The sequence below is a fragment of the Thalassophryne amazonica genome, chromosome 10, assembly GCF_902500255.1.
Source record: "Thalassophryne amazonica chromosome 10, fThaAma1.1, whole genome shotgun sequence".
Classification (NCBI taxonomy): Eukaryota; Metazoa; Chordata; class Actinopteri; order Batrachoidiformes; family Batrachoididae; genus Thalassophryne; species Thalassophryne amazonica.
In genome coordinates, this window is record NC_047112.1 from 90,707,961 (window position 1) to 90,831,179 (window position 123,219).

The 123,219-nt window shown below is 41.0% G+C and overlaps 2 protein-coding genes across 2 annotated transcripts; both read right to left on the reverse strand.

The window, feature by feature from the left end:
- Positions 1-1,100: 1,100 nt before the first annotated feature.
- LOC117519183 (exocyst complex component 1-like) lies at positions 1,101-28,331 on the reverse strand. The gene is made up of 13 exons (XM_034180495.1): positions 28,225-28,331; positions 19,283-19,351; positions 18,620-18,769; positions 18,425-18,533; positions 16,883-16,927; positions 12,473-12,636; positions 12,216-12,329; positions 8,015-8,094; positions 7,618-7,846; positions 5,273-5,456; positions 1,873-2,072; positions 1,534-1,728; positions 1,101-1,441 (listed from the first exon to the last, which is right to left on the reverse strand). The coding sequence occupies exons 1-13, from the start codon at positions 28,318-28,320 to the stop codon at positions 1,289-1,291; spliced, it is 1,788 nt and encodes a 595-aa protein (XP_034036386.1). The 5' UTR covers positions 28,321-28,331; the 3' UTR covers positions 1,101-1,288.
- Positions 28,332-30,888: 2,557 nt separating this feature from the next.
- On the reverse strand, positions 30,889-74,686 carry LOC117519184 (exocyst complex component 1-like). The gene is given in 21 exon segments (XM_034180496.1): positions 30,889-31,083; positions 31,085-31,116; positions 31,206-31,400; positions 31,545-31,744; positions 34,936-35,119; positions 37,268-37,496; positions 37,663-37,742; positions 41,837-41,950; positions 42,090-42,253; positions 46,467-46,511; positions 47,995-48,018; positions 48,021-48,102; positions 48,175-48,339; positions 57,815-57,924; positions 58,328-58,460; positions 60,487-60,714; positions 60,937-61,124; positions 63,559-63,715; positions 63,935-64,065; positions 68,666-68,797; positions 74,620-74,686. Coding segments are annotated over 20 exon segments (2,703 nt in total). The 5' UTR covers positions 68,790-68,797; positions 74,620-74,686; the 3' UTR covers positions 30,889-30,965.
- Positions 74,687-123,219: the final 48,533 nt, after the last annotated feature.

The following is a 123,219-nucleotide window of genomic DNA, read 5'->3' on the forward strand; positions in this document are numbered from 1 at the left end:
TGTTTATCCTGAATGTGTCAGTTAGTCTCTCTCAATGTGTGTGTGTGTATATATATATATATTGATACTGGAACCTTCAATATCTGCTGATGCTAATCTGATACTAACTCACCCTATATCAAAATAATTGTTAATAAATGCATTTGTCTGGATGCACTTTAAGTAACCCAGCCATTTAACAGAACATTAAGTCAAACTGTGAAACAAATATTCTATTGCCCTTAAGGAAAACATAGATAATCCACAACATGACTCAGGCATAAAATGGAAGGCTGATTGGACCCACCCCGATGCAGTAATTTACCAATATCTGACCAATGCAAAGCCAAAATGTTTTTTGGTTTTCTACCTCAATGCTCTTTCATCAGATCTGAATAATTTATTTTAAATCAGACAGTTCTGTGTCTCTACTGTCCCATTCACTTATTTTTCCATATCATCAAATGGCTTGATCACGTACTTGCTCATGTATTCATGTCAAACACTTTTGGAATGTTGAGAGAACTGTCCAGAAATACCTCAAATTTAATTGCGCCTGAAGCAACAAGTAACATTTTGTTGTGCACCATTACGCACGGTGCTCACAAATGCCTTCCAAAATTTTCAGAACTTCTTCCATTGTACATTAAATTGAATTCCAGCAAAAGTGAAACACTGCAATCATTTGGCACATCAAGTTCATTTCAACAGCATTTTTTTTTTTTTTTATTCCAATTTTGGCCCCAAGAAATGGGCCCTTTGAGGCCTGGGGTTGGGGAATATTTGATTTACTGGTTTTAGGGACACAGAAATTGAGGAATTTTCAATCTGCCCATACAACTCTAACAATAATAATAAAAAAAAAAAAGCAAATGTTACACGGTTATATCACCGAATATAAATCTTCCTGAATAATAATTTAAAAAAAAAACCCTCCCCCCCCAAAAAAACCCCAAAAAAAACTCCAGTTAACGATTCATCACTGACACATCAACAGAAAATAGAAATGCAGAACAACACTGGCTATGTTGGGAAATGCAAATTTATTATGTACATATGGCATAATGAAAGAAATTTTAAAATTTTATGGACCACCTGTGTGCCTGAATAAATTAAAAAAAAATAAAAAATAAGGAAGTGTGATTGAACAGAAGGATCAAAGAAGACAAGACATTTACAAGCTTTGCACAAGTTGCACACATATGAAAGTGCCAAAAAGGCAACATGGTGGCAGCTGTGAGTGTTTAATTTATAGTCATCTAGTGTGAGGCAGTAGTAAAGTACTGTAAAATAATGAATAGCAGCCAGACTAATGAGACTGTGCAATGCTGGAGAAGTACTCCAGCATGTCCTGAATGGTGAACTCCATCGTAATTCCAGATCCGGGGTAGCATCTGCCGATCAAACCTTCAAAGTGCTTGTACTGGCGGATGAATTCATCTTGCATGGAGTGCCACACCACCTGTGGAGCAAATCAGGTAGTGCATTATTTCAGAGAGATTTTTTTTGGGGGGGGGGGGGAGCAGTATTTGAAACTACAAATGGTTTCCTTACCTGTAGCAAACTTTCTTCTTCACACAGATGTTTGTCCACCTTCTTGTAAAGGTTGTCAAGCCCCTTTTTCACCTCCTTCCCAGGATACTCTTTGATAACTTTTCGTAGCTCGTGTTTATTCACAGCCAGATGGTAGCTCACTTCATCCTCACGAACACCCTGTGCCACACGTGCCTCAACACCCTCAAAGAAATGCTGCAAGCCAGACAGCCAGTTACCTTGGCAGCAATGAATACAAGCTAGGACTTCAAATGTGGACACACCTCACTAAGTTAATCTCATATCCATAAAATGTAGGAAGATTCTAATAGCAAAAATCTAAGAAATATTCCTTCTTACATTGAGTTTTTCCAGAGGTTGGCCCAGAGAGTTGATGACATAGGCCTGTAGATGGTCCGTGTATTTGTGTTTGGCCTCTCGCCTCTCTGCATCCAAGCAGGAGATCTTCAGACGTGACAGTGTAGAAAAGATGTGATGGAAATTCTCCATCATCACTACATCCCTTGGAGTCTTCTGGCTTTCGGAGGCGACCTTATCCACTGGAAACACAAGCCAGTCAGTATTCAGGACTGTGTGCTACATATAGTAGTGTTCAGAATAATAGTAGTGCTATGTGACTAAAAAGATTAATCCAGGTTTTGAGTATATTTCTTATTGTTACATGGGAAACAAGGTACCAGTAGATTCAGTAGATTCTCACAAATCCAACAAGACCAAACATTCATGATATGCACACTCTTAAGGCTATGAAATTGGGCTATTAGTAAAAAAAAGTAGAAAAGGGGGTGTTCACAATAATACAACCCCTGGCAATAATTATGTAAACACCGGCCTCGGAGGATGTTCATTCAGTTGTTTAATTTTGTAGAAAAAAAGCAGATCACAGACATGACACAAAACTAAAGTCATTTCAAATGGCAACTTTCTGGCTTTAAGAAACACTGTAAGAAATCAGGAAAAATAATTGTGGCAGTCATTAACGGTTACTTTTTAGACCAAGCAGAGGGAAAAAATATGGACTCACTCAATTCTGAGGAATAAATTATGGAATCACCCTGTAAATTTTCATCTTCAAAACTAACACCTGCATCAAATCAGATCTGCTCGTTAGTCTGCATCTAAAAAGGAGTGATCACACCTTGGAGAGCTGTTGCACCAAGTGGACTGACATGAATCATGGCTCCAACACGAGAGATGTCAATTGAAACAAAGGAGAGGATTATCAAACTCTTAAAAGAGGGTAAATCATCACACAATGTTGCAAAAGATGTTGGTTGTTCACAGTCAGCTGTGTCTAAACTCTGGACCAAATACAAACAACATGGGAAGTTTGTTAAAGGCAAATATACTGGTAGACCAAGGAAGACAAAGCGTCAAGACAGAAAACTTAAAGCAATATGTCTCAAAAATCGAAAATGCACAACAAAACAAATGAGGAATGAATGGGAGGAAACTGAGTCAACGTCTGTGACCGAACTGTAAGAAACCGCCTAAAGGAAATGGGATTTACATACAGAAAAGGTAAACAAAAGCCATCATTAACACCTAAACAGAAAAAAACAAGGTTACATTGGGCTAAGGAAAAGCAATCGTGGACTGTGGGTGACTGGATGAAAGTCATATTCAGTGATGAATCTTGAATCTGCATTGGGCAAGGTGATGATGCTGGAACTTTTGTTTGGTGCCATTCTAATGAGATTTATAAAGATGACTGCCTGAAGAGAACATGTAAATTTCCACAGTCATTGATGATATGGGGCTGCATGTCAGGTAAAGGCACTGGGGAGATGGCTGTCATTACATCATCAGTAAATGCACAAGTTTATGTTGATATTTTGGACACTTTTCTTATCCCATCAATTGAAAGGATGTTTGGGGATGATGAAATCATTTTTCAAGATGATAATGCATCTTGCCATAGAACAAAAACTGTGAAAACATTCCTTGTAAAAAGACACATAAGATCAATGTCATAGCCTGCAAACAGTCCGGATCTTAATCCAATTGAAAATCTTTGGTGGAAGTTGAAGAAAATGGTCCATGACAAGGCTCCAACCTGCAAAGCTGATCTGGCAACAGCACTCAGAGAAAGTTGGAGCCAGATTGATGAAGAGTACTGTTTGTTACTCATTAAGTCCATGCCTCAGAGACTGCAAGTTGTTATAAAAGCCAGAGGTGGTGCAACAAAATACTAGTGATGTGTTGGAGCGTTTTGTTTTTCATGATTCCATAATTTTTCCCTCAGAATTGAGTGATTCCATATTTTTTTCCCTCTGCTTGGTCTAAAAAAGTAACCGTTACTGACTGCCACAATTTGTTTTCCTGATTTCTTATAGTGTTTCTTAAAGCCAGAAAGTTGCCATTTGAAATGACTTTAGTTTTGTGTCATGTCTGATCTGCTTTTTTCCTACAAAATTAAACAACTGAATGAACATCCTCCGAGGCCGGTGATTCCATAATTTTTGCCAGGGGTTGTAGTAGCATCTGTTGTTGACGCTACAAACTCCAAACTATTATGTTCAAACTGCTTTTTTAGCAATCCTGTGAATCACTAAACTAGTATTTAGTTGTATAACCACAGTTTTTCATGATTTCTTCACATCTGCAAGGCATTAATCTTGTTGGTTTGGAACCAAGATTTTGCTCGTTTACTAGTGTGCTTGTGGTCATTGTCTTGTTGAAACACCCATTTCAAGGGCATGTCCTCTTCAGCATAAGGCAACATGACCTCGAGTATTTTGACATATCCAAACTGATCCATGATACCTGGTATGCGATTATATAGGCCCAACACCATAGTAGGAGAAACATACCCATATCATGATGCTTGCACCACCATGCTTCACTGTCTTCACTGTGAACTGTGGCTTGAATTCAGAGTTTGGGGGTCGTCTCACAAACTGTCTGCAGCCCTTGGACCCAAAAAGAACAATTTTACTCTCATCAGTCCACAAAATATTCCACCATTTCTCTTTAGGCCAGTTGATGTGTTCTTTGGCAAACTGTAACCTCTTCTGCATGTCTTTTATTTAACAGAGGGACTTTGCGGGGGATTCTTGCAAATAAATTAGCTCACACAGGCGTCTTCTAACTGTTACAGCACTTACAGGTAACTCCAGACTGTCTTTGATCATCCTGGAGCTGATCAATGGGTGAGCCTTTGCCATTCTGGTTATTCTTCTATCCATTTTGATGGTTGTTTTCCGTTTTCTTCCACGCATCTGTTTTTTTTTTTGTCCATTTTAAAGCACTGGAGATCAATGTAGATGAACAGCCTATAATTTTTTGCACCTGCGTATAGGTTTTCCCCTCTCCAATCAACTGTTTAATCAAACTATGCTGTTCTTCTGAACAATGTCTTTAATGTCCCATTTTCCTCAGGCTTTCAAAGAGAAAAGCATGTTCAACATGTGCTGGCTTCATCCTTACATAGGGGACACCTGATTCACACCTGTTTGTTCCACAAAATTGACGAACTACTATTATTGTGAACACCCTTTTTTTTTTTTTTTACTAATAGCCCAATTTCATAGCCTTAAGAGTGTGCATATCATGAATGATTGGTCTTGTTGGATTTGTGAGAATCTACTGGTACCTTGTTTCCCATGTAACAATAAGAAATATACTCAAAACCTGGATTAATCTTTTTAGTCACATAGCACTACTATTATTCTGAACACTACTGTACATACATAACATGGCTAATTATTAATTAATTTTGGATGACCAGTGGCCTCACCATTACAAAATACAGCCTTAATAAGTTTGACATAAGCTTTATCTAGGTCCCCTCGGCGCTCTGCGTTACGGAAGATAGTTTCCGCCAGCTCTGCAAACTCCTCAAAAGCTGTAACGAAGGGGAGGATGCCAACTTTGCTTTTCTTAGAAATCTTCACTTCTTCCATCTGTCGTATCTGAGAAGACTGTGAGACAAAGAGAAGTGACATTTAGTTGCCTCAGACTGTATCTACTCACATCTAAATGAAAAATGAATAAAACCTACAGTAAAGCCTGATTCATGCTTCTCCACAGTGATGCAGAAGGCTCTGCATCGCTGCCTGCAAGGGCTGCAATTGGTCACTTCTCTGGTTTCACTCATTCCTCTCCTGTCATATTTTTAAGTTTTTGCAGGGTGCACGTGGATTACATTTCGATCATGGATCAAATATAGAAACGTTTGGCAGAAAGGTCCACAAATATATCCAACTTTACCACGCTGAGTCGAAAAACTACAACTACTACGCTCAAATGACCACTAAGGGAAATTGCATGGAACGCTGGTTTGGAGGTTGATGATTGTATAAAGAAGTGGAGCTCGATGAGGGACAAATTGGTCTAGGAACGGGGGAAACTGCAAACCTCTAACAACACAATTTCCCAATTCCACAAAGTTTTACCTTGGAAAAAAAATTTTAAGGTCAAAATCCTGTTAGAAGTTAGAATAAGATGTGATCAAATGTCAGGAGTATGTGTTTAGTTTATGAACTTGAAGCCTTTTCGTGGTGTTGTCAGGGTTTTTTTGCCGCAACTTTTTTGGTTCTGAATTCTTATTTCAGATAATTTTCACAGAACATTGGTTATCTCAGCTATGCACAATTTGTCATTGCTTTTTGGTACTTAGGTTAAACTTGATACCTGGAAGATGGACAAACAGGCATACAATTGGAACCTCCATCCAATTTTGGTGGTGTAGATAAATCCATAAGAGAAAAATGAGAGTGATTGAGGCACTTTTGATTGAGATATAATGCAAAATGTACACCAAATGGGCTTTTCAATATTAAATTCAAATGTCTGCAAAATTCACAATCTGGATCAGATATGGATCAAACTTTGTCAGGCGATAGTGAGTGCAAGTCTGCACCTCACTTTCAAATATGAGAGTGATCGGGACACGTTTGATTAAGATATAATGGAAAATATACATTAAATGGGGATTTCAATGGCCACAAAATCTGTAATGCGGATCAAACTTTGTCAGCCAATAAAGGATACATCCTACATAACACTCTCAAATATGAAGTATTTTTTATCTTTTAACAGAGTTATAAGTTTTGAAAATTCATTCATTGTTAAAAGGATAGGGATTTTTCGAATATTGTTCCTGACTCTGACCTTGAAAACTGAACCAGTTCTTGCCTATCAAGATATGAATCCTCTGTAAAAATTTTATAACGATATATGAAAATTGTGGGTTCCAGGCTGTTCACAAACAAACAAACAGGGACAAAGACAATTGGCGGAGGTAAAAATGACCAGGAACAGTGGCACTGCAGGTGGAAAGTCCTGCCTTGTTCTCCACGTCATGCCTCCTACTATTCCGGCAGTAAATTGCATTACGACACCCACCAATGTGACAGAGAAGTTTGAAAGGGTCACACCCATGTCATTGTGTGGGCACAGAGTTAAGCCTGCTTTATGCTTCTACAACTCCATAACCCCTTTCCATGTTCTCAGTCGCATTGGTGGGTGTCGTACTGCAATTTACCACCGGAACAGGGATGTGACATCAAGAACAAGGCAGGGACTTTCTTTTTGCCTGCACCGACACTGTTACTGGTCATTCTGGGGTTTATTTCTTTTTCTAGATGAATTTGTCCCTCAGCAACATCCACTTCTTTATGCAATCATCAACTTCAAAACCAATGTTACCTAGCATTTCCCTCCATGAATTGCAGGTCATTTGAGAGTCTTCATAGTTTTTCGACTCACTGTCGTAAAGATGGTCATATTTGCAGACTTCTACTGTCAAATGTTCCTCAGTGATCATGATCGAAATGTAATCGGCGTGTGCACTGCAAAATCTTTTGAATCTGATGGGAGAGGAAGGAGTGAAACTGGAAAAATGACCAATCACAGCCCCTGTAGTCTCCGTCATTTCGACATGTAGTTTCAATTTTTTGGGAGATGCACATTGGGCTACGGAGAGGACTCTGCGTGGCTATGGAGCTGCGGAGATGGAGAAGCATAAATCAGGTTTCACGGAGTTGTAGAAGCATAAATCAGGCTTGAGTGGAAAGTTCAGAAATGTAATCAGATAAGTGATCATTCTTTTTCCCCTCTCACTGTGTTGCGTCTACTCACAATGCATTTGTCAAAGTTCCTCTTGACAGTGACCAACACATTTCCCAAAGTAGTGCTGAGGTAAGACGCAGGGTCAACATTCTCAGCTGTCCACACGTGGTGACTCATTTTCACCAGCATGTAGAGAGAATTGAAGCTGTCGATCTTGTCGCCTAAAGCAATGAGACTGTTTAGCTCCGTCTCAATGCTCTGGAAGATTTTATTCATCATCAGCCGCACCTGGTCTTTCCTGGGGTGGTGAAGAAAGGTGCATGAGAGAGATTAAAATGGTAGAGGCAAATGACAGAACTGTTACTTAGATAAAAACTACAGATGTTTGTGATTGTGATACTGGCTGATATTTGTAACATAATTAAAATAATAATAATAATAATAATTATAAGCTGTGCACACTCACTCTGAAGACATGGAGTGTCTGTGTTCTGCCTGGGGATTCATTCTTTGGAGTGTGCTTCCATCCGAGTCCTCCATTTCCGGCTGACAAGAAAATGTGCAAAACATCAAATATCATGTAAGCATGACAATACCTGCTGACAGAGACACATACAAATGAAGGATGCCGTAAACATGTCGGCATCTTATTACGGCAATACATTATGCATTCATGTCACAAAATGAATGGTTCAACATCTGAAGCAGCTACAGGCACAATATATATATATAATTTCTTTAAAAGTGGACCTTCAAGGGGAGGGGCCTTTCCCACCCCCATTCCTATGGGTCTGTCCCTGTACAGTTTGTGTTTGAGCTGCAGAACAGACAAGAAGAGAAAGCAGGTTCACTGGCTGTTTTTAAATCACTGTTATCAGCTCCATGGGTCTGCACTGTCAAACTGCGAGCCAAATGTACACCGTTGATAATCGAATAGAGACTTGTTGTGCATTTAAAGTGAAGAAATGTGTTTGTACATTTATTTTAAACACAGCACTATATGCTTGTCCCTGCAGGAAACACCAGCTGCTTGCTCCACCTCTCAGACTAAGGCGCACTATGTGCTTGTCCCTGCAGGAAACACCAGCTGCTTGCTCCACCTCTCAGACTAAGGCCCCCATTACACAGGATGGCTGCCACTGGAGAGTGTCATGTGGCTTAAAATGCGTCCGATTCGCAGAGGAGATGCAAAAACACCTTTCTGTGTAACCACTTCAGCAGGCCTTGTGCATGCTGTTGTTTCCCGTGGAGTTTGTGCTGGATTTTGAGCAGATTGCTGTCAAATTTCCTCACTGTGCAGTAGGGCTGCCACAACTAGTCGACTAGTCACGACAACGTCAACTAATGAAACCGTCGACAATTTATTAGTCGACGAGTCGTTTATTTTATTTAAGTCTTTGTTTTTCTCTAAATTCATAGTTTTAGGCAGCGAGCCATCCTACCGTCATTTGGACGTTCAAATTTGGACAAGACGGCCGATTAAAACAGTGTCCGTCTTGTCCAAAGCCGTTTAAAATGTGCAGTTTACCAGAGGTGTGTGTGTGTGTGTGTGTGTGTGTGCTCGCGCGGAGTCAACTCGCTGCAGACGGCGAATGGAGGCACGAGAGGTTACATTCTGCTGAGAACCATCAGTGCACATGACACAGCGAGCCCAGAGCAGAGAGAGACGATTTTAACCCGAGTGAACATGTTAAAAAAAAACTAAAAAAATGTGGAACTGCCTTTACTTTTCTCTGCTCTTTCTCTACCGGTGTTTTTCTGATGGCACCGTCCTGTTCACACCATGTGCGTTTCGTATACTGAATTTATGAGATCATGAGATGAAAGAAACAGTCAAATATCCTTAAAAAAATGAGAATATATAAATGAACTGAGGAAAAATTACGCATTCATGGGTTAAAAAACCCTCGCTGTGGAGAAGCTGATGTTCAGAGGCACAGATCACAAAAAGCAGGTGAGAACTCTGAAATTTAACAGCTGTTATTTTCCAAAGGTATTTATTTGTTCAATCTTAAGCTTAATGTAGTGTTTAAGCACAAAATGTGACTGATGAAGAGAAAAAAAAATGACTTTTAAAAATGACTTCATCACACTAAAATGGAGTCAGAATAAAAATACAAGCTGCTGATTTTTGTTATTTTTCAAAGTTATTATAAGCTGCAGCTATATGTTTTAATTATTTCAAAGTGAGTTACCTCTTATTTCATTCTGGTTTATTTCTACAAAAAATATGGGGAGTCAAATCAGCCTGCATTGTTCTGTTCAGTTTATATCAAAGTTTTCCTGCACATCTGTGTATTTTTTTCCTTCTTTATAGGAGTTTGGTGTTTACATTTGCTCCACAAAGTTTTAAAACAATAAAATGTTCACACTTTTCTTTATAGCAGTTCTGTAATTTCAGAAATGAAGCAGAAACAACCACAAATCAGAAAAAGTTGGGACTATAAGTAAAATGAAGACAAAAATAAAAATGTTGCACTATTCCCAGTTTCTCCACTCACAGAAGTCAAAAGTTCTTCCAGAGTTGTGTCTTGGTGGCTTCCCTCACTTTTCTCCTTCCAGCATGGACATTCAGTTTTTGAGAACTGCCTACCTGACACAGATTTACTATAAAGTACCACACTGTTTGTATTTCTGAATGACTGCTGTAAATGAAGTCTAAGAAATAGTCACTGATTTGGAAATGTTCATGTTTTCGTCCCGACGTTTCTCGGAAAATGCTGCAGGCCTTAATTTAGGAAATTATGTATGATCCGACTAGTCGACTAATCGCAGAAATAATCGTTGACTAGTCGACTATCAAAAAAGTCATTTGTGGCAGCCCTACTATGCAGAGAGGAAAAGGGGGAGATAAACTAGCTAAATATTAAATGCTTAATTTTTCAGGTTTGTCTGTTTGGACTTATGTGCATACGCGCTTACTTGTTTCCATCTTTTACAGGTGGCGCCGGCTAAATCAGCAGAAAAATTACATCAATGGATAATTAAAATCTTTCACTGGACTTTCTATGGCTGGAAAACAACTGACCCATGAAAAATAAAAAATTGTTTTAAACCACTTCAGGAACTGAAAACAGTCACACGACTGTGGTCCTGTTCTCACTTTGAACTCCTTGGGACTAGAGCGCCACACTCAGTTTTGTGAGTCAAACTCAGGATTATACAATTCATGGAAAAAAGGACAAAACTGTGGTGAGTCCACAATGAACTTAGTGTACCTACTTATATATTCAAATGTTCCACGGGAGGTGTTCTCATACAGGTTCTGTCAGGTGCATGATAGTGGGGTTGGGGGGGAAACCTGCACACGCATGCATAATCCAAACTGAATGTGCATGTTCAGAAATGAAGAAAAAGGATTAATTTAATATTTAGCTAATTTTGTCTCCCATGGTGACAGGTTTTGTTTAGTCAGTGCTAAAGGTAGTCATCGTAGATTAGGTGTCTGACATGGCGCACGCTTTCGGTGAGTCAAGCTGCATGTCCACTTGTGTTGAATTGACACTGAGTTTTCAGAAGCCCAGAATGAGCCATCAGCCGCAGGAAAAGTGTAAGTCAAAGCTCTTTGCCTGATCTCTGCTCAAGGTTTTTAACATGCACAAAACTTTCTGATGAACTCAGTGCACATCAGCTGACAAGAAACTCATTTTGTGCTTTACCAAATTAACTTTATTCATGAAAATCATGGCGCACAGTCTCAATCATTGAGCCCGTTGGCTGTGATATTGAAATGACAATGCTCTTTTTTTTGTTGTTTGTGTTGCTCATGGCAAACAAAGTGATACCCCACATGATGGATACTGGGTGCATAGAGGTCATAAATGGAGTAATATTCTTTATTCATAAACAGCTAATTTAAGCGGCCATTTAGGTGTAAATGCATGTTGTCTTTGTTCTTTAATATCTCAACTTCCAGAAGCGATATGACAACAAATGAGGTGTCAAAAGAAGTGTGGGTTTTTTTTTCAGTATTAATAAGAAAGAAATACTGAGCAGAAATATTCCATATTGCTTCACAGAAAGAACCAAAAGGAAGTTTATTTGTGAAGATGAACTTATCTAAACGGTATGGTCATATGTAACAGCCATACATAACAAAGCACCTCTATTTTTTCAATACTGTACAATGAGGACACTTTCAGGTGACACCTTACTTGTTAGAACTGACCATATATAATTAGTACAAAATAAATAAATGAAATACGGTGAAAAATTGGGTTGCCATCAGTTGATGCCTGGCCTCCAATATGGCACCCCCTTAGACTCAGAAAACCCTGTTTATTCACTTTCGCTCTCCATTTTTAAGCAACTGAATTCAACTAATATTCACCTGGGTTAGTAGGTTTCCATTTAAATGTATATGAATTGTCATGACAAGTACAGCCACTCTGCTATGTGTGTGCCTGATCCTGTCAGATCTTAGAAGCTAAGCAGGGTAAATCCTGAACACTACTTGGATGGAAAACCAGGGAACTATGTACAGTATGTTTCTCCAGGTAACAACTGGAGCTACATCAGGAAAGGCATCTGGTGTAAAACTTGTTCAGAATCCTGATGCGGCTCTGTACTGTTCCACTGTGGTGACCCTTTACAAAATGGGGGACAGCCGAAAAACAAACAACAATGTCTACATGTTATAGACATACAGTGTATTTGTGATCAGTTACCTGAGCGAGAGGTGGTGTAACAGTCACATGCTGCTGCAGTTTGAAGAACTTGCTGATAAAGTCTTGTTCTGCAAGACACAGAGGCTCCAGCTCACTGAGGACCTGCTCAAATATCTGCAAGAAGAAAGAGCCATGATTATACCTCAGTGCAGGTGATGTTTGTTGGAAAATTTTATTTCCATACCACATAATAATCATCATCACCATAACTCTATTACACTATGTAGTGAAACTTGACATTTTTAAAGACAAGTCACCTTGTCAAACTTGGTCCTGTCAGCCACATCGAGGTCAGAGGCTGACATGTTACCCATGTCCAGCAGTGATGAAGACTGGGAACGCCGGCTATTGGATCCCTGCACAGTCAGCTTGTTCAGGCTTGAGGTCGAGCCAGTCAGCTTCCCAGAGCTGCCGTGCAGGCCTACAGCACATCAGACACCATGTGACTCAAAGTGAGAGTGGGAACAAATCTGTACAATGGCTTTCAATTTCTATATAACTTTTTTTTTTTTTTTTTAAATCAGTAAGATATAGATGTATCACAGAATCAGAGTAAAAGCTAATGTTCACTTTACAAGTTGAAGCGACCTGGATCTGATACTTCACTTTGCCAAATCATGTATTTTCATACTGATCAAAAAGTTTATCTGGTGGTTCTAACAGGATTCACATGGTCAGATCAGATGTACATCAGATCAATGACCACATGCAGTGCATCTCCGCATTCTCCACATTTTGTTATGTTACAGCCTTATTCCAAAATGGGAGTAAATTCATTTTTCCCCACTTACAATTCTACACACAATACCCCATAATCACAATATGAAAACGTTCTGGGGTTTCTTTTTTAGATTTATGCAAATTTATTAAAATACACACACACACACAATTATATATATATATATATATATATATATATATATATATATATATATATATATATATATAAAATCTGTGTATATAAAATAAATCACATGTACATAAGTATTTGCCATGAAGCTCAAAATTGAGCTCAGATGCATCCTGTTTCCACTGATCATTCTTGAAATGTTTCTACAGTTTATTGCTCAAACAAACTAAGCATGAAGTTAAAGGAATTGTCAGTAGACATCAGACACAGGATTGTTTTGAGACACAAATCTGGGGAAGGATACAGAAATGTTTCTGCTGCCTTGAAGGTTCCAATGAGCACAGTGGCCTCATCATGAATTAAAGATAGTAACACATGTAGACTGGATGAGCATGCCTCCGGGTCCCCCTCCAGGATCCTTGTGAGATTGAAGAGCTGGTCAGTTATTCCACGACCAGGATGGAACCCGCATTGTTCTTCAATCCGCCTCCATCGTCCATAAATGGAAGACGTTCGGATCCACCAGGACTCTTCCTAGAGCTGGCTGCCCAACTAAACTGAACGATTGGTGGAAAAGGGCCTTAGTCAGGGAGGTGACCAAGAACCTGATAGTCACTCTGTCAGAGCTCGAGCATTCCTCTGTGGAGAGAGGAGAATCTTCCAGAAGGACAACCATCTATGCAGCAATCCACCAATCAGGCCTGTATGGTAGAGTGGCCACATCGAAGCCACTCCTTCGTAAAAGGGACATGACAGCCCACCTGGAGTTTGCCAAAAGGCACCTGAAGGACTCAGACTGTGATAAACAAAATTCTGTAGCCTGATGAGACAAGGAATGAACTCATTGGCGTGAATGCCAGGCGTCATGTTTGGAGGAAACCAGACACCATCCCTACAGTGAAGCATGGTGGTCACAGCATCATGCTGCAAAACAGTGCTGCTTTTGTCACTTTATATAGTGCCCCTTGGGCATATTCTGCGACGTTATGGGATTGCCTTTCATTGCTATGCTGATGATACTCAGGTGTACATGCTGATAATTGCTGGTAATCTTACCCATATAAAATCCTTAGGAGATTGCCTTGTATCTGTGAGAAGTTGGTTGTCTAGTAACTTCCTAATCTTAAATTCTGATAAGACTGAAATGATGGTTCTTGGTCCAGCCAGACATCTGCATCAATTTGTCCAGCTGGCGCTTAGTTTGGGTTTGTGTGTTATACATCATATGGACAAGGTGAGGAATCTTGGGGTACTTTTTGATCCTACATTGTCCTTTGACCTTCACATTAGAGATATTACAAGGACTGCCTTCTTCCATCTGCGAAACATAGCGAGGATTCTTCCCATCCTGTGTATGGCTGATGCTGAGACTTTGATACATGCATTTATCTCTTCCAGATTGGATTATTGTAATGCTTTATTTTCTGGTCTGCCACAGTCCAGCATTAAGGGTCTTCAGTTAGTGCAGAATGCTGCTGCCAGACTTTTGACAAAGTAGAAAGTACCACATTACACCCATTCTGGTGTCCCTTCATTGGCTTCCGGTTTCTGCCAGATTGAATTTTAACGTCCTGTTGCTGGTCTATAAAATTGTTCATGGACTGGCTCCTGCCTACCTGGCGGACTCGGTCAAGCCCTACGTACCGGCGTGGCCCTTGCATTCGCAGGGCTTATGTGTGTTCCAAAGGTGAATAAGAAGTCTGTGGGGTATACAGTCTTCTCCTACCGTGGCTCTACTCTTTGGAACGATCTACCAGCAGCTATAAGGCAGTCCGAAACGGTGGAGACTTTTAAATCAAGAGTGAAACCCACTCTTTAGACTGTCTTATCATTAATTTATTTGTTTTTATGTTTGCTTTGTAATGTCTTTTTATTCTACTGTGTTTTCCCTTTTTATTGTGCCCTTTTTCAATTTTAATATACTCTGTTGTTATGAATAGTGTGCTATGTGAAGCGCCATGGGGCTACTCTGTCATGAGATGGCGCTATATAAATTAATAAATTGAAAAACTGAAACTGAAAATTGACAGTGACTCTAAGCTCACAGCCAAGATATCAATGGAGTGGCTTCAGAACAACTCGTTGAATGTTCTTTCCCTTACTAGTGTTGTACTGACCCATTTTTCCTCTCGTCTTAAGTTTTGTTAGTAAAATTGGAGCAGGTCTTAGTCTCCTCATATCTAAATACTGGGTCTGTTATTGAAGCTAAGGACAATTAAATTAGTGTCCTGTTTGCTACTCCAGTGGTTTACTGCTGAGAATGAGTGTGCTGTAAGTTACAGCTAACTCATTGTGCTCTCTTCCTGTTTCAGGTGCTATGAAGCCAGATCCTGTTTGATGATGCAGCTGAGCTATGCTTGAAAACGGCCTTGTCCCGGATGAAGACATGGACAATAATACTGATCTGTAATCAGACATTTGTTAAGGATTTGTGGTACTTTATTTGATCTTTGTTATTGTTAGAATGGCCTTGGCTATGCGTCACTCCTCTGAGTCCAGTCTGCTCGAAGTTTCTTCCTCAAAAAAAAAAAAAAAAAAAAAAAAAAAAAAAGGCCGGAGGGAGGTCTTCCTTACCATGGTTGCCTACTATGTGCTTGCTCAGTGGAGTTGGGAAGGTTAGAGCTTACCCTTGTGAAGTGCCTTGAGGCAACCTATGTTGTGATTTGGCATTATATAAACAAACTGAAATGAACTGACAGATCCGGTTCAGGTCTGGGGGCATGTACTGATACTACACGTCGCCATATCCAGCACACTGCTGAACAGCCCTGGGACTTTTACCCTGATTGAATGCCTGTGCTGGTCAAAGCATATACTTATTTTTTAACTATATTTTTTCTATATTATTGTTTTTAATATTCTAATTAGAAGCGAGCGAAGCAAGAGCACCTTCTGTTTGACTACTCATCAGGTACTTGCACCACCATTCTTTCAGCTATGGGAACTGATTGGCAACCACACAAGCAGACCAGCAAGCCATCGCCTGCAGTCATCTCTGCATCTGCTGTAGCGTGGTGACATATGGGTGTCCATTTGGCTTTTTACAGTTGATTGAGGTCACTTCAAATGGTAATGTGAACACAATACTAAATATGGTAGAGAAGCTTGAATCTTTGACTGGACTGGGTTGCTTGACGCAAGGACACGAGGAGAAGCTTCCTCAGCTAAAATTCTTGCTCTGGTAGTCTGACTTCTGTGTTGACCCTTGTAGAGAAGAACAAACAGAAGCCACAAAAGCTGGAGTTTTAAACCTAACCAGACCCCTCCTACCAAGAGGCAGACTGCTGTTGGCTAGTAACTAAATAATTGCTTTAATTAGCACCTATTGTGCTCTAGTTAGCACCCTCCTAATGACAGGGTAGGTGTCCCTCCTAACGATGGGACTGACTTCTCTTCTGACGGCTCTCCTGATGATGTGAATGACTCATTACCATGAACAAAAGACTGAAACTGCTTTGATCTGAGTACCCCATTCTAAACAGGGGACAAAGCGTGTCTCAGAGCAAGAACTTTAGCTGAGGAAGCTTCTGCAATTTGAAGCGAAACATCCTCGCGTCAAGCAACCCAGTCCAGTCGAAGATTCAAGCTTCTCTACTATGGAAACCACCTGGACAACTGAGAGCCTTCACAGAAACAATACTAAATATGATGCATTCTGCTGAACTGTAAACAAACAGCACAGCCAGAAAAGGCACATGGCAGTGCGCGCAGTCTTTAAAAGCAATCAACATTGAAAAGCAGAGGGTTTAGTGCTTGATGGTGTACAACACACCAAGTATGTTGACAGTGAACCTGCTTTTCCAAATGTTTTACTTACTTTCCGTTTCCTGTTTGAGTGCACTCTCTTTCCGTGGAAGCGTGGCTGGCAGCCAGTTAGAAAGGCAGGCATCAAAGACAGAGACAGGTTAGGCTTAAAACATGCAGCAAGGGACAGGTGAGGCTAGCTGTTAGATGTATGAAGTTGCATATGCTGATGTGCACTGCAATGCATGTAGCTCAGACGAACCTTTGGAAAACAAATTAATTTTTGTTTTCAGAAGGAAATGCTTATGCAGAATGAGCATTCTGTAATTCTTACAACACTGAAAGTCAGGCGAAATTGCTCATTAAATGTTAAACACTTAAAAACATACAGAAGCAAGTATGACGTGTTACTATACAAAGGGAGATGAAACAACCATCATCAATTAAAACAAGAAACAGAAGATTTGTACCGGCGTAGAATGATGTCTGCAACAAAGGCTATTAAAAATTTCTGTTTTCCATATGTGTACATGAATATTCAAGAGAACAATGACATGAACCAGGTGTTATACTACCTGCAAACATTTTAGCTAATTACACATTACTAAATAGATGGGCAGTGTGGTTGGTGTGCTTGATTCCAAAGCAGAAGGTTCCCAGTTCAAGGCCACTCGTGCCCATTGTACATGTTGAATCAGGAGGTGCAGCCGGCATAAAAGCTGTGTTAAATAAACATGCAGACACATTTCGGATCTGCTATGGCGACCTCGAAAGATAAAGGAAGAAACCAAAAGAACTTACTTTTATACATTAATAAACGGGGTGAAGGGGTTAATAAATACATACTAGTTGAAAGAAAAACAAATAAATATATTTATTATCTGGCTTTGATGCTATGCGCGCTCTGATCGGCTGATTATCGGTGGGATATTTTTCCATATCAGACCAGTTACCATGACAATTGGTCCGCAATGCGTATTTTCGTTACAAACCAGGAAGCTAAAACCACCATTAGAAAAGCCAAGTCGGACATGAATGTACGCCATAAATATGTAAACAGCATCGGAAAAATAATAATAATAATAAATTTTATTTATAATGCACTTTACATTTAAGCAATTTCAAAGTGCTACAGTGCAGAGTTAATTAAAAAGAGACAAGGCAAAATTAATAAAAACAGCAGAAGGTGTACTAAAATTTAACGGAAAGCTTTCTTAAATAAATATGTCTAAGTTTTGTTTAAAAACATCAGTGGTCTGTAGGGTCCTCACGTGATCTCTTAGCAAGTTCTTCATGGAGGTGAAGAAAGCGAACGAGCCCAACACCCTCTCTCTCTCATATATATATATATATATATATATATATATAAATAGCCATATAATAAGATTATTAACCTCGCTTGCTCGGTCTGTACAGGGATATCAGACCTCGGTGTTTTCCGCATGGACCTCGCTGATGCTGGGGCTGTACTTACACCTCGGTTTGATATTTCCCCATACAGACCTCTCACTCTTAAGAATCCTTTAATACACACAAATACACAAGCAAACATAAAAGTACCTGCAGAAAATCATCATATTTGACACTAATGCACAAACAGTCATGTGAATCTTACCAAATTTGCCCTTTGCCTCCTTGGTTGTACCTGCCATCTTTATCTTGGCAACCTCAAAGAAATCTTTAATTTCTCGATCATATAGTCTGCTCATGTAGTCAACATAGGTCTAAAAAGAAAACAAATAAATAAAACAGAAGGAACATGGGTCTAGTTGTCTGGTTGTAGAAATTTTTGTCACGCTAAAGCACTGACCCTCGACAGGCCCTCGTACTTCTCCCGCTGGGTGTTCTTCAGCCACTCCATGAGCTTGGCGTAGCGTAGCAGATCCCTGTGAAGGGGGCTGTGTTTGGGCAGGGTCAGGTCCACTGTGTGCTGGGAAAGTGTGGAGCTCTGATCATGGCCCTGAACAACAAAGCGTGGACAGACGGTGAGCAACGCAATTACAGGTAAAGGTTCTAACACCATCACAAACATTTGTTTTGATTACCACCTTAAACGTCTGTACACAGAATGTGTACGCTGGCACAATTCAAAATGTTAGAAAGGTCTCACTGCCGCATCCTTGTTCTCTTCATTTCTCCTTTATGACATGCACACATTGCAGACAGGCAGAGGTTTGTATGATGTGTGACTTTTTTTTTTTTTTTTTTTACAACTAAAGCACTAAAAACAAAAAGCATTGAGCCAGCAGACAAACGCTGAAGGGCAAAAAAAAAAAAAGACAGGTAGTGCCTCTTCAGCTTTATGATCAGATGAGAAATGTTGATTAGGCAGAAATCTGATCCATGCGCTGTGATCGATGGAAGACCTGGGATGCTTTAAGTAGTGGCATGTAGATTTGGACTGAAGTGTTAGTAGACAAACATCAGCAAAGAAAAAGAAGAGGCAAAAGCAAGTTTCTGTGAGGGTACTCACTGGAAGTGAAAGACAAGAAGACCTATAGAACTGAGGGATGGTCATTTTGAAGTGACTGAAGTGGTTGAACTGACACACACACAGAGAGAGCAGAGTGGGATGGTTTAAAGTGAGAAACCCAGTCAAGAGTAGAAGGGACACAACTACACAGAAATGAGACAGGAAAGGGAAAACAGATCGTGGACACAGGATATACCTCTACGGCACAGCAGACTCCTGACAGAGAGTCGTGATTTTATAGCATTCCAATTTATACTTACACACAAGAACCCTCCTTCCTCCTCATTAATCTGACATGATTCATTTGACAATGCATATAGTATTTCTCTTATTTTTCCACTCCCCTGATTTGCCATGCTTAAGTATATACTCTGCCTTCTATTTGCACAGTTTACTCTTCTGTACTGTTGCACAATTTATTATTACCACTATACTGTTCTGAGCTGGGTTTGCACTGGACTCACCTTTATCCTGGACCACGGTCATTCACTTCAAGAAACGTTCCATATGCAAATGAATTCCACAACCGAAACCAGATTTTTCCCCAAAACACAGTCTGTGTTGCATTAATGGACTCAAATCGTCCGATCGAGGTGATAATACATAGTAAATTATTAAATGACAAATTGGAATATTCTGAAACAGCAGACTCCACAGTGTACAGAGACTCAAATGAAATCCAGTCTTTTGTCCGATCATGAAATGGAGTTGTCCTAAACACTTAGGCTAATCTATTAGCAGAGGCTATCTTTTTCTTCTTCTTCTTAAGACATAGTGAGGAGGAGGATAAAGAAGAAGGGGAGGGAAGAAAAACAACATTCCTTGTTCTTAAGAAATGATTTATTTTGTTTTTTAAACTGAATGAGCACTTGAAAAGAAGGGGAACATAATTTTATTCTATTTGGAAGAAAACGTATTTGGACTACGAGAGACAGCAATGACAGCTCTTAAGAGTGCTGTGCAAAAACCGAACAACAAGAAAATTAACTGCGAGTTATCTTTTACAAATGTACTACTAGAGTTTTCTAACATTTAATTGCACTGCAGATTTAACCCACATATGATCATTGGTTCAGTGGCTTAAAGAAGCAGTCTAGTTGCATTTTCCACTTGTTATAATAGTATTAATTAGCTTATAGTTTCTGATCGGTAAAGAAGTGTTAGTGTTATAAATAAATAACACAGAGTTTTCAAAAGTTCATTCCACATTTACCTCACATATGACCATTTCTTCAGTGGCTTTAAGAAGCCGTTTAAGCCTGGGTCCCACCGAATAATGAAGGATGAATAATGAGCCACACAGCGCGTTTTCTTGCTACGAAGGGGTTTCTTCAACTATCGTGGGAATTTCATGGCTCTGAGTGGCTCTTAGGGGCACTGGGCCTCAGTTATCAACACTGCGTAAAAACAGGCACAGATCTGAGCGCATAATTGGTCTTACGACAAGACACGTGTGATTTATGAAACATTCGTATCTGACCAATCCCAGCGTACGAATGATCGGCTCTTGATAAATGCTGCGGTTGAATTTAATCGTCATTAGCATGTTACGCCCTTAAATATTCATGGTTCGGAAGCCTCGCCCACTGAGCTCAACATGGACAGAAGAAGGACTGGGAAGAACAAAAACTTTTCGGAGATGGAAATCGGCATCCTAACATCAGAGGTGGAGAAAAACAAACTTGTACTTTTTGGCAGTCTGAAAAGTGGAGTCAAAGGTGCTCATAAAAATGCCATGTGGAAGAGTGTAACGGAGGCGGTCAACAGCGTTGCCGCAGAAAACGGACTCTGGCTGAGGTTTGAAGAATTCTTTGATTTAACCTATGCCTAATGATTCTGAATCAATCTTTCATGCACCCACAGTTAACTCACTCGATGCCATTGACTCTAAAACGCGTCTTTTCCAATAGTAACGCCCCGCGCCAAAGACGCATCATCGAGCCAATTTCTTTTCTTCTCTTTTCTTTTCTTGTGGTATGTTTGTTGTTGACATGGACATAGAACTCAATTTTCTATGGGTCTTTAAAAAAACACACAAATGCTGAAGAAATCCTGGCAATAGGATGTTCTGAACTTTGAAAATGGCTGGCACTCAATGACTTAAAAGCTTATGCCTGCTAATTGATTAAGAATTCTTTGCATTTAGGTCAAGAAAAAGTGGACAGATTTAAAGCTGGCCACCAAAAAACGTGTTGCGGCACTTAAGCGCAGCATTAGGCAGCCTGGGGGAAACCCAGCGGAAAACCGAGGCTATTTTGAGTTTGTTTGCAAACACAGATTTCAGCTTATTTATGATTATTTCACATTTTAATGTGCAATGATTAGATGTCATGTTTAGGCTATTTAGCATATGTATTTTTTATTTTACAAAGGAAGCAGTATCATTAATAACGTGGGCTTTTTTTAATTAATTTTGTTTAATCCATTTTAAGAATCCGTTTTGATCTGTTCTGAATATGTGGCCGCTTATGCTGGGATGACAGCTGAGGTTTGTGTCATAATTATTTTCAGACTCAGACAGATTTTGTAGTGCTGCGCCGCAGATCCACAGACTCAGATTTGCGTACACAAACTCAGACCAGACGTGAGCTCTGTCGTGAGATTCGTCTTAGCCTCCGCTCACGTCCAAATTGATAAATACTGAAGTTTGCATAAAAATGGTCGAACGCACGTTTTCTGCCGTATGTTCATTTGGTAAATGAGGCCCATTATCTTCAGTTAACGAGGCTCCTCTCTGAGCGTGGCGCTAATTTCACACTGCAGGTTTTCCATGTAACCAATCACCTCAGCAGGTGGGTTGCTGATGAGCTTCTGCTCTGAACATAAACACCTGGTTGTCAATGAAATCACCTGCTGAGACATCTGATCATTAATGAAATCACCTGCTGAGGCGATTGGTTGCACGGAAAACCTGCAGTGTCTCAGCCCTTTATGGCACATGATTGCCTACCCCTGGCTTAGAGGCATTTACGTGGTGCTTACGAGGCTGCTAAAAGCCCATTATCTGTGCGCCTGGCAGCTACGCAGGACCTGAGAGGCTATTTTTGGAGCAGCTCTCCTCTTGCGCACACAATTCCACCTGCTCTGTGCGCTGGACTCTATATAAAATAATTATTTTGTAGCAGATTAATCATTTTCTGCCAAACCTTGGACACTGACAACACCTCGAATCACTTCTGGAATCACAGAGGACTGTTTCATCTGGACGCTTTTTTCCTCTTTCCTGCTCCATGTGGAACAGCTTAAGGTAACTATTTTTTAATGTTTTTTATAGCTTGATAAAACAGTTCCTAGCTGTAAAAGTATGTCTGTTGTATGTTGATGTCTGTTGTATGTAAAAGTATGTTGATTTAATATCTTGTTAATGGATCTCATGAGCTCCGCTGTGTGTGCGCACGCTTCAAACGAGCATTTAGGTAAAACACCAGCTCACAAAAGAGTGATTTTTCAGTCAATATTGGACGAACACAAAGTTAAAAACTTGGGTGACTGCGTGAAAGTGGATGTGTGTTTAAAGCCGTTGAAGATATTAACTCCAGTGAAGCTGCTAAAAGCAGAGCAGAAGCTGTGCAGCAACACAGGACAGGGGGCGCGCAAAAGACCAATTTTGAAGACATAACAAAAAGTTAAAAGTTGTATCACGGTGACTTGTAAGCTGCGGAAGAAATATATATACATATATATAGATTTTTTTTTTTTTTTTTTTTTGAAAGGATCCACAGGTGTATACAACCCCTGGCAATAATTATGGAATCACCGGCCTCGGAGGATGTTCATTCAGTTGTTTAATTTTGTAGAAAAAAAGCAGATCACAGACATGACACAAAACTAAAGTCATTTCAAATGGCAACTTTCTGGCTTTAAGAAACACTATAAGAAATCAAGAAAAAAAAATTGTGGCAGTCAGTAACGGTTACTTTTTTAGACCATGTAGAGGGAAAAAAATATGGACTCACTCAATTCTGAGGAATAAATTATGGAATCAACCTGTAAATTTTCATCCCCAAAACTAACACCTGCATCAAATCAGATCTGCTCATTAGTCTGCATCTAAGAAGGAGTGATCACACCTTGGAGAGCTGTTGCACCAAGTGGACTGACATGAATCATGGCTCCAACACGAGAGATGTCAATTGAAACAAAGGAGAGGATTATTAAACTCTTAAAAGAGGGTAAATCATCACACAATGTTGCAAAAGATGTTGGTTGTTCACAGTCAGCTGTGTCTAAACTCTGGACCAAATACAAACATGGGAAGGTTGTTAAAGGCAAACATACTGGTAGACCAAGGAAGACATCAAAGTGTCAAGACAGAAAACTTAAAGCAATATATGTCTCAAAAATCAAAAATGCACAACAAAACAAATGAGGAACGAATGGGAGGAAACTGGAGTCAACGTCTGTGACCGAACTGTAAGAAACCGCCTAAAGGAAATGGGATTTACATACAGAAAAGCTAAACGAAAGCCATCATTAACACCTGAACAGAAAAAAAAAAAATAAGGTTACAATGGGCTAAGGAAAAGCAATCGTGGACTGTGGATGACTGGATGAAAGTCATATTCAGTGATGAATCTTGAATCTGCATTGGGCAAGGTGATGATGCTGGAACTTTTGTTTGGTGCCGTTTCCAATGAGATTTATAAGATGACTGCCTGAAGAGAACATGTAAATTTCCACAGTCGATGATATGGGGCTGCATGTCAGGTAAAGGCACTGGGGAGATGGCTGTCATTACGTCATCAATAAATGCACAAGTTTACATTGATATTTTGGATACTTTTCTTATCCCATCAATTGAAAGGATGTTTGGGGATGGTGAAATCATTTTTCCAGATGATAATGCATCTTGCCATAGAGCAAAAACTGTGAAAACATTCCTTGCAAAAAGACACATAGGGTCAATGTCATGGCCTACAAATAGTCCGGCTCTAAATCCAATTGAAAATCTTTGGTGGAAGTTGACGAAAATGGTCCATGACAAAGCTCCAACCTGCAAAGCTGATCTGGCAACAGCAATCAGAGAAAGTTGGAGCCAGATTGATGAAGAGGACTGTTTGTCACTCATTAAGTCCATGCCTCAGAGACTGCAAGCTGTTATAAAAGCCAGAGGTGGTGCAACAAAATACTAGTGATGTGTTGGAGCGTTCTTTTGTTTTTCATGATTCCATAATTTTTTCCTCAGAATTGAGTGATTCCATATTTTTTTTCCCTCTGCTTGGTCTAAAAAAGTAACCGTTACTGACTGCCACAATTTTTTTTCCTGATTTCTTATAGTGTTTCTTAAAGCCACAAAGTTGCCATTTGAAATGACTTTAGTTTTGCGTCATGTCTGTGATCTGCTTTTTTTCTACGAAATTAAACAACTGAATGAACATCCTCCGAGGCCGGTGATTCCATAATTTTTGCCAGGGGTTGTATAATAAAGCAGCCACCTCATTCTGTATGCAGAACGGCACAGTGCGCAAAAGAGCGCTTTTGCAGAAATAAATGGATGAACACAAAGTTAAAAGTGGAATCACGGTGTAAAACTGACTGTTTAAAGCCAGGGAAAAATAAAGCCAGCAAGCCACGGATGGAAAGGAAGCCAGTGAGGAGGAGCACAAAGGCGGCTGTCCACAAAAGGACAACAGCAGCGCACAAGCAAAATAGCGATTTTACAGAAATAAACAGAAAAACACAAAGTTTATAGTTGGATCACAGTTTGTGTGTTTAAAGCCGCAGAACAAATAAAGCCAGCGAGCCGCGGAGCCAGTGAGCAGCACAGAGGCGGCTCTCCAGGAACCCGTGGTTCGTTCTACCTGGTCTGGTGCATTACAGGTGGACAGTAGCCTGGCGCACAGCGCACAACCGCGGGACTGTGCTGGAGTGTCTATTTTTGGACTGCGTTTAAAAAAATGGGACATCTTTAAATGCTGCTATGAATCTGTAAATGAAAACCCACACTTTAAAGGGACCAGTTGTGGGAGGGCTGGAGGTTTGGACCAAACTCATGCCTAACGTGAGCAAACATTGCATTAGCACAGCGCTATCATGGCACTGCGTGTCTTAGTGTGGCTGATGCGAGCCATTCAAAGGCTCTAATGACCGATCGGTCGTGGCTCACTACAGGCTGTTATGTGACACGTGGGGTACAGAGAGGCACCTTCATAGCGGATACGTGATAGATGAAAACGTGGGTCATTTTTTTGAATAATCGCTGACACACCCATGCATGGCTCCTTATTCATCCTTCATTATTTGGTGGGACCCAGGCTTTACTCACAATTTGTACCTGGAATAGTGGCATTAATTACCTCATTAGCTGTTCTCCTTAACACCAGTGTGCCATATAAATAAATAACGCAGTGATTAAATTCATTTGCTTCTTGTTGCATAACAGTAGTAAATGTGACTTGTGCTCTGGTGCAAACTGTGCATGTTTTTTGTTTTTTCGTTTTTCTTCACTCTTAAAGAGCATTTTTAGACAGATGTACTTGAACTCTGGTGTGACTTACACTATGGAAAATACGGCAAATTGAATGGTAAGTTGAAGGTCTTGGTGATGCTCAAACTCTAATTTAACAGACATACACTCATTTAAAATGTCCAGTACATATTTGGTGAAAATTTTGTTCAAGTTACCATGCACAGAGGAAGTGTGACAAATTGAACGCATGGAAAGATGGAGTGCAATTCTATATCTCCCTTTACAGGGGGATAATCAAGGTTTTGGAGTAGGATATGCTGTCAACATGCTGGCTTGAACACAGTTAAGATGTTATGTTAACTCTTTTAATGGGCAGTTAATATTTGAAGATGCTTCAATGAGGTTGAATTAAAGCAACTGAATGAATCTTCGTTGAATTGGTGAATCAACTGTTATACTCAAGGGGGCAAATAACTGTAATCAAGTACTTTTTCATTTACTGTAATGTTTTAATTAATGTTGATGACTTCCAGAGATCCATTTTAACTTTCACAATAGCATGTAGTAAAAAAAAAAAAAGAAAAAAAAAAGGCAAACCTGAGATTCACTTTTTGACAAGTTAAAATACTTAAAATCCCCATGGAGTGAATACTGTTTATGTGCACTTAAAGATTACTTTTTTTTTTTTTTTTTTTTTTTTTAAAGACTACGACTGTGTGGCACATTTGCATGTTCAAACTTTTGAAGCAACAATTCAATAAAATTTCACACACACACTATATATATATATACACACACACACACACACACACACACACACACACACACACACACCGCCTGGCAATAATTATGGAATCACTGGCTTCGGAGTGTTCATTAAGTTGTTTAATTTTGTAGAAAAAAAAAAAAGCAGATCACAGACATGACACAAAACTAAAGTCATTTCAAATGGCAACTTTCTGGCTTTAAGAAACACTATAAGAAATCAGGAAAAAAAAATTGTGGCAGTCAGTAACGGTTACTTTTTTAGACCAAGCAGAGGGGAAAAAAAAAAATGGACTCACTCAATTCTGAGGAATAAATTATGGAATCACCCTGTAAATTTTCATCACCAAAACTAACACCTGCATCAAATCAGATCTGCTCGTTAGTCTGCATCTAAAAAGGAGTGATCAAACCTTGGAGAGCTGTTGCACCAAGTGGACTGACATGAATCATGGCTCCAACACGAGAGATGTCAATTGAAACAAAGGAGAGGATTATCAAACTCTTAAAAGAGGGTAAATCATCACGCAATGTTGCAAAAGATGTTGGTTGTTCACAGTCAGCTGTGTCTAAACTCTGGACCAAATACAAACAACATGGGAAGGTTGTTAAAGGCAAACATAATGGCAGACCAAAGAAGACATCAAAGTGTCAAGACAGAAAACTTAAATATGTCTCAAAAATCGAAAATGCACAACAAAACAAATGAGGAACGAATGGGAGGAAACTGTCTGTGACCGAACTGTAAGAAACCGCCTAAAGGAAATGGGATTTACATACAGAAAAGCAAACCGAAAGCCATCATTAAAACCTAAACAGAAAAAAACAAGGTTACAATGGGCTAAGAAAAAGCAATCGTGGACTGTGGGTGACTGGATGAAAGTCATATTCAGTGATGAATCTCGAATCTGCATTGGGCAAGGTGATGATGCTGGAACTTTTGTTTGGTGCCATTCCAATGAGATTTATGAAGATGACTGCCTGAAGAGAACATGTAAATTTCCACAGTCATTGATGATATGGGGCTGCATGTCAGGTAAAGGCACTGGGGAGATGGCTGTCATTACATCATCAATAAATGCACAAGTTTACGTTGATATTTTGGACACTTTTCTTATCCCATCAATTGAAAGGATGTTTGGGGATGATGAAATCATTTTTCAAGCTGATAATGCATCTTGCCATAGAACAAAACTGTGAAAACATTCCTTGCAAAAAGACACATAGGGTCAATGTCATGGCCTGCAAATAGTCCGGATCTTAATCCAATTGAAAATCTTTGGTGAAAGTTGAAGAAAATGGTCCATGACAAGGCTCCAACCTGCAAAGCTGATCTGGCAACAGCAATCAGAGAAAGCTGAAGCCAGATTGATGAAGAGTACTGTTTGTCACTCATTAAGTCCATGCCTCAGAGACTGCAAGCTGTTATAAAAGCCAGAGGTGGTGCAACAAAATACTAGTGATGTGTTGGAGTGTTCTTTTGTTTTTCATGATTCCATAATTTTTTCCTCAGAATTGAGTGATTCCATATTTTTTTCCCTCTGCTTGGTCTAAAAAAGTAACCGTTACTGACTGCCACAATTTTTTTTCCTGATTTCTTAGTGTTTCTCAAAGTCAAGTGTCATGTCTGTGATCTGCTTTTTTCCTACAAAATTAAACAACTGAATGAACATCCTCTGAGGCCGGTGATTCCATAATTATTGCCAGGGGTTGTATATACACCCACACACACACGTGACAATCTTTGAAGTGTCAGTGCTGTGCGTACCTGATGAACAAAGACATTGTTGAGGTGATTGGTGAGGCGGCGAGCAAATGTATCTCTCAGCTCACTGAACATGTGCTGTTGCTGTTTTACAGCCATCAGTTTGTTGTGACCTGTGAAGGAATGGTAACACAACAGCCAGATTATACATTATAAAATGGCATTTATTGTCTGAAAACAATGTATTAGCATTTATGAGTAAGAAGCAGATATGAATCAAAGCTATCTGAAAGCTTCGGGATCACACAGCCATTGAAGAGGAGTGGACCAACATTCCACAGGCCACAATTGACAACCTGATCAACTCTATGCGAATGGAGAATGGAAGGCAAATGGTGGTCACACCAGATACTGACTGGTATCCCCCCCCCAATAAAACAAAACTGCACCTTTCAGAGTGGCCTTTTATTGTGGACAGTCTAAGGCACACCTGTGCACTAATCATGGTGTCTAATCAGCATCTTGGTATGGCACACCTGTGAGGTGGGATGGATTATCTCAGCAAAGGAGAAGTGCTCACTATCACAGATTTAGACTAGTTTGTGAACAATATTTGAGGGAAATGGTGATATTGTGTATGTGGAAAAAGTTTTAGATCTTTGAGTTCATCTCATACAAAATGGGAGCAAAACCAAAAGTGTTGCATTTATATTTTTGTTGTGTGTGTTATATATTTTATTTTTTAATGTAGTGTCTAAGTCGCAGCACGGTGGCTTAGTCGTTAGCACTGTTGCCTCACAGCAGGAAAGTCATGGGTTCAATTCCTGCCTGTGGTCTTTCTGTGTGGAGTTTGCATGTTCTCCCCGTTTGCGTGGGTTTCCTCTCAAATCCAAAAACGTGGGTTAAGTGGGTTGGAATTTTTAAATTGTCCATAGGTGTGCGAGTGGGTGTGAATGTGTTTGTTTGTGACCCTGCGACAGACTGGCGTCCTATCCTGGGTGTACCCCGCCTCGTGCTCTATGGCTGCTGGGATAGGCTCCAGCCCCCGCAACCCTTGATTGGACTAAGTGGGTTGAAGATGAGTATGAGGTGTGTGTGTCTAAGCTGGAGTATTACTGGGTCTGTTTGGAGTTCTAGCTTTAAAATCAGGTCAGGATGAGGGAATCAAAAATATTAAAGTGATTACAGCTCTTGTGGTTAGTAATCTTATCAAACAAACGTAGGTTGTGATATCAATTTTGGTTAAAGGCAAAGCAAAGAAGAGGTGAAAATGTACAAAAGAAAATACAAATACACATTAAGCAGTACAACTAAATTGAGGGGGATCGGGGTGAGAAAATAGTCATCAAAAAACCCTCCAGAATGTATCCCTGGACATCAAACCCCCAAATGTTTCAGACTACCTGCCAAAAAGGTCCACTTCTACAAAAAAAAAAAAAAAAAAGAAACCCCCCCCCCCACCCCCCCCCCCCCCCCCCCCCCCCCCCCCACAATTTAAGATCCTGGTTGCTGTAGATCTGTCCACTTAAATGTGTTTATCCTGAATGTCAGTTAGTCTCTCTCAATGTGTGTGTGTGTATATATATATATATTGATACTGGAACCTTCAATATCTGCTGATGCTAATCTGATACTAACTCACCCTATATCAAATAATGTTAATAATGCATTTGTCTGGATGCACTTTAAGTAACCCAGCCATTTAACAGAACATTAAGTCAAACTGTGAAACAAATATTCTATGCCCTTAAGGAAAACATAGATAATCCACAACATGACTCAGGCATAAAATGGAAGGCTGATTGGACCCACCCCGATGCAGTAATTTACCAATATCTGACCAATGCAAAGCCAAAATGTTTTTGGTTTTCTACCTCAATGCTCTTTCATCAGATCTGAATAATTTATTTTAAATCAGACAGTTCTGTGTCTCTACTGTCCCATTCACTTATTTTCCATATCATCAAATGGCTTGATCACGTACTTGCTCATGTATTCATGTCAAACACTTTTGGAATGTTGAGAGAACTGTCCAGAAATACCTCAAATTTAATTGCGCCTGAAGCAACAAGTAACATTTTGTTGTGCACCATTACGCACGGTGCTCACAAATGCCTTCCAAAATTTTCAGAACTTCTTCCATTGTACATTAAATTGAATTCCAGCAAAAGTGAAACACTGCAATCATTTGGCACATCAAGTTCATTTCAACAGCATTTTTTTTTTTTTTATTCCAATTTTGGCCCCAAGAAATGGGCCCTTTGAGGCCTGGGGTTGGGGAATATTTGATTTACTGGTTTTAGGGACACAGAAATTGAGGAATTTTCAATCTGCCCATACAACTCTAACAATAATAAAAAAAAAAAAGCAAATGTTACACGGTTATATCACCGAATATAAATCTTCCTGAATAATAATTTTAAAAAAAACCCTCCCCCCCCAAAAAAACCCCCAAAAAAACTCCAGTTAACGATTCATCACTGACACATCAACAGAAAATAGAAATGCAGAACAACACTGGCTATGTTGGGAAATGCAAATTTATTATGTACATATGGCATAATGAAGAAATTTTAAAATTTTATGGACCACCTGTGTGCCTGAATAAATTAAAAAAAATAAAAAATAAGGAAGTGTGATTGAACAGAAGGATCAAAGAAGACAAGACATTTACAAGCTTTGCACAAGTTGCACACATATGAAAGTGCCAAAAGGCAATATGGTGGCAGCTGTGAGTGTTTAATTTATAGTCATCTAGTGTGAGGCAGTAGTAAAGTACTGTAAAATAATGAATAGCAGCCAGACTAATGAGACTGTGCAATGCTGGAGAAGTACTCCAGCATGTCCTGAATGGTGAACTCCATCGTAATTCCAGATCCGGGGTAGCATCTGCCGATCAAACCTTCAAAGTGCTTGTACTGGGATGAATTCATCTTGCATGGAGTGCCACACCACCTGTGGAGCAAATCAGGTAGTGCATTATTTCAGAGAGATTTTTTTTTGGGGGGGGGAGCAGTATTTGAAACTACAAATGGTTTCCTTACCTGTAGCAAACTTTCTTCTTCACACAGATGTTTGTCCACCTTCTTGTAAAGGTTGTCAAGCCCCTTTTTCACCTCCTTCCCAGGATACTCTTTGATAACTTTTCGTAGCTCGTGTTTATTCACAGCCAGATGGTAGCTCACTTCATCCTCACGAACACCCTGTGCCACACGTGCCTCAACACCCTCAAAGAAATGCTGCAAGCCAGACAGCCAGTTACCTTGGCAGCAATGAATACAAGCTAGGACTTCAAATGTGGACACACCTCACTAAGTTAATCTCATATCCATAAAATGTAGGAAGATTCTAATAGCAAAAATCTAAGAAATATTCCTTCTTACATTGAGTTTTTCCAGAGGTTGGCCCAGAGAGTTGATGACATAGGCCTGTAGATGGTCCGTGTATTTGTGTTTGGCCTCTCGCCTCTCTGCATCCAAGCAGGAGATCTTCAGACGTGACAGTGTAGAAAAGATGTGATGGAAATTCTCCATCATCACTACATCCCTTGGAGTCTTCTGGCTTTCGGAGGCGACCTTATCCACTGGAAACACAAGCCAGTCAGTATTCAGGACTGTGTGCTACATATAGTAGTGTTCAGAATAATAGTAGTGCTATGTGACTAAAAAGATTAATCCAGGTTTTGAGTATATTTCTTATTGTTACATGGGAAACAAGGTACCAGTAGATTCAGTAGATTCTCACAAATCCAACAAGACCAACATTCATGATATGCACACTCTTAAGGCTATGAAATTGGGCTATTAGTAAAAAAAAGTAGAAAAGGGGGTGTTCACAATAATACAACCCCTGGCAATAATTATGTAAACACCGGCCTCGAGGATGTTCATTCAGTTGTTTAATTTTGTAGAAAAAAAGCAGATCACAGACATGACACAAAACTAAAGTCATTTCAAATGGCAACTTTCTGGCTTTAAGAAACACTGTAAGAAATCAGGAAAAATAATTGTGGCAGTCATTAACGGTTACTTTTTTAGACCAAGCAGAGGGAAAAAATATGGACTCACTCAATTCTGAGGAATAAATTATGGAATCACCCTGTAAATTTTCATCTTCAAAACTAACACCTGCATCAAATCAGATCTGCTCGTTAGTCTGCATCTAAAAAGGAGTGATCACACCTTGGAGAGCTGTTGCACCAAGTGGACTGACATGAATCATGGCTCCAACACGAGAGATGTCAATTGAAACAAAGGAGAGGATTATCAAACTCTTAAAAGAGGGTAAATCATCACACATGTTGCAAAAGATGTTGGTTGTTCACAGTCAGCTGTGTCTAAACTCTGGACCAAATACAAACAACATGGGAAGTTTGTTAAAGGCAAATATACTGGTAGACCAAGGAAGACAAAGCGTCAAGACAGAAAACTTAAAGCAATATGTCTCAAAAATCGAAAATGCACAACAAACAAATGAGGAATGAATGGGAGGAAACTGAGTCAACGTCTGTGACCGAACTGTAAGAAACCGCCTAAAGGAAATGGGATTTACATACAGAAAAGGTAAACAAAAGCCATCATTAACACCTAAACAGAAAAAAACAAGGTTACATTGGGCTAAGGAAAAGCAATCGTGGACTGTGGGTGACTGGATGAAAGTCATATTCAGTGATGAATCTTGAATCTGCATTGGGCAAGGTGATGATGCTGGAACTTTTGTTTGGTGCCATTCTAATGAGATTTATAAAGATGACTGCCTGAAGAGAACATGTAAATTTCCACAGTCATTGATGATAGGGGCTGCATGTCAGGTAAAGGCACTGGGGAGATGGCTGTCATTACATCATCAGTAAATGCACAAGTTTATGTTGATATTTTGGACACTTTTCTTATCCCATCAATTGAAAGGATGTTTGGGGATGATGAAATCATTTTTCAAGATGATAATGCATCTTGCCATAGAACAAAACTGTGAAAACATTCCTTGTAAAAAGACACATAAGATCAATGTCATAGCCTGCAAACAGTCCGGATCTTAATCCAATTGAAAATCTTTGGTGGAAGTTGAAGAAAATGGTCCATGACAAGGCTCCAACCTGCAAAGCTGATCTGGCAACAGCACTCAGAGAAAGTTGGAGCCAGATTGATGAAGAGTACTGTTTGTTACTCATTAAGTCCATGCCTCAGAGACTGCAAGTTGTTATAAAAGCCAGAGGTGGTGCAACAAAATACTAGTGATGTGTTGGAGCGTTTTGTTTTTCATGATTCCATAATTTTTCCCTCAGAATTGAGTGATTCCATATTTTTTCCCTCTGCTTGGTCTAAAAAAGTAACCGTTACTGACTGCCACAATTTGTTTTCCTGATTTCTTATAGTGTTTCTTAAAGCCAGAAAGTTGCCATTTGAAATGACTTTAGTTTTGTGTCATGTCTGATCTGCTTTTTTCCTACAAAATTAAACAACTGAATGAACATCCTCCGAGGCCGGTGATTCCATAATTTTTGCCAGGGGTTGTAGTAGCATCTGTTGTTGACGCTACAAACTCCAAACTATTATGTTCAAACTGCTTTTTTAGCAATCCTGTGAATCACTAAACTAGTATTTAGTTGTATAACCACAGTTTTCATGATTTCTTCACATCTGCAAGGCATTAATCTTGTTGGTTTGGAACCAAGATTTTGCTCGTTTACTAGTGTGCTTGTGGTCATTGTCTTGTTGAAACACCCATTTCAAGGGCATGTCCTCTTCAGCATAAGGCAACATGACCTCGAGTATTTTGACATATCCAAACTGATCCATGATACCTGGTATGCGATTATATAGGCCCAACACCATAGTAGGAGAAACATACCCATATCATGATGCTTGCACCACCATGCTTCACTGTCTTCACTGTGAACTGTGGCTTGAATTCAGAGTTTGGGGGTCGTCTCACAAACTGTCTGCAGCCCTTGGACCCAAAAAGAACAATTTTACTCTCATCAGTCCACAAAAATTCCACCATTTCTCTTTAGGCCAGTTGATGTGTTCTTTGGCAAACTGTAACCTCTTCTGCATGTCTTTTATTTAACAGAGGGACTTTGCGGGGGATTCTTGCAAATAAATTAGCTCACACAGGCGTCTTCTAACTGTTACAGCACTTACAGGTAACTCCAGACTGTCTTTGATCATCCTGGAGCTGATCAATGGGTGAGCCTTTGCCATTCTGGTTATTCTTCTATCCATTTTGATGGTTGTTTTCCGTTTTCTTCCACGCATCTGTTTTTTTTTTTTGTCCATTTTAAAGCACTGGAGATCAATGTAGATGAACAGCCTATAATTTTTTGCACCTGCGTATAGGTTTTCCCCTCTCCAATCAACTGTTTAATCAAACTATGCTGTTCTTCTGAACAATGTCTTTAATGTCCCATTTTCCTCAGGCTTTCAAAGAGAAAAGCATGTTCAACATGTGCTGGCTTCATCCTTACATAGGGGACACCTGATTCACACCTGTTTGTTCCACAAAATTGACGAACTACTATTATTGTGAACACCCTTTTTTTTTTTTTACTAATAGCCCAATTTCATAGCCTTAAGAGTGTGCATATCATGAATGATTGGTCTTGTTGGATTTGTGAGAATCTACTGGTACCTTGTTTCCCATGTAACAATAAGAAATATACTCAAAACCTGGATTAATCTTTTTAGTCACATAGCACTACTATTATTCTGAACACTACTGTACATACATAACATGGCTAATTATTAATTAATTTTGGATGACCAGTGGCCTCACCATTACAAAATACAGCCTTAATAAGTTTGACATAAGCTTTATCTAGGTCCCCTCGGCGCTCTGCGTTACGGAAGATAGTTTCCGCCAGCTCTGCAAACTCCTCAAAAGCTGTAACGAAGGGGAGGATGCCAACTTTGCTTTTCTTAGAAATCTTCACTTCTTCCATCTGTCGTATCTGAGAAGACTGTGAGACAAAGAGAAGTGACATTTAGTTGCCTCAGACTGTATCTACTCACATCTAAATGAAAAATGAATAAAACCTACAGTAAAGCCTGATTCATGCTTCTCCACAGTGATGCAGAAGGCTCTGCATCGCTGCCTGCAAGGGCTGCAATTGGTCACTTCTCTGGTTTCACTCATTCCTCTCCTGTCATATTTTTAAGTTTTTGCAGGGTGCACGTGGATTACATTTCGATCATGGATCAAATATAGAAACGTTTGGCAGAAAGGTCCACAAATATATCCAACTTTACCACGCTGAGTCGAAAAACTACAACTACTACGCTCAAATGACCACTAAGGGAAATTGCATGGAACGCTGGTTTGGAGGTTGATGATTGTATAAAGAAGTGGAGCTCGATGAGGGACAAATTGGTCTAGGAACGGGGGAAACTGCAAACCTCTAACAACACAATTTCCCAATTCCACAAAGTTTTACCTTGGAAAAAAATTTTAAGGTCAAAATCCTGTTAGAAGTTAGAATAAGATGTGATCAAATGTCAGGAGTATGTGTTTAGTTTATGAACTTGAAGCCTTTTCGTGGTGTTGTCAGGGTTTTTTTGCCGCAACTTTTTTGGTTCTGAATTCTTATTTCAGATAATTTTCACAGAACATTGGTTATCTCAGCTATGCACAATTTGTCATTGCTTTTTGGTACTTAGGTTAAACTTGATACCTGGAAGATGGACAAACAGGCATACAATTGGAACCTCCATCCAATTTTGGTGGTGTAGATAAATCCATAAGAGAAAAATGAGAGTGATTGAGGCACTTTTGATTGAGATATAATGCAAAATGTACACCAATGGGCTTTCAATATTAAATTCAAATGTCTGCAAAATTCACAATCTGGATCAGATATGGATCAAACTTTGTCAGGCGATAGTGAGTGCAAGTCTGCACCTCACTTTCAAATATGAGAGTGATCGGGACACGTTTGATTAAGATATAATGGAAATACATTAAATGGGGATTTCAATGGCCACAAATCTGTAATGCGGATCAAACTTTGTCAGCCAATAAAGGATACATCCTACATAACACTCTCAAATATGAAGTATTTTTTATCTTTTAACAGAGTTATAAGTTTTGAAAATTAATTCATTGTTAAAAGGATAGGGATTTTTCGAATATTGTTCCTGACTCTGACCTTGAAAACTGAACCAGTTCTTGCCTATCAAGATATGAATCCTCTGTAAAATTTTATAACGATATATGAAAATTGTGGGTTCCAGGCTGTTCACAAACAAACAAACAGGGACAAAGACAATTGGCGGAGGTAAAAATGACCAGGAACAGTGGCACTGCAGGTGGAAAGTCCTGCCTTGTTCTCCACGTCATGCCTCCTACTATTCCGGCAGTAAATTGCATTACGACACCCACCAATGTGACAGAGAAGTTTGAAAGGGTCACACCCATGTCATTGTGTGGGCACAGAGTTAAGCCTTTTATGCTTCTACAACTCCATAACCCCTTTCCATGTTCTCAGTCGCATTGGTGGGTGTCGTACTGCAATTTACCACCGGAACAGGGATGTGACATCAAGAACAAGGCAGGGACTTTTTTTGCCTGCACCGACACTGTTACTGGTCATTCTGGGGTTTATTTCTTTTTCTAGATGAATTTGTCCCTCAGCAACATCCACTTCTTTATGCAATCATCAACTTCAAAACCAATGTTACCTAGCATTTCCCTCCATGAATTGCAGGTCATTTGAGAGTCTTCATAGTTTTTCGACTCACTGTCGTAAAGATGGTCATATTTGCAGACTTCTACTGTCAAATGTTCCTCAGTGATCATGATCGAAATGTAATCGGCGTGTGCACTGCAAATCTTTTGAATCTGATGGGAGAGGAAGGAGTGAAACTGGAAAAATGACCAATCACAGCCCCTGTAGTCTCCGTCATTTCGACATGTAGTTTCAATTTTTTGGGAGATGCACATTGGGCTACGGAGAGGACTCTGCGTGGCTATGGAGCTGCGGAGATGGAGAAGCATAAATCAGGTTTCACGGAGTTGTAGAAGCATAAATCAGGCTTGAGTGGAAAGTTCAGAAATGTAATCAGATAAGTGATCATTCTTTTTCCCCTCTCACTGTGTTGCGTCTACTCACAATGCATTTGTCAAAGTTCCTCTTGACAGTGACCAACACATTTCCCAAAGTAGTGCTGAGGTAAGACGCAGGGTCAACATTCTCAGCTGTCCACACGTGGTGACTCATTTTCACCAGCATGTAGAGAGAATTGAAGCTGTCGATCTTGTCGCCTAAAGCAATGAGACTGTTTAGCTCCGTCTCAATGCTCTGGAAGATTTTATTCATCATCAGCCGCACCTGGTCTTTCCTGGGGTGGTGAAGAAAGGTGCATGAGAGAGATTAAAATGGTAGAGGCAAATGACAGAACTGTTACTTAGATAAAAACTACAGATGTTTGTGATTGTGATACTGGCTGATATTTGTAACATAATTAATAATAATAATAATAATAATTATAAGCTGTGCACACTCACTCTGAAGACATGGAGTGTCTGTGTTCTGCCTGGGGATTCATTCTTTGGAGTGTGCTTCCATCCGAGTCCTCCATTTCCGGCTGACAAGAAAATGTGCAAAACATCAAATATCATGTAAGCATGACAATACCTGCTGACAGAGACACATACAAATGAAGGATGCCGTAAACATGTCGGCATCTTATTACGGCAATACATTATGCATTCATGTCACAAATGAATGGTTCAACATCTGAAGCAGCTACAGGCACAATATAATATAATTTCTTTAAAAGTGGACCTTCAAGGGGAGGGGCCTTTCCCACCCCCATTCCTATGGGTCTGTCCCTGTACAGTTTGTGTTTGAGCTGCAGAACAGACAAGAAGAGAAAGCAGGTTCACTGGCTGTTTTTAAATCACTGTTATCAGCTCCATGGGTCTGCACTGTCAAACTGCGAGCCAAATGTACACCGTTGATAATCGAATAGAGACTTGTTGTGCATTTAAAGTGAAGAAATGTGTTTGTACATTTATTTTAAACACAGCACTATATGCTTGTCCCTGCAGGAAACACCAGCTGCTTGCTCCACCTCTCAGACTAAGGCGCACTATGTGCTTGTCCCTGCAGGAAACACCAGCTGCTTGCTCCACCTCTCAGACTAAGGCCCCCATTACACAGGATGGCTGCCACTGGAGAGTGTCATGTGGCTTTAAAATGCGTCCGATTCGCAGAGGAGATGCAAAAACACCTTTCTGTGTAACCACTTCAGCAGCCCTTGTGCATGCTGTTGTTTCCCGTGGAGTTTGTGCTGGATTTTGAGCAGATTGCTGTCAAATTTCCTCACTGTGCAGTAGGGCTGCCACAACTAGTCGACTAGTCACGACGTCAACTAATGAAACCGTCGACAATTTATTAGTCGACGAGTCGTTTATTTTATTTAAGTCTTTGTTTTTCTCTAAATTCATAGTTTTAGGCAGCGAGCCATCCTACCGTCATTTGGACGTTCAAATTTGGACAAGACGGCCGATTAAAACAGTGTCCGTCTTGTCCAAAGCCGTTTAAAATGTGCAGTTTACCAGGTGTGGGTGTGTGTGTGTGTGTGCTGCGCGGAGTCAACTCGCTGCAGACGGCGAATGGAGGCACGAGAGGTTACATTCTGCTGAGAACCATCAGTGCACATGACACAGCGAGCCCAGAGCAGAGAGGACGATTTTAACCCGAGTGAACATGTTAAAAAAAAACTAAAAAATGTGGAACTGCCTTTACTTTTCTCTGCTCTTTCTCTACCGGTGTTTTTCTGATGGCACCGTCCTGTTCACACCATGTGCGTTCGTATACTGAATTTATGAGATCATGAGATGAAAGAAACAGTCAATATCCTTAAAAAAATGAGAATATATAAATGAACTGAGGAAAAATTACGCATTCATGGGTTAAAAAACCCTCGCTGTGGAGAAGCTGATGTTCAGAGGCACAGATCACAAAAAGCAGGTGAGAACTCTGAAATTTAACAGCTGTTATTTTCCAAAGGTATTTATTTGTTCAATCTTAAGCTTAATGTAGTGTTTAAGCACAAAATGTGACTGATGAAGAGAAAAAAAAAATGACTTTTAAAATGACTTCATCACACTAAAATGGAGTCAGAATAAAAATACAAGCTGCTGATTTTTGTTATTTTTCAAAGTTATTATAAGCTGCAGCTATATGTTTTAATTATTTCAAAGTGAGTTACCTCTTATTTCATTCTGGTTTATTTCTACAAAAATATGGGGAGTCAAATCAGCCTGCATTGTTCTGTTCAGTTTATATCAAAGTTTTCTGCACATCTGTGTATTTTTTTCCTTCTTTATAGGAGTTTGGTGTTTACATTTGCTCCACAAAGTTTTAAAACATAAAATGTTCACACTTTTCTTTATAGCAGTTCTGTAATTTCAGAAATGAAGCAGAAACAACCACAAATCAGAAAAAGTTGGGACTATAAGTAAAATGAAGACAAAAATAAAAATGTTGCACTATTCCCAGTTTCTCCACTCACAGAAGTCAAAAGTTCTTCCAGAGTTGTGTCTTGGTGGCTTCCCTCACTTTTCTCCTTCCAGCATGGACATTCAGTTTTTGAGAACTGCCTACCTGACACAGATTACTATAAAGTACCACACTGTTTGTATTTCTGAATGACTGCTGTAAATGAAGTCTAAGAAATAGTCACTGATTTGGAAATGTTCATGTTTTCGTCCCGACGTTTCTCGGAAAATGCTGCAGGCCTTAATTTAGGAAATTATGTATGATCCGACTAGTCGACTAATCGCAGAAATAATCGTTGACTAGTCGACTATCAAAAAAGTCATTTGTGGCAGCCCTACTATGCAGAGAGGAAAAGGGGGAGATAAACTAGCTAAATATTAAATGCTTAATTTTTCAGGTTTGTCTGTTTGGACTTATGTGCATACGCGCTTACTTGTTTCCATCTTTTACAGGTGGCGCCGGCTAAATCAGCAGAAAAATTACATCAATGGATAATTAAAATCTTTCACTGGACTTTCTATGGCTGGAAAACAACTGACCCATGAAAAATAAAAAATTGTTTTAAACCACTTCAGGAACTGAAAACAGTCACACGACTGTGGTCCTGTTCTCACTTTGAACTCCTTGGGACTAGAGCGCCACACTCAGTTTTGTGAGTCAAACTCAGGATTATACAATTCATGGAAAAAAGGACAAAACTGTGGTGAGTCCACAATGAACTTAGTGTACCTACTTATATTTCAAATGTTCCACGGGAGGTGTTCTCATACAGGTTCTGTCAGGTGCATGATAGTGGGGTTGGGGGGGAAACCTGCACACGCATGCATAATCCAAACTGAATGTGCATGTTCAGAAATGAAAAAGGATTAATTTAATATTTAGCTAATTTTGTCTCCCATGGTGACAGGTTTTGTTTAGTCAGTGCTAAAGGTAGTCATCGTAGATTAGGTGTCTGACATGGCGCACGCTTTCGGTGAGTCAAGCTGCATGTCCACTTGTGTTGAATTGACACTGAGTTTTCAGAAGCCCAGAATGAGCCATCAGCCGCAGGAAAAGTGTAAGTCAAAGCTCTTTGCCTGATCTCTGCTCAAGGTTTTTAACATGCACAAAACTTTCTGATGAACTCAGTGCACATCAGCTGACAAGAAACTCATTTTGTGCTTTACCAAATTAACTTTATTCATGAAAATCATGGCGCACAGTCTCAATCATTGAGCCCGTTGGCTGTGATATTGAAATGACAATGCTCTTTTTTTTGTTGTTTGTGTTGCTCATGGCAAACAAAGTGATACCCCACATGATGGATACTGGGTGCATAGAGGTCATAAATGGAGTAATATTCTTTATTCATAAACAGCTAATTTAAGCGGCCATTTAGGTGTAAATGCATGTTGTCTTTGTTCTTTAATATCTCAACTTCCAGAAGCGATATGACAACAAATGAGGTGTCAAAAGAAGTGTGGGTTTTTTTTCAGTATTAATAAGAAAGAAATACTGAGCAGAAATATTCCATATTGCTTCACAGAAAGAACCAAAAGGAAGTTTATTTGTGAAGATGAACTTATCTAAACGGTATGGTCATATGTAACAGCCATACATAACAAAGCACCTCTATTTTTTCAATACTGTACAATGAGGACACTTTCAGGTGACACCTTACTTGTTAGAACTGACCATATATAATTAGTACAAATAAATAAATGAAATACGGTGAAAAATTGGGTTGCCATCAGTTGATGCCTGGCCTCCAATATGGCACCCCCTTAGACTCAGAAAACCCTGTTTATTCACTTTCGCTCTCCATTTTTAAGCAACTGAATTCAACTAATATTCACCTGGGTTAGTAGGTTTCCATTTAAATGTATATGAATTGTCATGACAAGTACAGCCACTCTGCTATGTGTGTGCCTGATCCTGTCAGATCTTAGAAGCTAAGCAGGGTAAATCCTGAACACTACTTGGATGGAAAACCAGGGAACTATGTACAGTATGTTTCTCCAGGTAACAACTGGAGCTACATCAGGAAAGGCATCTGGTGTAAAACTTGTTCAGAATCCTGATGCGGCTCTGTACTGTTCCACTGTGGTGACCCTTTACAAAATGGGGGACAGCCGAAAAACAAACAACAATGTCTACATGTTATAGACATACAGTGTATTTGTGATCAGTTACCTGAGCGAGAGGTGGTGTAACAGTCACATGCTGCTGCAGTTTGAAGAACTTGCTGATAAAGTCTTGTTCTGCAAGACACAGAGGCTCCAGCTCACTGAGGACCTGCTCAAATATCTGCAAGAAGAAAGAGCCATGATTATACCTCAGTGCAGGTGATGTTTGTTGGAAAATTTTATTTCCATACCACATAATAATCATCACCATAACTCTATTACACTATGTAGTGAAACTTGACATTTTAAAGACAAGTCACCTTGTCAAACTTGGTCCTGTCAGCCACATCGAGGTCAGAGGCTGACATGTTACCCATGTCCAGCAGTGATGAAGACTGGGAACGCCGGCTATTGGATCCCTGCACAGTCAGCTTGTTCAGGCTTGAGGTCGAGCCAGTCAGCTTCCCAGAGCTGCCGTGCAGGCCTACAGCACATCAGACACCATGTGACTCAAAGTGAGAGTGGGAACAAATCTGTACAATGGCTTTCAATTTCTATATAACTTTTTTTTTTTTTTTAAATCAGTAGAGATAGATGTATCACAGAATCAGAGTAAAAGCTAATGTTCACTTTACAAGTTGAAGCGACCTGGATCTGATACTTCACTTTGCCAAATCATGTATTTTCATACTGATCAAAAGTTATCTGGTGGTTCTAACAGGATTCACAGTCAGATCAGATGTACATCAGATCAATGACCACATGCAGTGCATCCGCATTCTCCACATTTTGTTATGTTACAGCCTTATTCCAAAATGGGAGTAATCATTTTTCCCCACTTACAATCTACACACAATACCCCATAATCACAATATGAAAACGTTCTGGGGTTTCTTTTTTAGATTTATGCAAATTTATTAAAATACACACACACCACAATTATATATATATATATATATATATATATATATATATATAGATATATATATAAAATCTGTGATATAAAATAAATCACATGTACATAAGTATTTGCCATGAAGCTCAAAATTGAGCTCAGATGCATCCTGTTTCCACTGATCATTCTTGAAATGTTTCTACAGTTTATTGCTCAAACAAACTAAGCATGAAGTTAAAGGAATTGTCAGTAGACATCAGACACAGGATTGTTTTGAGACACAAATCTGGGAAGGATACAGAAATGTTTCTGCTGCCTTGAAGGTTCCAATGAGCACAGTGGCCTCATCATGAATTAAAGATAGTAACACATGTAGACTGGATGAGCATGCCTCCGGGTCCCCCTCCAGGATCCTTGTGAGATTGAAGAGCTGGTCAGTTATTCCACGACCAGGATGGAACCGCATTGTTCTTCAATCCGCCTCCATCGTCCATAAATGGAAGACGTTCGGATCCACCAGGACTCTTCCTAGAGCTGGCTGCCCAACTAAACTGAACGATTGGTGGAAAAGGGCCTTAGTCAGGGAGGTGACCAAGAACCTGATGGTCACTCTGTCAGAGCTCGAGCATTCCTCTGTGGAGAGGGAGAATCTTCCAGAAGGACAACCATCTATGCAGCAATCCACCAATCAGGCCTGTATGGTAGAGTGGCCACATCGAAGCCACTCCTTCGTAAAAGGGACATGACAGCCCACCTGGAGTTTGCCAAAAGGCACCTGAAGGACTCAGACTGTGATAAACAAAATTCTGTAGCCTGATGAGACAAGGAATGAACTCATTGGCGTGAATGCCAGGCGTCATGTTTGGAGGAAACCAGACACCATCCCTACAGTGAAGCATGGTGGTCACAGCATCATGCTGCAAAACAGTGCTGCTTTTGTCACTTTATATAGTGCCCCTTGGGCATATTCTGCGACGTTATGGGATTGCCTTTCATTGCTATGCTGATGATACTCAGGTGTACATGCTGATAATTGCTGGTAATCTTACCCATATAAAATCCTTAGGAGATTGCCTTGTATCTGTGAGAAGTTGGTTGTCTAGTAACTTCCTAATCTTAAATTCTGATAAGACTGAAATGATGGTTCTTGGTCCAGCCAGACATCTGCATCAATTTGTCCAGCTGGCGCTTAGTTTGGGTTTGTGTGTTATACATCATATGGACAAGGTGAGGAATCTTGGGGTACTTTTTGATCCTACATTGTCCTTTGACCTTCACATTAGAGATATTACAAGGACTGCCTTCTTCCATCTGCGAAACATAGCGAGGATTCTTCCCATCCTGTGTATGGCTGATGCTGAGACTTTGATACATGCATTTATCTCTTCCAGATTGGATTATTGTAATGCTTTATTTTCTGGTCTGCCACAGTCCAGCATTAAGGGTCTTCAGTTAGTGCAGAATGCTGCTGCCAGACTTTTGACAAAGTAGAAAGTACCACATTACCCCATTCTGGTGTCCCTTCATTGGCTTCCGGTTTCTGCCAGATTGAATTTTAACGTCCTGTTGCTGGTCTATAAAAGTTTCATGGACTGGCTCCTGCCTACCTGGCGGACTCGGTCAAGCCCTACGTACCGGCGTGCCTTGCATTCGCAGGGCTTATGTGTGTTCCAAAGGTGAATAAGAAGTCTGTGGGGTATACAGTCTTCTCCTACCGTGGCTCTACTCTTTGGAACGATCTACCAGCAGCTATAAGGCAGTCCGAAACGGTGGAGACTTTTAAATCAAGAGTGAAACCCACTCTTTAGACTGTCTTATCATTAATTTATTTGTTTTATGTTTGCTTTGTAATGTCTTTTTATTCTACTGTGTTTTCCTTTTTATTGTGCCCTTTTTCAATTTTAATATACTCTGTTGTTATGATAGTGTGGCTATGTGAAGCGCCATGGGGCTACTCTGTCATGAGATGGCGCTATATAAATTAATAAATTGAAAAACTGAAACTGAAAATTGACAGTGACTCTAAGCTCACAGCCAAGATATCAATGAGTGGCTTCAGAACAACTCGTTGAATGTTACTTTCCCTTACTAGTGTTGTACTGACCCATTTTTCCTCTCGTCTTAAGTTTGTGTTAGTAAAATTGGAGCAGGTCTTAGTCTCCTCATATCTAAATACTGGGTCTGTTATTGAAGCTAAGGACAATTAAATTAGTGTCCTGTTGCTACTCCAGTGGTTTACTGCTAGAATGAGTGTGCTGTAAGTTACAGCTAACTCATTGTGCTCTCGTTCCTGTTTCAGGTGCTATGAAGCCAGATCCTGTTGATGATGCAGCTGAGCTATGCTTGAAAACGGCCTTGTCCCGGATGAAGACATGGACAATAATACTGATCTGTAATCAGACATTTGTTAAGGATTTGTGGTACTTTATTTGATCTTTGTTATTGTTAGAATGGCCTTGGCTATGCGTCACTCCTCTGAGTCCAGTCTGCTCGAAGTTTCTTCCTTCAAAAAAAAAAAAAAAAAAAAAAAAAAAAAAAAAGGCCGGAGGGAGGTCTTCCTTACCATGGTTGCCTACTATGTGCTTGCTCAGTGGAGTTGGGAAGGTTAGAGCTTACCCTTGTGAAGTGCCTTGAAGGCAACCTATGTTGTGATTTGGCATTATATAAACAAACTGAAATGAACTGACAGATCCGGTTCAGGTCTGGGGGCATGTACTGATACTACACGTCGCCATATCCAGCACACTGCTGAACAGCCCTGGGACTTTTACCCTGATGAATGCCTGTGCTGGTCAAAGCATATACTTATTTTTTAACTATATTTTTCTATATATTGTTTTTAATATTCTAATTAGAAGCGAGCGAAGCAAGAGCACCTTCTGTTTGAGCTACTCATCAGGTACTTGGCACCACCATTCTTTCAGCTATGGGAACTGATTGGCAACCACACAAGCAGACCAGCAAGCCATCGCCTGCAGTCATCTCTGCATCTGCTGTAGCGTGGTGACATATGGGTGTCCATTGGCTTTTTTACAGTTGATTGAGGTCACCTTCAAATGGTAATGTGAACACAATACTAAATATGGTAGAGAACTTGAATCTTTGACTGGACTGGGTTGCTTGACGCAAGGACACGAGGAGAAGCTTCCTCAGCTAAAATTCTTGCTCTGGTAGTCTGACTTCTGTGTTGACCCTTGTAGAGAAGAACAAACAGAAGCCACAAAAGCTGGAGTTTTAAACCTAACCAGACCCCTCCTACCAAGAGGCAGACTGCTGTTTGCTAGTAACTAAATAATGCTTTAATTAGCACCTATTGTGCTCTAGTTAGCACCCTCCTAATGACAGGGTAGGTGTCCCTCCTAACGATGGACTGACTTCATCTTCTGACGGCTCTCCTGATGATGTGAATGACTCATTACCATGACAAAAGACTGAAACTGCTTTGATCTGAGTACCCCATTCTAAACAGGGGACAAAGCGTGTCTCAGAGCAAGAACTTTAGCTGAGGAAGCTTCTGCAATTTGAAGCGAAACATCCTCGCGTCAAGCAACCCAGTCCAGTCGAAGATTCAAGCTTCTCTACTATGGAAACCACCTGGACAACTGAGAGCCTTCACAGAAACAATATAAATATGATGCATTCTGCTGAACTGTAAACAAACAGCACAGCCAGAAAAGCACATGGCAGTGCGCGCAGTCTTTAAAGCAATCACATTGAAAAGCAGAGGGTTTAGTGCTTGATGGTGTACAACACACCCAAGTATGTTGACAGTGAACCTGCTTTTCCAAATGTTTTACTTACTTTTCCGTTTCCTGTTTGAGGGCACTCTCTTTCCGTGGAAGCGTGGCTGGCAGCCAGTTAGAAAGGCAGGCATCAAAGACAGAGACAGGTTAGGCTTAAAACATGCAGCAAGGGACAGGTGAGGCTAGCTGTTAGATGTATGAAGTTGCATATGCTGATGTGCACTGCAATGCATGTAGCTCAGACGAACCTTTGGAAAACAAATTAATTTTGTTTTCAGAAGGAAATGCTTATGCAGAATGAGCATTCTGTAATTCTTACAACACTGAAAGTCAGGCGAAATTGCTCATTAAATGTTAAACACTTAAAACATACAGAAGCAAGTATGACGTGTTACTATACAAAGGGAGATGAAACAACCATCATCAATTAAACAAGAAACAGAAGATTTGTACCGCGTAGATGATGTCTGCAACAAAGGCTATTAAAAATTTCTGTTTTCCATATGTGTCCATGAATATTCAAGAGAACAATGACATGAACCAGGTGTTATACTACCTGCAAACATTTTAGCTAATTACACATTACTAAATAGATGGGCAGTGTGGTTGGTGTGCTTGATTCCAAAGCAGAAGGTTCCCAGTTCAAGGCCACTCGTGCCCATTGTACATGTTGAATCAGGAGGTGCAGCCGTGCATAAAAGCTGTGTTAAATAACATGCAGACAGCATTTCGGATCTGCTATGGCGACCTCGAAAGATAAAGGAAGAAACCAAAAGAACTTACTTTTATACATTAATAAACGGGGTGAAGGGGTTAATAAATACATACTAGTTGAAAGAAAAACAAATAAATATATTATTATCTGGCTTTGATGCTATGCGCGCTCTGATCGGTCTGATTATCGGTGGGATATTTTCCATATCAGACCAGTTACCATGACAATTGGTCCGCAATGCGTATTTTCGTTACAAACCAGGAAGCTAAAACCACCATTAGAAAAGCCAAGTCGGACATGAATGTACGCCATAAATATGTAAACAGCATCGGAAAAATATAATAATAATAATTTTATTATAATGCACTTTACATTTAAGCAATTTCAAAGTGCTACAGTGCAGAGTTAATTAAAAAGAGACAAGGCAAAAATTAATAAAACGCAGAAGGGGTACTAAAATTTAACGGAAGCTTTCTTAAATAAATATGTCTAAGTTTTGTTTAAAAACATCAGTGGTCTGTAGGGTCCTCACGTGATCTCTTAGCAAGTTCTTCAATGGAGGTGAAGAAAGCGAACGAGCCCAACACCCTCTCTCTCTCTAATATATATAGATATATATATATATAACTAGCCATATAATAAGATTATTAACCTCGCTTGCTCGGTCTGTACAGGGATATCAGACCTCGGTGTTTTCCGCATGGACCTCGCTGATGCTGGGGCTGTACTTACACCTCGGTTTGATATTTCCCCATACAGACCTCTCACTCTTAAGAATCCTTTAATACACACAAATACACAAGCAAACATAAAGTACCTGCAGAAAATCATCATATTTGACACTAATGCACAAACAGTCATGTGAATCTTACCAAATTTGCCCTTTGCCTCCTGGTTGTACCTGCCATCTTTATCTTGGCAACCTCAAAGAAATCTTTAATTTCTCGATCATATAGTCTGCTCATGTAGTCAACATAGGTCTAAAAAGAAAACAAATAAATAAAACAGAAGGAACATGGGTCTAGTTGTCTGGTTGTAGAAATTTTTGTCACGCTAAAGCACTGACCCTCGCACAGGCCCTCGTACTTCTCCCGCTGGGTGTTCTTCAGCCACTCCATGAGCTTGGCGTAGCGTAGCAGATCCCTGTGAAGGGGGCTGTGTTTGGGCAGGGTCAGGTCCACTGTGTGCTGGGAAAGTGTGGAGCTCTGATCATGGCCCTGAACAACAAAGCGTGGACAGACGGTGAGCAACGCAATTACAGGTAAAGGTTCTAACACCATCACAACATTTGTTTTTGATTACCACCTTAAACGTCTGTACACAGAATGTGTACGCTGGCACAATTCAAAATGTTAGAAAGGTCTCACTGCCGCATCCTTGTTCTCTTCATTTCTCCTTTATGACATGCACACATTGCAGACAGGCAGAGGTTTGTATGATGTGTGACTTTTTTTTTTTTTTTTTTTTACAACTAAAGCACTAAAAACAAAAAGCATTGAGCCAGCAGACAAACGCTGAAGGGCCAAAAAAAAAAAAAAGGACAGTAGTGCCTCTTCAGCTTTATGATCAGATGAGAAATGTTGATTAGGCAGAAATCTGATCCATGCGCTGTGATCGATGGAAGACCTGGGATGCTTTAAGTAGTGGCATGTAGATTTGGACTGAAGTGTTAGTAGACAAACATCAGCAAAGAAAAAGAAGAGGGCAAAAGCAAGTTTCTGTGAGGGTACTCACTGGAAGTGAAAGACAAGAAGACCTATAGAACTGAGGGATGGTCATTTTGAAGTGACTGAAGTGGTTGAACTGACACACACACAGAGAGAGCAGAGTGGGATGGTTTAAAGTGAGAAACCCAGTCAAGAGTAGAAGGGACACAACTACACAGAAATGAGACAGGAAAGGGAAAACAGATCGTGGACACAGGATATACCTCTACGGCACAGCAGACTCCTGACAGAGAGTCGTGATTTTATAGCATTCCAATTTATACTTACACACAAGAACCCTCCTTCCTCCTCATTAATCTGACATGATTCATTTGACAATGCATATAGTATTCTCTTATTTTTCCACTCCCTGATTTGCCATGCTTAAGTATATACTCTGCCTTCTATTTGCACAGTTTACTCTTCTGTACTGTTGCACAATTTATTATTACCACTATACTGTTCTGAGCTGGGTTTGCACTGGACTCACCTTTATCCTGGACCACGGTCATTCACTTCAAGAAACGTCCATATGCAAATGAATTCCACAACCGAAACCAGATTTTTCCCAAAACACAGTCTGTGTTGCATTAATGGACTCAATCGTCCGATCGAGGTGATAATACATAGTAAATTATTAAATGACAAATTGGAATATTCTGAAACAGCAGACTCCACAGTGTACAGAGACTCAAATGAAATCCAGTCTTTTGGTCCCGATCATGACATGGAGTTGTCCTAAACACTTAGGCTAATCTATTAGCGAGAGGCTATCTTTTTCTTCTTCTCTTAAGACATAGTGAGGAGGAGGATAAAGAAGAAGGGGAGGGAAGAAAACAACATTCCTTGTTCTTAAGAAATGATTTATTTTGTTTTTTAAACTGAATGAGCACTTGAAAGAAGGGGAACATAATTTTATTCTATTTGGAAGAAAACGTATTTGGACTACGAGAGACAGCAATGACAGCTCTTAAGAGTGCTGTGCAAAACCGAACAACAAGAAAATAACTGCGAGTTATCTTTTACAAATGTACTACTAGAGTTTTCTAACATTTAATTGCACTGCAGATTTAACCCACATATGATCATTGGTTCAGTGGCTTAAAGAAGCAGTCTAGTTGCATTTTCCACTTGTTATAATAGTATTAATTAGCTTATAGTTTTCTGATCGGTAAAGAGTGTTAGTGTTATAAATAAATAACACAGAGTTTTCAAAAGTTCATTCCACATTTACCTCACATATGACCATTTCTTCAGTGGCTTTAAGAAGCCGTTTAAGCCTGGGTCCCACCGAATAATGAAGGATGAATAATGAGCCACACAGCGCGTTTTCTTGCTACGAAGGGTTTTCTTCAACTATCGTGGGGAATTTCATGGCTCTGAGTGGCTCTTAGGGGCACTGGGCCTCAGTTATCAACACTGCGTAAAAACAGGCACAGATCTGAGCGCATAATTGGTCTTACGACAAGACACGTGTGATTTATGAAACATTCGTATCTGACCAATCCCAGCGTACGAATGATCGGCTCTTGATAAATGCTGCGGTTGAATTTAATCGTCATTAGCATGTTACGCCCTTAAATATTCATGGTTCGGAAGCCTCGCCCACTGAGCTCAACATGGACAGAAGAAGGACTGGGAAGAACAAAAACTTTTCGGAGATGGAAATCGGCATCCTAACATCAGAGGTGGAGAAAACAAACTTGTACTTTTTGGCAGTCTGAAAAGTGGAGTCAAAGGTGCTCATAAAATGCCATGTGGAAGAGTGTAACGGAGGCGGTCAACAGCGTTGCCGCAGAAAACGGACTCTGGCTGAGGTTTTGAAGAATTCTTTGATTTAACCTATGCCTAATGATTCTGAATCAATCTTTCATGCACCCACAGTTAACTCACCTCGATGCCATTGACTCTAAAACGCGTCTTTTCCAATAGTAACGCCCCCGCGCCAAAGACGCATCATCGAGCCAATTTCTTTTCTTCTCTTTTCTTTTCTGTGGTATGTTTGTTGTTGACATGGACATAGAACTCAATTTTACTATGGGTCTTTAAAAAAAACACACAATGCTGAAGAAATCCTGGCAATGGGATGTTCTGAACTTTGAAAATGGCTGGCACTCAATGACTTAAAAGCTTATGCCTGCTAATTGATTAAGAATTCTTTGCATTTAGGTCAAGAAAAAGTGGACAGATTTAAAGCTGGCCACCAAAAAAACGTGGTTGCGGCACTTAGCGCAGCATTAGGCAGCCTGGGGGAAACCCAGCGGAAAACCGAGGCATTTTGAGTTTGTTTGCAAACACAGATTTCAGCTTATTTATGATTATTTCACATTTTATGTGCAATGATTAGATGTCATGTTTAGGCTATTAGCATATGTATTTTTTATTTACAAAGGAAGCAGTATCATTAATAACGTGGGCTTTTTTTAATTAATTTTGTTTAATCCATTTTAAGAATCCGTTTTGATCTGTTCTGAACTATGTGGCCCGCTTATGCTGGGATGACAGCTGAGGTTTGTGTCATAATTATTTTCAGACTCAGACAGATTTTGTAGTGCTGCGCCGCAGATCCACAGACTCAGATTTGCGTACACAAACTCAGACCAGACGTGAGCTCTGTCGTGAGATTCGTCCTTAGCCTCCGCTCACGTCCAAATTGATAAATACTGAAGTTTGCATAAAAATGCGTCGAACGCACGTTTTCTGCCGTATGTTCATTTGGTAAATGAGGCCCACTTATCTTCAGTTAACGAGGCTCCTCTCTGAGCGTGGCGCTAATTTCACACTGCAGGTTTTCCATGTAACAATACCTCAGCAGGTGGGTTGCTGATGAGCTTTCTGCTCTGAACATAAACACCTGGTTGTCAATGAAATCACCTGCTGAGACATCTGATCATTAATGAAATCACCTGCTGAGGCGATTGGTTGCACGGAAAACCTGCAGTGTCTCAGCCCTTTATGGCACATGATTGCCTACCCCTGGCTTAGAGGCATTTACGTGGTGCTTACGAGGCTGCTAAAAGCCCATTATCTGTGCGCCTGGCAGCTACGCAGGACCTGAGAGGCTATTTTTGGAGCAGCTCTCCCTCTTGCGCACACAATTCCACCTGCTCTGTGCGCTGGACTCTATATAAAATAATTATTTTGTAGCAGATTAATCATTTTCTGCCAAACCTTGGACAACTGACAACACCTCGAATCACTTCTGGAATCACAGAGGACTGTTTCATCTGGACGCTTTTTTCCTCTTTCCTGCTCCATGTGGAACAGCTTAAGGTAACTATTTTTTAATGTTTTTTATAGCTTGATAAAACAGTTCCTAGCTGTAAAAGTATGTCTGTTGTATGTTGATGTCTGTGTATGTAAAAGTATGTTGATTAATATCTTGTTAATGGATCTCATGAGCTCCGCTGTGTGTGCGCACGCTTCAAACGAGCATTTAGGTAAAACACCAGCTCACAAAAGAGTGATTTTTCAGTCAATATTGGACGAACACAAAGTTAAAAACTTGGGTGACTGCGTGAAAGTGGATGTGTGTTTAAAGCCGTTGAAGATATTAACTCCAGTGAAGCTGCTAAAAGCAGAGCAGAAGCTGTGCAGCAACACAGGACAGGGGGCGCGCAAAAGACCAATTTTGAAGACATAACAAAAAGTTAAAAGTTGTATCACGGTGACTTGTAAGCTGCGGAAGAAATATATATACATATATATAGATTTTTTTTTTTTTTTTTTTTTTGAAAAGGATCCACAGGTGTATACAACCCCTGGCAATAATTATGGAATCACCGGCCTCGGAGGATGTTCATTCAGTTGTTTAATTTTGTAGAAAAAAAAGCAGAGATCACAGACATGACACAAACTAAAGTCATTTCAAATGGCAACTTTGGCTTTAAGAAACACTATAAGAAATCAAGAAAAAAAAATTGTGGCAGTCAGTAACGGTTACTTTTTTAGACCATGTAGAGGGAAAAAAATATGGACTCACTCAATTCTGAGGAATAAATTATGGAATCAACCTGTAAATTTCATCCCCAAAACTAACACCTGCATCAAATCAGATCTGCTCATTAGTCTGCATCTAAGAAGGAGTGATCACACCTTGGAGAGCTGTTGCACCAAGTGGACTGACATGAATCATGGCTCCAACACGAGAGATGTCAATTGAAACAAGGAGAGGATTATTAAACTCTTAAAAGAGGGTAAATCATCACACATGTTGCAAAAGATGTTGGTTGTTCACAGTCAGCTGTGTCTAAACTCTGGACCAAATACAAACATGGGAAGGTTGTTAAAGGCGAACATACTGGTAGACCAGGAAGACATCAAAGTGTCAAGACAGAAAACTTAAAGCAATATATGTCTCAAAAATCAAAAATGCACAACAAAACAAATGAGGAACGAATGGGAGGAACTGGAGTCAACGTCTGTGACCGAACTGTAAGAAACCGCCTAAAGGAAATGGGATTTACATACAGAAAAGCTAAACGAAAGCCATCATTAACACCTGAACAGAAAAAAAAAAAAATAAGGTTACAATGGGCTAAGGAAAAGCAATCGTGGACTGTGGATGACTGGATGAAAGTCATATTCAGTGATGAATCTTGAATCTGCATTGGGCAAGGTGATGATGCTGGAACTTTTGTTTGGTGCCGTTCCAATGAGATTTATAAAGATGACTGCCTGAAGAGAACATGTAAATTTCCACAGTCGATGATATGGGGCTGCATGTCAGGTAAAGGCACTGGGGAGATGGCTGTCATTACGTCATCAATAAATGCACAAGTTTACATTGATATTTTGGATACTTTTCTTATCCCATCAATTGAAAGGATGTTTGGGGATGGTGAAATCATTTTTCCAGATGATAATGCAATCTTGCCATAGAGCAAAAACTGTGAAAACATTCCTTGCAAAAAGACACATAGGGTCAATGTCATGGCCTACAAATAGTCCGGCTCTAAATCCAATTGAAAATCTTTGGTGGAGTTGACGAAAATGGTCCATGACAAAGCTCCAACCTGCAAAGCTGATCTGGCAACAGCAATCAGAGAAGTTGGAGCCAGATTGATGAAGAGGACTGTTTGTCACTCATTAAGTCCATGCCTCAGAGACTGCAAGCTGTTATAAAAGCCAGAGGTGGTGCAACAAAATACTAGTGATGTGTTGGAGCGGTCTTTTGTTTTTCATGATTCCATAATTTTTTCCTCAGAATTGAGTGATTCCATATTTTTTTTCCCTCTGCTTGGTCTAAAAAAGTAACCGTTACTGACTGCCACAATTTTTTTTCCTGATTTCTTATAGTGTTTCTTAAGCCACAAAGTTGCCATTTGAAATGACTTTAGTTTTGCGTCATGTCTGTGATCTGCTTTTTTTCTACGAAATTAAACAACTGAATGAACATCCTCCGAGGCCGGTGATTCCATAATTTTTGCCAGGGGTTGTATAATAAAGCAGCCACCTCATTCTGTATGCAGAACGGCACAGTGCGCAAAAGAGCGCTTTTGCAGAAATAAATGGATGAACACAAAGTTAAAAGTGGAATCACGGTGTAAAACTGACTGTTTAAAGCCAGGGAAAATAAAGCCAGCAAGCCACGGATGGAAAGGAAGCCAGTGAGGAGGAGCACAAAGGCGGCTGTCCACAAAAGGACAACAGCAGCGCACAAGCAAAATAGCGATTTTACAGAAATAAACAGAAAAACACAAAGTTTATAGTTGGATCACAGTTTGTGTGTTTAAAGCCGCAGAACAAATAAAGCCAGCGAGCCGCGGAGCCAGTGAGCAGCACAGAGGCGGCTCTCCAGGAACCCGTGGTTCGGTTCTACCTGGTCTGGTGCATTACAGGTGGACAGTAGCCTGGCGCACAGCGCACAACCGCGGGACTGTGCTGGAGTGTCTATTTTTGGACTGCGTTTAAAAAAATGGGACATCTTTAAATGCTGCTATGAATCTGTAAATTGAAAACCCACACTTTAAAGGGACCAGTTGTGGGAGGGCTGGAGGTTTGGACCAAACTCATGCCTAAACGTGAGCAAACATTGCATTAGCACAGCGCTATCATGGCACTGCGTGTCTTAGTGTGGCTGATGCGAGCCATTCAAGGCTCTAATGACCGATCGGTCGTGGCTCACTACAGGCTGTTATGTGACACGTGGGGTACAGAGAGGCACCTTCATAGCGGATACGTGATAGATGAAAACGTGGGTCATTTTTTGAATAATCGCTGACACACCCATGCATGGCTCCTTATTCATCCTTCATTATTTGGTGGGACCCAGGCTTTACTCACAATTTGTACCTGGAATAGTGGCATTAATTACCTCATTAGCTGTTCTCCTTAACACCATGTGTGCCATATAAATAAATAACGCAGTGATTAAATTCATTTTGCTTCTTGTTGCATAAAGTAGTAAATGTGACTTGTGCTCTGGTGCAAACTGTGCATGTTTTTTTGTTTTTTCGTTTTTCTTCACTCTTAAAGAGGCATTTTTAGACAGATGTACTTGAACTCTGGTGTGACTTACACTATGGAAAATACGGCAAATTGAATGGTAAGTTGAAGGTCTTGGTGATGCTCAAACTCTAATTTAACAGACATACACTCATTTAAAATGTCCAGTACATATTTGGTGAAAATTTTGTTCAAGTTACCATGCACAGAGGAAAGTGTGACAAATTGAACGCATGGAAAGATGGAGTGCAATTCTATATCTCCCTTTACAGGGGGATAATCAAGGTTTTGGAGTAGGATATGCTGTCAACATGCTGGCTTGAACACAGTTAAGATGTTATGTTAACTCTTTTAATGGGCAGTTAATATTTGAAGATGCTTCAATGAGGTTGAATTAAAGCAACTGAATGAAATCTTCGTTGAATTGGTGAATCAACTGTTATACTCAAGGGGGCAAATAACTGTAATCAAGTACTTTTTCATTTACTGTAATGTTTTAATTAATGTTGATGACTTCACAGAGATCCATTTTAACTTTCACAATAGCATGTAGTAAAAAAAAAAAAAAAAAAGAAAAAAAAAGGCAAAACCTGAGATTCACTTTTTGACAAGTTTAAAATACTTAAAATCCCCATGGAGTGAATACTGTTTATGTGCACTTAAAGATTACTTTTTTTTTTTTTTTTTTTTTTTTAAAGACTTACGACTGTGTGGCAAATTTTGCATGTTCAAACTTTTGAAGCAACAATTCAATAAAATTTCACACACACACTATATATATATATACACACACACACACACACACACACACACACACACACACACACACACACACACAACGCCTGGCAATAATTATGGAATCACTGGCTTCGGAGGATGTTCATTAAGTTGTTTAATTTTGTAGAAAAAAAAAAAAAAGCAGATCACAGACATGACACAAAACTAAAGTCATTTCAAATGGCAACTTTCTGGCTTTAAGAAACACTATAAGAAATCAGGAAAAAAAAATTGTGGCAGTCAGTAACGGTTACTTTTTTAGACCAAGCAGAGGGGAAAAAAAAAAATGGACTCACTCAATTCTGAGGAATAAATTATGGAATCACCCTGTAAATTTTCATCACCAAAACTAACACCTGCATCAAATCAGATCTGCTCGTTAGTCTGCATCTAAAAAGGAGTGATCAAACCTTGGAGAGCTGTTGCACCAAGTGGACTGACATGAATCATGGCTCCAACACGAGAGATGTCAATTGAAACAAAGGAGAGGATTATCAAACTCTTAAAAGAGGGTAAATCATCACGCAATGTTGCAAAAGATGTTGGTTGTTCACAGTCAGCTGTGTCTAAACTCTGGACCAAATACAAACAACATGGGAAGGTTGTTAAAGGCAAACATAATGGCAGACCAAAGAAGACATCAAAGTGTCAAGACAGAAAACTTAAATAGTCTCAAAATCGAAAATGCACAACAAAACAAATGAGGAACGAATGGGAGGAAACTGTCTGTGACCGAACTGTAAGAAACCGCCTAAAGGAAATGGGATTTACATACAGAAAAGCAAACCGAAAGCCATCATTAAACCTAAACAGAAAAAAACAAGGTTACAATGGGCTAAGAAAAAGCAATCGTGGACTGTGGGTGACTGGATGAAAGTCATATTCAGTGATGAATCTCGAATCTGCATTGGGCAAGGTGATGATGCTGGAACTTTTGTTTGGTGCCATTCCAATGAGATTTATGAAGATGACTGCCTGAAGAGAACATGTAAATTTCCACAGTCATTGATGATATGGGGCTGCATGTCAGGTAAAGGCACTGGGGAGATGGCTGTCATTACATCATCAATAAATGCACAAGTTTACGTTGATATTTTGGACACTTTTCTTATCCCATCAATTGAAAGGATGTTTGGGGATGATGAAATCATTTTTCAAGCTGATAATGCATCTTGCCATAGAACAAAAACTGTGAAAACATTCCTTGCAAAAAGACACATAGGGTCAATGTCATGGCCTGCAAATAGTCCGGATCTTAATCCAATTGAAAATCTTTGGTGAAAGTTGAAGAAAATGGTCCATGACAAGGCTCCAACCTGCAAAGCTGATCTGGCAACAGCAATCAGAGAAAGCTGAAGCCAGATTGATGAAGAGTACTGTTTGTCACTCATTAAGTCCATGCCTCAGAGACTGCAAGCTGTTATAAAAGCCAGAGGTGGTGCAACAAAATACTAGTGATGTGTTGGAGTGTTCTTCTGTTTTTCATGATTCCATAATTTTTCCTCAGAATTGAGTGATTCCATATTTTTTTCCCTCTGCTTGGTCTAAAAAAGTAACCGTTACTGACTGCCACAATTTTTTTTCCTGATTTCTTAGTGTTTCTCAAAGTCAAGTGTCATGTCTGTGATCTGCTTTTTTCCTACAAAATTAAACAACTGAATGAACATCCTCTGAGGCCGGTGATTCCATAATTATTGCCAGGGGTTGTATATACACCCACACACACACGTGACAATCTTTGAAGTGTCAGTGCTGTGCGTACCTGATGAACAAAGACATTGTTGAGGTGATTGGTGAGGCGGCGAGCAAATGTATCTCTCAGCTCACTGAACATGTGCTGTTGCTGTTTTACAGCCATCAGTTTGTTGTGACCTGTGAAGGAATGGTAACACAACAGCCAGATTATACATTATAAAATGGCATTTATTGTCTGAAAACAATGTATTAGCATTTATGAGTAAGAAGCAGATATGAATCAAAGCTATCTGAAAGCTTCGGGAAGTTGAAAAGACGTTTTTGTTCACTGAAAACAAATAAAAACCAATCCATCCATCCATCCATCCATTTTCTTCCGCTTTATCCGGAGTCGGTTTGTGGGGGCAGCAGCTCAAGCAAAGCCGCCCAGACCTCTTGATCCACACACACCTCCCCCAGCTCCTCCGGGGGAACCCCAAGGCGTTCCCAAGCCAGCCGAGAGATAATTTATCTCCCCCCTTTATCGGGGGGAGATAAAGAGGGGGATAAAAATAAATTGTAAGTGTAATTCCCAACCAACCTGGTCTGAGAGCCACGTTCATGCACTGCAGAAGAGCTTCGGAGGCATTGATGCAGGCTTCAATGCCTTTAGGAGAAGACAGGTCTCCTTCCTGCAAGGCCCTGATATGACCCTTTGACAGGTCCATGTAGTGCTACATGAGGAAAGAGTAACCACACAATCTGTGAGCTAACAATACTTGATTTAGATACATAATGCTTATTAAAGAATATTTTGTTTAATCGTTACAGAGCATGTTTCAAAAAGGAAGAGAACATATTTCTAGAATTTACATGTTGCAGCCAGCATTTGTAAAATGTGTATTTACTTCATTATTACGTCCGTTATTGTACATCATTGTTTATTTTATTTATCTCTCTGTTAACAGGATTATGTCACTACTACTGCATGGATTTTGACAAACGTTTCACCACAAATAGATATTAGGCCACGAAAGACTCCATTAAATTCAGGAGATGTTCTGGAATCTGGATCAAGATTTCATTTTATATAAGTGTAGAAGGATTATGTCAAAACTACTTAATGAATTCTCACCACCGATATTAGGTTTTAGGGCATGGAAGACTCCACTGAATTCTGGAGGTGATCCAGATCCGGATGCAATTACTACATTGTGTTGTGGAATCCAGATCCAGGTAAAGTCCAGGTCATGATGTGAATCACATATTTTTAATTTTGAGTCCTTGTCATTCCTTTGCGGACGTCAGAAATCTTGGATTGCTCATTTTTTATATGACATTTACACCGAATTGTAGTATATGAAGTAGACCAAAGGGTTAAAAAACAAACACCCCCCCCCACACACACACAAATATGTCTTTATAATAAAAACCACCTCATACTGTATATGGAATACTTAACAAAAGCTGTATTGTAAGAGTACTTTCCTCATTGAACATATACATATATAGTTCATGAGTCAAAAGCCAATTTTGACCCAATCTGTACTACTTAAAGTGGACCAAATGAAAGGCATTTACAATCCTGCCTCAGGATACCTTGGCCCACTGTACACAAAAATGTATGGTGGCCATTCCAGGGTATACCATATAACACACGCCCCTGGTTATGCTCAGATAACTCAATTTTAGCTTCATCAGTCCACAGCACCTTATTCCAAAATGAAGCTGGCTTGTCCAAATGTGTTTTAATATACCTCAAGCGACTGTTTGTGGCGTGTATGCAGAAAAGGCTTCCTCTGCATTACAGCATCATACTGCATCTCTTTGTGCAAAGTGTGCTGTATAGTTGAACAATGCACAGAGACACTATCTGCAGCAAGATCACGTTGTAGGTCTTTGGAGCAGGTCTGTGGGTTGACAATGACCGTTCTCAACATCCTTCGCTTCAGCTTATCCGAGATTTTTCTTGGCCTGCTACTTCGGGCCTTAACTAGCACTGTGCCTGCGGTCTTTCATTTCGGTCTTCCACAGCTGAAATCTCTGAGATAACTTTTTGTATCCTTCCTCTAAACCATGATGTTGAACAATTTGTTTTCAGGTCATTTGAGAGTTGTTTAGAGGCTCCCATGTTGTCACTCATTAGAAGAGATGCAAAGAGGGGAAACATTTGCAAATAGCCACCTTAAATACCCTCTTTCATGACTGGATTCACCTGTGTAAGGAGGTCAAGGGTCAATGAGCTTACAAAACCAATTTTGTGTTCCAATAATTAGTGCTAAATGTATTCAAATCAATAAAATGACAAGGGTGCCCAAATTTATGCACTTGCCTAATTTTGTTTAAATAATTACTGCACAGTTTCTGTAAATACTAGAAACTACATTTCACTTCTCAAATATCAGTGTGTTCGTCTGCCATATGATATATTTAACTGAAATTTCTGATCCAGACAACCAATGACTTATAAAGGAAAATCATGAAAATTATCAGGGGTGCCCAAACTTTTGCATACAACTGTGTGTGTGTGTATATATATATATATATATATATATATATATATATATATATATATATATATATGGTCCAACAAGGTCAACGTCCATTGGATTGTATGATGGAAAATGCTACCCAGAAAACCCAGCATGACAAATAGTGCTAAACTATTCTTTAAAAAAAAAAAAAAAACCCTTGTGCTGTTTAGTCCCCTTTAGTGTTACTGAAAATCTGGCCTAATAAGTGATCAAATGTATTCCTAACCACAAGGAACTGAATCTCATCCAGCAGTTTTCCATTGTTGGTGTTGCTGATCTGGATGAGGCGGTTGCTTTGTGAGATCTGGTCCATCTGGTCCTTGACACTCTGCAGCATCTCCTCGTAGCTACTCAGTTTACCCTCAATGGTGTCCACCTCAGTCAGAGCCTCATCCAGCAGCTGCATCAGGATATTGACCTGCTTCTCTGATGCCATGATGGACTGGATATTAGCCTTACAGCAAGAAGAGATTGAGAGGACATTATGATTTTTAAATGTGGGCAGGCGCCAACACATATTAGCAGGCTCAAACAGGACAGTATTTAAAAAACATCAACCAGCTATCAAAGTTGTCATTCCTGATTAAAAATGTTGTTTGTTTGGTTGTTCCTTTTTGCATAGACTGTTCCAGTCAATGTAAACTACTGGACTAGGGATGACACTTGCATCGCTTACCCCATCTAGAACCTGCAGCTCGCTGGACAGTTTGTCAGCAAAAGCCTCAGCATTGGAGATTGCATATTCGCACGTTTCCATCATGCTTTCAATATCCTGCTCTTCCCGAGTGGTCAGCTCCTGATAATCATCCAGAGCGTCTTCATCTCCGCCAGTAACACTTTGGCTCTCTCCACTTGGCACAGACTCTAATCCCGTAAACAGAAACCCAAAAGTATGTGAAGGACATGAGCATAATTCCTGCACTCCATGTTTTTGAACATTTCCTGTGTCAGACTAACACTACACCAGAATCCAATAACTTACAGGGAAGGGCATTTTCACCATTTAAATTACTGTACTTTTAAATGTTTTCAGTATTTAAAATTACTAGATGGTAAAATTGTGCCATTTACATTACATAAATAAATCACAAATAAAAAAAAATTCTAGTAGCAGTGAAGATAAAATAGGCATGGACATGATGTCACAATAGGTTGAAATGAAAGTTTCACTTTTCAAACTACAGGTTACGTAAAGATATTAACAACAAATTTATGGAATGACAAGAAGCAGCTCATTAAAATACAAAACTAGCATTAAGTTCTACAGACTGAAGCCACTTTGCACCAATATCTATTCTGGCTGACTACAAATATTAGAAGTTGCTTCTAGACTCCCACTACAATAGCCAAGCTAATAACTTTCAATTAGAAGCAGCACAACCAAGTTTAAAATCAGAATTCATTTAGCTATGTACTAATCAATATGTGAGTAAACAATTGCGTGGATGTAGAATGTATGGAAAAATAAAGTGCTCTTAAATTAAATCAGTGAGATCTTAGAAATTAAGCATATCAATAAATACAATAACATTCTGAAATATTACATTTTGAGTTAATTCCATAAATCTTTCAAACTCAGCAAATATAGTGATTATTTCATCTTAGTTGCTTTCATAACTCCAAGTCATCTTTATTTCTCACTCATCCTTTTACAAAGTCTATGTTAATTTCACACTGACCTTTATATATCATAACACTTTTTGCCTAGCCGACTGTATAATCATTTGCTTTTCCTCTGCAGCATGCTCCTGTCACCCATTGATAGCTAATAATAGTACTAGTTGTAGCTATAGACATCGTCACCACAGGACAGGTCTCGTGAGTGTTTTATTTTAATTCAAGATGGAAGTTTGGACTGAGCTCAAACAACTGTGATGGTGGAAATGTGGCTTTTAAACACTGAACAAAATGAGAAAAACGCTTTTGAACTAAACAAAAATATAAACAACACTTTTTTTTGCTCCCATTTTTCAAGAGCTGATTTCAAAGATCTAAAACATTTTCTATATACACAAAAGACCTACTTCTCTCAAATATTGTTCACAAATCTGTGTTAGTGAGCACTTCTCCTTTAACGAGACAATCCATCCCACTTCACAGGTGTGGCATATCAAGATTCTGATTAGACAGCATGATTATTTCACAGGTGTGCATTAGGTTGGCCACAATAAAAGGCCACGCTAAAATGTGCAGTTTTGCTTTATTGTGGGGGTCTGGGGGGGGGGGGAATTAGAAAACCAGTCAGCATCTGGTGTGACCACTGTTTGCCTCACGCAGTGCAACACATCTCCTTCGCATAGAGCTGATCAGCAGCCAGACACCACTGAATGTGAGCATTTGCCTATTCAAGTTGGTTCAGTTGTGAGAAGATGGTCCACTGTTTAGCCACAAGCTGGATTAAAATGGCTCCTTGTGCTTCAGAGATACTGACATGGATATTAGGCAAACCTCTGATTTAACCTTGACCTTTGAGATTCGCATGACCTCTGCTGAAAAAGGACAACCCACTGAGTTAATCCACAAATGCAGACGTAAATTGCTCTTTGTACTTTAAAGATACCTCTGACCTGACCTAATGTGAAATTGCTCTTCACATTTTGGAGAAATCACCTGACAGACAAAATCAGACACATCCAATAAAGTTGTCTCTTTCCACTTTGGGGTGAGGCTAACATTTTGAGCCATTTATACAATTACGCATTTCACAATGGCTTCATTCAGAGCACTTTTGTGTTCCATATAAAAGGATAGAAAAGCTGTCAGTTAAGTCAAAAATGTGAGCTAAATGGTATGATGACACGATTATTGGGAGGAAAAGACAATGAACCATGCCCATTTTTACTCAACAACACATTCAAGCAGCAGCTGTAAGTGGGTGAGAGCACAGGATGAAAGTGGTGGTTTGAAGTCATGAGAGGATAACGGAGAGGAAAGAGCTGGGGGAAGTTAATGCCTACCAACCTTCCGCTTTAGGAAGTTCTGGCCAGAGAAAGTTTGAGAGAAAAGTGAGAATAAAGAAGAATTTAACACTGAAAACCATTCCACAAACAGGGATATACAGAATTAGCCAAGCATACAACCTTGTAAACATGCTCTTAATAAAATAAATTGTCATTGATGAACTAATTTTGAATAACCACAGGCACAACTAAGACATCAGGGCAACAGGTACTGGTTTCACAGAAAGTACCAACATTTCAGCAGGGCAGGAAAATCATGGAAGAAGAAAAAAAAAAAAAAAGGAGCATGCAATTTTAAAGTAGGTCAGAGGCTGGCTGAGGACAGAGCTTATACTCACCTTCCAGGAGCTGAGGACTGACATTCACAAACTCCACCTTCTTCAAATAACGTTGGTTCAGCTTCCAAATACAGGAGATGAAGGAGTTTTTTTCAGCGATACTGCTGGCTACCCATCGGTACACCTTCTCAAAATGAAGGTCAAATTCAGGGTTTTCCTGTAACAAAAATAGTCTAAGTACTAAATATGGAATAAAGAGGGAATCCATAACAGATAAACATATAAGATAATATAGTGAATACAGAAAAACAAAACATATTTATGCTGACAAATCATTTAAGGCACACGATTGATACTGCTATCACATACGATTGCTTTACGTTCAGGTTACACAGATCTAACCTGTATAGCATCTGAATTTGTTGGTGACTCTGACCTTGGTTGCATCTTTGGCATCTACTGCTGTCAAAAGTCGAAGCTCCCATGTCTGCTGCGTCTTGTAAGAGTCTCCTTTGTCTGATTTTTTCACCTTTACAACTTTAACATCGATAGGTTTCTCAGTGGTAACTGGAAAAGGGAAACCCACTTCATTATTTGGTCTCATGCCTTCATTTACACGAGCTTTAAACCCACGGAATGTATGAGATTTCAATTTAATGTGATTAGAGCAATGGTTCCAAACCTTTTTATCTTAGAGACAAAACTATTTGTATCAACGAAAGCCCCCCCCCCCCCCCCCCCCCACACACACTAATATATATTATTTGTGAATTAGCCTAAAAATGTAGAACAAACAGCTACATGGCTGGTGCAATGCCTTAGTGGCCACCACTGTTGCCTCACAGCAAGAATGTTCTTGTTCTGGGGTTGCTTCCCACCTGGTCCTTTCTGTGTGCAATTTGCATGTTCTCTCAGCATTTGCATGGGTTCCTTCCGCATGCGCCAGTGCTGCTGACTGAACAGCCCCCTCTAAAAATTGGTCCGCCCTGCTTTAACTGTGCATGTGTCTGAGTGACTGAGTCTGACTCTCTACACCCAAAGTGATCAAATGGATTCATGTGATTATTAACCATCAGATGACAAAGTAAAACATTCTAAAGTCAGTTTTAAGCAGAAACTAGGCGATAATAGGTGAATCGCTACAGATGCTCCGAAATGACGTAGGTGCTGCAGCGTCAGACTTTGACGTGCTGCTGTGGCACTCTGATCGGTCCCCCGTCTTTTATTATGAAATAATGCTGAATTTATGATGAAAAGATTGTTGTACAAAAGCTTCAGATATCTGTCGCCGAGATAGATTATGACTGGAGTGCAGTTTAAAGCAGAAACGAGGTGATAAATCGGTGAATCGTTGCTGATGCTCCAAAATGATGCTGTTGGCGCTCTGAAATGATGCATGCGCAGTGAAGGCAAGGCGGACCACTTTTTTTTTGGGGGGGGGGGGGGGGGGGGGGGGGAATCGTTCAGTCTGCGACACCGGCTTCCTTCTTCCAAAGACATGCAGATTAGGTGAATTGGTGACTCTAAATTGACTGTAGGTGTGAGTGTGTTTGTCTATATGTGGCCCTGCAGCAAACTGACACCTTGTCCATGGTAAGCCTCTTGTCCTATGACTGCCTGGATATAACTATGACTGCCCACCCCCCACTGCCAGCCTTGACTCAAGTAAGCGGGTTTACAAAATAAATGAGTGAATCATCATCTGTTGGTTACTCCCCACTCAGTGTCCTTTTAACACACATTTGTGGTTAATACAATCAAACCAATCAATCAATCAATCAACAGGAATCTCTGTTGTCAGTGTTCCACCATATTGATCACAGAGATATTTTTAATGTATTTACAATTATATTATGTACTTACATCGAACTTAGTAAATAAAATCACATGCACACACATACATGTACATAGATGCAACTTCTCTTTTAATATATAGATGATTTACCTGCACCTGCTGGAATGGCGTGAGTCCAGAATGTAATTAACAATGGTCACTGTTCAATTTTGTTAGCCAATATCCGTAGTTTCGCCAAAATTATTAGTCCTATCAATGTTCCATTTTGGCGGAGTTCATCCATGACCCAAAATACATAAGCATACCAAACGGCAAATGTCAGTTGTCCACATGATTGAATTTATACACAGGCACGCACTTCATGCACACATACACACAAACAGAGGCCATTTGGCTATTAATATATAGACTGTTGTATACTGCTAAAGGCCCTGGCACATCTTGAAGATTTAGCCTGCGTATGCCAACCAAAAATGCTGCCAGACGTCTAATAAATTAATGCAGCTGTCACACCTTAATGACTAAAGGCCCAGTCACACGGCACAACGAAGGCTGACGAAGCCCTGACGAAACAAGAAATCTGGACTTTCGTTGACTGTCGTTGGCATCATTTAACCTTCGCGCAGCTTCGTTCCTGCAGCTGGCGCTACGTCAGGATTTTTAAACTGTTGACAAATCTGAACAAAGGGCAACGAAAACCTCAATTCGTGTGTGTCTCGTTTTGCTGTCATTCTTGACGTTTTTTTAATCGTTTGTGTAGTTTTTGTAACATTGTTTAATTTGACTTCGGTGGAGCAGCTGAATGTTTTCATACAGTGCAGAAGCCGGTTTCTGAGCGCTGAGGCTGCTGCTGCTTCATGTACCGTTGGAAATTACAGGGCAAACTCAGCCTGCTTGCTTGGATTTTTTTTATCTGGGGGGGGCAGTTTCAATGGGCTCAGGCACCTTACATAGGCCAGAATTAATCTTTTGTGTGGATATAATTACTTATTTTGCCACAAGCAACTGTTGAATTTGAAACAACAAAAAAGTTGTGTAATTTCCGACGGTACTTGAATGCAGCATCAGCGGCAGCAGGAGCTCCTGCGTGCGCTTATTATTTTTTATTAAATATAACAATATGAGTGTAGGAATGACAATCCAGTCCTTCTCTACATGTGGTAAGAGGTAGATGAATCAAAATGATGATATAAAGAGCTGTTCTGGAAGGAAGAAGTCACGTTGTGGATCAGTGATCAGCTGGTGGAAATAACCGCGCATGTTCACATGCACTTATTAATTTACTACTCTGATATATTCAATCATCTTTACACTTACACAGGACAGACATTATATATTTTTGGTGTGTGAATGAACCAGTCTGTTTGCACAAGGACAGCAGCTTTCAGCCAATCAATGACCAGCATTGATGGACATATTTAGACTTATGAGTAAATTACAACAAATGTGTGTCAACAATCATATAACTTACCTACAACTTATGTCCTGCATGTGTGGGACGTATGACTCAAACGCTGGCACTCATTGAAAATTTTTAGCATGCCCAAAATTTTTCAAGTAGCTCAGCATATTAGGATGAATATCAGCAAGCTCTTAACTTATAAAAAAGTTACTCTTAACTTAGACTTATGCCACCATTTTTAAAGCGTTTGGCATAGGGATGGGTATTGATAAGATTTTATCGATATCAATGCCATTATTGATTCTGCTTATCAATCCAATTCCTTATCGATACCTCTTGTGAATTTTGTACTAAAAGTAGGCTTTACAGGTTTTCTATGTATTTCATTGAGTCTTAAAGTAAATAAATATGAAATTGGTCACTGTATCCTTGATCTCTGGACATAAATAAAAATAAACAAAACAAGTGTTTCACTTTGAAGTTATTAATTCCGACTGGACTCTATCGTTCTAACTTGACTCGGCAGAGAGCTGTGCAGCGTTTGGAGCTGTGTGAACAGAACGGAGGAGGACGATTCTCATTTCTTTCTCGGACAGGAGTCTCAGTTAGTGACTTTAATCTGCACAAAAGTGACTCACAATTGACATATTCAGGGATGAAAGTGGTGAAAAACAAAAAAAGCTGAAACCCAAAATTACCCCCCAACACCACCTGCATGAATTCTGTTTGAATTCTAGAAGCTCTGAAATGCAATGTGGGACTATTCCAGACGATAAACTGGAGTGAGTGCAGCATCCATTTTGGTGAGGGAAAAAAAAAAAAAAAAAAAAAAAAAAAAAAAAAAAAAAAAAAAAAAAAACTTTCCTTATTCAAATTCATTCCAGTAGTATTCTGCTCTTACTAGGATGCAGCAGTTTTCTAGCTTGGCAGATAGTTCTGGAGGAAATCACTGAAGAAATTAACACACTGAAAATATAGTGTGACTGAAACTAACTGTCATTAAACTTAAATAAGACAGGGATGAAATGGAGGTGTAAGAGTCACTAGATGTTCACAGGAAACACTTATTTATTTCTGTATGTATTTATTTATTTATGTATGTTCATTGTTAGTTGGTTTTATATTTTCTGCTGTGTTTTTATTCAGGTTCTTTTTGTTTCTTTCTCTAAAATTGTATATAATAACTAATCATTAGATTAGTTATTATTACTATTATCGTTGTGATTGCTATTATTATTAATATATAAACAAAAATAAATTTTAAAATATTACAATTTGTAATACATTTGACTCTTTTACGACAACAAACGCTTATTATACAGAAAACAAATGCACCAGAACATGCTGACAGCTGCAACTGCTTAATGCTAATTTTAACACTGAAAATGCCATAGACATGCTAACGCGTCAGCACTGGTCCTGTTTTAAGTTATAAAATACATCTATCAAACTGTTTCAGAAGACCATAACAGGTCGGTTTAACATAAGGTGAATAATACTCAGACATATGCTCTTTAGGGTTTTAGCGGGGGAAAAGATAAAGCGAACAAAAAAAATTAACCAACGAAGCAATAGATCAAAGCACTGCTTCAATCTGCAAATCACTGCTTCAATTGGTTCAAGGTTCAAAGCAAAGCCGCGCTGCAGAAAAGTTGATTACAGACCTGCTGCAGGGTCTGTAATCAATGTAGAGAAATGATCATTTTCCTGAAAAACACCCCCAAAAACAACGGCCACCCTGAAGGACCGATAAGGGAATCGTTAAGCAAAAAGCTTATTGATGTCGGTGAATCGAATCATTTCTTAACGATACCCGAAAGGAACCGGTTCTCGATACCCATCCCTAGTTAGTCATATGCTGGCTAAATTGCCAAGGTGTGACAGGGCCTTAAGACTAGTCATCACACTGCAAACATCAAGGTGATAATCAATGTCCTTTAAACACATTCCTGTGGGTATTTCATATTTACCAGTAGCACACAAGAAGCAGTTCTTCTTTTTCTTTCCTGCCTTGCAGACATTAACAATGCCAAGGAGACGCTCGTCATTGGGTGTGAAAATATCCCTCTGGAGTGCGTGTTTTATGGCCGTCATGGTGGATGCTGTCAAGCAGAAGATAAGAGGTACTTAATATATTTGTAAGCATGCCAGATACACATTTAGTCACGTCAATAAATAAAACATTTTGTTTCCCAGGTACCAAGTGAGTATAGAAAGTGGTGGCAGAAAGGTTAGAAACTGTGTTTACAGACAGTGGTGAAATGATCACAGGTTTAATCCACAACTAGACAGGAAAATGTGAAGACGAAAGCACAGGACTCATTTCAATCTGAGTATCATCACTATTACCAATATGCCATTGAGCAAGACCCTTAGTCCTAAAGATGATTTGGGTACTTTGCTGTGCAAGTACATATGAATGAGCGAAAGTGACGCATCGTCATGAAAGCGTTTCTCCCCCAGATGGAAAGCCGCTGTCGAAAATCACCTCATCCATCATTTTATCAAAAGCCATATACCTAGCCATATATATAGTTTGAGGAGAATTTGATGCGTATTAAAGTCAGGTTTTCTTCACTTTCCTTTATGTGTAATGCGAGTCGTGTGTTAATCAGATACATCTGAAATCCTAGTTGTTGATCATTTTCAGCTTTTGATGATTTCATTCAATAGCTTGTAGAACTGGGTTCTTGCATGCAACAGTTGGATTCTTACAACCTCCAAGTACATCAGATATGAAGATACAAATCGTGGAAAGTGGGCTAAAAATGTAACGCGAGTCACATGGAATTGCCCATATGGAAACCAGACATCAACACTGGCACACAGACATGCACACGAGGGTGTGTGCGTGTCTGTGTGTGTGATACGATCATGGCTGATGAAAGCTGCTTTCTGGGTTTAAAGCACTTCCACTGACAGAAATCAGTATAGCCATTTACCAATTTGCTTAAATACCATCGCTGGACCAATTAAATGTCACAAAACAATTAGATGAGGCTTAATTACGTGGGTGAGTTCATGCACAACAGAGCACATGGGAGCACTTTGAGCTGCTGTGCAGCACGTGGAACTGTGCAAATAAAATATTTATTCACAAATCTCATGGAGTTTCTTAAAATACTGACCAAAAAGGTGCATCACACCTGTGAATAAAGTGTAAAAACATTAGATCCAATCAGTAACCCCAGCCAGGGGCAGTCTAAAGTACAGGTCTGCCTAGGCTGAATCACATGGGCCCTAGATTAATGTCCATCAAAATGCTTTGGCGGACATTAACCTGAACACAAATAACACAGAATATTAAACTACTAATCACGCACAACTACCACCCATCACAGACTGTGTATAGTGTGAACTGAATCAGAATTGATGCATTTAAGCCACCGTGGTGTTAAGTTTTATTTTGGGGGGGGGGGGAGTTGTTTTTTTTTTCTAAATAATGGTTTGGATATTGTTTTGAATTTGCACTTGTGCATATTTGCATTTTTTCTTTGTAAAAAAAAAAAATGTGTGGCTAATCAACTCCCCATGTGACTAACTGAAATTACCATAGCCACAGTGGCTAAACAGTTTTTGAACCCCAGAGAGAACTCTGGGCATGCACTCTCTGAATGCTTTTGTTTACCCATCATTACAATTTAATATAAATTAAATGCACCAAATCAATAGCTCTTCCCTGGATGTTTAAAGTCTTTTCATAACAGTAAACAGAAATCCTGGAATCCTCACTGAATCTAAGAGTCAATGTATAATTACTGATGCAGAAGACAACTGACTCTTCTACTTCATCTTTTTTAAAATAAATAAATCAATAAAAATGTGTAAATAAGTAAAAACATTTGCAGGGATTAAAGTAGAGTTGATAGGCTGCAATTATTATTACAATTTTGGCTTGAATTAAAAAAAATTAAAATGGTGATTGCTTTAATTTGAAGAACTACAAGGCTCCAGCAGACTGAGTGGTGATTTAGTGCAGTAGATAACTGAAACAAAACTGCAAATTGTGATAGAAGGGAGTTTGAGTAGAGCCACCGTTTCTTCAAATTGAAAGGAGGCAGCAGTCTTGGTTCGGGCATCTTTTGAGGACGGTCCCTGGTGGTCTCCCTAGGGAGGTCTTCCACACACATCCAACTGGGAGGAGGCCAGAGGAAGACTCAGGCCACACTGGAGGAATAATGTTTCCAGCTGGCTTGGGATCCCCGGTGAAGAGTTACAGGACTTGGCCAAGGACAGGGAAGTATGGGGTGAGCCTGCTTGGTTAGCTACCACCGTGACCACACACCCGGATAAGTAGCAGAAAATGAATGAATGGACAGTGTGTTATATTATTTTATTATATGGTATGTGACCACAAATACATATATAAATTTGTCATTGCTTTCATGGAGAATTCCATTAGACCTCAAGTCGGCTAAATTACCCCATCGCCGACCGAACAATCACCTCTAAAAATTGGTCTGCCCTACCTTCACCGCGCATGCGCCTGAGACCGACTGAGTCTGACGCTCTACACCCAAAGCAATCAAATGGAATAATGTGATTATTAAACACCAGATGACAAAGTAAAACCTCTTAAATTATTCTAAAGTCAGTTTTAAGCCACTATACGCAGAAACGAGGTGATCATCGTTGATTCGCCACTGACGTTCCGAAATGACGTAGGTGCAGCAGCACGTCAGACTCAGACATGCTGCTGTGGCGCCGTGATCGGTCCACCGTCTTTCAGTATGAAATAATGCTGAATTTATGTGGAAATGATTGTTGTACAAAAACGTCAACTACAAAAACAGAAGATTATGCCATGAAAAGAGTTGCAGCGAAATTCATGCCGATGGCTTGGGCACGAAGCTGATGGAGCAAAAGCGCCTTTGTGTTGAAGTCTCACAGGAAGAGCTGGGCATGTCACAACATGTCCTGTGAGACTTCAACATGGTGGAGGTTTTGCTGCGTCATCAGCTTCGTGCCAAAGCTGTCGGCATGAATTTTGCTGCAACTCTTTTCATGGCAAAATCTTCTGTCACAGTGGAATATGCCGAAAAAGTGCTGATGTCCATCTCTTCCACAATTTTTCGGATAGTCACACGACGGTCCTATATCACCACAGCGTTCACTTTGGAATGATCCAGTCATTTCAGCATGTTAATGGCGCCCGGAGCGCGTCTCGCTCTCCACCATTGTGCGGCCACCTTTTAAACCAGTTGTACCGCTCCTTAAGCTGTGTGATGCCAGCGGATCGTCACCGAAAGCCGTCTGAATAATCCGAATGGTTTCCACCTGGCTGTCACCCAGTTTCTGGCAAAATTTGATGCAGTCGTGCTGCTCCAGTCATTCCACCATTTCCTTGCAAAGAAAAAAACGACGAGAGACTACACCCATCCTCACACAAAGGCTGCTTACAAGCAAATGACGCAATCGACAGGCGTGAAAAAATTTACGAATGCGCACGAAGGTCAAGGTGGCTCATGCAAGCCACGTGATTCAAATCCATCAGGTTTTTGAAAAAAATTTAAATTGGTCAGATACTTTTCTAACAGACCTCATATATTTTCAATGTCCCTCCCAGGACCCACATAGGGCATGTTGAGTTCAAACAGGTCAAAATTCTCCCAGTAAGTCTCAGAGGTTAAACAGTTTAAAAATTAACTTTGTGCATAATATTATTCATGGCATGGCCCCTAACTATCTATTATCCTCCTTTTGTCTAAATTCCTCTGGCCACAATACTCGCTCGAGGCCTTACTCTCTCATTAGTTATCCTGTAAAATCCTTTGGACATACTTCTTTGCTTCTTCGGTAACCCTACTTGGTTGCAGTCGATTACCAACAAGGCAAGTTTTACAAGACAGTTAAAGTCAATTTTATCCAGTCAATTAAACCTCTGGGGTACGAGGGCATTTTTTGGACAGTTCACTCGCCTGGCATAAATGTTTATTATTGCTGTTAACAGCTCTCCCTGCATCCCACAATCAAGTTTTATGTCTCTTTTTTCCCAGGACAACCTGTGCTTTCAGAATATATATGTTTTTGTTGTGTTTTATAAGTGTAATAAAGGTTTACAATTGAAAATAGGCAAGGAAAAAATAAAGCGAAAAATAATTTTCCACACACATTTATTCAAAACACACAGCAAACTATAATAAACAACTGTTTGACACTTTATAAAGGTAATTTGAGGTCTTGTGTGAAAGTCTGTACAAAAATGCACATTTTGAACAATATATACAAAATGGTCTATGCGTTTTGTTGTCCATTGATATGGTAAACAGTGCTTTACGCAGAGAAAGCAACAGAGTTATCCAGTAACATTTACATGCAAACTAGTGGAGCAATCCTGATCGTTACACACTCTTTGTTTGAGCATGTGAGATTGTCATCAGAGGCTCTCCGTCTGCTCCTGCTTTCACTGACTGCTGTGCGTAATGGCGCAGGGCACACTGAGTAAGTACTAATAGTATGTACTCATTGGAGCACCCAGGGGGCTATTCAAACGGGCCAACTAGTAACACATCACTCCTGAAAACGATCTTTGGCTTTTCACGTGAGGTAAATCTACCCTACGATTGGATTTTGGAAAACCATGTGATGGTGAACCAATTCCGATTGGACACTCACATTGCGCACGTCATCACACAGCTTCTATGAGGAGTACAAAGATGGCCGATGGCTGGCTCGAAAATCCGCAGAGTTAACTTTTCAGCAAAAAAAAAGTAAGTTTCTATCTCATATCATTCAAAAGTTATTTATAATTTAGTAAAGCTTGGTCTTAGTCGTCGTATACGATGGCGGCAGCCCCAGAGAGTTAAGGAAAGAGAACTCAACCCTTTTGTTTTTAATGTGATTTCTAGTCAAAAAGACTATAGCTTATCTTCTAGTCCATTATTTTCTAGTCTGAATCTCTGTGCTATATTTGTTGTTTTCTTGTCCAAATCTTGGTGTTCATCTACAGTTGTACAGGGATACAATTGCTATTCATTTTAATTTATTAAGATCTTATTGTTCTCCGTTCAATTTGTACTTATGTTATTGGTATCCCACTGTAAGCGATACATAATTAACTATCTATTTATTGCTACTTACATTATTTCTGTGAAGGCTCTCAGTTGTCCAGGTGGTTTCCATAGGAGAGAAGCTTGAATCTTCGACTGGACTGAGTTGCTTGACGCGAGGACGTTTCTCTTCAAATCGCAGAAGCTTCCTCAGCTAAATTCTTGCTCTGGTAGTCTGACTTCTGTCTGTTTGTTCTCTACAAGGGTCAGACAGAAGTCAGACTACCAGAGCAAGAATTTTAGCTGAGGAAGCTTATGCGATTTGAAGCGAAACGTCCTTGCGTCAAGCAACCCAGTCCAGTCGAAGATTCAAGCTTCTCTACTACTTACATTAATCGATGAGATTCTAATGTCTTTGCATTACGTACATGTTCACTCAAGCTCCTCGGTGTTGTCAAGTATTAGCCTCACAAGGAACACAATGGAAATCAGCATTTATGCTTTATTGTGTCATCCATGTATCATTGCTATATTCATCTTTCTGTGTTTATATTGATTTTACAAAATAAAATCAATCAAGTGCGGAAAGACTTGTTTTCCCGGGAAATCTGGCAACACAAGGTGTAAAACATCTTGGCTGCAAGCACTGTTCTCGACACACTGCGATCTAAATTTAAATGCACTCATGTTTTTCGTGGAACACCACAATTATGTTGTAGGCTTTGTAAGATAATTTCGGGTTTTGGTTACCTGTAAACCCAGAACACGACTGTTAGTTCACTCGCTGCTAAAGTCAAAAAGCTAGCTAGCTAGCGCAATGACACCATAAGAAAAACGCCACAACAATAATGCAACAAAATACTCAACTGCAATACATTTTGTCCGAATTACAGCCCATATTTTTTGACAAAAAGATACGACTTAAACAACAATACCTGATTTAAACAGCAACCGGACGACACCTTCTTCCACTGCACCCAGCTCTCACTTCCGGTTTGTAGAAGGCGGACCTTTCACATGACAGCCGCCGTCCCCGCCCCCTGTAAACCAACAAAATAAACTTAACTTCCGAAAATAATATTTCTAGATTTGAAAGAAAAATTAATATTACAAGAATTTGAGAATCATTACTTTACTTTTTATTTCATTCAGCTTGATCACTGTTAAAAATAATAATACAATTGAATATCACAGCAAAAAATATTACAGCATTCAAACTAAAATGCACAAAAATTACAACAAATTAGCATCACATAAATATTATGACATGAAGATAGCCTTAAAAGATCACGTTAAGAACTCATAAAGGCTAAAACATTAATAGCACTTCTCGGGCCGTTTAACCAAGGCCAAAGTGAATTTAGACTTCAGCTATAATGACAATATAGAATAATAAAAGATTAGCTAAATAGCTTGGCAGGTGGAAAACAAGTACGTTTCTCAACTTACAATACAAAATCAGAAAGAGTTGGGAGGGAAGAGAGAAATGCCAACAAACAAACAAATACACACACATTAATCTTCAACCACTTTTCCAAGATTGGGTCACAGGGAACAAACAAACAAAAATGCAGTGTTTCTTATATTTACTCACACACCCACACTCATTTTCAACCACTTATCCAAGATCAGGTCATGGCGGAGCGGGGGCTGGAGCCTATTCCAGCAGTCATAGGGCCTGAGACAGAGTACACCCTGGACAGGATGTCAGTCTGCACTCCCTACAGGACCTGTACACCTCCAGGGCCCTCATGCAAGCAAGGACGATTGTGGCCGATCCCTCTCACCCAGGACACAAACTTTTTGTCACTCTCCCCTCTGGCAGGCGGAAGTCTATCAGGACCAAAACCTTAAGACAAAAAAACAGCTTCTTTCCATTTGCAGCCAGACTAATAAGTAATGCCAGAGAACCCCATTTACCGTGCTCCCCCCACAAAGTGCACGTTGGCCATTCGGTACTATACATCTGTACACGGTTTAACAATTTAACTATATAACGATAACATCATATTTATTTCACAGTGAATATAGTTTTGCCGACTTGACTCTGACTCTTTTATTTCTTATAGAAGTGTTCTTTCCTTTTCCCTTTTCTTGTTGTTTATGTACCAACAACACCAGATCAAATTCCTCGTATGTGAAAACTTACTTGGCAATAAAATTTATTCTGATTCTAAAGTTAATAGGAACAGTCGTTGTTAGTGGTTCACCTTTTATTGTGATAATGCAAACAAGTTTCATGTAAACATGCTATTCATTGGATATCAGGTGCCATTGTTAGTCCACATGATGGTGCAGTGGGATTCTGTATTGCTCTTATGATCTGACGGTGCCATTTTTCTATACACTCAAGTCAAGTCAAGTCAAGTCTGGGAGCATGCGCTCGTGCCACACTTTGCTACATCTACGACACCATGGATGGGTCCTGGATGGCAACCACCCAGGAAGACAACCGGTCCATCCTCACATCTCTAAAATAACTTCTGCACCCAGATGAAACATGGGTGTCTCCTTGTCCATCTCCACCTACTCGGGTCCTCAACACTGACACACCTGTGTTCTGGATCCTCTCTCCTCATCCCAGTCTCCCAAAGTACCCCTTTGTTTGACACAAAGTCATTCCAGCAGTTCCCAAGAGTCATCGGAAGAGACCTGTAACCAAAGACATTAGTCATCATTTTAGGTCACAGGTTGGCATCCAGGTCTCACAACCATACAGTAAGACAGGTTGCACCAGGACACTTCGTTCTCCTGCAAAGATATCAGCTTCTCCAAATACCTCTGTCCAGCAAACTCATGACTCCATAAGCTCTGATCATCGAGCAGAACAATAGAATGAAGCTGCACTGGCTGCCAGTTGAGTACAGAATAAAATGTAAAATAGTAATGACAACATGGAAAGCATTACAGAATGTGGCTCCAAAATATATTAAAGAACTGCTAAAAATAAAGACAATGACAAGATCACTAAGATGAACTCAAGCGATAATACTGGAAAATTCAAAAATGAGTGTGAAGACTTATCCTTCAGAAAGGCAGCACCGGGGTTCGGGAAAAGTCTCCCCACAGAGATCAGGAAAGCTGATAAACTGTCATAATTTAAAAACAAATGTAAAATGCATTAATTTAAAGAGGCGTACAGACTGCAGCTACATCAACTGGATGGCTGGGATATTTCAGTGTTGCTCTAGACCCAGAAATCTTCTGTTTTTCCACCTGTCCTACTGACACTCCCTTACAGTGATGTGTGATAGCTTTTTACATTTATGCACCGTATGGGCTCATACAGTGAGGCAAATAAGTATTTGATCCACTGTTGATTTTGCAGGTTTTCCCACCTGCAAAGAATGTTGAGGTCTGTCATTTTTATCATAACTGTGAGAGAATGAATCTAAAAAAAAATATATCAGAAAATCACATTGTATGATTTTTTAAATAATTAATTTGCATTTTATTGCATGAAATAAGTATTTGATCCAGTAGAAAAACAGACCTTAATATTTGGTACAGAAACCATTGTTTGCATTTCCAGAGGTCAGAAGTTTCCTGTAGTTCTTGGCCAAGTTTGCACACACTGCAGCAGGGATTTTGGTCCACTCCTCCATACAGCTCTTCTCCAGATCTTTCAGGTTTGGAGCTTCAGCTCTCTCCAAAGATTTTCTATTGAGTTCAGGCTGGGAGACTGGCCAGGCCACTCCAGGACCTTGAAATGCTTCTTACGGAGCCCCTCCATAGTTGCCCTGGCTGTGTGTTGGAGTCATTGTCATGCTGGAAGACCCAGCCATGACCCATCTTCAATGCTCTTACTGAGGGAAGGAGGTTGTCTGCCAAAATCTCACGATACATGATCCCATCCATCCTCTCTTCAATACAGTGCAGTTGTCCTGTCCCTTTTGCAGAAGAGCACCCCCAGAGTATGATGTTTCCATCTCCATGCTTCACGGTTGGGACATGTTCTTGGGGTTGTTCTCATCCTCCAAACACGGCGAGTGGAGTTGATACTAAAAGAGCTCTATTTTGGTTTCATCTGACCACATGACCTTCTTCCATGCCTCCTCTGGATCATCCAGATGGTCACTGTTGAACTTCAAACGGGCCTGGACATGTGCTGGCTTGAGCAGGGGGACCTTGTTGCCCTGCAGGATTTTAAACCATGACGGCGTCATGTTTTACTTATGTAATCTTTGTGACTGTGGTCCCAGCTCTCTTCAGGTCATTGACCAGGTCCTCCCATGTAGTTCTGGGCTTTCTCAGAATCATCCTGACCCCACGAGATGAGATCTTGCATGGAGCCCCAGACCAAGGAAGACTTGACAGTCAGTTTGTGTTTCTTCCATTTCCAACAGTTGTTGTCTTCTCACCAAGCTGCTTGCCTGTTGTCCTGTAGTCCATCCCAGCCTTGTGCAGGTCTACAGTTTTGTCCCTGGTGTCCTTAGACAGCTCTTTGGTCTTGGCCATAGTGGATAGGTTGGAGTGTGATTGATTGAGTGTGTGGACAGGTGTCTTTTACAAAGGTAACGAGTTCAAACAGGTGCAATTAATACAGGTAAAGAGTGCAGAATAGGAAGGCTTCTTAAAGACAAAATAACAGGTCTGTGAGAGACAGAATTCTTGCTGGCTGGTAGGTGATCAAATACTTATTTCGTGCAATAAAATGCAAATTAATTATTTAAAAATCATACAATGTGATTTTCTGAATTTTGTTTTTAGATTCTGTCTCTCACAGTTGAATTTGTACCTATGATAAAAATTACAGACCTCAACATTCTTTGTAGGTGGGAAAACCTGCAAAATCAACAGTGAATCAAATACTTATTTGCCCCATTATATCTGACACTACCATTAGTGTTTATTTATTTATTTATTTATTTATTTAGGCCTGTAGTCATGATTCACCCACTGGTTCTGTTATTTTGCTTCTTGCTGTCAAAAATATTGTGGATGTCAAAGGTTTGCATTGAGTAAGGACATTACTGAATGCAAACCTATGCCGTCACAAAAACACCATCTCAGTGTTTGCTCATTCTGTACTGGTTGCAGCCAGTTTAGAAGAACAAAGACGTGAAAGACCTTCCATCAAATTGATCCTGTCGTGTCAGGAGGGTACTATGCAGATTAGGGAGGCCCAGAGCCACGCACGCTGAATGACGTGTGGATGTGACTTGCAAACAAAAGGGCTTTTCGCACCATTGGTGCAGCGTCATGGGGAAACGATTACATCTGTTCAATCCACATTTGACATTCACACCGTGATTAAAGGCTGATAACATTTTCTATTTTTGTTTTGAATGAGAAACATCTGAGTTGCTATCTCATTGGCATTTTGTGGGAGCCCTTTAATGTCCCGGAGAATGCCTCATTGGTGATGCTTTTGATTCAAACCTGCTGTATAATGAGCATAATGGGGAAAAGCTATACTTCTGAAAGTTTTTCACTGATCACAGGTTTTCAGTCTACAGCTTTAACCATACCTTGCCTAAAAACTTAAAAAAAAAATTCCCCCCACCCTTAGACATTTTTTAGGACATCAAAAAAAAAAAAATCTGGCTTTGTATATTCAAATTTCAAAAATTATGCCCTTTAAACTCACTGTGAGAAGTAATCTCCACATCATGATTTAAAAGAAACAAAATCCAATAGCCAAAATGATGGTGTGAATAAGTAAGTGCCCCCATTAGTATAGGACATCATTACCGTCACTTTTACATCCAGTTTTCTTCGGACTAGTCGGGATGAATACATGAACATTCCCAAGACACTGATTATGTCTTGGATTTTATTTACATGAATTATAAAGAAATACAAACAGTATGGCACTCCATGGTAAATCTGTGTGGAGTAGGTAATTCTGAAAAACTGAGTGACTGTGCAAGAAGGAGATTAAAGAAGAAAGCCACTAAGACACCCAGACAAAGCTGAAGTGGCGGTGATTGAAGAAATTGTGCATATACAGTGTATACATATATATATATATGTGTGTGTGTATATATACGTATGTATATATACATACACACACATACAGTGGGGCAAAAAAGTATTTAGTCAGTCCCTGATTGTGCAAGTTCTCCTACTTAGAAAGATGAGAGAGGTCTGTAATTTTCATCATAGGTACACTTCAACTGTGAGAGACAAAATGAGAAAAAAAAATCCATTCATTACAATTTTTGCATGAATTTAAATAAAATTTACATAAGCAGTAGGAAGCACATAAATGTATCAATATTTGTGATACATATCGAGTATCGGATGTCCAATAGTACGTATCATATCGACTTTTTGAAAAACATTATTTCATCCAGGTCACACAAGTCTTGCTTTCTTGCCTTCTCTCTCTCTCTCTCTCTCTCTCTCTCTCTCTCTCTCTCTCTCCCTCTCGCCAGGCCCTATACGTATGTTTGTTTAAAATATGGTGAAGTGAATCTTTTGCTTAACTTACATTGTAACTTTGCCATTGACACAAAAAAGAAAAAAAGAACGCTGTGAAATGTTATGTGCATGAATGCGGTCGTGTTAACCTTATCTAAAGGTAAACTCTTGATGCGTCACTGTTAAATTATGCATAAAGTAGAACACACTGGTCTACCAAAATTAAGTAAGCGAGCTGCCATTAAATGAGCAATGTACTGTGCAAAGCTCTTCGGCTGGGTGGACATGTGCGCCATTTGTTTTAAAGTAATCATGTAATTTAAAGCGTGCTGTTGTGCGCACCTGAAAACACACTTTCCTGTGTGCTTGTGTGAGAAACAGAGTGAATGTACAAGAATATATGCCTGAGGAAAAGAGACGTTATAATTATGATAAATGAGTATGAAGGTCAACATAACCATGAACTACTTACATCCTGTGGCAATATAATGCTAATGGCTGTCTGTTTACTGATGACCAATTCAGGCTTCAGTTTCGCATCTTAAGGTCCAGATACTCTGGATCCATTACAACAGTGGGTACACAGAGACTACGTTTACATGCAGCCAATAACCCTTTCATAACCCTTTCATAACCGGAATATTAGCAATAACGCGGTTGTGCACGGCCATGTAAACACCCACAAAAACCTGAATATGCTCATATTCCGGTTTTTAAAAACCCGAATATGACCCCTGGGTTACTCCTTTTCTAACCCGAATATCAAGTCATATAAACGTGCATCGGAATATATCCCCATAGAAAGGAACCCACCGGATTCAGAAACTGGCATATTGACCTTATCCCGAATATTAAAGGCATGTAAACGTAGCCAGAGAGTGCAGGACATGTAAGTGGCATGTTTGGCAAAGAAAAAATCGACTCAGAATGCATTACGTCATAAACAGGAAAACTCTAACCAGAATGCATTACATCATAAACATCCAGCTTTTCTTTCCCATCATTGTTTCACCAGTAAAAAGGTGGTGTGTAATTTCTTCTTAGTATTTCAACTAATTCTTCTTAACAGCTATTCTAACTGAGTTTGACCTTTCAAAATTACCCACAGTAAAAGGTCGACGTCACCATTATAGGACATGGGCCAGCATGGTCCTGTCTGCACCCCCACCCCCACAACCCTGCAAATGTGGTATTAGAAAGCTTAGGATATCTACATTACAAAAAGCAGAGCCTTCTCCGTGGTCGGTCCCAGACTCTGGAACGCTCTGCCCCTACACGTCCGATCTGCTCCCACTGTGGAGTGTTTTAAGTTCCGTCTTAAGGCCCACTTTTATTCCTTGGCTTTTAACACCGAGTGAGTTGTACGGTCCTTGTGTCTTATTTTATTTTTATTTTACTGAAATTTATTGTTTTATATGGTTTTATTTATTTATGTATTATTTTATCTTATTTATTTTACTGTTATTATTGTTATTATTACTATTTTGCGTGTCTGTGCTTTTGCTGTGCAGCACTTTGGAGACTCGAGTCTGTTTAAATGTGCTTTATAAATAAAGTGGATTGGATTGGATTGGATTGAAAATAAATAGTAACAGTAAACATACTGGCACTCACTATGACATATGACCAGTGGTGGGCACAGTTCCGCTAATCTGCTAACTGCTAATTATCAAAGCTAATGTTTTCATTAGCGGATTAGCTTTTCAGATAACTTTGAAAACCATCAGTGGACCAATTAGCTTTCGATAAATTTAGGTCAGATCATTTTTAGACCGCTAACATATTTTTGCAGGCATTTGTGAAGTCTGAAATAAAAGATTTTAGTGCCTGGCTGCATGCTACATGTTTTGCAGCAGACAGACAGCTATGAGAGGTACAAAGCTCTGTCCTCTGCCTGCAGAGGACAAGCCAGCATTTCTCAACATTGCACCCAGGGAGTCAAAAATTCACTTTTTCAAGAAATGTTGGTTTCTCAGAATGCAGAAGATAGAGAACCACACCCTGCTTTTCTGGATCAGGCTCAAAACTTCTCAATTGCCCCTCATAGGCGCTGTGCATGATAAACAGTTGTACATCACCAGTCAAGATTACAAACTTAGAGACAGAAACTTTGTCCGTTGCTGTTCTGATTTAATCAGTACATTTCAGTAAGCCCTCATACACAAGTGCAAGTCAACTCTGTAATAAAAAAAAAGCTCCACGGACATGACCTTTAAAAACTTCTGCAGCAGAGTGAAGCACGAGCAGCTTTTGGGAGTCAAACACCACATCAGGTCTAGTTACTGTGGCAACTTTGATGTCATATTCATTATTGTTATTATTTCTCCAGAAATTGCACTGTGGAAAAAAATAAATGCTTTTTTGTGATGTTGATTGAGAAAATGCTATGTTTAGTCACTGACCTCTGCTCTGATTTTGTGTAACTGTGAAAATTGCCAAGGAGATGACAGAGCTGGGACAATTCTGAATAAAAATATATCAATGCAACACTCAACCATAATCGTTTTTGTGAAGCAACGGACATATTGATCATATTGTCATATTGATCTTTGTTATAATGGTTTAATAACGAAGCACTAGGAATCATTGCCATTTTTATGTATACACTGGCAGATATATAGATTACCGTTTTTACTCCCCATTATCGGTATCAGTCCCCCCCAAAAAAATCACACTGGTCCGGATCTATTGCACTGGCATTGTAATGGCACCACACAAGACCCAAATGCAGAGAACCACAGTGAAGGTAAAAAGCTGGTTTATAACATTCAACCTTGGAAGACTGTGAACACAGGCAACAGGGTTAGTCTGCACTAAACAAATGTCCACAAAGGTCCAAAACGCAACAATGTCATGATCTGGACTCTTTGCTTTGTGTTTCTGTTTTATCGTGTGTTTTAATTTTGCCATGACTAGTTTAGGTTCTAGTTTTGTTTTGTCTTAGTTTAGGTTTCTGTGTTTTGTTATGTGTGATTCCTCTTGCTGGGTTTTTCCTGCTTGGGCTTTGTCTGTCCCTGTCTCTCTTGTCCATCTCTTTTGGTGCTTGGTGGTGGGCGTCACACTCTGTTTGGGCCACACCCTGTTCTGGATCTTTCCACACACCTGTTCACAATCTGAAGCTCATCACCTGGCTGTATTTAAGATCCACTGGTTGCACTACTTCCCCACCAGATCATTGATGCTAATCTGTTGCTATCTTCGCTTGCCAGGTCACTGCACCTTAAATTATACCGACTCTCGCGCCATCTGGTGGTGCATGCTGTGGATGAACATGAGCTCGGCCAAATCACCCACAGTACACAGTCAGTCTGGCTAATTATTGCAGAGAATCACTCTGAGATGGTAAGTTTTCATGTATTCGACAAAATGACTCATTCGGCGATCTTGTGGCACCCCTTGGTTAAAGAAACACAGCCTGCAGTTTAATTAATCTAAAGGACAAATTAGTTATTGGGGACTCGCCTGTGCAGTTGTTTAATCAGGTCCGCTGATACTGTTTCTATGCTTAATCCTCATCTCACCGGTGTTCCATTGTGTTATCACAATCTCGCGGAGGTTTTCAGTAAGACTAAAGCTAAATCTCTACCTCCACATCGAGCTTACGATTGTGCCATTGAGCTACTTCCCAGTAGCAGTCCTCCTCTGGGAAAACTGTTTTCTCTGTCTGCCTCTGAACACATCGCAATGAATGATTATATCCAGGAATCGTTAGATGCAGGCTTGATTTGGCCCTCATCTTTGCCGGCGGGGGTGGGGTCCTTCTTCATAGAAATGAAAGACAAGTCGCTCCGCCCATGTATAGACTACCACTGCCTCAATGATGTGACAGCCAAAACCATTACCCCCTGCCTCTCATCACCACCACATTTGAACTGCTAGAGGGTGTCACAGTCTTTACAAAGCTTGATGTACAAACCCAATTCCAATGAAGTTGGGACGTTGTGTAAAATGTAAATAAAAACAGAACAGAATGATTTGCAAATACTCTTCAACCTATATTCAATTGAATACACCACAAAGACAAGATATTTAATGTTCAAATTGATAAACTTTGTTGTTTTTGTGCAAATATTTGATCATTTTTAAATGGATCCCTGCAACACGTTTCAAAAAAGTTGGGACGGGGCAACAAAAGACTGGGAAAGTTGATGAATGCTCAAAGAACACCTAAATGGAAACAGGTGAGTGTCATGATTGGGTATAAACAGAGCATCCCCAAAAGGCTCAGCCATTCATAAGCAAAGGTGAGGTGAGGATCACCACTTTGTGAACAAATGCATGAAAAAAATAGTCCAACAGTTTAAGAACAATGTTTCTCAACGTTCAGTTGCAAGGAATTTAGGGATTCCATCATCTACAGTCCATAATATAATCAGAAGATTCAGAGAATCTGGAGAACTTTCTACATGTAAGCAGCAAGGCCTAAAACCAACACTGAATGCCCGTGACCTTCGTTCCCTCAGGTGGCACTGCATTAAAAACCGACATCATTGTGTAAAGTATCTTACTGCGTGGGCTCAGGAACACTTCAGAAAACCATTGTCAGTTAACACAGTTCGTTATTACATCTACAAGTGCAAGTTAAAACTCCACCATGCAAAGTGAAAGCCATACATCAACAACATCCAGATGTTGTGTGGGCCGCCAGAAGAGGAGGTACTGCTGGCCCACCACCAGAGGGCGCCCTGCCTGCCGTCGGGTGTGGCGCTCCGCCCGTTTTGCCTTGTTAAAGGCCCGGATGAGGGCGAAGACCCATGCAGACCGCCGGCGGTCCCCGGCCCCTGCTTACCAGCCCGGGCAGGAGGTGTGGCTATCCACAAAGGACATCCCCCTCCAGGTGGACTCTCCAAAGCTCAAGGACAGGTACATTGGACCGTACGAAATCCTCAAAATCCTCAGTCCTGCCGCAGTGAAGCTCCGACTCCCAGCTTCACTGCGGATCCACCCAGTTTTTCACGTGTCAAGAATCAAACCCCACCACACCTCACCCCTCTGTGCTCCCGGACCGGCGCCGCCTCCTGCCCGGATCATCGACGGGGAGCCGGCTTGGACCGTGTGCTGGCTCTTGGACGTCCGTCGGATGGGCCGGGGGTTCCAGTATTTGGTGGACTGGGAGGGGTATGGACACGAAGAACGCTCCTGGGTGAAGAGGAGCTTCATCCTGGACCCGGCCCTCCTGGCCGATTTCTACCGCCGTCACCCGGACAAGCCTGGTCGGGCGCCAGGAGGCGCCTGTTGAGGGGGGGGTCCTGTTGTGTGGGCCGCCAGAAGAGGAGGTACTGCTGGCCCACCACCAGAGGGTGCCCTGCCTGAAGTGCGGGCTTCAGGCACGAGAGGGCGCTGCCGCCACGGACACAGCCGGGGGTGACAGCTGTCACTCATTATCTCTTGACAGCTGTCACCCATCTACACTTCATCATCCCACTCCATAAAGACCGGACGTCATCTCCACCTCGTTGCCGAGATATCGTCTACCTTAGGAGGTAACCTTCTCAGCCTGCATATCCAGATAAGTGGTTACTCAGACACTGCACGAGTGTGTGTTGTTACTGGGTGTTCACACACCCACATCTGATTGTCTCTGCTCCTCGCCAGCAGTACCAGATCCGACACGCGGAGACAGTGGCCACCTGGGGTGTTCGGGATTTGGCGGCTCCAGTATTCTCCAGGTTCGGTGGCGGAGGAAATCGTGTGGTTCCGGTTCTTCTCAGGACAGACGTCCTCTATCCTCAAGCCTGCCCACACGTCACCTTTGCTAATTGACTATTGTACATATTCTGTAATCTGCTGTGTTTGGTTGTGCTTTTCACAACAGTAAAGTGTTCATATTTGACTCTTTCATTGTCTGTTCATTTACGCCCCCTGTTGTGGGTCCGTGTCACTACACTTTCACAACACCAGAAACGCCACCGCCTTCTCTGGGCCCGAGCTCATTTGAAATGCACTGACGCAAAGTGGAAAAGTGTGCTGTGGTCTGAGTCCATGTTTCAAATTGTTTTTGGAAATCATGGACGTTGTGTCCTCTGGACAAAAGAGGAAAAAGACCATCCAGATTGTTACTAGCGCAAATTTCAAAAGCCAGCATCTGTGATGGTATGGGGGTGTGTTAGTGCCCATGGCATGGGCAACTTACACACCTGTGATGGAACCATCAAAGCTGAAAGGTACTTCCAGGTTTTGGAGCAACACATGCTGCCATATAAGCAACATCTTTTTCAGAGACATCCCTGCTTATTTCAGCAAGACAATGCCAAGCCACATTCTGCATGTGTTACATCAGCGTGGTGGTACTAGACTGGCCTGCCTGCAGTCCAGACCTGTCGCCCATTGAAAATGTGTGGCATTATGAAGCACAAAATACAACAATGGAGACCCCGGACTGTTGAACAACTGATGTCGTATATCAAGCAAGAATGGGAAAGAATTCCACCTACAAAGCTTCAACAATTAGTGTCCTCAGTTCCCAAATGCTTATTGAGTGTTGTTCAAAGGAAAGGTGATGTAACACAATGATAAACATACCACTGTCCCAGCTTTTTTGAAACATGTTGCAGGCATCCATTTCAAAATGAGCAAATATTTGCACAAAAACAATAAAGTTTATCAGTTTGAACATTAAATATCTTGTCTTTGTTGTGTATTCAGTTGAATATGGGTTGAAGAGGATTTGCAAATCATTGTATTCTGTTTTATTTACATTTTACACAATGTCCCAACTTCATTGGAATTGGGGTTGTACGTAATGCATACCATTTAGTGCGTATCAAGCAAGGGGATGAATGGAAGATGGCATTCAATACCCCTACTGGCCATTATGAGTACCTTGTCATGCCATTTGGTTTAACTAACGCAACTGCAGTATTCCAGAATCTGGTCAATGACGTCTTGTGCGAGTACTTGAATAAGTTTGTATTTGTTTATCTATTCTGATTTTTTCCCCGGATGACCCTGTTACGCAATCACCTGTTTGTTAAAGCTGAAAAATGTGAATTTCATAGACCCACTCTGTCATTTTTAGGATTTGCAATCACACAGGGAGACATCTGAATGGATGCAGAAAAGGTGGCAGCGCACTGCTGCCACCTTTATATATCAGGAGGTTTTGTCCCTTCGTTTGGTCTTAGCATACTTGCCATAGCTGCCAACGTCATACCATATTCATGCTCCGCACATTTTGCATGAGTGAACCAGAGGAGATACATTGTGTGCGTCCATGCACAAATAACCACACACACCCCACTCATACCCGTGCCTCAGTGGCAATGTCTTGTGTTCATCGACTGACCTGTAACTGTTCAATAAAGAACCAGTAAAACATCTATTGGATTAATCTCTCTATGCCCTACTCTCTGACCGGAGTCCCTGTTCTTAAAGGTGCTATCAAACCAGTATCCCAGAGATTCATTCTCTCTAACATTCTTCAATGGACCTTGTGTTGGGGAGGCTTGTGAGTTCCAGCGATCCTTGTAGCATTGCCATCAGCAACCTCTGCTCTCAATATGGTCCATGGCCAAGTTTGAGGGTGAGGTTCCAAACTAGTTCTCAATGGGGAATCAGGTGGAAGATATCAAATTCAAATGCACTTTGCAGTGGAGTGCAGTGGGAGCCAGAGTAATACATTCTCAGCTCAACTATTTACTTGGAAGGTGGAAGATATATACATTTGTACGTTGTGAAAAGATCGCGTTTTAGCCACAAAGACGTTACATAGTGGCATTGTCACTATACAATTGTATAGACTCATACGGTACGGACACAAAGATGCTGTGATTTGACCATTACACAACTTTCTCATAACCAAGAACATGCCCCCCCCCCCAAAACACCCCCAAAATCTAAACAAATGGTGTTTACGTAACTGCATTACAAACGTCCCTTACAATAGGGTCATTCCATGTCAATTCAATGAGGGCCACACACACTTTGTCTCAGATTTTCTTCAAATTTTAATAAAATATTCCCAGACTATTCAGAACAACAAATCTGAAGTTTGAGGCCTGTAGGTCAAGTAGTTTTTGAGATATGGCCAATTTAGTGTGCATGGGGTCTGCTGTTTTTTACGCAAAGATTATGGCTGTCATTTCTGGAGCCATGTTCAAGGTAGAATATGTTAGCAAATAATGGACTTAGAGGCCTGAAATTTTCTGTGGCAGTTGTCTTGGACACCCAGACCTGGACTATAGTCAAACAACAGACATTGACACTAAACTGTGGAGTTTATGTATGCTCAAACTATGGAAAATATTACATTGACTATTGCGAGCATCCATGTTTGAGACACTGAAGCATACCATTACACTCAAAGAAGGCTTTCCATTTCTTGGCTCCTTAATGCCAGCTATACTGGCTATGAAATAAATTTGGCATATCTGTGGTAAACAGTTATGGTAGGAGAAATCTCTGAAATCTGGAAAAAACATTTTGTGGTCGAATTTTATAAGAAGAAAAGCTCATGTGGGCAGTAAATAAAACTCTTCAAACTGATTCCATTTTGAAGGTATTGATATCTACTTTATGTGTTATAATGGCCATCTTTATGAAACTAGTAAGCCTAGCAATCGTGGAAACCTTGAGGAATCCCCCTGGCAGATCTATGTGCAAGCATTCTGGGGTGTGCCATGAATCATATGAATGCAGTGTGTGCACAAAATTAAAATTAAATTGTCATTTCAGCACTAGAAATACATTCACAAGTGCACAAATTAGCCATAATTGGATGCTTAAATTAACCAGGAAGGAGTTTCATAAAGAAGGCCATATTTAAGACTACATGCATTACTCGGGTGTGATTTTGATCCATTCTTTCATACAGACAGTCTTCAAACTTAAAGGTTCCATGGACCTCTTATATGAACTCTAATCTTTAGTTCTTTCCATAGATTTTCTGTTGGATTCAAGTCAGGTGATTGGCTCAACCATCCTAGCAGCTTTATCTTCATTCTCTGAAACCAACTGAGAGTTTCCTTGGTTGTGTGTTTGGATCATTGTCTTGCTGAAATGTTCACACTCGTTTCATCTTCATCATCCTGAGATGACAGCAGTTTTTTTTTTTTTAATCAAGATTGTCTCTGTACTTTTTTCCAATCATGCTTCCTTCAATTATATGAAGTTTTCCAGTGCTGAAAAACAGCCCCACACCGTAATGTTCCCACCTCCAAACTTCACTGTTGGTATGGTGTTTTGGGGCTGATGTGCAGTGCCATTTATGGTGTGTATTATGGCATCTAAAGAGTTCATTTTTGGTCTCATCTGACCAGACTATGTTCTCCTAGTATTTCACAGGCTTGTCTAAATATTATGCAGTAAACTTTAAATGACCTTCAACATGCTTTTTCTTCAGCAATGGAGTCTTGTGTGGTGAGCATGTGTACAAGCCATGGCGGTTAAGTACATTACTTATTGTTTTCTTTGAAACAATTGTTCCCGTTAATTTCAGATCTTTCTGAAGCTCTCCACAAGTGGTCCTTGGCTCTTATACAACTCTTCTGATCATTCTTTTCAGTTATCTTTCAGAAAACCTACGAGGAGCATCTGGCCAAGGCTGCTTTATGGTGAAATGATGTCCTTCCACTTTCAGATCATGGCCCCCCCCCAACAGTGCTCAGTGGAATGTTAAAAATTTTAGAAATCCTTCTGTAACCAATGTCATCAGTATGTTTGGCCACAATAAGGTTGAAAAGGTCTTGAGACAGCTCTTTGCTTATGAGATATTTCTTGTGTGACAGCTTGGTAATGAGACACCTTTTTATAGGCCATCAGTTGGGACTGAACCAGTTGATATTAATTTGTACCGACAAAGGACAGGACTGTGTTCTAATTACTGATAGATTTCAGCTAGTTTATTGGCTTTCCATGCCTTTTTGCATCTCCCTTTTTTCGGGTGTTCAATACTTTTTCCTGTGTCATTTTCATCTTATTATGGTTTGATTTATTTTGTGTGGATTACTTGGGTTGTTACCGACATCTGGTAAAAATTTCACATCAGTAACACCTACATACCTGCATAACATTTATCAATCAATCAATCAATCAATTTTATTTATATAGCGCCAAATCACAACAAACAGTTGCCCCAAGGCGCTTTATATTGTAAGGCAAGGCCATACAATAATTACATAAAAACCGCAACGGTCAAAACGACCCCCTGTGAGCAAGCACTTGGCGACAGTGGGAAGGAAAAACTCCCTTTTAACAGGAAGAAACCTCCAGCAGAACCAGGCTCAGGGAGGGGCAGTCTTCTGCTGGGACTGGTTGGGGCTGAGGGAGAGAACCAGGAAAAAGACATGCTGTGGAGGGGAGCAGAGATCAATCACTAATGATTAAATGCAGAGTGGTGCATACAGAGCAAAAAGAGAAAGAAACACTCAGTGCATCATGGGAACCCCCCAGCAGTCTAAGTCTACAGCAGCATAACTAAGGGATGGTTCAGGGTCACCTGATCCAGCCCTAACTATAAGCTTTAGCAAAAAGGAAAGTTTTAAGCCTAATCTTAAAAGTAGAGAGGGTGTCTGTCTCCCTGATCTGAATTGGGAGCTGGTTCCACAGGAGAGGAGCCTGAAAGCTGAAGGCTCTGCCTCCCATTCTACTCTTACAAACCCTAGGAACTACAAGTAAGCCTGCAGTCTGAGAGCGAAGCGCTCTATTGGGGTGATATGGTACTATGAGGTCCCTAAGATAAGATGGGACCTGATTATTCAAAACCTTATAAGTAAGAAGAAGAATTTTAAATTCTATTCTAGAATTAACAGGAAGCCAATGAAGAGAGGCCAATATGGGTGAGATATGCTCTCTCCTTCTAGGACAACCTGATAATAATGAATTACAATAGTCCAGCCTAGAGGAAATAAATGCATGAATTAGTTTTTCAGCATCACTCTGAGACAAGACCTTTCTAATTTTAGAGATATTGCGTAAATGCAAAAAAGCAGTCCTACATATTTGTTTAATATGCGCTTTGAATGACATATCCTGATCAAAAATGACTCCAAGATTTCTCACAGTATTACTAGAGGTCAGGGTAATGCCATCCAGAGTAAGGATCTGGTTAGACACCATGTTTCTAAGATTTGTGGGGCCAAGTACAATAACTTCAGTTTTATCTGAGTTTAAAAGCAGGAAATTAGAGGTCATCACTGTCTTTATGTCTGTAAGACAATCCTGCAGTTTAGCTAATTGGTGTGTGTCCTCTGGCTTCATGGATAGATAAAGCTGGGCATCATCTGCGTAACAATGAAAATTTAAGCAATGCCGTCTAATAATACTGCCTAAGGGAAGCATGTATAAAGTGAATAAAATTGGTCCTAGCACAGAACCTTGTGGAACTCCATAATTAACCTTAGTCTGTGAAGAAGATTCCCCATTTACATGAACAAATTGTAATCTATTAGATAAATATGATTCAAACCACCGCAGCGCAGTGCCTTTAATACCTATGGCATGCTCTAATCTCTGTAATAAAATTTTATGGTCAACAGTATCAAAAACAGCACTGAGGTCTAACAGAACAAGCACAGAGATGAGTCCACTGTCTGAGGCCATAAGAAGATCATTTGTAACCTTCACTAATGCTGTTTCTGTACTATGATGAATTCTAAAACGTGACTGAAACTCTTCAAATAGACCATTCCTCTGCAGATGATCAGTTAGCTGTTTTACAACTACCCTTTCAAGAATTTTTGAGAGAAAAGGAAGGTTGGAGATTGGCCTATAATTAGCTAAGATAGCTGGGTCAAGTGATGGCTTTTTAAGTAATGGTTTAATTACTGCCACCTTAAAAGCCTGTGGTACATAGCCAACTAATAAAGATAGATTGATCATATTTAAGATCGAAGCATTAAATAATGGTAGGGCTTCCTTGAGCAGCCTGGTAGGAATGGGGTCTAACAGACATGTTGATGGTTTGGATGAAGTAACTAATGAAAATAACTCAGACAGAACAATCTGAGACAAAGAGTCTAACCAAATACTGGCATCACTGAAAGCAGCCAAAGATAACGATACGTCTTTGGGATGGTTATGAGTAATTTTTTCTCTAATAGTTAAAATTTTATTAGCAAAGAAAGTCATGAAGTCATTACTAGTTAAAGGAATACTCGGCTCAATAGAGCTCTGACTCTTTGTCAGCCTGGCTACAGTGCTGAAAAGAAACCTGGGGTTGTTCTTATTTTCTTCAATTAGTGATGAGTAGTAAGATGTCCTAGCTTTACGGAGGGCTTTTTTTTTTATAGAGCAACAGACTCTTTTTTCCAGGCTAAGTGAAGATCTTCTAAATTAGTGAGACGCCATTTCCTCTCCAACTTATGGGTTATCTGCTTTAAGTTCCGAGTTTGTGAGTTATACCAAGGAGTCAGGCACTTCTGATTTAAAGCTCTCTTTTTCAGAGGAGCTACAGCATCCAAAGTTGTCTTCAATGAGGATGTAAAACTACTGACGAGATACTCTATCTCACTTACAGAGTTTAGGTAGCTACTCTGCACTGTGTTGGTATATGGCATTAGAGAACATAAAGAAGGAATCATATCCTTAAACCTAGTTACAGCGCTTTCTGAAAGACTTCTAGTGTAATGAAACTTATTCCCCACTGCTGGGTAGTCCATCAGAGTAAATGTAAATGTTATTAAGAAATGATCAGACAGAAGGGAGTTTTCAGGGAATACTGTTAAGTCTTCAATTTCCATACCATAAGTCAGAACAAGATCTAAGATATGATTAAAGTGGTGGGTGGACTCATTTACATTTTGAGCAAAGCCAATTGAGTCTAATAATAGATTAAATGCAGTGTTGAGGCTGTCATTCTCAGCATCTGTGTGGATGTTAAAATCGCCCACTATAATTATCTTATCTGAGCTAAGCACTAAGTCAGACAAAAGGTCTGAAAATTCACAGAGAAACTCACAGTAATGACCAGGTGGACGATAGATAATAACAAATAAAACTGGTTTTTGGGACTTCCAATTTGGATGGACAAGACTAAGAGTCAAGCTTTCAAATGAACTAATGCTCTGTCTGGGTTTTTGATTAATTAATAAGCTGGAATGGAAGATTGCTGCTAATCCTCCGCCTCGGCCCGTGCTACGAGCGTTCTGGCAGTTAGTGTGACTCGGGGGTGCTGACTCATTTAAACTAACATATTCATCCTGCTGTAACCAGGTTTCTGTAAGGCAGAATAAATCAATATGTTGATCAATTATTATATCATTTACTAACAGGGACTTAGAAGAGAGAGACCTAATGTTTAATAGACCATATTTAACTGTTTTAGTCTGTGGTGCAGTTGAAGGTGCTATATTATTTTTTCTTTTTGAATTTTTATGCTTAAATAGATTTTTGCTGGTTATTGGTGGTCTGGGAGCAGGCACCGTCTCTACGGGGATGGGGTAATGAGGGGATGGCAGGGGGAGAGAAGCTGCAGAGAGGTGTGTAAGACTACAACTCTGCTTCCTGGTCCCAACCCTGGATAGTCACGGTTTGGAGGATTTAAGAAAATTGGCCAGATTTCTAGAAATGAGAGCTGCTCCATCCAAAGTGGGATGGATGCCGTCTCTCCTAACAAGACCAGGTTTTCCCCAGAAGCTTTGCCAATTATCTATGAAACCCACCTCATTTTTTGGACACCACTCAGACAGCCAGCAATTCAAGGAGAACATCCGGCTAAACATGTCACTCCTGGTCCGATTGGGGAGGGGCCCAGAGAAAACTACAGAGTCCGACATTGGTTTGTAAAGTTACACACCGATTCAATGGTAATTTTAGTGACTTCCGATTGGCGTAACCGGGTGTCATTACTGCCGACGTGAATTACAATCTTACCAAATTTACGCTTAGCCTTAGCCAGCAGTTTCAAATTTCCTTCAATGTCGCCTGCTCTGGCCCCCGGAAGACAATTGACTATGGTTGCTGGTGTCGCTAACTTCACATTTCTCAAAACAGAGTCGCCAATAACCAGAGTTTGATCCTCGGCGGGTGTGTCTTCGAGTGGGGAAAAACGGTTAGAAATGTAAACGGGTTGGCGGTGTACACGGGGCTTCTGTTTAGAACTACGCTTCCTCCTCACAGTCACCCAGTCGGCCTGCTTTCCCGGCTGCTCGGGATCTGCCAGAGGGAAACTAACGGCGGCTAAGCTACCTTGGTCCGCACCAACTACAGGGGCCTGGCTAGCTGTAGAATTTTCCACGGTGCGGAGCCGAGTCTCCAATTCGCCCAGCCTGGCCTCCAAAGCTACGAATAAGCTACACTTATTACAAGTACCATTACTGCTAAAGGAGGCAGAGGAATAACTAAACATTTCACACCCAGAGCAGAAAAGTGCAGGAGAGACAGGAGAAGCTGCCATGCTAAACCGGCTAAGAGCTAGTAGCTGCGCTAAGCTAGCGGATTCCTAAAGACACACAAAGTGAATAATGTGTAAATAATTTAGAGGTGATTCAGCAGAGGGAGTGCTTTAGTTAAGGCACGTGAAGATTACACTGTGAAACAAATCGTTATCTAGGTAACTAGATCAATCTAACTGCGCAGATTAAACAGCTAACAGATACAGCAAAACACCGCTGTGCTCCGGAACAGGAAGTGATACAATACCGCAGTGAGAGCCAACCACCAGTAGAGGCAAGCAAGAGCTTCCTGGCTTTAAGAAAAACTATAAGAAATCAAGAAAAAAAAATTGTGGCAGTCAGTAATGGTTACTTTTTTAGACCAAGCAGAGGGAAAAAAATATGGACTCAGTCAATTCTGAGGAATAAATTATGGAATCACCCTGTAAATTTTCATCCCCAAAACTAACACCTCCATCAAATCAGATCTGCTCATTAGTCTGCATCTAAAAAGGAGTGATCACACCTTGGAGAGCTGTTGCACCAAGTGGACTGACATGAATCATGGCTCCAACACAAGAGATGTCAATTGAAACAAAGGAGAGGATTATCAAACTCTAAAAGAGGATAAATCATCACGCAATGTTGCAAAAGATGTTGGTTGTTCACAGTCAGCTGTGTCTAAACTCTGGACCAAATACAAACAACATGGGAAGGTTGTTAAAGGCAAACATACTGGTAGACCAAGGAAGACATCAAAGCGCCAAGACAGAAAACTTAAAGCAATATGTCTCAAAAATCGAAAATGCACAACAAAACAAATGAGGAATGAATGGGAGGAAACTGGAGTCAACGTCTGTGACCGAACTGTAAGAAACCGCCTAAAGGAAATGGGATTTACATACAGAAAAGCTAAACGAAAGCCATCATTAACACCTAAACAGAAAAAAACAAGGTTACAATGGGCTAAGGAAAAGCAATTGTGGACTGTGGATGACTGGATGAAAGTCATATTCAGTGATGAATCTCAAATCTGCATTGGGCAAGGTGATGATGCTGGAACTTTTGTTTGGTGCCGTTCCAATGAGATTTATAAAGATGACTGCCTGAAGAGAACATGTAAATTTCCACAGTCATTGATGATATGGGGCTGCATGTCAGGTAAAGGCACTGGGGAGATGGCTGTCATTACATCATCAATAAATGCACAAGTTTACGTTGATATTTTGGACAATTGAAAGGATGTTTGGGGATGATGAAATCATTTTTCAAGATGATAATGCATCTTGCCATAGAGCAAAAACTGTGAAAACATCTCTTGCAAAAAGACACATAGGGTCAATGTCATGGCCTGCAAATAGCCCAGATCTCAATCCAATTGAAAATCTTTGGTGGAAGTTGAAGAAAATGGTCCATGACAAGGCTCCAACCTGCAAAGCTGATCTGGCAACAGCAATCAGAGAAAGTTGGAGCCAGATTGATGAAGAGTACTGTTTGTCACTCATTAAGTCCATGCCTCAGAGACTGCAAGCTGTTATAAAAGCCAGAGGTGGTGCAACAAAATACTAGTGATGTGTTGGAGTGTTCTTTTGTTTTTCATGATTCCATAATTTTTTCCTCAGAATTGAGTGAGTCCATATTTTTTTCCCTCTGCTTGGTCTAAAAAAGTAACCGTTACTGACTGCCACAATTTCTTTTCCTGATTTCTTATAGTGTTTCTTAAAGCCAGAAAGTTGCCATTTGAAATGACTTTAGTTTTGTGTCATGTCTGTGATCTGCTTTTTTTCTACAAAATTAAACAACTGAATGAACATCCTCCGAGGCCGGTGATTCCATACTTTTTGCCAGGGGTTGTATAACCATGCATTACTGGCTACAAAGCGGACCTATTACTCTGATTTGATCAACAAAAGCAAGCATAACTCAAAGTTCATGGACAACCACTTGTAAGTCGCTCTCCTTTTACAGCATAAGATTTCTTGGAATACTTCGAGAAGAAAATAGACGACATAAGGTTAAAAATATCCCAGCATGCCTTAACCCAGCCACTACACCCTGCTATTGAGGTGGGTGCCATTACTGAGGAATTACCTAGATTTACAGAATTTGATAGTATCTCACTAGGCATGCTGACAATACTCATAACATCTACAAAAAGCACACCCTGCATATTTGATCCCATACCAACAAAACTGTTTAAGGACCTGTGGCCCACTCTTGGGCCGACTGTACTGGAAATTATTAATCTCTCATTAACCTCTGGATCTGTTCCTAAATGTTTCAAATGTGCAGTGATTAAACCATAAGTTAAGAAATCTAATCTTGGCCCTAGTGTATTGAAAAACTATTTTCCGATATCAAATGTATCATTTTGCTCTAAAGTTCTGGAAAAGGTGGTTTCACGGCAGCTCGTGGAACACCTTACTGAGAATAAATGTTTTGAGCCACTGCAGTCTGCTTTTAGAAAATATTCCACAGAGACAGCTCTCACTATAGTGGTGAATGATCTTCTGCTTGTAATGGATTCAGACACCACTACAGTTCTGGTGCTGTTAGATCTTAGTGCTGCATTTGATACCGTGGATCATCATATTCTACTTGATAGGCTGAAGAATCATTTTGGTATTACTGGGAGTGCCCTTGCATGGTTGACATCATACCTGACCAGTTGTTCTCAATGTGTTTTGTGCAATAACACTACCTCTAACCTTAGTGACATGAAATTTGGGGTTCCACAGGGCTCCGTCTTAGGCCCCCTGCTTTACTCCCTTTATATAGCACCCCTTGGGCACATATTGTGGCATTTTGGGATACACAGTAAAATTGCCAGTGTTAAATTAACACTGGCAACACATATGGTCCCACTGTGACCAAAGTAGGACAATATGCACACTGACAGTGTTAATTTAACACTGTCAGTGTTAGTTTTACGCTGGTGATTTTACTGTTTACCTTTCATTGCTATGCTGATGATACTCAGTTATACATGCCAATATCTGCTGCTAATCTCATCCACATAAAATCCTTAGAAGATTGACTTGCATCAGTGAATAGCTGGATGTCTAGCAATTTCCGACTTTTAAACTCTGATAAGACCGAAATGATGGTTCTTGGTTCAATGAGACGTCAGCAACAATTTGACCAGCTAACGATTAGCCTAGGCTCGTGTGTCATACATCATCACATTGGCAAAGTGAGGAACCTTGGGGTAATTTTTTTATCCTACATTGTCCTTTGACCTCCACATTACAGATATTACGAGTACTGCTTTCTTCCACCTGCGAAATATAGTGAAGATTTGTCCCATCCTGCCTATGGCGGATGCTGAGATCCTGATTCTTGCGTTTGTCTTTTCTAGATTGGACTGTTGCAATGTTCTATTTTCTGGTTTACTGCAGTCCAGTATTAGGGGTCTCTAATTGGTTCAAAATGCTGCTGCTAGATTTTTGACAGGAAGCAGAAAGTTTGACCACATTACACCCATTTTGGCATCTCTTCACTGCTTCCTGTCCCTGTGAGCTCAGATTTTAAGGTTCTGCTACAAACCTATAAAATTGTACACGGACTCCCTACTTAGCTGTTCTAATTAAACCCTACGTACCAGCCTGGGCTCTGTGTTCTCAGGATGTAGGTCTACTTTGTGTCCCTATGATGAATAAAAAATCTGCGGCTCACGGAGCTTTCTCTTATCGTGCCCCTGTTCTGTGGAATGATCTCCCAGTATCAATAAAACAGTCAGATTCTGTACAGACTTTCAAGTCCAGACTTAAGACGCACTTATTTTCCCTTTCGTGTGGCTAGCATACTGGTATAGTATGTTACTGTGCTTTTTACCCTTTTAAATTAATTTTATTAGTAAACGGAGCGTGCCACGGCCTCAACTTTATCTAAAGTCTGGGTCTTTTAGTGAAGTTTAGGGCTAGTGGCCGGCAATCACCTTAGTATTTCTTCTGTTTTTTGTTGCTTAATGCTGAAAGATTATTCTGTATTTGTTGTCTTTCCGATGTCTGAGTCTGTTTTTCTCTCTGTTTGAGGTGTGGCTCCATCCAGAGATGGGTGTTGTGTCTACTTCTGCAATCCTCCCATCCTGTGCACCGGCAAAATTCTCTGTATATTCGTTTTGTAAATTGTTTTGTAATTTGTGTCTGTAGCATGGCCCAAGCAGAGGGTCACCTCTTTGAGTCTGGTCTGCTTGGGGTTTCTTCCTCAAATTGTCAAAGGGAGTTTTTCCTTACCACTGTTGCCTGTGTGCTTGCTCTGAGGGTTAGTAGGGTTCGACCTTACTTGTGTGAAGCGCCTTGAGACAATGTGTTTTGATTTGGCACTATATAAATAAAAATAAACTGAAATTGGAGGAAAACTGTGGCACCATTAAAACTTATAAAATGCCCTGCTTTTTTTTTTGGATTGTATTCTGAAAATCAAACTCGAAGGGGTGGTCTTGAACTGGGAAATTTCCATTCTGGAAACAAGTGCACTATCTGCTTGTCCATCACACTCCTATATGTCAGAGTTTCTATTTTTATTTCAAGTAATTCCTGTTTTTATCCCCACATCTCTTTTGAAGGAATTAAATAATTATACCTCCGTTTTTATTTGTGTAGCGGGATGAAGGTCCCGGGTCCTGATTGAAAAGACGTTCCCGCTAGCTTGGCTAACGGGGAATTCCCCTTTGGCTGACCTGGTAGAGGAACGGTCTTTAGTGCAAGCCGTTTGGGGTTCAATCCCACCGCCGTTCCAGCCACAAGGGTCCTACGGTCACATTTGGAATAAAAGCATACCTCACATTCGGAAAGACAAAAAGAGGAGGGTTATCTCTTCCCAGCTGGGCAGTTAACATCTACAAGATTTATTCCCAAGAAAAAGTTCCCCGTGGGTACAATAAAGTATATGTGATTGATTCTGTTCTGTGAGTTGATGGAAGAAGAAACTCCAGCTTTGGAATCTAATGGATCACTATTCAAATGACGCAGTATCACTTAAATCCTTGATCTGTGCCCCGTGTACACTGTAGCAGGACTAATCAAGTCACACCTTCACGCTCCACCATCCACCTGAACCTGGATCCGCCCCTGCTTTCTGAAATTTCCTTCAAAGAATTTTTTTCTCTGTGCCACTTCAACATGAATTGCACTGTAGATCCTGTTTTTTAATGCATTAATTTATTTATTCCATTGTTTTTATCTGTATTGTTGTAATAATGAATCGCGTGGTGGTATTTAATTCTCGGCTTAGGGCTTCAATAAAATTTTTCTCATCTAATCTAAAATGCAAAAGGAGCAGCACTGTTTAGGTGGGAGCCACATAAAATGGTAAATGGTTAAATATTATGTGCTTGTGCCATAATATAAAATATAAAATGCAGTATTTCCGGAAGGAAGTTTTCTTTAATGGTGGCTATTAATTTGAAAGTGGTCACTCATCATTTGTCAGCCACCTTCATCACTCTCCCTCCTCTCAGCTGCTCTCAAACCTTTTTTTACGTGCGCAGCTCCAATGACGCAGTCCGGTGTCAGCGCGCGGGAAGCACGTGAGACATGAGCCTTCGTTTTTCTCTGACGTGAGACAACAAACTCTCAGAAGAGCAAGAAGTCAAACGAACGGAGCAGGTCCATGACAAAGGTCAGATCCGTGGAAATGAAGACGTTCCGGTGCCAAAGTCAGCTCGCGCAGCGCAGACCGCGCAGCAGCCTGAGCAGCACCAGCAGCAGCAGCAGCACCATGAGCCCTCAGAGCAGTGTCTGCTTCATCCTGTCAGCATTCCTCCTCCTCACCGCTCCGCTCTGTGCCAGTAAGTCACACTCTGCTTCCCTTCAGGCTTTCCAGAAAATAAATCAACAAATGAATTTTGAACGCCCCGTGCATGGCTGTGTGCATTTTGAGATTTCTATCTATCTATCTATCTATCTATCTATCTATCTATCTATCTATCTATCTATCTATCTATCTATCTATCTATCTATCTATCTATCTATCTATCTATCTATCTATCTATCTATCTATCTATCTATCTATCTATCTATCTATCTATCTATCTATCTATCTATCTATCTATCTATCTATCTATCTATCTATCTATCTATAAATTGACAAAAAAACATACTTTATATTATAAATGCATTATTATCAGTTGTACATTTGTATTATTTCAATCACAACTACAATGATACTCAAATACTTTTAATTTCATTGTGTATTTTTCCCTTTTCCTTACAAGTACCTGTAAATTCAAGAACAAATTTAAACATGAACATGTGAATATCAAAGTCTATGATTGTGCTGTTTTCACTGGACATAATGTATCATAGTTAGAAAAAAGTTGCATCACCAAGCCTATACCCACTTTTTCCAAATAATTTTTAAGTTCACCCCCAAAATCAAGTCCCCCCACCCCACCAAAAAAAGTTAATTGGAAATGTTGTATGTGTATGGCACGGATTCATGTATTTTATTTCCTCTGTTTCTGGTGATAACTAGTTAATTATCTCATTACCACCGGAAAACAGAAGAAATAAAATACAGTATATGAATCCATGGTCCCTTATGGCTTAGGTAGTATTCAATGTTTTGTGAGATCAATCTGAAATGCTGAGTTCAATCACTCACACACTTTGGGAGTCGACCCTCTAATCACAGCTGATATTTTCTTCTGGTGTCATCTGAGTCAAACAAGATGAAAATCAATGTAAAGATACCTAAAAAAAAAAGAAGAAAAATTCTGAACTGCAGACGGAAGAAAGAAACTGGTCAACATTTTAAAATATTTCAAAAAAGTTTATTTTTATTTTATTGTAATAGCATAAGCATGATATAGAGTTATTAAAAAGTTACATATGCAGTCACACTATATCTGTTTTGTTTCTAATAATTAGAGATGCAGTCTGATCGGATGTTATCTCTGTAGTCCAGCCCAGCATGTTTTTTTTTTTTTTTTTTTGTGCCCCTGTCATGAAATGAGTGACATTTTTGTGATGTGGTTTTTTAAAATTTTAGTATTTCTAATCCTACCCCATCTCCTAACTCTAACCAACCTCTAACCAAATGGACTGCATTTATATCGCGCTTTTCCATCTGCATCAAATGCTCAAAGCGCTTTATAATTATGCCTCATATTCACCCAAACACACTCACACACCAATGTCAGGATGCTGCCATGCAAGGTGCTCACTTCACATCGGGAGCAATTTGGGGATAAAAGACCTTGCCCCCGGGCCCTTAGTGATTTTCCAGTCAGGCTGGGATTTGAACTGAGGATCCTCTGGTCTCAAGTCCAACACTTAACCACTAGACCATCACCTCCCCAGGCTTAACCCTTTGGGGTCCAGGGGATAATTGGTCATGTTTGAGTACCTTTGGTTTTACCTTCATAATTTACCTTAAAAATTGTTTACTTTGCCTTGTTTGGTGTCACCTTTTTCCAGCAAAGCCTCACCTGTGTGACATTAGTTTTTCTTTCATTCTGACATACTGTATCAACACAGTTAACCTAAATTCACACAAAACATAAAATCCAAATAGAAAAAAGTTTTTTTTATTGTGAAAACCACAAACATGTTTAACAAACCATTTGTCAAGGATTCAAGGATTCAAAGGATTCAAAGGAATTTTATTGTCATATGCACAGAAGAACATGTTCCCTGCACAATGAAATGTGTCTACTGCATTTAACCCATCCTAATTGCCAGTAGGAGCAGAAGTCGCCATTAGGCGCCCGGGGACCAGCTCCAGATGCCTTAGTCAACAGCAGGGCTGAGCAAACCAAGACCGACCCATAACAAACGACACACACACAACACACAACACACATATGCCGGCCCGGTACATAAACATATATTGAAAAGCAAACACGAGGGAAAAGGAGAAAAAAAAACCCCTCATAGCCGCTGCATTAGACAGCAGCAATGAGGAAAAAAATCCCCATCAGCACAGAAAAACAATAATCACACAGACAAAACAAGGACGCAGGACGACAACCGAGATTTGAAAGGTCCAGTTTATCAGAACACTCCGGAGGCAGCCTATTTGGCACCGTCAACGGCCTTGTCCGACAATCCTGGAGGGGGAGGGGCTCAGCCCTGAGCAGTCCACTGTCACAGTCAACGTCAGAGCTGGAGAAGCTGAGGGGAGGGGGGAAGACCACGGAGCGAGGCTTAAGTGTTGATCTTCTGAGGAGGTTTTATCACAGCGACCTTGAAGTGCAGCTGTGTTAGGGAGGCCAAATGAATAACCAGATTAGCAGATGCCTGAAAGATTCCACAGTTCTGAGAACAGAGTGGCTCTCAATGCATCTGAATGTAGAATGTGGTCTTCACAGATGGTCAAAGCGGGTTTCCAGGGCTGCGATTCTGCTTGAGATGTTTTCCAGCGTGCGGTTAACACCCGTCGACTGCGCAGCCACTGCCTTCCCAATCGAATCAATCATGTAGGGCAGCCTGGAAGGACCAATCAAAGCTGCTTCCACTTTCTTGATTTTCCGGTAAACCAGCGCCATGCCCACTCCACACAGCAGAAAGCCGGTCACCACCAAGCCGAATATATACACATCTTCGATGTCCTCCACAGAAAGCATGTAAAGGCACATGACCTGCCATCTCCTCCATGAGTCCTGTTGTGAAAGTGTAGGAACACGGACCCACAACAGGGGGCGCAAATGAACGGACAATGGAGTAAGTCAAATAACAACGCTTTACTGTTGTGAATGTGCACAACAAATACAACCAATCACGGAAATGGACAACAGTCAATTCACAAAAGTAACAATCTGGATGGTCTTTTTCCTCTTTTGTCCAGAGGACACAACGTCCATGATTTCCAAAAACAATTTGAAACATGGACTCAGACCACAGCACACTTTTCCACTTTGCGTCAGTGCATTTCAAATGAGCTCGGGCCCAGAGAAGGCGGTGGCGTTTCTGGTGTTGTGAAAGTGTAGTGACACGGACCCACAACAGGGGGCGTAAATGAACAGACAATGAAAGAGTCAAATATGAACACTTTACTGTTGTGAAAAGCACAACCAAACACAGCAGATTACAGAATATGTACAATAGTCAATTAGCAAAGGTGACGTGTGGGCAGGCTTGAGGATAGAGGACGTCTGTCCTGAGAAGAACCGGAACCACACGGCTTCCTCCGCCACAGGACCCCGGGAATACTGGAGCCGCCAAGTCCCGAACTCCCAGGTGGCCACTGCCTCCGCGTGTCGGACCTGGTACTGCTGGCGAGGAACAAAGAACAGTTAGATGGGGGCGCGTTTGCACCCAGGACTCCGAACAGCAGGGAAGTTACCTCCACCTCTCGTTGGAACAGTAATCCACAAACTAAGCACAAATCCAAAAGGATACACTCCGTCAGCTTTGATACGTTACCTCTCAGGTAGAAACGATATCTCAGCATTGAGGTGGAGATGCCGTCCTGCTGATATACCCCACTGATGATTGCTGTCAGCTGTCTCAGGTGATGGGTGACAGCTGTCACCTTGGCTGCTCCTGTGAGGCGGCGGCGCCCTCTGGTGCCTGGAGCCCGCACTCCAGGCAGGGCGCCCTCTGGTGGTGGTGGGCCAGCAGTACCTCCTCTTCAGCGGCCCACACAACAAGTCCATCACGTAACCCATCACATGCGTCCCGGCAGGACAGGTCGGGTCCTCCGCCCCCGAATGTCTTGTAGAAAAAATAGTGTCAATTGCATTCAGAGACCACTTTAACAGAGCCATTTTTGTCGTTTTCCAGAAGAGCAAAGCTGCAGCCTCAAGACAACACGCCACAGAAGCAGGAAAGATAAGGAGGGAGGGAGAAGAGAAAAGTGCGTCCGTCTCGACCGAGTGCAAGCTGGCAAAAAAAAAAAACTTATAACTTTTTATAACTTTTATAAGTTTTTATAACTTATGTAAATATAAATTGTAAATTTCAAAAACATATGTACAAATGCAGCAAACAACAAAGTTATGTACGAGGTCTGTCCATAAAGTAACGGTCCTTTTTATTTTTTTCAAAAACTATATGGATTTGATTCATATGTTTTTACGTCAGCCAAGCTTGAACCTTCGTGCGCATGCGTAAGTTTTTCCACGCCTGTTGGTTGCGTCATTCGCCTGTGAGCACGCCTTGTGGGATGAGTGGTCCAGCTCCCTCGTCGGATTTTCATTGTCAGGAAATGGCAGAATGATTTGGGCTTTTTTTCCATCAGAATTTTTTCAGACATTTTTTTCGCTGATGGAGCGAGACAAAGGAACACCTCCATTTCGGAGTGCCAGACGACAAGTTGGGACATGCCTATCTCGGCTTTCAGTGCTTACCAGTCGAGTGAGTATAAGAGAAATTGTGGAGAGCTGGACATGTCCCAGCTTGTCGTCTGGCACTCCGAAACGGAGGTGTTCCTTTGTCTCGTTCCATCAGCGAATCGGTCGTGACGCGCGAAGCTTCCGTGCGGCTTTCCATGACAAAATCTCTTGTTAAAAGTGAAATCTGCTGGAAAATGGCTGATGTCCAGCTCTTGTGATAACCGGAGAAATTGCACACGACGGTCCCGGCTCCACAGAGCGATCCGTTTAGAAATGATCTGGTGGTTTCTGCCTCGTTGTCGCAGCTCGGAACGTGGCGCGCCGAGCGCCATTGTGGGCCGTCCTTAAAGCTGTAGTAACACTCCTTATTGTCTGTGAAGCCCGTAAAATTTTCATCGAAAGCCAGAGAAATTTTTCGAATGGTTTCCAGCTGCATGTCTCTAACAGTTTCTGAAAAAATTCTGATGGAAAAAAAGCCCAAATCATTCCGCCATTTCCTGACAATGAAAATCCGATGAGGGAGCTGGACCACACCTCCCACAAGGCGTGCTCACAGGTGAATGACGTAACCGACAGGCGTGGAAAAACTCACGCATGCGCACGAAGATTCAAGCTTGGCTGACGTAAAAACATATGAATCAAATCCATATAGTTTTTGAAAAAAATAAAAAGGACCGTTACTTTATGGACAGACCTCATACAACTATTTACATTAAAATGCAGGAAAGTAAATTAAGTGGGAAACTGAATAAATTTTTATGTGTCATCCATCTCAACTTGTTAATAAAATTACAGCAATTGCCTGTTCCAAATGTCCAACATACATACTTGTATTTCCTGAGATTGCAGAAAAATTCACCGTTAATTTAAAAATTTCCCCAGAAGAGCATACCTCCGCACCCCCTAGCCAAACCTCCCCCCCTTCTAACAAACCTAGATCTGCCCCTGTAAAGGGTAGTAAATATTTTGAGTTGCACTGTTTATTTTAGTTCTAATAATTAATTTTTTTCTTTGGCTATTACATCTAATCTTCTTTTGTTATTACAACGTGGATCTGAGTAGATCATACTTGGCATAATGTGATAAATTAAATAATTCAATACTGTCGTCGGTATGAGTCTTGAGGCTCACATGATTCAGTTATTTCTTTTGGTTCTATATGTTTTATTTAATGATTGGTTTTATAAATTTGTTCACTATTGTTTGAAAAAATGGTTTAAAAGGAGCCTCTACAGCCACAGACTGCTCTTTCCCGAGTGCAGGACCAATACAGACTGAAAAACTCCTTTGTCCCTCAGGCCATCAGACTGTACAACTCCTCATTCGGGAGGAGGGTTAACAGGAAGACAGGGGACGGGAAGGAGAGGAACAGTAGCAGCCTGTAATGAACAGTATTTCTGGCATTTATATTTGTATTTACATTTTGCAAATTGTTTTTACTAGTACTTTTGACACTCTGTGTGCTTCTTACCCAATTTCCCAGAGGGAGTCTTTCCAAGGGATTAATAAAATTCTATCAAATCTAATCTAAAAAAAAAGAAAAGATTTATGCGTTCTCACATATCTTGTTCTACTTAAATGTCTGAGGGGAAGTTATTTATTTATTTATTTTCCTGACCTACTGACCCAAGTGGTTTCATTTGCTTGTTTTGGTGAAAAAGTTGGTCAAACAGCAATTTTTAAAAATTTTATTTTAATTTTTAAAAAAATTGTGGGGGGGGGGGGGGAGCTTACATACTGTTTTTTTCCCCATCATTTCATGTTTCACATGAAAATGATGGCCAATTTCAGCCATCACTAACTGAGGCCATATCAGTCATTTTGGCTGGTTCTGGGCTTGTAATTGCATGTAATGTCTCTCATGATTGACTTGATGCAAAGTGACTGGCGGTCATCTTTGTATAGCTGCGGTGATGTCAGACTGATTTGTTTTTATTGACTTGTGTGCTTGTTCAGAGCTGCTGTGCTGCTGACTTTTCCTTTAAGGTAAAATATTTAAGGTAAACGGTACAAAATCTACAGCTTTGAAAATAATTGCAGAGCTATTAACAAAATTGTTGAAGTTTTCCAAACCGGATAAATCCAGCTGACAGAAATAATGCATGTGTTCTGCAGGTGTAATTTGAAAGGATGTGCCCTATAATCACGTTAAAACAGAGAAAGAGTAACATTCCTGTCAGAGATGATCGCCCTGCAGCTTCAACATCATTAAACAGTGATGCCCTGCAAAAACTCCGGACTCAAACTCAACACCAAAGAAGCTTAAATTAAACAATTAAACAAAAATACCTGCCAAAACAGTCAGCAGACTTGGCTTAGGGCCCCTTCACACATAGTACGAATAAGTACAAATCAGGGTGAATCACGGCGGAACAGCTCATATGAGAGAACCACATGTGTGTTGCTGTTTGCAAAGCCACACTCATGGGGGCACTTAGACAAATTTCACATCCAGCTTGACAGTGATTGTCTGCTGACTGTTTTTGTGCTGACAGCGCAAATGGCCACACATTTTCTAAGTGTCAAGCGAGCAGTGTTAGATGTTCGTGTGTGTCAGCTGGAATTTGGCCGACACCTGCCCTGAGAGGGTTCATGGAATCTCACAGCACACACTCTGTCTTTCAGCCACTGGTGTGTGCAAACAGTTGTAGCAACAGGTATACAAGGCATTGGAGGCAGCTACGATTTTACACGTATTGCACACGATTCCTGCTTCATGCGCAATTCAACCACATTTGTACAATGTGTTAAGGGGCACTTAGTAAGAGTTTTTTTAAACTACAAGAGACATACTCTAAAACGATTATGAAGAAATGGCTTGATGAAAAAAATGAGTGGATTTTACATTTATTACGTCCGCCAATAATAAAATCATCAGCGTTTATTTATTTATTTGTCTGTCTTTTAGCAGGATTACAACAAAACTACTGCACAGATTTTGATAAAATTTTCAACAGACAGATATTAGGCCATGGAAGACTCCATTACATTTTGGAGGTGATCTGGATCCAGATCCTGATTCTGGATCAAGTTTCACTTTATACAATCTTTGAAGGATTACGTCAAAACTACTTCACGGATTCTCACCAAATTTTTACTACAGATACATAATAGGCCATGGAAGACTCCATTACATTTTGGAGGTGATCTGGATCCAAATCTGAATTCTGGATCAAGATTTCACTTTTTATACACTTTGAAGGATTACGTCAAAACTACTTCATGGATTCTCACCACATTTGCACCACAGATAGATATTAGGGCATGGAAGACTCCACTGAATTTTGGAGGTGATCCGAATCCAGATCCTGATCGGGATTCTGGACCAAGATTTCACTTTATATAGGCTTTGAAGGATTTCTCTAAAACTAATTTACAAATTCTCACCAAATTTTTACCACAGATATTAGGGCATGGAAGACGCCAGTGAATTTTCGAGGTGATCCGGCTCCGGATTGGCGGATGTCAGAAATGTCCGATTGTTCTTGTTTCAGGTTGTTCTCTTTTGCTGTGACTTTGCTGTTGCAGTATTTCAGAGTGCTAAAGTGAAATATTTGTCAAATTATTTTATGCACATGATGCTTCATGAATGTGCAGTATTTTTTTTTAATCAAAAATAATTATGTGTCTGTTGCATGAAACAAAAGGTGCTCCAGCAGAATTTCAACAAGCCACAACAGATCAGAGACATTTACTCAGCCAGGTACAAAACACTGCTCCTTCCTTCCTCCATTGTGCGTCTTTGTGTTTTCATGTGAATGTGTTTACTTTCTTCACTCCTTTTTTTCTTCCAGTCTTTCTTTTATTTCCTTTCTTTTCATTTCTCCTTGATTCCTTCCTTCAATTCCTTTTTGCTCAACTTCTGTCTTTCCTTTCTTCCTGATGTTCCACAGGTAGGCACTGAGTGCTCATCCTTCTTCTTGGCAGACCTGAGGTTTTTGGTGAGTTGGCGTGACATAGTCAAACAGATCCTGGTCATAAATGTCAAATGTGTTTCGTCAGCTCTGTGCCTCAACATTGGTTAATATTTGTATTTCTTCCTGCTATCTCTTACAGACGTCTGATGTGTTCGCCGAACTCTGCATCTTGATGCTGGTTCATAAGTCAATGGTACCTCTTATGTCATGATCCATTATTCAGAATGAAAGAAATTTTATCTCAATACAATCAATACTTTTTTCTCTCTCTCTCTCTCTCTTTAGGAGATTAAAGTGCGAGAAAACAGTAAACGGGTAAGTACAAGAGGGAACAAAAGACTTACTATTTTCCCTTACATTGTTAATTTAGATTGCACAGTTGTAACCTTCCAAAGTGTAGACTGTTGTGTTTTGTTTTTTTAATAACAGAGACTCCATTAATTTTTTTGTTTCCTGGACTGTGTTGAGGATTTTGATAAAATTGTAACATCTGATGTTGCTTTTTATCTTCATTAGTGGATCAATAGAATAATTCCATTTTAAATGTCCAAACATTACTATTCCATGGTAACTAAAAGATGATATTTTCTATTTCATTAATCTATTATTAAGATTTACCACCTCCACCATCAACAACAACAATAATAATGATCAACTTATATTTATTTATTTATTTTGTAGGTGTACTGACGAGTACATGGCATCACGAAGACAGTTGTCAACACCACAATACATTTTTTTTCTAAGCAGAAAACCTGAATAAATACAACTTGATGTTCTTTTATACTGTAAGAAACCCTAAAATCATTATACATTTTTAGAGGTGAACAGTGTTCACAGATTATATTCATATTATTTCATGTACAGTGCATCTGGAAAGTATTCACAGAGCTTCACTTTTTCCATATTTTATGTTACAGCCTTATTCCAACATGGATGAAATTCATTTTTCCCTCAAAATTCTACACACAATACCCCATAATGACAATGTGGAAAAAGTTGTTTTGACATTTTTGCTACTTTAGTATGAAAAAAAAACAAAAAACTAAGGACTCACAGGTACATAAGTATTCACAGCCTTTGCCATCAAGTTCATAGCTGAGCTCAGGTGCATCCTGTTTCCACTGGTCATCCTTGAGATGTTTCGACAGCTTAATTGGAGTTCACCTGGGATAAATACAATTGATTGGACATGATTTGGAAAGGCACACACCTGTCTACATATAAGGTCCCACAGTTGACAGGATGTCAGAGCACAAACCAATCATGAAGTCAAAGGAACTGTCTGTAGACCTCAGGAATGTCTTGAGGCACCAGTCTGGAGAAGGGTACAGAATTTCTGCTGCTTTGAAGGTCCCATTGAGCACAGAGGCCTCCATCATCTGTAAATGGAAAAAGTTTGGATCCCCCACAACTCTTCCTAGAGCTGACCGCCCGTCTAAACTGGGCAATTGGAGGAGAAGGGCCATAGTCAGGGAGGTGACCAAGAGCCTGATGGTCACTCTGTCAGAACTCTAGCATTCCTCTGTGGAGAGAGGAGAACCTTCCAGAAGGACAACCATCTCTACAGCAACCACTTATGGAAGCCACTCCTTAGTAAAAGACACATGGCAGCCCGCCTGAAGTTTGCCAAAAGGTATCTAAAGGACTCTCAGACCATGAGAAACAAAATTCTCTTGTCTAAAGAGACAAAGATTGAACTCTTTGGTGTGAATGTCAGGCGTCATGTTTGGAAGAAACCAGGCACCATCCCTACAGTGAAGCATGGTGTTGGCAGCATCATGCTGTGGGGATGTTTTTCAGCAGCAGGAACTGGGAGACTACTCAGGATTGAGGGAAAGATGAATGCAGCAAATATACAGAGACATCCTGAATGAAAACCTACTCCAGAATGCTCTTGAATTCAGATTTCATATTTCAACAGAACAATGACCCTCAGCACACAGCCAAGATATCAAAGGAGTGGCTTCAGGACAACTCTGTAAATGTCCTTGAGTGGCACAGCCAGAGCCCAGACCTGAATCTGATTGAACGTCTCTGGAGAGATCTGAAAATGGCTGTGCACCGACGCTCTACATCTAACCTGATGGAGCTTGAGAGGTGCTGCAAAGTGGAATGGGCAAAACTGCCCAAAGATAGGTGTGCCACGCTTGTGGAATCATACTGAAGAAGACTTGAGGCTGTAATAAGAGTGGAGTTCTTATGTCACACTATCATACACATGGTTATTTCTTTCTTAGTGCATCATGCTGTTATTTCAGCCTATCTCCTAATGCACCCCAGTGTGCACATTGGCTTGCAACATTTTTGAATAAAAGGCCAAAGCATTTTTTTTTATATAAGAAACTCTTGTTTTCAGTAGGAATGGAATCCTGCAGAATGTGCTGCATTCATCAAATCAGTGATAGCGATGCTGCAAAGAGGACACGGCTGCACTGTGCCATCATTTATATTAAGTTTCCATATCTGTGTTCATGTTGCAGGGGTGGTAGCCAAGTGGTTAATGCGCTTGGTTTCAGTGCAGAAGGTTCCGGGTTCAAATCCCACCCCTGCCACATTTCTCCATGTAATGTGGAGTTGCGAGGAAGGAAGGGCATCCGGTGTAAAACCTGTGCCAATTCAACATGCAGATTCACCTTAGATTTGCTGTGGCGACCCCGAATGCAAACAAGGGAGCAGCCGAAGGGAGTTACTATCTGTGTTTATGTGAACCAGAGACAGAGCGAGTGAGATGAGATCCTTTCTCTTTTAATCCTTTTGTGTGTGCCATATTGTGCTATTTCTCATGCTGTAGCTGTTATTCTCTCCTTTATCAACTTTTGCATCTCTACAACAAAAGAGAGACAACAGTCCATGTACATGTGGAATATGCATGTTTATTATATGGCTATGACAGTACACGCACTCTGATTGCCTGATTTCCGGTCAGATTTTTTCCCATATTAGACCGTTACCATGCCAATCGGTCCGAATCGTGTATCAGATTTGCAACTTTGTTTACAATTTTCACAGCGCAAAATAAAACAAAACAAAAAGCGAACAAAGAAATTGTGAGTGATGAAGAGGACCATTCTCCGAGCGAATTTTATTACACTGACAAGTTTGAATTGGAGGAATTAACAGCAAACGAGCTTGAATGCAAAATGAAGACCAACAAGAAGAAAACACAGCTCTGAACAGCCATATAATAAATTATTAACCTCGCTTGCTCGATTAATAATCCTTTAATATTTTGCAGTCTCCAGTTTTTTGCTTGAAAGACTAATAAACAACAACAAAAACCCATTAAGATATTAATATACACGCCCTTTTCATCTATTCATAGTATGTAATTTAATATTTAGTGGCAGAAAAACCCACTAAAATAATGCACTTGGATTTCTCAGTTGCATTGATGCACAATGGATGTTTATACTATGTGTATTTATCATGTGACGTGTGTGATAATGGTCAGTAGTTGATGTGAGGTACGTTTTGTTGCTGCTGTATGTACCGAGTCGGTATTCTCAGTCACAAGCTCAGTCTGCATTAGTTGTTATTTCCCAGGATGAGTAATTACAGTCGACTATTATTGCCGCTGAGCCGAATGAAGGTGAACGGCAGAGGACCCGTGAGAGGTGATGTTTGTTTCAGATACTGGTGGTGTGTACTCTTTGTCGACTGAAAGAAGTAAAAGGTACTACTACTACAAAAAGCTGTGGTAGTGTTTGGAATTACCCTGGACACACTCTTCAACCAGTTGGCAGATTTCATTGAAACTTCACAATGGTAGAACTCTATGTATGTCTACACTGCAAAAACTGTCCCTCTCAAAATAAGCCAAATATTCTGAAATCTATCCATATTGTCTTGTATTCAGCAAAAACAAATCTGCCAATGGGGTAAGAAAAATTTGCTTGAATAGAATTCTCAAAACTTGAAAAATGTCTAGGCACTGAATAATCAAAATGGGCCTTAAAACTAGACATAATTCTAAAAGCTTAAGAACGAGACCATTCCTCTTCAATACAGTAGTGTTCAGAATAATAGTAGTGCTATGTGACTAAAAGATTAATCCAGGTTTGAGTATATTTTTTATTGTTACATGGGAAACAAGGTACCAGTAGATTTAATAGATTCTCACAAATCCAACAAGACCAAGCATTCATGATATGCATACTCTTAAGGCTATGAAATTGGGCTATTAGTAAAAAGAACCAAGATTTTGCTTGTTTACTAGTGTGCTTGGGGTCAGTGTCTTGTTGAAACACCCATTTCAAGGGCATGTCCTCTTCAGCATATGGCAACATGACCTCTTCAAGTATTTTGACATATCCAAACTGATCCATGATACCTGGTATGCGATATATAGGCCCAACACCATAGTAGGAGAAACATGCCCATATCATGATGCTTGCACCTCCATGCTTCACTGTCTTCACTGTGAACTTTGGCTTGAATTCAGAGTTTGGGGGTCGTCTCACAAACTGTCTGTGGCCCTTGGACCCAAAAAGAACAATTTTACTCTCATCAGTCCACAAAATATTCCTCCATTTCTCTTTAGGCCAGTTGATGTGTACTTTGGCAAATTGTAACCTCTTCTGCGCATGTCTTTATTTAACAGAGGGACTTTGCGGGGGATTCTTGCAAATAAATTAGCTTCACACAGGCGTCTTCTAACTGTCACAGCACTTACAGGTAACTCTAGACTGTGTTTGATCATCCTGGAGCTGATCAATGTCCATTTTAAAGCACTGGAGATCATTGTAGATGAACAACCTATAATTTTTTGCACCTGCGTATAAGTTTTCCCCTCTCCAATCAACTTTTTAATCAAACTACGCTGTTCTTCTGAACAATGTCTTGAACGTCCCATTTTCTTCAGGCATTCAAAGAGAAAAGCATGTTCAACAGGTGCTGGCTTCATCCTTAAATAGGGGACACCTGATTCACACCTGTTTGTTCCACAAAATTGATGAACTCACTGACTGAATGCCACACTACTATTATTGTGAACACCCCCTTTTCTACTTTTTTTTACTAATAGCCCAATTTCACAGCCTTAAGAGTGTGCATATCATGAATGCTGTTGTGTGGGCCGGCCGAAGAGGAGGTACCGCTGGCTCACCACCAGAGGGTGCCCTGCCTGTCATCGGGTTTCAGGCACCAGAGGGCGCAGTCGCCTCCCAGGAGCCCCAGGAGCACCGGTACTGACAGCTGTCAGTCATCAGTCATCATCATCATCACCACCCATAAAAGCCAGGGAGAGGTGGAGGTTTTTTCCCCCAGAGAGGAACTGTATTTTTGCTGACTGTTTGCTGGGTGCACACACACGCACCTTTAACCTGTGTCTGTTCCTGCCAGCAGTACTGGATCTGACAGCTGGAAGCGGTGGCCACCTGGGGACTCGGGACTTGGCAGCTCCGGTGTGTTGCAGGTCTCCGTTGGCAGTGGAACCTCATGGGTCCCGGCTCTTCTCTGGATAGGCGTCTCCAACCCTCGGGCCTGCCCACGCGTCATCTTTTGTGTAAATTGATTGACAGACTAAAAGCATATTTTGGTGGTTGTGCACATTTGGCCTCTACTGGTGGTTGGCTCTCACTGCGGTATTGTATCACTTCCTGTTCCGGAGCACAGCGGTGTTTTTCTGTATCTGTTAGCTGTTTAATCTGCGCAGTTAGATTGATCTAGTTATCTAGATTACGATTTGTTTCCCAGTGTAATCTTTACGTGCCTTAACTAAAGCACTCCTTCTGCTGAATCACCTCTAAATTATTTACACATTATTCACTTTGCGTGTTTTTAGGAATCCGCTAGCTAACGTAGCTACTAGCTCTTAGCCGATTTAGCATGGCGGCTTCTCCTGTCTCTCCCGCACTTTTCTGCTCTGGGTGTGAAATGTTTAGTTATTCCTCGGCCTCCTTTAGCAGTAACGGTACTTGTAATAAGTGTAGCTTATTCGTAGCTTTGGAGGCCAGGCTGGGCGAATTGGAGACTCGGCTCCGCACCGTGGGAAAATTCTACAGCTAGCCAGGCCCCTGTAGTCGGTGCAGACCAAGGTAGCTTAGCCGCCGTTAGTTACCCCCTGGCAGATCCGAGCAGCGGGAAAGCAGGCTGACTGGGTGACTGTGAGGAGGAAGCGTAGCCCTAACAGAAGCCCTGTGTACACCGCCAACCCGTTCACATCTCTAACCGTTTTTCCCCACTCGACGGACACACCCGCCGAGGATCAAACTCTGGTTATTGGTGACTCTGTTTTGTGAAATGTGAAGTTAGCGACACCAGCAACCATAGTCAATTGTCTTCCGGGGGCCAGAGCAGGCGACATTGAAGGAAATTTGAAACTGCTGGCTAAGGCTAAGCGTAAATTTGGTAAGATTGTAATTCACGTCGGCAGTAATGACACCCGGTTACGCCAATCGGAGGTCACTAAAATTAACATTAAATCGGTGTGTAACTTGCAAAAACAATGTCGGACTCTGTAGTTTTCTCTGGGCCCCTCCCCAATCAGACCGGGAGTGACATGTTTAGCCGCATGTTCTCCTTGAATTGCTGGCTGTCTGAGTGGTGTCCAAAAAATGAGGTGGGCTTCATAGATAATTGGCAAAGCTTCTGGGGAAAACCTGGTCTTGTTAGGAGAGACGGCATCCATCCCACTTTGGATGGAGCAGCTCTCATTTCTAGAAATCTGGCCAATTTTCTTAAATCCTCCAAACTGTGACTATCCAGGGTTGGGACCAGGAAGCAGAGTTGTAGTCTTACACACCTCTCTGCAGCTTCTCTCCCTCTGCCATCCCCTCATTACCCCATCCCCGTAGAGATGGTGCCTGCTCCCAGACTACCAATAACCAGCAAAAATCTATTTAAGCATAAAAATTCAAAAACAAAAAATAATATAGCACCTTCAACTGCACCACAGACTAAAACAGTTAAATGTGGTCTATTAAACATTAGGTCTCTCTCTTCTAAGTCCCTGTTGGTAAATGATATAATAATTGATCAACATATTGATTTATTCTGCCTTACAGAAACCTGGTTACAGCAGGATGAATATGTTAGTTTAAATGAGTCAACACCCCCGAGTCACACTAACTGTCAGAATGCTCGTAGCACGGGCCGGGGCGGAGGATTAGCAGCAATCTTCCATTCCAGCTTATTAATTAATCAAAAACCCAGGCAGAGCTTTAATTCATTGAAAGCTTGACTCTTAGTCTTGTCCATCCAAATTGGAAGTCCCAAAAACCAGTTTTATTTGTTATTATCTATCGTCCACCTGGTCGTTACTGTGAGTTTCTCTGTGAATTTTCAGACCTTTTGTCTGACTTAGTGCTTAGCTCAGATAAGATAATTATAGTGGGCGATTTTAACATCCACACAGATGCTGAGAATGACAGCCTCAACACTGCATTTAATCTATTATTAGACTCTATTGGCTTTGCTCAAAAAGTAAATGAGTCCACCCACCACTTTAATCATATCTTAGATCTTGTTCTGACTTATGGTATGGAAATAGAAGACTTAACAGTATTCCCTGAAAACTCCCTTCTGTCTGATCATTTCTTAATAACATTTACATTTACTCTGATGGACTACCCAGCAGTGGGGAATAAGTTTCATTACACTAGAAGTCTTTCAGAAAGCGCTGTAACTAGGTTTAAGGATATGATTCCTTCTTTATGTTCTCTAATGCCATATATCAACACAGTACAGAGTAGCTACCTAAACTCTGTAAGTGAGATAGAGTATCTCCTCAATAGTTTTACATCCTCATTGAAGACAACTTTGGATGCTGTAGCTCCTCTAAAAAAGAGAGCTTTAAATCAGAAGTGCCTGACTCCGTGGTATCACTCACAAACTCGTAGCTTAAAGCAGATAACCCGTAAGTTGGAGAGGAAATGGCGTCTCACTAATTTAGAAGATCTTCACTTAGCCTGGAAAAAGAGTCTGTTGCTCTATAAAAAAGCCCTCCATAAAGCTAGGACATCTTTCGACTCATCACTAATTGAAGAAAATAAGAACAACCCCAGGTTTCTTTTCAGCACTGTAGCCAGGCTGACAAAGAGTCAGAGCTCTATTGAGCTGAGTATTCCATTAACTTTAACTAGTAATGACTTCATGACTTTCTTTGCTAACAAAATTTTAACTATTAGAGAAAAAATTACTCATAACCATCCCAAAGACGTATCGTTATCTTTGGCTGCTTTCAGTGATGCCGGTATTTGGTTAGACTCTTTCTCTCCGATTGTTCTGTCTGAGTTATTTTCATTAGTTACTTCATCCAAACCATCAACATGTTTATTAGACCCCATTCCTACCAGGCTGCTCAAGGAAGCCCTACCATTATTTAATGCTTCGATCTTAAATATGATCAATCTTATCTTAGGGACCTCATAGTACCATATCACCCCAATAGAGGGCTTCGCTCTCAGACTGCAGGCTTACTTGTAGTTCCTAGGGTTTGTAAGAGTAGAATGGGAGGCAGAGCCTTCAGCTTTCAGGCTCCTCTCCTGTGGAACCAGCTCCCAATTCAGATCAGGGAGACAGACACCCTCTCTACTTTTAAGATTAGGCTTAAAACTTTCCTTTTTGCTAAAGCTTATAGTTAGGGCTGGATCAGGTGACCCTGAGCCATCCCTTAGTTATGTTGCTATAGACATAGACTGCTGGGGGGTTCCCATGATGCACTGTTTCTTTCTCTTTTTGCTCTGTATGCACCACTCTGCATTTAATCATTAGTGATCGATCTCTGCTCCCCTCCACAGCATGTCTTTTTCCTGGTTCTCTCCCTCAGCCCCAACCAGTCCCAGCAGAAGACTGCCCCTCCCTGAGCCTGGTTCTGCTGGAGGTTTCTTCCTGTTAAAAGGGAGTTTTTCCTTCCCACTGTAGCCAAGTGCTTGCTCACAGGGGGTCGTTTTGACCATTGGGGTTTTACATAATTATTGTATGGCCTTGCCTTACAATATAAAGTGCCTTGGGGCAACTGTTTGTTGTGATTTGGCGCTATATAAAAAAATTGATTGATTGATTTGCAGAATAAATTGTTATTCATTCGGACTTCCTATTGGCCGTTCATTTACGCCCCCTGTTGTGGGTCCGTGTACTTCACCTTCCCAACAGGATAACTCAGCCATGTCATGGACTCCGAGGGGCGTTTATCACCGTTTGAACCACCAATGGAAATGCAAGGTGCGCAGGCTCCACCAGGAGGTGAGTTGGGTGAGCTGCAGCACATTCTCACCAACCTTATGGCTCAGTTGGATCTATTAACCGAGCACGATATTCACCTCACCCGCAGGATGGAGGCTCTCACCGCTCAATAAAGGTGTGCGCGTCAAGCTGCAGCCACCCCTCCTGTGGGCCTGTTGCTTAATACTGATGATCCAGTGGTGGTTCAAGGGTCTCACCCCTTCTCCCGAAGCTTACATTAGCCCCCTGGAACCGTACGGGGGTTGTGTCGAAATATGCACAGACTTTCTGATGCAGTGCGCGCTCGTTTTTTCACAACGCCCCGTGATGTATGCGTCAGACCACAGCCGGGTGGCTTTTGTGATTAATTTGCTTCAGGGCAAGGCACGCGCCTGGGCTACGGCGCTCTGGGAGCAGAATTCACGGCTTCTGTCGACGTACACTGAGTTTATCAGGGAGTTTCGACAGGTGTTTGATCATCCTTACAGAGGCAAATCCGCTTCTAATGTGCTACTGTCAATCCGATAGGGGCACCGGAGCGCCGCTGAGTATTCAGTCGACTTCCGCGTTGCGGCAGCGAGAGCCAGCTGGAATGCGGTAGTGCTCCGTGCCGCCTTTATAAGGGGGCTGTCTCCGGCCCTAAAGGAGCACCTGGTGGCGATGGATCAGCCGCAGGATTTAGACGGGCTTATCGACCTAGTTATACGGTTAGATAACCGATTAGAAGAACACAGACAGGAGCGAGACGAGGGGCGTGGCCGGGCACGCGCCGCCCCTCTCCCTTCCAGGTCTGAAGCAGCGCCGTCCTCCCCCCGCTCCAAAGCCAGAGTGCTCCGCGTGACAACAGCTCCCCCTGCTGACGATGTTAGGGACATGAGCAGGGCTAAAATGAGATTGAATGACAGACAAAGGAGGCTGGCACGTGGAGAGTGTTTTTACTGTGGCTCGAGTGAGCACATGCAGAAAAACTGCCCCAAGCGGGTCAAAACGACAAACACTCGCCCATAGAGACTGGGCTAAGGGTGAGCCATAATGCTCACGAGGGGAAACCACGTAAATCCACACGACTCCAGTCACAATCCTCTGTGGGGATTTAACCGTTCATGCCCCAGCACTACTCGACACGGGGTCAGAGGGGAATCTACTGGATAGTAGATGGGCGAAGGAGGTAGGGCTCCCTCTAGGGCCCTTCCTTCACCTTTGAAGGTGCGGGCACTAGATTGCACCCTTCTTCAATAATAACACACCAGACACAGCCCTTAACACTGGTTGTATCTGGAAATCACAGGGAGGAGATTGTGTTTTTGTAACACCATCTACCTCCAGAATTATTTTGGGTTATCCATGGATGATTAAGCACAATCCCTGGATCGATTGGCCGACTGGGGATGTGGCTCAATGGAGTGAAACCTGCCACCGGGAGTGTTTAAGATCCTCGGTCCCACCCGGTGAGAATGCTAAAGAGGAGGTTCATGTCCCCCCCAATCTTACGGTGGTACCAGCTGAGTACCATGATCTTGCTTTTCGGCAAAGATCTGGCACTCACGCTTCCTCCGCACCGACCGTATGATTGTGCCATTGATTTGGTTCCGGGCGCTGAGTATCCATCCAGTAGGCTGTACAATCTCTCACGTCCTGAGCATGAATCAATGGAGACCGACATCCGGGACTCTTTAGCTGCCGGGTTAATCCGGAACTCTTCCTCCCCATTAGCTGCTGGTTTCTTTTTTGTGGGCAAGAAGGACAGCGGACTCTGTCCATGCATTGATTATAGAGGGCTGAACGAGATTACGGTTCGCAACCGATACCCGCTGCCTCTATTGGATTCAGTGTTCACGCCCCTGCATGGAGCCAAAATATTCACTAAACTGGATCTTAGGAATGCTTAACACCTGGTTCGGATCCGGAAGGGAGACGAATGGAAGACGGCATTTAACACCCGTTACGTCATTTTGAGTACCTGGTCATGCCATTCGGCCTCACTAATGCCCCCGTGATGTTCCAAGCATTGGTAAATGACGTCTTACGGGACTTCCTGCATCGGTTCGTCTTCGTATACCTGGACGATATCCTTATCTTCTCCCCGGATCCTGAGACCCATGTTAAGCATGTACGTCAGGTCCTGCAGCAGTTGTTGGAGAACCGGCTGTTTGTGAAGGGCAAGAAGTGCGAGTTCCACCGTACTTCTTTGTCCTTCCTGGGTTCATCATCTCCTCCAACTCCGTCGCACCCGATCCGGCCAAGGTAGCGGCGGTGAGAGATTGGCCCCAACCGGTAAGCCGTAGGAAGCTGCAACAGTTCCTCGGCTTCTCAAATTTCTGTAGGAGGTTCATTAAGGGCTATAGTCAAGATGTTGGTCCCCTTACAGCCCTGACCTCCCCAAAAGTCCCCTTCACCTGGTCGGATTGGTGCGAAGCTGCGTTCAAGGAGTTGAAATGCCGGTTTTCGACTGCGCCAGTTCTGGTGCAGCCCGATCCTAACCGCCAGTTTGTTGTTGAAGTGAATGCCTCTGACTCAGGGATAGTAGCCGTGCTGTCCCAGAGCAGGGAGTCCGACAAGGTTCTCCACCCTTGTGCCTATTTCTCCCGCAGGTTGACCCCAGCAGAGCGCAACTATGACGTCGGCAATCGGGAGCTTGGAGACATCTGTTGGAGGGAGCTGCGGTTCCATTCACGGTCTTCACTGACCATCGGAAGCTGGAGTACATCTGGACCGCTAGGTGCCTGAACCCAGTCAAGCCCGTTGGTCACTGTTTTTTGGTCGATTTGACTTCCAGATCACCTACCGCCCCGGGACTAAAAACCAGAGGTCTGACGCGCTGTCCCGGGTGCATGAAGAGGAGGTCAAAACAGAGTTGTCGGATCCACCAGACACCATCTTACTGGAGTCCACTATCATTGCCACCCTCAGGTGGGACGTGGAGAACATCGTCAGGGAGGCCGTGGCAGTGGTCCGGCAGCGATTCTGGTGGGCATCGATGGAGACCGGTGTCCGGGAGTATGTCCGGGCCTGTACCACCTGCGCCAGGGGCAAGTCTGTGCACCAAGCCGAAAAAGGACTCCTCCAGCCGTTGCCAGTGCCTCAACGCCCCTGGTCACACATAGGCCTGGACTTTGTCACAGGTCTCCCTGCATCCCAGGGAATGACTACCATCTTGATGATAGTGGACCAGTTCTCCAAGGCGGCCCACTTCGTGGCCCTCCCGAAGCTCACAATGGACCAGGAGACTGCAGACCTCGTGGTCCACCACATCGCGCGTCTGCATGGTATCCCAATGGACATCGGATCGGATCGTGGTCCCCAGTTCTCCTCGCAAGTCTGGAGGAGTTTCTGTAGGGAACTGGGGGCCACCGCAAGCCTGTCGTCCGGGTACCACCCACAGACTAATGGACAAGCAGAGCGGGCTAATCAAGATCTGGAACAGGCCTTACGTTGTGTGAGTGATGCTGAAAAACTAATTCATGCATTTATTTCCTCTAGGCTGGACTATTGTAATTCATTATTATCAGGTTGTCCTAAAAGTTCCCTAAAAAGCCTTCAGTTAATTCAAAATGCTGCAGCTAGAGTACTGACGGGGACTAGAAGGAGAGAGCATATCTCACCCATATTGGCCTCTCTTCATTGGCTTCCTGTTAATTCTAGAATAGAATTTAAAATTATTCTTCTTACTTATAAGGTTTTGAATAATCAGGTCCCATCTTATCTTAGGGACCTCGTAGTACCATATCACCCCAATAGAGCGCTTCGCTCTCAGACTGCAGGCTTACTTGTAGTTCCTAGGATTTGTAGAGTAGAATGGGAGGCAGAGCCTTCAGCTTTCAGGCTCCTCTCCTGTGGAACCAGCTCCCAATTCAGATCAGGGAGACAGACACCCTCTCTACTTTTAAGATTAGGCTTAAAACTTTCCTTTTTGCTAAAGCTTATAGTTAGGGCTGGATCAGGTGACCCTGAACCATCCCTTAGTTATGCTGCTATAGATGTAGACTGCTGGGGGGTTCCCGTGATGCACTGTTTCTTTCTCTTTTTGCTCTGTATGCACCACTCTGCATTTAATCATTAGTGATCGATCTCTGCTCCCCTCCACAGCATGTCTTTTTCCTGGTTCTCTCCCTCAGCCCCAACCAGTCCCAGCAGAAGACTGCCCCTCCCTGAGCCTGGTTCTGCTGGAGGTTTCTTCCTGTTAAAAGGGAGTTTTTCCTTCCCACTGTAGCCAAGTGCTTGCTCACAGGGGGTCGTTTTGACCGTTGGGGTTTTACATAATTATTGTATGGCCTTGCCTTACAATATAAAGCGCCTTGGGGCAACTGTTTGTTGTGATTTGGCGCTATATAAAAAAATTGATTGATTGATTGACCTCCGCGCAACCCGACGGCCTGGAGTCAACATCTAGCCTGGATTGAGTATGCCACAATAGCCAAATATCATCGGCGACCGGCCTCTCCCCGTTCGAGGTGTGTTTGGGGTACTAGCCCCCATTATTTCCAGCAGTTGAGGGAGAACTTGAGGTTCCCTCGGGTCCAGGCCCATCTCAGAAGGTGCCGTCGGGTGTGGCGGACAGCCCGCTCTGCCCTTCTGAAAGCCCGGATGAGGGCGAAGAGCCATGCAGACCACCGACGCGCCCCGGCCTCCATTTACCAGCCCGGGCAGGAGGTTTGGCTATCAACCAAGAACCTACCTCTGAACACGGACTCACCCAAACTAACGGACAGATACATTGGACCCTTTCACATCACCAAAGTCATCAGTCCAGCCGCAGTGAAGCTAAACTCCCAGCTTCACTGAGGATCCACCCCGTGTTCCACGTGTCCAAAGTCAAGCCGTATCACACCTCGGACCTCTGCAACCCGGACCAGCGCCACCTCCTGCCCGCATCATTGACGGCGAGCCTGCGTATATGATACGTAAGCTCCTTAATGTTTGCCCGGAAGGGTCGGGGTTTCCAATATCTGTTGGATTGGGAGGGGTACGGACCCGAAGAGCGCTCCTGGGTGAAGAGGAGCTTCATCCTGGATCCGGCCCTCCTGGCCGATTTCTACCAGCGACATCCCGACAAGCCTGGTCGGGCGCCAGGAGGTGCCCGTTGAGGGGAGGTCCTGTTGTGTGGGCCGCCCGAAGAGGAGGTACTGCTGGCTCACCACCAGAGGGCGCCCTGCCTGTCGTCGGGTTTCAGGCACCAGAGGGCGGAGTCGCCTCACAGGAGCCCCAGGAGCACCGGTACTGACAGCTGTCAGTCATCAGTCATCATCATCATCACCACCCATAAAGGCCAGGGAGAGACATCAGAACTCTGCCGCGTTATCAGCTTACCCGTCAGGTAAACTACTCAGCCGTTCTGTGCCATACGCACACATTTTTGCAGCAGAGCTTTTTGCAGTCGTAACCTTTTGTACACTTGCGGCTTGTAGCCGAGTTTGTGGAGATTGGAGGAGTTGGCGTCTCCACTCCTCACTTCAGACTTTGATTAAGTGATACATAAGGCACTGCACATACTCTGTGTTC

Excerpts from the sequence above, each read along its gene's own strand:
- LOC117519183 (XM_034180495.1), bottom strand. The coding sequence starts at position 28,320 with ATGGCTGTAAAACAGCAACAGCACATGTTCAGTGAGCTGAGAGATACA. Across the intron at positions 16,928-18,424 it reads GGAGGCAAAGGGCAAATTTG|CCACGCTTCCACGGAAAGAG; the intron begins GTAAGATTCACA and ends ACTGGCTGCCAG. Across the intron at positions 1,442-1,533 it reads AAGAAGAAAGTTTGCTACAG|GTGGTGTGGCACTCCATGCA; the intron begins GTAAGGAAACCA and ends TTTGCTCCACAG.